The sequence below is a fragment of the Carassius auratus genome, chromosome 17 (assembly GCF_003368295.1).
Source record: "Carassius auratus strain Wakin chromosome 17, ASM336829v1, whole genome shotgun sequence".
Lineage (NCBI taxonomy): Eukaryota > Metazoa > Chordata > Actinopteri > Cypriniformes > Cyprinidae > Carassius > Carassius auratus.
The window spans coordinates 20,621,224-20,765,402 of NC_039259.1; the positions used below are offsets into that span (position 1 = coordinate 20,621,224).

Sequence of the window (144,179 nt, forward strand, 5' to 3'; positions counted from 1 at the left end):
GCTTTTTGGTGCATTAGATGTTTTCCATAATCAAAAATTGGAGTATTCACAATTTTATCGTGTGTTAATCTTTAAATGTGTGTAATTCTGCATATGAATGTAACGTCGTGTTTCGTGTTTACTCTGTGTTATTTGTAGTTTGATGTATTATTAGTTCAATTATTAAAAATCAATATATATTCATGATTGCCTCTGAACCGCTCACATTACGAGTCAATGAAATGTCTGGTCTTTAGCTACACGCTGTTTACTTTTTAGTAAACAATTTCATAATGATAGGATAATGTTTTCATGGCCAGAGAATATTTTTCCTTGAATTATAATAAGTGATAACTTTATTGAAAATTGATAAGTTAATCTTGTGGCCGTTTTTCGGACAAACCACTGTTTGATTTGCAGTAATTTACAGTAAGAGATATCACTATAATTGATATGAAGAATGGAATATTGACATATTAATGAATAAATTACAGTGCCTTGTAATGAGTTATTGATACAGTATTGTTCAAAATAATAGCAGTACAATGTGACTAACCAGAATAATCAAGGTTTTTAGTATATTTTTTATTGCTACGTGGCAAACAAGTTACCAGTAGGTTCAGTAGATTGTCAGAAAACAAACAAGACCCAGCATTCATGATATGCACGCTCTTAAGGCTGTGCAATTGGGCAATTAGTTGAAAGGGGTGTGTTCAAAAAAATAGCAGTGTCTACCTTTGACTGTACAAACTCAAAACTATTTTGTACAAACATTTTTTTTTCTGGGATTTAGCAATCCTGTGAATCACTAAACTAATATTTAGTTGTATGACCACAGTTTTTTAAAACTGCTTGACATCTGTGTGGCATGGAGTCAACCAACTTGTGGCACCTCTCAGCTGTTATTCCACTCCATGATTCTTTAACAACATTCCACAATTCATTCACATTTCTTGGTTTTGCTTCAGAAACAGCATTTTTGATATCACCCCAAAAGTTCTCAATTGGATTAAGGTCTGGAGATTGGGCTGGCCACTCCATAACATTAATTTTGTTGGTTTGGAACCAAGACTTTGCCCGTTTACTAGTGTGTTTTGGGTCATTGTCTTGTTGAAACAACCATTTCAAGGGCATGTCCTCTTCAGCATAGGGCAACATGACCTCTTCAAGTATTTTAACATATGCAAACTGATCCATGATCCCTGGTATGCGATAAATAGGCCCAACACCATAGTAGGAGAAACATGCCCATATCATGATGCTTGCACCTCCATGCTTCACTGTCTTCACTGTGTACTGTGGCTTGAATTCAGAGTTTGGGGGTCGTCTCACAAACTGCCTGTGGCCCTTGGACCCAAAAAGAACAATTTTACTCTCATCAGTCCACAAAATGTTCCTCCATTTCTCTTTAGGCCAGTTGATGTGTTCTTTGGCAAATTGTAACCTCTTCTGCACATGCCTTTTTTTTAACAGAGGGACTTTGCGGGGGATTCTTGAAAATAGATTAGCTTCACACAGACGTCTTCTAACTGTCACAGTACTTACAGGTAACTCCAGACTGTCTTTGATCATCCTGGAGGTGATCATTGGCTGAGCCTTTGCCATTCTGGTTATTCTTCTATCCATTTTGATGGTTGTCTTCCGTTTTCTTCCACGTCTCTCTGGTTTTGCTCTCCATTTTAAGGCATTGGAGATCATTTTAGCTGAACAGCCTATCATTTTTTGCACCTCTTTATAGGTTTTCCCCTCTCTAATCAACTTTTTAATCAAAGTACGCTGTTCTTCTGAACAATGTCTTGAACGAGCCATTTTCCTCAACTTTCAAATGCATGTTCAACAAGTGTTGGCTTCATCCTTAAATAGGGGCCACCTGATTCACACCTGTTTCTTCACAAAATTGATGACCTCAGTGACTGAATGCCACACTGCTATTTTTTTGAACATACCCCTTTCAACTAATTCAACTAATTGCCCAATTGCACAGCCTTAAGAGCGTGCGTATCATGAATGCTGGGTCTCATTTGTTTTCTGAGAATCTACTGAACCTACTGGTAACTTGTTTGCCACGTAGCAATAAAAAAATATACGAAAAACCTTGATTATTCTGGTTAGTCACATTGTACTGCTATTATTTTGAACAATACTGTATATGCAATTGAGCTATTTTTCATCTTCAATAATTTTAATGTAACTGTCATATGAGATATATATATTAATCATATTCCTGATTAATTATTCAAATTCCCTATATATCATTTGAGTTAATTATTATGTACAACCCAGTGCGGCTACAACAGCTCTTAGCAAAGATTCCCAGGTTGAAAAGCGCTGAAACCGTTCTGAGAAGTGGCTTCTGTCAATTTGAGTAATGAAGCTGGTCACACAAGGTCTGATTTCTGCATCCATCTTAGGATTCACCAGTTCAAAGAACTCACATTCTTGCGCTTGGGGCAGATTGTAGAGAAAGCTGGGTCCTGTGAACCATATAGTGTCATTAAACTGTGATGCAACCACAGATCTTGTTGCTAGATTATGGAGCCAAAAGAGTCTCAATAAAGATAAATGCACATACTACATTCACATATGCACACACAGGATTCATACATGCACACACATGATTCATAAATACACACACAGGATACACAAATGCGTGCAAATTTCACAAATGCACACACAAAATTTAAAAAGCACAGAAGATTCACAAATGCATACAAAATTCAGAAATGCACACAAAATTCAGAAATACACACACAATTCAGATATGCAAAAAACATTTACAAATGCACTCAAGATTCACAAATGCACAGGACAAGATTCAGAAATGTATTTCTGATGCACACACACATATATCTTGATTTACAAACTGTTTGCGGTCTGTGAACTTCACTGCATTTGTGTGTGAATTTTGAGACTCCCCTGACTTGGCTCGACACACAAATGTTTTTTTTTAAACAGGGAATGATCAGTAACCAATCAGATATCTCCCTTCTTTTAGCCAATCACAAGAACGCACTCCACGTGGGGGATTGTTTACTTATAACTTATAACTCTTTTCTCTTCAGGAAGTGCTGTGTCCCAATCATGCACCTCTTTAGCCAGCTCACATACTAGCACTCTGCCTTGGATTGTCACATTGTTCACGGGTGGAGAGCATCCGCGGTGAGTGTAGGGCTGGTTGTTAGTTGTAACTTTGAAGTAAATGTATCTGTTTTTATGTCCCAGTATAAACCCAGTCTTCTTTGAGTGGGCCAAATCTCATTTCCAAAATTCAGAACTTGGAGGCCAAAAGCCAGGTCTTCTGGTGGGAAAGCTTGCATCACTTTGACACTGTTTGAAGCTATTTTGTGTAGCTTCATTTTAGACTTGGAAAGCGATTCTTGAGTACGCTTGAGCAGGTCGATCGCTTCAGCTTCTGTGGGAAAGGACATGAGACCGTCATCCATTTAGAAATGTCGGTTGACAAAGTGTGAAGTGTCAGTTCCGTACTCTTGCTCATTTTACTGTGCAGCTAACCGTAGACCGTATATGGCAACTGCTGGAGAAGGGCTGTTCCCGAAAACATGCACCCTCATAGAGTATTCTACCACTTCTTTACTCAAGTCACTGTCTTTGTACCAGAGGAATCTCAAATAGTTTATGTGATCCTTTTTCACCAGGAAACCATAGAACATTTGTTGGATGTCTGCCATAATTGCAATGAGATCTTTCCTGAACCATAACAGCACACCTAAGGAATTGTTTAGGTCAGGGCCTGAGAGGAGTACATCATTTAGAGAAATACCTTGGTGTTGCGCACTGGAATCAAATACCCTCCGTATCTGTCCCTTTTTTTTTGTGGATGATATACTCCGAAGATGGGTAAGTACCAACATTCTTCATCCTCATGGATAGGTGGCGCTCTTTTCGCATGGTGGTTCTGAAAGAGCTTCTCCATGAAGGCAGAAAACATCTCAGGTTTTCTGCTCAGCGTGCGACGCAAAGAATTAAGACGTGACAAAGCTTGTTCCCGATTATTTGGGAGTAATGGCCTGGGTGACCGAAATGGCAATGGAGCGACCCAGTTTTTCTGTTCATCTTGTTGGAACTCTGTTTGCATGATTTTCAAGAAGATTTCATCCTCAAAAGACATGGCAGGTTTGTTTTAATTTTTAGTTCTCTCAAATACCCTGAGCCCAAGCCCATCTTTGTCTTGCATGCAATGAGTAGTGTCATTGAACGAATAGGAAAAAACAACAGACTTATGCTCCCCAACATGACGCAATTTCTCTTTCACTTTGAGGTGGCTCTGACATGGAGTGAGAAGAGATGGACGACCATTCTCCAAGATGTTAGTTTTAAAGACACTCACCATCGGCTTATGAGCTTTGCCAATGCAGACATCACCTAGAATTACCCAGCCTAGATCCAACTGCTGTGCAAAGGGTGCATTGTGAGGCCCATTAATTTGTTGTCTCACTTTATGTACACGGATCATGTCTCTTCTCAGCAATATTAAGATCTGAGCATCAGGATCTAGCTTTGGGATGAACTGTGCCAAAGGTTTCAAGTGTGGATGAACAAGGGCGACCTCTGGTCTGGGAATTTCCGATCTGCTGCTCATTATCTCGTCACACTCTATTAGTGAAGGGAGATCAAGACACATCTTACCATCATGCGTCTCTATTTGGAAGCTGAATGCTTTTCTTCCAGACATTTCTATGGAACCAGCACATGTTCTCAACAAATATGGAGAGGGCTTAATTTCGACTTCAAACAGACGAAAGAACTCTCCTTTAGCCAGTGAGCGGTTGCTCTGGTCATCAATGATGACATTCATCTTGATGGCTCGTCCCTGCTGTCCTTGAGGAAATACACGCACCAAGCATATTTTTGCACATGATCGCATTGAAGTACTTTCTCCACAAATTTCTGTGCAACTTGAGGTTACCTCTGGGGTTGTGTTGACCTGTTTCTCTGTGTTTGGTTCTTGCATCGGAGATGTAGAGAGGGGCGGGGCTATGTCAGGATGCATAACTGTGCAATGTCTGTCATAATCACATTCAGAGCATTTGAGGATCATGAGACATTCTCTGGCTACATGACTCGGAGAGAAACACCTGAAACATATTTTATGTTCTTTCAGCAGGTTCTTGCGTTCCATCAACAATCTTTTCCTAAAGGCTCTGCATTTTGACAGAGGATGCAATTTGTTATGAATAGGGCAGTACTTCGTCAAGTCTTTCTTGATCGTGTCCTTCACATTAACTGAATATGACTCATCATTTGTTGCCACATCTGTCTTGTGCAGACACAGGAATTCTGCTAGCACCTTGTTTATAGAGGGTTTTTTCGTTTCTGATGGCTGTATAACTACTGTTAGAGAGCTAGAAACTAGGATCATTCCTGGCTTTAGCTTCACTGCAAACAAAATGAGTGAAGAACGAGAATGGGGGATAGCTGACTTTTTTCTCTTCTTTGAAACATGAACCAGCAAACAGCCATTTTTCTTGCAAACTTACTGGTAACTTCTCCACTATGGGATTGATACCATGATAATATGACTCATCATTTGTTGCCACATCTGTCTTGTCCACAGACACAGGAACTCTGCTAGCACCTTGTTTATAGGGGAGTTTTTCGTTTCTGATGGCTGTATAACTACTGTTAGAGAGCTTGAAACTAGGATCATTGCTGGCTTTAGCTTCACTGCAAACGAAATGAGTGAAGAACGAGAATGGGGATAACTGACTCTTTTCTCTTCTTTGAAACATGAACCAGCAAACAGCCATTTTTCTTGCAAACTTACTGGTAACTTCTCCACTATGGGATTGATACCCGATGATTCCATCCCCAGTCACTTGATTAATAAGTCTAATTCTTCACTGAATGAGAGCTGTAAGTCTTGTGTAGCATTAACAAATGAAGACTCCCATGCTCTGAAGTTCTGTCCTGTGGTCCTGTGGTGACTAGATCTCTACGCGCTACAAATCTAGCAAAGTCTAACATAGGCACGGCTTGATCTTGAGATAAATGCTGCATATCTGGATGAACTGTATACCTTTGTGAAGCAGGATTTTGACATGGAGATACTTTTGATGCAGTTTTTGGTATGGAATGAGGCAGATTGTACAGTGACTCTGGATATCTTGCTCGCTGCTGAAGTTCACCTTCACAGATTCTGCTCCGCTCCTGAACGCTATCTGTGTCGATGTCGTATGCAGCGTTTATGCTCTCAGATTTTCCTAATGCACATGGAGTCGATTCCTTCACACAGGTTAACAAAGAGTTATTCAGAGGTATGGTAGCAAAGTCAGAGCTCACATGAGACTGATGTTTAACATATTCTTCTGTTCTCATTGAAATCACATGTGAGGAAAGTATGCTCTTTTCACTGTGATTGTCATCACGTTCCATTGCTACTGCTGTCTCCAGAGGTGGAAAGAGTACAAAAATATTCTACTCAAGTAAAAGTACCATTACATTAATGAAATTTTACTTAAGTACAAGTAAAAGTACCAGCCTAAAAATCTACTCAAGTAAAAGTAAAAAGTAGCTCATTTAAAATTTACTCAGAGTAAAAATTACTTAGTTACATTTTAACAGTGGGAGGGAGTCAAAAATGGGACAGGCCAAGGGTGTCAAACTCAGTTCCTGGAGGGCCACAGTCCTGCACAGTTTAGATATAACCCTAATTAAACACACCTGATCCAGCTAATCTAATCATTTAGGTTTATTTGAAAACTACATGATATGTGTGCTGGAGCAGGGTTAGAACTAAACTCTGCAGGGCTACGGCCCTCCAGAAACTGAGTTTGACACCCCTGGGATAGGCCTATTAATCTCAAACTAGTTGTTTTTAATTAAAGGAATCAGTTATTTAGAATAATAAAACATTTGGGCTGTAACCAGGCAAATCAGTATCAACAAACTCATCTTTTAATGCAGAGGAAATGCAGAAGATTCATTGGAAGTGGCATTTAGATGTATTACACTGTTTAGTGCAGGACAAGAATGCATTTAACCTGCAGTTACAAATGCATGAATAATGTTTTGATATACAAGACATAAAATGTTGAATACTCATTTGAAATGATAAGAAATTAATTATTTAAAAAAAAATCAAAAGATACTTTAAATGTGAAATTAAAATGGCCAGTATGTGTCAGCAAGTCACTGTTAATAAGTGAGTCATTGCGATTGAACCGAATCATTTAAACGGTTGATTCATTCAGGAACGAAACACTTTCACGTTGCTCAGAGACGCACAACTGTGCTTTGGTGGCTGTGTTTGGAATTATTTTCTGTTGTAGAAATAGAGCTAAAAAAGGCAATATGGTGTCTAAAACGCAAGTCTCTTAATTAACTTGTTTACTGAACTGTTATATATTTGTATGTATATATTCATAATGATTTTTAGAGGAAAAGACGCATTCTTTGTGTGATTCTGATTTAATATATGAAATATGTGAAATTGTGCGCGCACATCATTAAAACAAAAATTATGATATTATCGCAGACGATATATATAGCACACTCCTCACCACTGTCTTTTTGGCTACTTTGTGCAAAACCTCTTGCTAAAATGTCAAAGCTTCATTTTAACCACCAATGCAACAATGCAATTATTTAGCTTACCTCTACATTCTTGGAAAGGGTTGATGTCTTGTCGAGATTTTATAAGCTGCTAGTTTGGTCTTCCTAGGCAAGTACAGCTTACACTGCATAATAGAGCATACATATGGCCAGGGGTTCACTTCATTTCCTTCGAGTTACACTTCAGAATATGACGGGGTTTCGTTTTCAGCGGTGTATGCACCACTAATGCCTGCTGTGTCCGTCTGCATCTTTCTTGTGATTTTAGCGCCAGTTTGCCCTCCTGCTCCTGCCCATTATTTACTGCTGTAGTTCCAGGGAGCGATTTATTTTTTTATTTTTTTACTCAGTAATTAATGTGTTTTAAAATGTAGCGAAGTACAATACTTCAAACAAAATATACTTAAGTAAATGTAAAATTACAGATTTAAAAAATTACTTTAAAAAGTATTAGTACACAAAAAGGCTACTCAATTACAGTAACGCGAGTAAATGTAATTCGTTACTTTCCACCTCTGGCTGTCTCTAACGCTTCAGCTTCTGCCAGAGCAGCCGCAGCTTCCTTTTCAACTTCCAGTGCTTCTAAACTCGCTTCCACCATAGCTCTTTCCTTATCCAGTCTGGCTTTCTCCTGCTTCATTTCAAGATGTCTTTTTGCAAACGCCATCTTGGCACGTGCAGCTTCTGCTGAGGCTCTAGCTTTAGCGGCAGCACTGGCCACAGAACACTTGGAGGAAGATGATGAGCGTTTAGAGCTGACCACTGAAGATGCCTTTTCTTTTCCTCCACTTTCCATGATTGCATCTGTAACTTCTTCTTGCACCCGCTGATCCATGGCTTTTTACTGTACTGTTCTCAATATATGTTTGCTTTCGAAGCGTGGATATATATAAACAGGAAGCAAAACTCTGTTCAAGAGCCAGGATATGAGCGTCTTGCTCCTTTAATGGTACTGTATATTACATGGGCAAAAACCGCGGCCAATGAACTGAGTAAAACTGTAAATAAATGACAGAAATATGGAAATACTTATTAGAAACCAAAATGACATACTTATTAACAATGTAAAAAGTAAAATGTATATAGATACATTGCTAACTCAGGTTAGAAACATTATCAACACAGCGCACTAGCGCCAATCTGCTAAACATTTAAGCATAAACATTTAATTATATCACGTTTACACTCCTGCAATGAACACTAGACAGATAAACGATTCAAATTAACTTACGGCCAATGCTTACGGCAGGGATTAGAAGAAGATTGATGCAAATGCAACACAAACATCTCAAGCGTTCACTGCACCATGAGCTCGTTATTTCCTGTTACCCACTGCGCATTGCTCCTCACATAGGACTTGCATAATAGCAGCAGGTAAAAATGAAACTTATACAGAATAGTAAACAACCACAAAATTATAATATTTATAAATTATTAGTATACCGCGGCAGCGGTCGCGGCAGCCCTCCAGTTAAGCCCTCCTTGTGTGAAGACCGAAGAGTGTAAAGACCATCGACTCTACCGTGCGACTCCACCAGGCAGGGACACCGGCAGGGGATATAAGTATTTTTTTGATTAATCTTTTTCCTTTTCCTTGTTTCATTTCTGTTTCAGTTGTTTTTTGTTTATAACCAAATCTTACTATGTGTTTCCAGATCCCTACTATCATTACCACTCGTAAACCATGCAACACACAATGTAGACAGCGCAATCTTAACAACCTGCATACTTTGCCTATGTCTGCTAATACACTACTTTCTTTTCCTATTGGTCTCTGGAATTGCCAATCTGCTGTAAAATCCTTCAAGCCATTTCTCCTGAAGTTGTACCTGCACTCACTCACATCATCAACACTTCCCTCCACACTGGTGTTTTTCCCTCATCATTTAGACAGGCACGTATAACTCCACTACTTAAGAAACCCAACCTCAACCCATCTCTTTTAGAGAACTACAGACCAGTTTCCCTTCTTCCTTTTATTGCAAAAACACTTGAACGAGCTGTGTTCAAACAAGTCTCTACATTTCTCACACACAACAATCTCCTTGACAGCAACCAATCTGGCTTCAGAAGTGGACATTCAACTGAGACGGCCTTGCTCTCAGTTGTTGAAGCTCTAAGACTGGCAAGAGCAGAATCCAAATCTTCAGTACTTATCCTGCTTGATCTGTCCGCTGCTTTTGACACGGTTAACCTCCAGATCCTCCTATCAACGCTACTGGCGAAAGGCATCTCAGGAACAACACTTCAATGGTGTGAGTCTTACCTATCAGATAGGTCCTTCAAAGTATCTTGGAGAGGTGAGGTGTCCAAGTCTCAGCATCTAACTACTGGGGTGCCTCAGGGCTCAGTTCTTGGACCACTTCTCTTCTCTGTCTACATGGCATCATTAGGTTCTGTCATTCAGAAACATGGCTTTTCATATCACTGCTATTCTGATGACACTCAACTCATTCCATCCTGATGATCCGACGGTAGCTATTCGCATCTCAGCTTGTCTAACTGACATTTCTTCCTGGATGATGGACCATCACCTTCAACTCAACCTTGCCAAGACAGAACTGCTTGTGATTCCAGCAAACCCAGCGTTCCATCACAATTTCACCATCAAGTTAGGCACATCAACCATAACTCCTTCAAAAACAGCTAGAAGCCTTGGAGTTATGATTGATGATCAGCTGACTTTCTCAGACCACATTGCTAAAACTGTCCGATCCTGCAGATTTGCTTTATTCAACATCAAGAAGATCAAGCCCTTTCTTTCGGAACATGCTGCACAACTCCTTGTTCAAGCTCTTGTTCTGTCCAGGCTGGACTATTGCAATGCCCTCTTGGCAGGTCTTCCGGCCAATTCTATCAAACCTTTACAATTAATTCAGAACGCGGCAGCAAGATTAATTTTTAATGAGCCAAAAAGAATACACGTCACACCTCTGTTTATCAATTTGCACTGGCTTCCAATAGCTGCTCGCATAAAATTCAAGGCATTGATGTTTGCCTACAAAACTACCACTGGCTCTGCACCCATTTACCTAAATTCGTTACTTCAGACTTATGTGGCCTCTAGAAGCTTGCGTTCTGCGAGTGAACGTCGCTTGATTGTTCCATCCCAAAGAAGCACAAAGTCACTTTTACGGACTTTTAAATTAAATGTTCCCTTCTGGTGGAATGAACTCCCCAACTCAATCCGAGCAGCTGAGTCCTTAGCCATCTTCAAGAATCAGCTTAAAAAACATCTCCTCCATCTTTATTTGACCCTCTAACTTTAACACTCACTATTCTAATTCTATTCTTTAAAAAATCTAACTACCTTACGTATCTTTTTGTATTCTATTTTCTTTTCATTTATTATGCAATTGTATATGTATGTGTGTGTGTGTGTATGTGTAAAGACCTCTAACTAGCTTGCTCTATTCTTTTATTTATTTATTTATTTTTTTATTATATCTGTTTTCTTTTTATTTATTATATTAGTTAAAATCCCATGCTACGTGTACTGTGTTAACCTAACTGAGACTTGTTATAGCACTTATATATCATTGCGCTTTTTGTTGTTTTTGATTGCTTCCACTGTCTTCATCTGTAAGTCGCTTTGGATAAAAGCGTCTGCTAAATGAATAAATGTAAATGCAAATGTAAATGTGCGTCGTAAATTATACAAAGCCTCTAACAGAGGCAGAACAGTATTTATTTAGAGAAAGGTTGGACAGGCAGAAATCAGGAATGGCGTCAGGTATGTCAGGGGTAACCAGAATCTAAAAAACAGAAACAAGCAGAGATCGGGGCAGGCAGCAGAGAATCAGAGTCGAAATACACAATCCAAGATCAGATAGGGGAAGAACAAAGATCAGACACGGGAAGAACAAATATGGGGAAAATGCTCGGACATGCTAGACAGGCTAAACAAGACTTCACAAAGTGTCTCTGTGTGAGTGCTGCTTATATGTGTGTGTAAATGAGGTGCAGATGTGGCAAAGAGATTAGCTGCTGAATGAGGTGCATGGGTGGCAAGGTGAAAGTGATGCAGTGACTCATGGGAGATGTAGTTCGGGTGTGTTGCAACAGAATGAGAGGTGCTAGTGTCCAAGTGATGATATGGTGACATCTTGTGGTTGATGGGTGGTATGGTACTGGGCCGGATCATTACACTACCTCAGATTATGTTCCGTTAGCTCTTTTATAGTATTTTTATGCAGCTTTTGATGTGCAAACTGACCAAAGTAAAAAGAGAAACTATGAATAAACCTTACATACATTCAATAAATGTGTTTGTGTTGGTTTTAAAATGTGTCATTACGAGTTGCTTCGCTGCTGAAATAACTGGCCCAGCTAACCTTGAAACCTTGAAAATCTGGCCCAACTGATTTTGTAATTGATTAGCCCTGTTTTTTCTTTCTTTTTTTTTTTTTTATTAGTGTTGTTGTGGTTGATGCTTTTTCTAAATTTTTATTATTATTATTATTATTATTATTATTATTATTATTGTAATTTACAGATAAAATTTAACAAAAAGACAAATGTTCAACACTTTTGTTTTTTAAGAGGAAAAACCAAAGTGAAGTATGTTTATTTTTCACTCAATCATTTATTTACTTTATAACAGTTAAATAGAAATAAATATTGGTTCTGCATATCGGTTATTGGGCACATAAACATGCAAATAATTGGTATCAGTATCGGTTATAAAAAAATAGAAAATTATAATCAATATCAGTCGATCACTACTTTAAACCCCCATTGAGTGTTTGTGATAACCTCCTTTTGTGATCACGTGGAATTTGATCATTTATTGTTGTAAAAATAGGCTATTTATAGCCTTTTATATCGCTGAACAAATTAGCATTTCAGATGTACATTTTCATTATTTTTATGAAAATGCCCCAAATCTCAAGGAAATCTCATACAAACCATATACCATCGTAATTGTGTGTTTATTATTTGAATATTTAGTCGGTACAGAGGTTTCTCTGTTATTGTGGTCAGATTTCAACATGGAAGAGTGAAGGAAATGCACAGGGTCAGATGGGGCAGGATATGATAGACAGTTATGATTGACAGGCGATGTACAAATCAGGTCTCTGTCAGTCACAGGGCGAACAAGGAAGAGTTCTCTGTGAACAAATAAACCGCTGCTGATGTGACTGATTATGAATGTGTGGTGAATTTCTATTCTAAAAATAACTCCAGAATAAATACAGATTTATTATTTTGCATTCCTGACATATATTAATAAATTACTGTCATTGCAACAATAGAGAGAGTATAGGGTCCCATGTGTCAAACTTGTGTCAAACTTGATTGATGAGGGTCCTAAAAATTCCACCCACCACCCGTAAGTGGACACCTGTTCCTTTACACCCCACCCCCATCTAAGTGACCATCTATTTATCCACCCCAATGATCGAAAGGAAATATGATTATTTGAAATGTGTTTTTTGTGTGGGCCATTGAAAGCTATTCAAAAACTATGTGCTTTTATATTGTGGAACGTGGTATGATTATTAAATGGGTTAAGGGAAGTTTTTAATAAGGTTTTTACACATTTCAAGAAAAAAAACATCAAATATACATACTATATTAATAGCGTAACATTTTTACGTTGTTTATAAAGAGTAAAAAAAATGGGTCAAGACGAGTATTTAAGTGTTGTTACAATAAAAAAGGAAAAGCTTGAAATATCTAAAAACAAAATGCATCAGACACATTCGTTAAAATAACAGCATGTGGGAGTTCTCAAATTCTTGTAAGATTACAATTTTAAAAAGATAGCATTTGTTACTTGTTAGAAAAGTAGCCTCACATATACATTTGTTAAACAATACAGCAGTTTTTCATTTGCAATTTTTAAAGTTTGAGTTTGTTACCAGTTAGAAAAAATGAAAAATACTGAGAAAAAAAGAAGTCTTCCAGATACGTTTGGTAAACAATGCAGCATTTTTTAATTTAATTTTTTTTTTTTTTTTTTTTAGTTAGAGTTTGTTACTAGATAGAAAAAAAAGTTGACTTATCTTACCCTGATCTAAACAATAAAATATCAGAAGCGAACATTCAGCAATAAGCTACTTGACAAAATCTGTTGTACTCTACCACTATCTAAAAATTTTTAAAGTTTTGTCACAATTTTTATCTTTTAAGACACTTTTTATCTTACATTGTTTCGGTCAGATACATTCTCACACTCTGCGGTCAAAACTCAAAATGCTTATGTCCGTTCCCACAGCCGCTAACTGCCCCTAACACCAGAGGCCACAATGATAGATTTAAATGTATCTTAAAAGAAATGTAGAAAAAAAAAGTTTTTGATAAATCAACATCATTTATTAATGGGTGAAAACATTTCTTAACTTTAGACCAGCATTTTTAACTTTACAATTAGGTTATACAAGCTTCCTTCTAATCATTTGTTCATGTTTTTGCAGTAGACAATCTAAAGTTCAAACTATTCATCATTTGTAAATTTTTATAAATGTTTACTAATCGCTTAGTATCTTTATGGGCATTGGACTTTTAGCTGGTGAAACAACGTTTGTGTAAAGGGTGGTAGTTCATTTTAGGGAAATTATTGCTAAAGGCATAATACAATTTATTATTTTGGTTCAAAACATGTTTTTATTGCCTCACCACTTATATTAGTATACTACTGTATGTCACTGAACAGAATATTTCTTAACTCATAACATCAACAGGAGAAAACAAATACATTTTTTAAGAAAACTATTTTTCATTTATCAAAACAATGTATATAAACAGACTGAACAGAGTTCCCTAATATTTATCAAATTGAAACCCTGTACTTCTGACTTTTTAACCAAATCTTGAACCTTGATTCTTGAATCTTAACCGTATCACACCTCAATAGAAGCAAAAGTGATGTGCATTAACACAATCTGTAACTTACGTATTAACGTGTTAACATCATCTGTAGATTTTCAGTTAGTCCATGATCATATGAACTGAAATTTTAATGACATTAAAAAACAAACAAACAAACACTCAACAATTCTGGTAATCATTAGGTAATGTTTAGTAAGGTTATTAGTTAACCATAACAAGAACATTATCTCATGGTTCTAACTGTTAGAATTATTAATATTAGATTGAATATATATTAACTAGCAATATGTTAAGAATTATGTAATGCATTTTAATGATTTATTAATGAAAATCATGATATTGTGTTATCAATATATATATATATATATATATATATATATATATATATATATATATATATATATATATATATATATATATATATATATATATATAAAATGCAATAAACTTTTACAATCGGCTAGCTAAATAAATAAAATAGATTTTCAAAGTTATTGAGCACATTTTCCTAAAACATTTAGGATATTTTGATTGAATCAAAGAGCAGATTTATCATGTCAAATTATCTGAATTTAATAAATGAATCTATTTATTTATTGTTTGTCCTTGAAAAAAAAAGCATATCTGCATTGTTAATGCATGTCATTTTTCAGTAGGACTTTGATGTACCCATCATGTTTTGCTTTGTATTTTGTTCAGGCTTAAGCAGGATAATATAACATTTAGGTACAAATATGCAGAAAAGCAAACCAAAGCTTGAGGCTAAAATGGCAAATATCTCTACAGCTACAGTAAATTTTCCAGGAGAACTGACATAAGCTGGAATAAATGCTATCCATACAGCACAGAATATTAGCATACTGAATGTGATGAATTTTGCTTCATTAAAGTTATCAGGCAGCTTACGAGCCAGAAAAGACAGAATGAAGCACAAGATAGCCAGCAGGCCGATGTAACCTAGCACAGCCCAGAAACCTATAATAGAACCCAGACTGCACTCAAGAATGATCTTTTCCTTATAATATTTCATATTTTTGTAAGGAAATGGGGGAGATATTATTAGCCAAAGCACACAAATAAGGACCTGTATAAGTGTAAAGGTAAGAACGCTGAGTCGTTGTTGTTTAGGCCCAAACCATTTCATGATATTACTTCCTGGAAGTGTAGCCTTGAAGGCCATTAACACTACTATTGTTTTCCCCAAAACACAGGAGATACAGAGGACAAAAGTGATCCCAAATGCTGTGTGACGCAACATACAGGACCACTCTGTGGGACGACCAATGAAAGTAAGTGAACAGAGGAAACAGAGAGTAAGTGAGAAGAGCAGCAGAAAGCTCAGTTCTGAGTTGTTGGCTTTTACTATGGGGGTGTCCTTCTTGTTGTAAAATAGGATGGCAACCAGTGCAGTTATTCCCACTCCAAACAGTGAGAAAAAGGCTAGCACTATACCCATAAATTCAGTAAATGAGAGAAACTCTACAGTCTTTAACACACATTTATTTTTCTCAGCATTAGACCAGCATTCTTCTGGGCACTCCTTACAGTTAATTGAATCTGGTGAGGAAGTTGTAAGCACAAGTAAGAGAAAAAGGGAAAATAATTTTAATGATGAACATTTAAAGAGCATCTCACCAGTTTTCTTCAGAACTTTAAGATGGAGTGAAGATTACCTGTCTCATTACTGATTTCTCCTTCTGCACATGGAATACAGTCATAACAGCAGACAGGTCTTCCTTTCTGTGCAGCCTTCCTAGTGCCTGGAGGACAACTCTCACTGCACACAGACCGTGGGTTCTGCATGTAAGTTAGTAAATAAATTATATATATATATATATATATATATATATATATATATATATATATATATATATATATATATATATATATATATATAAGTATATTAGTAATAGTGATCACAGAATGTTGTGACTTTTACTGTCACTTTGTTCAAAACTCAAACTCAACTTTATTTTTTATTCTGTCCTAAATTAATTAATTATTTATGCCTTTTATAAAGGGGAGTACAAGTATTTACTCCTTAGTTTTTGATATGACCCGTAATATGAAATAACCCCATATCAGAAACAGGTTATTGGTATTTACCTTCAGCTTTCCTCCAGCCCAAATTATATTTTTAGTATCTAACTGCAAGCGTTGGTGAGGGGGAAGTGAGGCATCATAAAATCCCACAGATTTAAACTGGAATGATCCATCAGATACCTGTTGCCAGTTTACAACTTCATACTGGGCTACTGCACCACCACTGCCGTCAAACCACACATGATCACCCATCTTTGTGGTGAAATTAACTTTTTTCATAGCCTCAACCATCTAAGCGTAAAAAAACAACACATTTTTGATGAAACAATTAATATACTATTAAATAAAAATATTTAACATAAAAAAACAATTGCCCCAGTTCTATTTTGCTCTCATTCCTTGTCTTTTATCTTTTACCTGCCATGGCTGTATTGTCAGGTTTTTCTCACAACCTTTTTTTTCTTTGCACTTCATAAGACTGTGTAGTGCATGAGCTGCAGCATAAACTGCTTTATAGACATTGTATTCATATCTTAGTTCAGGTACATTTTCATTGTTTTTCTTTAGTGCAAGTAGCTCCTCATATCTGCTGCAACTTAAAGCATATTGAGAAAAATTCCCTTCACTCTGTGAGCATGGAAAAGCTGTATCCCAGAATTCTTTTAGAAGATAATCCGCAAACCCTTCAATATTGATTTTTCTCACTGCAAATCCCAGGGACCCTCCCAGTGAATGAAAGCTATTTGGAGTGATATAATTTGTTGTAGTTATCCATGACTCCACACCAATCATTTGAAAGCCTGCAATTTTCTGAATACTTAACTGATCAATAAGTAAGCCCATCTCAACAAATGAAACAAATGCAACAATCACTTTTGCTGTGCCTTTTTTAATTGTGTCTACTACTTTTTTGAGTTTTTCTGTCTCTGTTCGGTAGAATTTCACAGAGTACTCCACACAAATCCCCTCCTCCTGGGCTATTTTCAGAAAAACAGCCATCCCATTGTTTCCATAGTCAGTGTCACTGTTCACAGCTCCCACCCAAGACCAGCCAAAGTGCTTGACTATATTTACAAGTGCACTACTCTGGTGGTAATCACTAGCAATAGTCCTGAAGAAAGAGGGGTAATCTTTCCTATTACTGAGACATACACATGTGGCGGAGGGACTTATCTGAGAGAAAAAAAGCACATGTAACAATAATACAGCCATAAGTATGGTAACTGTAAAACATTTAAAGTTTTTGTTCCTTACCACTGGAATTTTAAAAGGTCCTGTAGTTCTGGACAGAATCACTGTGGCAGACGATTCGGTTTCTCCTATGATAGCAGGTAAAGGAGGTTGTCCGTTGCATCTGTCACCTGATCCAAAATCCAGACCATTCATCAGTCCCATAGTTGCACTCATGGTAGACAGCCTTGAACCACATGTATCATAAATGTGATATCCAATAGAAACATTTGGAAGCAAAGTTTCATTTCTGTTAATCTCATCGATAGTGAAGATCATTACTTGAGCCAGAAGAAAATTTCTCAGATTCACACTGTGAAAACAAACAACATATCATGTATAATGCAATTCAGAAGCATGATAGAATTCCAGATGTTCCAGATGGACATTTTGCTGTTAACATTTTTTTGAAGATATGCTGCTTCTATATAACTTTATAATAATAATAATAATAATAATAATAATAATTTAAATGTATATAACATTTACAATTAATTTGAATAATATATACAATTGTATAGAATTTTTCTGACAAACCTTGAGCATAACAGAAGTTGAGGTTTTTGAGTAAACTCAAAAGAAGGTAATGTTTCCTTTCTGTGTACAGGAAAAATTCCTCCAATAGTTACATCTCCATCCTTGGAAAACAGCGGGTACTTAGGGTCTCCCAGGGTTTGACAAGGAGTGTTTTCCACCTTTGCATGTAATTGATGGAAAAGCAGGAGTGTGTATAGAAATAGAAACATCCCAATGATTGAGCTCCACAGTGAATACCAAATGCCAATGATCTGATACAGCATTTGTACTCTTATAGACACTGATAGGTTTGAATGATTGAGAACATAGCCAATGATCTCACAGGACAGTAAATTAACCAGGTCAAGCAGACCTGTTGTAAAAATAGGGTAATTTGATAGTTTTTTTTTTTCACACTGTCAGTAGGTAGATAGGTATTCATGTACTGTATATATTTAATTGTTTGTTTATTCTTTCATTCAGTCATTCAACTCGTCAAACCCTAGGATCATCCTAAATAACTGCCTAATTGAGAATTCAGTTTATATTATTTGTTTGTTTGTTTATCCTGGCATAAAACAAGATTCCATAAAATAAATTATATATATATATATATATATATATATATATATATATATATATATATATATATATATATATATATATATATATATATATATATATATATATATATATATATTAGTAATAGTGATCACTGAATTTTGTGACTTTTACTATCACTTTGTTCAAAACTCAAACTCAACTTTATTTTTTATTCTGTCCTAAATTAATTCATTATTTATGCCTTTTATAAAGATGAGCACAAGTATTTACTCCTTCGTTTTTGATATGACCCTTAATATGGAATAACCCTATATCAGAAACAGGTTGTTGCCATTTACCTTCAGCTGTCCTCAAGCCCAAATTCTATTTTTAGTATTTAACTGCAAGCGTTGGTGAGGGGAAAGTGAGGCATCATAAAATCCAATAGATTTAAACTGGAATAATCCATCAGATTCCTGTTGCCAGTTTACAACTTCATACTGGGCTACTGCACCACCACTGCTGTCAAACCAACATGATCACCCATCTTTGTGGTGAAATTGACTTTTTTTCATAGCCTCAACCATCTAAGCGTAAAAAACAACAACACATTTTTGATGAAACATTTAATATACTATTAAATAAAAACAAATTTTTTTTTTATATTGTTGCTTTTCTAACAACCTTTTTTTTCTTAGCACTTCATTAGACTGTGTAGTGCATGAGCTGCAGCATAAACAGCTTTATAGACATTGTATGCATATCTTAGTTCAGGTCCATTTTCATTGTTTATTTTTCACGAGTTCACACTTACATATAATTAACTGAAGTATTATAATGCATATTTGGCGTGCTGTCCGGGGAAGGGGCTCTGAGCTCGGGAATGGCCCGAACCTAGAGTACCCCCCCCCCGTATATAAAAGTGTAAAATGAACTAGTGGAGGAGATGGGGTGGAAGGGGGATGCTGATAAACCGTCAATGGAGACAGGTAGGCTGATTCAGCTGTATTTATACCCTAAGGTTGATTATCTTGAGTGGTTCCACTTGTGCTAATTAGGTTTAGTATCTGACGTGCTTCTCCCGAACCTTGTTATGAAACTACATTTCACGAGTTCACACTTACATATAATTAACTGAAGTATTATAATGCATATTTGGCGTGCTGTCCGGGGAAGGGGCTCCGAGCTCGGGAATGGCCCGAACCTAGAGTACCCCCCAAAAAGCTAAAGAGCAGGAGGACAGCCGCCGAACTAAAGACCCCCCAGAATGAGTGCCGCGTTTGGCGGGCTGGCATCTCGAGAAAGGGTCTGAATGTTTGTCCAGTGGGCCCCTGATGGCGGCTCACTGTACCTGGACTGACGGGCCCTGCTGGCCTGCAACGGGGAGCAATTGTAATTTGGAGCGACTGATCAGGCGAATTTGTGCCTTTCTCCGCTGTGAGACCATTGCTTGCTGGACAGAAACAGAAAACAGGAAAGAGAGAAAATGAGAGCTTGACCGGGAGATTTTCTCACACTGCGTCCGTTGTGAGACCCAATGCTCGCTGGACGAAAGAGAAAACGTAAGTGCTCTACCGGGAAAGTTCTCATTGCGTCCGCTGTGAGAGCAAATGCTCGCTGGACAGAAAGCGAAAACAGGAAAGAGAAAAATGAGAGCTTGACCGGTAGATTTTCTCACACTGCGTCCGTTGTGAGACCCAATGCTCGCTGGACGAATGAGAAAACGTAAGTGCTCTACCGGGAAAGTTCTCATTGCGTCCGCTGTGAGAGCAAATGCTCGCTGGACAGAAAGAGAAAACAGGAAAGAGGAAAATGAGAGCTTGACCGGTAGATTTTCTCACACTGCGTCCATTGTGAGACCCAATGCTCGCTGGACGAAAGAGAAAACGTAAGTGCTCTACCGGGAAAGTTCTCGCTGCGTCCGCTGTGAGACCAAATGCTCACTGGACCAAAAGAGAAAACAGGAAAGAGGGAAAATGAGAGCTTGACCGGGAGATTTTCTCACACTGCGTCCGTTGTGAGACCCAATACTCACTGGACGGAAGAGAAAAGGTAAGTGCTCTACCGGGAAAGTTCTCACTGCGTCTGCTGTGAGACCAAATGCTCGCTGGACAGAAAGAGAAAACAGGAAAGAGGGAAATGAGAGCTTGACCGGGAGATTTTCTCACACTGCATCCGCTGTGAGACCCAATGCTCGCTGGACAGAAATAGAAAACAGGAAAGAGGGAAAATGAGAGCTTGACCGGAAGATTTTCTCATACTGCGTCCACTGTGAGACCCAATGCTCGCTGGACGGAAGAGAACAAATTAAGTGCTCTACCGGGAAAGTTCTCACTGCGTCCGCTGTGAGACCAAATGCTCGCTGGACAGAAAGAGAAAACAGGAAAGAGGGAAAATGAGAGCTTGACCGGGAGATTTTCTCATACTGCGTCCGCTGTGAGACCCAATGCTCGCTGGACGAAAGAGAAAACGTATGTGCTCTACTGGGAAAGTTCTCGCTGAGTCCGCTGTGAGACCAAATGCTCCCTGGACAGAAATAGAAAATGGGAAAGAGGGAAATGAGAGCTTGACCGGGAGATTTCTCACACTGTGTCCGCTGAGAGACCCAATGCTCACTAGACAAAAGAGAAAACGTAAGAGCTCTACTGGGACAGTTCTCGCTGCAAGACCAAATGCGGGTTTATTTAATTATTTATTTATTCTACTGGGAGCAGGCGCTGCTGTGGCAGTGGGTAGATACAGAAAAGGCTCCTGCGGGAGTGGACACTGTTGCGGCAGTGGGGAGGTACAGGAAAGGCTCCTGCGGGAGCAGACGCTGCTGTGGCAGTGAGGAGGTACAGGAAAGGCTCCTGCGGGAGCAGACACTGCTGCGGCAGTGGGGAGATACGGGAAAGGCTCCTGCGGGAGCAGACACTGCTGCGGCAGTGGGGAGATACGGGAAAGGCTCCTGCGGGAGCAGACGCTGCTGTGGCAGTGGGGAGATACGGAAAAAGCTCCTGCGTGAGCAGATACCGCAGTGAGGAGGTACAGGAAAGGCTCCTGCGGGAGCAGACACTGCTGCGGCAGTGGGGAGACACAGGAAAGGCTCCTGCGGGAGCAGACACTGCTGCGGCAGTGAGGAGGTACAGGAAAGGCTACTTGCTTTCGGCTGCTGTAGATATTGGCTGCGGGAAGAGTAAAAAGGGTTAGTAACATTTGATGGGGCAAGCAAAAAATGACTGGGTAGCCTACTGTGTTACCAGCTTAGCAATTGGTTGCCTGATTTGACAATTGCTCAAGCCTTGTCCACATTATTATGTTACTGTTGGAAAAGCATCTTTCCTCTCATTTGGCCTCAGGGCTCTTAGGTGGTCTCCAGGGCGGATACGTTTGGAAGGCTGTTTTCACGTTGTTGTATGGACTGTGGAAAAAGAGGGTTTTGGAAACGATGAAGCATGTTTAGTCTTGCAAGACATTGTACCTGAAGACATGATTATAGCAGTAACGTACCAGTCACCCCCCATTTTGCATGGAGACAGAAATTAAATACCCCCCAAAAAAATTTTCTGCTCATGATTCTTTCTGACTAGATACATTATCAACGTTTGTACACTTCAACGTTTTACCGTTCAGGAATAGGAATCGTATTCCTGATATAATTTACTAATTAACTGTCACTGAAAAGATGTTTTATCTAAATATTGGTCAAATATCGAAGCCAGAGTCTTCAATTGATGCACGGTTTATCCATATCAAGTCAGAGTGAAGTTTAACGTGCTGTGGAAGTGAAACGATAATAAACTGGGGCCGTAGGCGATGCTTGCAAGCAAATGGGTTAATAGCAGTTATGTGCTATTGGCTTCTAAGTGGTTTCTAAAGATATTTACTTGCCTGTTTTTCATATTACGGTCCTGAAAGGCAACAGTAATTTTACTCCCACTTGCTATCCTGCGTCAAACACGAGGGCAGATGCGTTTTAGATGAATTTTGAGTGATCACTAAATAATAAGTCCCTAAATAATTTGGTCCTGCCAGAAAAATTGCATGGAAATAAAAATTTAAAATTGAATTAAGCATTTAGCCGACGGTTTAATCCAGCGATTTATGTTGCATTCAGGCATTTTTTTATTTTTTTAACTTATCATGGAACATTATTGTATCATTTCAGTGAGGTTTAAACGTGCGTGGTAAGGCAAATGTAATGTCTTGGACATTTCAGTGTGGATGAAGACTGGGAATAATGCCTTTGTTCGTGGTTAAATGTGGCATCATCATCTGACGGATCTACGTTTGTATCTGTAGTCCAAATCTATGCGCACTCCACACTCCAGATCAGCAGGTGGCGGTAATGCATCTTTACCCTGGTTTGCCAAAACTGCCACAAAACACTAGTAGAAGACGGAACTGCGTCATGTCATTTAATAAAAATTTAGCCGCGAACCTGCTTTTAGATGCAACACTTTGGATGCCAAATGCCGTAAAATCCAATGAAGAAGAACCTGCTTTTAGAGTTTTCACCTGAAAATGTGTTGGTTAACATCGCACGGTCTGCGCCGCTAGAAGAAGGGGCGTCAAACTGCAACTTGGCCGGAACGCCGGTGTGAAAGGCTGAGCCGGGACGGGAAGTGAGAGCTTTGCTGCGGCCCAGGCTGGTTGGATTCCAGCTCGAGGAGAGCTCGGTCTCAGGCGGCATGATCATTGTGTCAAGCGAGGCGAGCTCGGAGCTTGCACGGTCTATTGGCCACAACTTGTGGCTTGACGAGGAGAGCAGCTGTCGCGATGACACTTAATGCTGCTCAATGGTCGTGTTTGACTGGGTAGGAAAGATCGCGGGTCCGGCAAAAGCAGCAGGGTCTTATAAATCCCCGGTGAAGCTCTCTTCGTTGGTATGAAAAATGGGTCCGTGGTAAGGTGACAGACGAAGCGAACCAGCATGCTGATAAACCGTCAATGGAGACAGGTAGGCTGATTCAGCTGTATTTATACCCTAAGGTTGATTATCTTGAGTGGTTCCACCTGTGCTAATTAGGTTGAGTATCTGACGTGCTTCTCCCGAACCTTGTTATGAAACTACATTTAGTGCAAGTAGCTCCACATATCTGCTGCAACTTAAAGCATATTGAGAAAAAATCCCTTCACTCTGTGAGCATAGAATAGCTGTATCCCAGAATTATTTTAAAAGATAATCTGCAAAGCCTTCAATATTGATTTTTCTCACTGCAATTTTTTTTTTTCACACTGTCAGTAGGTAGATAGGTATTCATGTATGTATGTATTTGTTTGTTTATTCTTTCATTCTGTCATTCTACTTGTCAAACCCTAGGATCATCCTAAATAACTGCATAATTGAGAATTCTGTTTATATTATTTGTTTGTTTGTTTATCCTGGCATAAAACAAGATTCCTTAAAACATAAAATTTCCTTAGGTGACATGCCACTAAGCCTTAACCATCAGACTGTAACAATTATCAAAACAGGAGCAGACTTGAAAGCACTAAATAACTATATCGTCAAAGCTTGTGTGTAGTGTGTGTTAGACAAGAGTTATATTTTGTGCTTTTGAAATAAGTAGTATTAATAAATCAATAATAAAAATACATCAGAGTATATTAGTGGACATATATTAGAAAAGTTGTTACATTTTTATTGCATTTTATTTCGTGAAAAGCAGTAATATTTTACTGCAATACTGTGGTCCTAGGAAGACAATTCTAGGTCCCCCATTTTTTGGACTGTGCCACTTTGCCAGTTCTACTCCATTAGCGGAAACTTGATTCAAACATTAAACAAGTCCTTAAAGGTACAGGTTGTAGGACTTGCCACGAGAGGGCGCACTATCAAAACAATAACAATCGTGTGGTTTGGTGACGCTAAGAAGGAGTGTGGGATGATGGGATTTGTTGTCTTCTACCCAACCACTGACCATCAATCAGACGGAAATATAAATCAGGGATATAATGGATGAGGTAAAGTTTTATAAATGTTGTGCTTGATATCATAATTTTCAAACGTGAGTTCAACAATTTGAGCGAGTAAATTACATACAAAGTCAATGCAATCTGACTATGGATCCGACACGTTGCCCCGCATTTGGCCTGTATGCCCCATAATACTAATCTTGTTGGTCTTTATAATAGCATACATTTTCTGTAAAGATACAAATCAAAACAACTCACCTGTCGAGTAAAACACAATATTCCGAGAGCTGTCCTTGTTGACAGAACCAGCGGCAGACGGTAAACAGTAATTATGTTCCATAAATAAGTAACACAGTCCACCAAAAAACGTCCAAGAAGTAGTAAATAAGGAACTGCTTGAAACAAGCAAGTGGTTTGGACGCTAGACACTACCTCCGCATTTGTCCACGACACTGCTGTCATGTGGTTTCTACGTCAGTAAAGGTGGTATCAAAGGGTAACTTACGTTATTGACAGGCGACTGCACTGCCCCGTGTCACTGTTAAAATGGCAATTTTCTCATAATTTACAAGTAGTTGAAAACATTAGAAATATTGTTAGTAATCAGCTGGACAAAATATATAACACTAGCCTAGTGGTTTTTGGATATTTTATTGCAAATTTCGTACAAATTTTACCTTTAAACTAGATCCGTAGAAAATTATATCTTTCCACCTTATTTTAATAAGAGCTGGCAAATTCTGTATTTAAACGGTACATACACATTTTTAATTGATACGATATAAAAAAAACTATTTGATGCAAATAGTTTCTGAATTTTTTTTTTAATAATTAAAAAAAGTGCCAAATGTGTGTATGTGACAAAGCCAGTGAATTAAAACAGTTCAGTTTAATCACCGTTAATGCACTGCTTGAATTAATGTGCGTGCGCACACACACACACAAATACACACACACCACTTGTGTGGTGGATTTGAGTGAGATACTCCGTGTAGATTAAGTGGACTTGTGTGTTTGACATGTGATTGATTGATTGCTCTGACCTGAGAGGCGCACGTGAGTTGATGTAGAAGTAAGACAGTAAAAAGAGAACACTGGTTCACGGCATTAGGTCTCATAGTGTGTTTATTGGAAATACGCCAAAGACATAAAGCATCCTGACAAATATATATAACATATGCAAAACTACAACATGGTGTCAGAAGACGGCAAGTACAGCGAACAGACTGTCGATAAGATTTGAACGTCACGCCAGCGAAATTTTGAATGCTAAAGGCTAGCGAATATGGACCAGTTCAAGCCGCCAACGCCATTACTGTTAATGGGCAATTTAGCAGAAAATTGGCGAAGATGGGAACAACTTTATCGTCTGTACATGACTGCAACGGGAGCGAATACCAAACCGGAGCCAGTCAAAATTGCAATTCTACTACACACCATTGGAGAAGAAGCATTAGAAAGAAGAAGCATTAGAAGTGTATAATAAGTGTATAATACACTCACCGTCCGTCTTGCCGATCAAGAGAACGAGACGATAGAAGATGTGCTCACAGCATTCCGAGACTATTGTAGTCCACAAAAAAACTTTGTATTTGAAAGACATCAGTTCAAAGACATTCAGTTACAAAATATAAAGGCTGACAGAGCAGAGTTACCAGTTGAGCAATCGGTGTATAAAATAACATAATCATTATAAATATAGCATAGGAAAGAAAGAAAATATCCAGAATTTATACATTTTATAATAATTACTTCCTGACAATGCTTTCGAAGACATGGACATTAAAGAAAACTGGAGCGGCAGTCACATGGAGCTTAAAGCTGTCGTAGGTAACTTTTGACGCTCTAGTGGTTAATAAACAGAACTGCTTGCGTCTTGCGGAAGAACATCGTAGCCGGAACTACTTCTCTCTGTTTATGTCTATGAAGAATCACAAAGGTACTGGGTTACTCCGCCGCGGTACCCCCGAAGCAATCTAAAATAGTCTGGACATAAACATTTATTATAGGTACACCCTAGTGATTCAGGACAAGCTAAAAACACGGTTTGGAAAATGGATTCATGGTGTTCTCGCTTATTATATACATTTTTCTACATTTTGAACACAAAATGTAGAAAAATGTAAAAAAAAAAAAAATGTTTTGAATGTAAATGTAAATGCAAACAAAGTTACGGACCGCAGCTCTGATTGGTTGTTTCTTACCGGGAGCGGATGAATTTCTGCAAATGGCAATAGGACCACTGGGAGGAGCCAGAGGAGCTTGATTTTTTTCACAGATTATCGGTCTCATATTCTACTGTCAGGACATAATGACATGTTTAACAAATATGTAAAATATATATTTTTTACAAAAGTTACCTACTGCAGCTTTAAAGCTTGAGAGAGCTGTGCAAACTGAAAACTAAAATGGCTGCTCCCTTAGTCTGGTAATTTTCTAAATTCGAGTCCCAAGAGTGAAACGTAAAACACTTAACACAATGAACATAACATTTTTAATCACTAGATATAGCTGTTCGTCATTTAACATTTCTATCTTAAACCATATTATTAAAAATTGACTAATATTAAATGATTTTCAGCTTAATTTTACCTCACTCCCTTTAACTTTAAACTGAGGCTTCGTGATCTGCTTCTGTGAACAGTAAACCCCGCCTACTTTGATTTGATTGGCCATCTCAGTCATTTTGACATTGAGGAGCACTGTTAGACCGCTGAGGCTTTGATCTGAAGTGCCTAGTATGTGCAGCGTTTGCGCGTGCATCCGTAGACTAGCGCAAGTTAATTCTCACACTTTAATAGTATTTATAGCTCCTAACAGACTTTGTGACTATGAGAAGTTATTACCTCAAAATGTACGTCAGTTTTCCCTATTGCCCGCGTGCCAGCGATTATCCTTCTGCATGCCTTCTGCATGCCACTATTGGCACTAGGTTGGTAGGTTGCCGATCCCTGATATAAATCATTGCAACTTTGGAGTATTAAGCTCACATAAATTAACTAAAGTATTTTCCGCACTATAAGGCGCACTTAAAGACCTTTCATTTTCTCAAAAAACGACAGTGCACCTTATAATCCAGAGTCTCTGTCAAAAATGTTGACATTCCCTTTAGCACAGCTCCATCTAGTGGATGCATAACGCAAACCCAGTCAAACGTTTGACTGCAGTATCTTCTATTCTATGCGCCTTATAATCCAGTGTGCCCTATATATGAAAACAGTTCTAAAATAGGCCATTCATTGAAGGTGCGCCTTATAATCCGGTGCGCTTTATAGTACGGAAAATACGTTAACATAAGCCTCACAGGAAACACTCAAATAACACTCAACATTTAACCACTCATAAGATGTAGTAATATAATGTGCAGATCTTAAACAATATCAAGATATGATACAGTCTATTATACTGTACATGAAGTAGATTTAATATGGTGTTCATTGTGTGTTATAAATAATCATACTCTTAAATGTATAACCACAAATACATAAGTATTATGATGCATTAAAATTGTAGTTATTATTATCCATGAGTTGATATAACATTATGTTTTTTTATTTTATTTTTATAATGTATTATGCATTCATTATAATACCTTATACAGTCTTCATAGAAAGTCCTACAAAAATAGTTTAATACTATTATTTTTAGTATTTCAAGTAAGTTTGCTGTGTGGTAAAAGAAAAGTATGCTATACAGTCATGATCCTGGTTTCTTCTCCTCTTTCTCTGTCTTCCTCTTGTGGTCACACACTCTCTCGCACACTCACTCACACAATCAGGCACACACATCCACCCCTCTGCTCATTATCTCTTTCAGCTGTTTGCCCTTTCGTTCCCTTCTCCTCACCTGTCCCCGCTTTTTCTCTTGATTGTCTCTGCTTCTTATTCCCTCTTCCTAGCCCTGTCTTGTTGTCGGATTATTCAAGGACCTCTCGTGTGAAACGTTTGTTCTCTAGACCTGTCCTGTCTTGTCCGTGGAAAGTGAGATCATAATTTCTGCTGTGAGTTATATTGCCATTGGACTGTGTATTATCCAGCTGTGCCTGTTTGCAGAGTACCTGTTCAGCGCCTGCCCTTGGCTGTTCACCCTGCCTGCTGTCTTCACTATTTCTGACTGGCTGTACGCATCTCGGAGTCCCTGCCTCTGTCGTCGTGGAAGTTTATGCAGATTTCCTTAGATCCAGTCATCTTGCAGTTTTTGTTCTGGCTCTGATTAATGCCTGTGATTTGTGTTCTAATTATTCAGTGAAGACAATTTACTTTATTCATTAAAGACTGTTAACTGCATCCCGCCCTGGTCTTCCATCGTTCTTACTCTAACATATACATATTTGTTTGACCACATGAAAATCAAAAAAGGATGACTAACAGAGCATGCTGGAGTATTTGCTACTCATCAGTTCCTTATATGTCGGTCACTTCGAGTTATGTTGTGACGACATTATGAGAGTTCGCTTTGGAGCCCCAATCATATCTGACTTTAAGAGAAAACAGCAATGAAATTTGGCTAGTGGCTTTAGTAAACCTGAGCCACTGACCATGCATACGGGTATAAATAAAAGCCTACTTGTCACCGTGGGAGGGCCAGCACATCGAGCCTCTCGCAGGAGTGCAGCACCCCCTGTGGGAGACACGTTGTCCTTCTACATAGCCCTGGCCAGTCCCTCTAGGGACACGGGGAGTCCTGTGGTGATCAGCCATAAATTGATGCCTTCTGGGCTATCCAGCTTGACTCCCCTCCGCTTCACCACTGTGGGTGTCCCTTTGGTGCCAGTCATATGGAATTTAGGGGCATGGCTTGCACTAACCAACCTGTCCCATTGGCTCATTCGCACAGTTTGACTCGGCTATGCAATTTAGTTCACCAGAAGACCTTCAGCATAGATGAAGCAGGGGTTTTACATACCTTATGTCATCATATTCAAAAAGGGTGGTGGCCTACAGCCAATCCTGGGTCTGTGAGTCTTGAATTGGGCCCTTCACAAGCTTCCGTTCAAGATGTTGACGCAGAAGCGCATCATCGGATGCATCAAGCCCTCGGACTGGTTTGCAGTGGTTGACCTGAAAGATGCTTACTTTCATGTCTCGATTCTCCTTCGACACAGGATGTTCCTATGGTTTGCATTCGAGGGTCGGGCATGGCAGTAAAGGGTCCTCCTCTTTGGGCTGTCCCCCCACATCTTGACGAAGGTAGCGGAGGGTGCCATTGCCCTGTTATGGTAAGTGGGCATCAGGATCCTCAACTATATTGATGACTGGCTCATTATGGTTCATTACGAGAACAGTTGTGCGATCACAGGGACCTGGTGCTACGGCACCTCAGCCAGTTGCGGCTTCATATCAACTGGGGAAAAGAGCAAGATCTACTTTGTGCAGAGAATCTCTTTTCTCAGTGTGGAGTTAGACTCTGCGAGTATGACGGCGCGACTCATCAACAAGCCTTTCTTCAGAGGCAGGATGGTGGTACCACTGAAACACTTTCAGAAGCTCCTGTGGCATATTGCATCCACAGCCGCAGTCAAGCCTCTTGGATTGCTGCATATGCATTTGTCAGGGAGGACGAGAAGCACATCTTATTTTTTGTGCCTTTCTGGTCCACCAGGACTGGTTTCTGGAACTCATGCTCCTCGCCACAGTCACTCACAGATGCATCCCCCTGAGACAGGACCTCCTCTCTCAGAGGCTCGTAGACGTAGCTGATCTGTCACCCGCGGTGATTAACACGATCACTCAGGCTAGAGCTCCATCTATGAGGCAAGCTTATGCTCTCAAATGGGGTCTGTTCACCAATTGGTGTTCTTCTTGCCGAGAAGACCCCTGAAGATGCACGATTGCAGTGATGCTTTCTTTCCGTAGGCTCGTAGTCCCTGGGAAAGCACAATGTCATCGTCAGGTTCCTGAGCGATGCCAGAAGGTTAAATCCTCCTGTGCCACCCCTGGTGCCCTCCTGGTACATCTTAATTGTCCTGGCTGGACTTCAGAGGGGTCCCTCTGGTTTCAGTCGAGCTTAAGTTCTGGTCTGCTAAGACAGTGCTCCTGACCTTGCTCACTTCCACGCAAGAGGGTCTGGCACCTCCAAGCATTTTCAGTAAGTGAAGAGTGTCTTGTGCTCGGGCCACCCTACTCTCACATTGTCCTGAGACCCTGGCCTGCATACGTGTCCAAGGTTCCTACCATAACTTTCCTCTTGCTGTATCCCGTAAGAGCATTGCTTATATATGTTGACCACACCCGGAGCTTCATAAGCTCTGAGCAGCTCTTTGTCTGCTATGGAGGTCAGCAGAAGCAGAGGTTGGCTCACTGGATAGTGGATGCCATCACCTTGTCGTACCAATCCCAAGATGGGCTGTTCCCCCTGGGGGTGAGAGCTCACTCCACATGGAGTGTTGCCTTCTCCTGGGCACTGGCGCACGGTGCCTCTCTGGCAAACATCTGTAGAGCTGCGGGCTGGGCAACACCGAACACCTTTGCAAGATTTTACAGTCTGCACGTTGAGCCAGTTTCTTCCCGTGTGTTGTGTAACAGGTAAATGGCAGGAAGAGCTGGCCGGTGTCATGCTTTCTGCGCCATACTCCCTCACACAGGGATACAAATGCCTCTTTCCTCCTCCAGTAAGTTCCCCAGACAGTAAACCCCATCCTCCAGCACCCTCTGCAGTCAGACTGAGCAGAGCAGTCTGGCACCAGACCCAGTATCTCAGTATCTCAGCCTCAGTGTTAGCTTGCCCGGGTCTCCGGTCAGCCCTTGTACTGGACTACATTATGGGGTAGCGATGTGTATATAATGTAGTGTAGTGTTATTTTATTCTTTTTATTTATTATTTTATTCAGTTTTTCTCTGTTTTCAGAAGTGCTGCAGGTGCGTGACAATTTGACGAATTGTGAATTTATTTTTTCCTTCTAAAAGATGCCTGCAGATAACTATTAGCTGGAAAACACCATAGGATCACATCATGACGTCTTACTGTCTGTCTGACAAAGACACTGATCATACCTGCTATGTAGATTGCATCTTAAAATATCAGAATATATCAGTTTCCAAAGATATGCATAGAAAGAAATGTTTAACTATTTATTTATTTAGAGTTGTTGTATTTTACAAAGTTAACCCTCAAAAACATGCACTGTACAGCAGGCAGTACAATGAAATGCTAAAAGATTAAAATGGGGTCAAATTTAACCTGTGTGAGGTTAGGAGTGTTTAATAATAAGACGAGACAAAACAACAGTTATAAATTAAATAAATTAATTATACAATTGACATGCTTATTTGAATTAAATCACACTCGAAAAAAAAAAAAAAATATATATATATATATATATATGTCACCGATGGAGTTTCGGTTCCTTGCCGCTGTCGCCTCTGGCTTGCTTAGTTGGGGTCACTTCATCTACAGCGATATCGTTGATTTGATTGCAAATAAATGCACAGACACTATTTAACTGAACAGAGATGACATCACTGAATTCAATGATGAACTGCCTTTAACTATCATTTTGCATTATTGACACACTGTTTTCCTAATGAATGTTGTTCAGTTGCTTTGACGCAATGTATTTTGTTTAAAGCGCTATATAAATAAAGGTGACTTTGACTATATATACAGTATTGTTCAAAATAATAGCAGTACAATGTGACTAACCAGAATAATCAAGGTTTTTCGTATATTTTTTTATTGCTACGTGGCAAACAAGTTACCAGTAGGTTCAGTAGATTCTCAGAAAACCAATGAGACCCAGCATTCATGATATGCACGCTCTTAAGGCTGTGCAATTGGGCAATTAGTTGAATTAGTTGAAAGGGGTGTGTTCAAAAAAATAGCAGTGTGGCATTCAATCACTGAGGTCATCAATTTTGTGAAGAAACAGGTGTGAATCAGGTGGCCCCTATTTAAGGATGAAGCCAACACTTGTTGAACATGCATTTGAAAGCTGAGGAAAATGGGTCGTTCAAGACATTGTTCAGAAGAACAGCGTACTTTGATTAAAAAGTTGATTAGAGAGGGGAAAACCTATAAAGAGGTGCAAAAAATGATAGGCTGTTCAGCTAAAATGATCTCCAATGCCTTAAAATGGAGAGCAAAACCAGAGAGACGTGGAAGAAAACGGAAGACAACCATCAAAATGGATAGAAGAATAACCAGAATGGCAAAGGCTCAGCCATTGATCACCTCCAGGATGATCAAAGACAGTCTGGAGTTACCTGTAAGTACTGTGACAGTTAGAAGACGTCTGTGTGAAGCTAATCTATTTTCAAGAATCCCCCGCAAAGTCCCTCTGTTAAAAAAAAGGCATGTGCAGAAGAGGTTACAATTTGCCAAAGAACACATCAACTGGCCTAAAGAGAAATGGAGGAACATTTTGTGGACTGATGAGAGTAAAATTGTTCTTTTTGGGTCCAAGGGCCACAGGCAGTTTGTGAGACGACCCCCAAACTCTGAATTCAAGCCACAGTACACAGTGAAGACAGTGAAGCATGGAGGTGCAAGCATCATGATATGGGCATGTTTCTCCTACTATGGTGTTGGGCCTATTTATCTCATACCAGGGATCATGGATCAGTTTGCATATGTTAAAATACTTGAAGAGGTCATGTTGCCCTATGCTGAAGAGGACATGCCCTTGAAATGGTTGTTTCAACAAGACAATGACCCAAAACACACTAGTAAACGGGCAAAGTCTTGGTTCCAAACCAACAAAATTAATGTTATGGAGTGGCCAGCCCAATCTCCAGACCTTAATCCAATTGAGAACTTGTGGGGTGATATCAAAAATGCTGTTTCTGAAGCAAAACCAAGAAATGTGAATGAATTGTGGAATGTTGTTAAAGAATCATGGAGTGGAATAACAGCTGAGAGGTGCCACAAGTTGGTTGACTCCATGCCACACAGATGTCAAGCAGTTTTAAAAAACTGTGGTCATACAACTAAATATTAATTTAGTGATTCACAGGATTGCTAAATCCCAGAAAAAAAAAATGTTTGTACAAAATAGTTTTGAGTTTGTACAGTCAAAGGTAGACACTGCTATTTTTTTGAACACACCCCTTTCAACTAATTGCCCAATTGCACAGCCTTAAGAGCGTGCATATCATGAATGCTGGGTCTTGCTGTTTTCTGACAATCTACTGAACCTACTGGTAACTTGTTTGCCACGTAGCAATAAAAAATATACTAAAAACCTTGATTATTCTGGTTAGTCACATTGTACTGCTATTATTTTGAACAATACTGTATATATGTGTGTGTGTGTGTGTGTGTGTGTGTGTGTGTGTGTGTGTGCGTGTGTGTTTTAAAAAGGATGGCCAGAAACAATAAACAATAGTAAAAATTAAAAAATCCAAAATACTCTAAAACAACAACACCAACAATAATAATAATAATAATAATAATAATATAAATTAATAATAATGGGGAAGTCGTGGCCTAACGGTTAGTGACTCGAACTCGCAATTGAAAGGTTGTGAGTTTGAATCTCGGGCTGGAAGGAATTGTGGGTGGGGGGAGTGCATGTACAGTTCTCTCTCCACCTTCAATACCACGACTTAGGTGCCCTTGAGCAAGGCATCGAACCCCCAGCTGCTCCCCGGGCGCTGCAGCATAAATGGCTGCCCACTGCTCCGGGTGTGTGTTCACAGTGTGTGTGTGTATTTGTGTGTTCACTGCTCTGTGTGTGTGCACTTCGGATGGGTTAAATGCAGAGCACAAATTCTGAGTATGGGTCACCATACTTGGCTGAATGTCAAGTCACTTTCTTTCACTTTCTAATAATAATAAAAATCAGTGTGTTATGAAGCGGTTTGATATGGTGTGACATGGAAAATGTAATGTGAATTATTGGGCATTTACTTTCTTTTAGATTTCACTATGTCTGAGGTGTTTGCTCAAGAGAAAAACATGAAAAATAAACAACTGTCTAAAAAAGTAGAATAAGGTTGTACAATTAGCCTACTAAATCAAGAAAATAAATTTCAAACTCACTAAGCACAATAGCCTAAAACCTGTGAAATTGCAAATTTAAAGAATCAATAACACCTATTCTAGTTGTCTTTGAACAAATAATTAAGAAAAAATATATGATATAAAATGCTTTTTTTCAGTAGGCCTTATATGTTGTTTTCCCCATGATATTTTGCTTTGTATTTTGTTCAGGTTTAAGCAGGATGATATAACATTTAGGTGCAAATATGCAGAACAGTAAACCAAAGCTTGAAGCTAAAATGGCAAATATCTCCACAGCTACAGAAAATTTTCCAGGAGAACTGACATAAGCTGGAATAAATGTTATCCATACAGCACAGAATATCAGCATGCTGAATGTAATGAATTTGGCTTCATTAAAGTTATCAGGCAGCTTACGAGCCATAAAAGACAGAATAAAGCACAAAGCAGCAAGTAGGCCAATATAACCCAGCACAGCCCAGAAACCTATAGTAGAACCCAGATTACACTCAAGAATTATCTTTTCCTTATAATATTTCATATTTTTGTAAGGAAATGGAGGAGATATTGTTAACCAAAGCACACATATAAGGACCTGTATGAGTGTAAAGGCAAGAACACTGAGTCGTTGTTGTGCAGGCCCAAACCATTTCATTACATTACTTCCTGGAAGTGTAGCTTTGAAAGCCATTAACACTACTATTGTTTTCCCCAGAACACAGGAGATACAGAGAACAAAAGTGATCCCAAATGCTGTGTGACGCAACATACATGACCACTCAGTAGGCCGTCCAATAAAAGTGAGTGAACAGAGGAAACACAGAGTCAATGAGAAGAGCAGTAAGAAGCTTAGCTCTGAGTTGTTTGCTTTTATGATGGGGGTGTCCTTCTTGCTGTAAAATAGGATGGCCACCAGTACAGTTATTCCTATTCCAAACAGTGAGAAAAAGACAAGGACTATACCCATAACTTCTGTGAGTGACAGAAACTCTAAATTCTTTGACACACAATTATTTTTTTCAGCATTAGACCAGTATTCCCCTGGACACTGCTTGCAGTTAATTGAGTCTGTGAATGAAGATGTAATTACTAGTTAGAGAAGGTAAGGAAGGTAAAGAAAATAATTTATTTAATGAACAGCAAAATAGCAACTAACAAGTTTTCAAAACTTTAAGATATGATGAAGATTACCAGTCTGATTGCTGATTTCTCCCTCTGCACATGGGATACAGTCATAACAGCAGACAGGCCTTCCTTTTTGTGAAGCCTTCCTAGTGCCTGGAGGGCAACTCTCACTGCACACAGAGATTGGCTTCTGCATATAAAAATACATATTACAGAAATATCTTAAATTTAGAATCCTTTAAAATATTTTATTTAACCATGGCGATTTCAATTAGGACTTCATTTAGGACAAAATCTTTTATAGACCTACATTTTCTTAGTGCATTATTTTATCTTAATTTATTTATAATCTTAATGTATTTAAATAAAATAAACCTTTTTGAAATTCAACTGGGAAAAAAAAACACATTACATTAGCCCTTTCCATGAATGCTGTTATATTTATTAATTATTCAAAATAAAGAGAAGTGATATTTGATGGTGGAGAGACTACTACTACCTGTTTGAGGTGAAAATAGGTGTAAACCGGTTTGACACATAGACTATAGAACCTAATGAACATGTTAGGAGTAGCCCAGCCCACAGCTCTACAAATTTCTTCTAGCAAGACACCACAAGTCAGTGCCCAGGACAGTGTGACACCTCTAGTTTAGTGAGCATGCAGCCTGAGTTTACAGAGCATACACTCTGTGCTTCATAGTCCACTATCCATTGGGCCATCCTCTGCTTGGAGACAGCCATCACTTTCTGCTGTCCTCCGTAATAGATGAAGATCTATTCTCAGTTTCAACAGCTCTGAGTTCTATCCACGTGTTGTCGCAGGACTCTGCCAGGTGCCTGTTATGACAGAGGGTGGAGTCTGGGTGTAAAGTGTAATACTCACCTGATTCCTCCCTGTGCGGGAGGGAATGCAGGAGACTGGCTTAAGACTTATGACAGCCCGGTGTGTGACAACATGGAGTGGGGCTTGAGTGCTACAGCCCTTACCTGGTTCCAGGAATGGTCAGGAGTGGTACTTTTGGCCAACCCACTGCTGCCCACTGGCAAAAGAGGAAATGATCCTGTGATGTATTGTTAACCAATCTCCTCCTCTTGAGACCCAGTGACCGAGGACACTGCCCTTTTATTGAAGTTTTGGGTACCTCTGGCTGGTGGGCCTGCAGCAGAACAAAAATCTAATGAAACACAATATTAACCTCCCGGCCATCCTCCGGGGAAGAGAGTAGTGTGATCACAATCTCACAATGATTAGTCTCCTCCATCTCTGGGTCGCCCATCCCAACACCTGCTCTTTTCCACTGTGTTTGGCGGACACCTGGATGTGCTGGCCATTTCACATGTGACCGGCTCCACGACACTTCCTATTGGAAGTCGGCTGCATGGGAGCAAGGACAGCCATAAGGGGGCACCCACGGTGATAAGCAGGCTTAGGGGTTGTGGCCAGGGTGGAAGCAGCAGGTTTACTCCAGTGCATGATGTGTTTGATCGCCTCAGTCTGCTTCTGTCCCATGAGAACTGCTGGGCAAAGCTCTCGACAGCATCATTGAAAAAGACCGATCTGTGACACATGAGTATTCAGGAACTGTACTTTATCATGCTCCTTCATGTCACCCAGACACAGCCAGAGATTGCACTCCTGGACCACTAGAATGGACACTGCATGGCCCAGAGACTGTGTGGTAACCTTCATCACTTGAAGCTAACACTTAGCACTTAAACACTGGAACAATCTGCCTAGCGTTATTTGGAAGGCAGGCACACTCTGTTAATTTAAATCTAAATTAAAACCCAACTCTTTAACCTGGCATACACATAACACACTAGGGGTTCAGAGTGATTTTACCTAGGGGTGCTCCGATCACGATCGGCCGATCATTAATGCGCATCGAGTCAGTAAAGCCGGTTTTCTAATTCCATCAGGTGCCTGATTTCACATAGAGCAGCTGTTACTACACAGAGCCATTGTTAACTGAGAAGATGCGCCAATAAACGCTGAAAATGAAGTGGATTTGCGCATCTTCTCTATTAACAATGGCTCTGTGTAGTAACAGCTGCTCTAAGTGAAATCACGCACCTGATGGAATTAACCACTGATTAAATAACCGGCTTTACTGACGAGATGCGCATAACGATCGGCCGATCGTGATCAGAGCACCCCTAATTTTACCAGTCCCTTTGATTTTACCAGGTGATTTTAAACATCTGTGGCAGGTTGAGCTTTCCAAGCCAGTGAAGGAAATACAACCACTGCTGGGCCTTTTTCACAACTAAGACTATACAGGTGCTGGTCATATAATTAGAATATCATCAAAAAGTTGATTTATTTCACCAATTCCATTCAAAAAGTGAAACTTGTATCTTATATTAATTCATTACACATAGACTGATATATTTCAAATGCTTATTTATTTTAATTGTGATGTTTATAACTGACAACTAAGAAAAATCCCAAATTCACTACCTCAGAAAATTTGAATATTGTGAAAAGGTTCAATATTGAAGACACCTGGTGCCACACTCTAATCAGCGAATTAACTAAAACAGCATGCAAAGCCTTTAAATGGTCTCTCATTGTAGTTCTGTAGGCTACACAATCATGGGGAAGACTGCTGACTTGACAGTTGTCCAAAAGACAACCATTGACACCGAAGGGAAGGAAAAGATGTGGTAGAAAAAAGTGTACAAGCAATAGAGATAACAGGATTGATAACAGGATAATAAGGATTGTGAAACAAAACCCTTTCAAAAATGTGGGTTTGTGAGATCCACAAGGAGTGGACTGCAGCTGGAGTCAGTGCTTAAAGAACCACTACACACAGACGTATGCAAGACATAGGTTTCAGCTGTCGCATTCTTTGTGTCAAGCCACTCTTCAACAACAGACAGCGTCAGAAGCGTCTTGCTTCAAAAAGGACTGGACTGCTGCTGAGTGGTCCACAGTTATGTTCTCTGAGGAAAGTAAATTTTGCATTTCCTTTGGAAATCAGGGTCCCAGAGTCTCGAGGAAGAGATGACAGGCACACAATCCATGTTGCTTGAGGTCCATTGTAAAGTTTCCACAGTCAGTGATGGTTTGGGGTGCCATGTCATCTGCTGGTGTTGGTCCACTGTGTTTTCTGAGGTCCAAGGTCAACACTGCCATATATCAGGAAGTTTTAGAGCACTTCATGCTTCCTGCTGCTAACCAACTTTATGGAAATGCAGATTTCATTTTCCAACAGGACTTGGCCCCTGCACACAGTGCCAAAGCTTCCAGTACCTGGTTTAAGGACCATGGTATCCCTGTTCTTAATTGGCCAACAAACTCGCCTGACCTTAACCCCTTAGAAAATATATGGGTTATTGGGAAGAGGAAGATGCGATATGCCAGACCCAACAATGCAGAAGAGCTGAAGGCCAATATCAGAGCAACCTGGGCTCTCATAACACCTGAGCAGTGCCACAGACTGATCGACTCCTTGCCATGCCACATTGCTGCAGTAATACAGGCAAAAGGAGCCCCGACTAAGTATTGAGTGCTGTACATGCTAATACTTCATTTTTATACTTTTTAGTTGGCCAAGATTTCTAAAAATCCTTTCTTTGTATTGGTCTTATGTTATATTCTTGTGGCATTGCGGGGAAGTGGTAACGGAGCTCTAATTATCAGTAGTAGCGACTACGCCACCCCTGGCTAAACGCCTGGGGAAAATAACACTTAAAGAAAAGCACACCGGTTCGTTCGCTCCCACAGAGCATCCACCAATGAGGCGTGAATCAATATAAGAATACAGCTTTATTATCATAAAGGTAAAAATGACCAAAATGAACACAAGTAGTTCAGAATAAATGGCCAGAGCCACAAGCGATAAAACAACAGGACTAAATCAAAAGGGTTAACTCAAAAGGTTACATCATAGAACTGGGGTGTCTCAGAAAGTGGGTCGGCCACACATGGAGCATCACAACAGCCCAAATTAAAGCAGCCTTCCCTTGTGGGTTTCAATCTCAAAAGACACTCTAGTGGAATTACACTACAAACATAAGTTACACCCCACACTTTTGACAAAAGACCACCTCCACACCCTAGATAGCCGCCACTCTGATACACCCCACTCCTAAGTCAAAAGAAAGAGGGAAGAGAAAGAATAAACATTTTTTCTTTAAACATAAAACACACAGCATTGGGCTGATTACTGCTCAATTAACAAACTAATAACAGAAAGAAAAACGATACAAAGCAAAATACCAAATAAATACCAGCAATAACCGCAGGAATAATAGTGGTAATAATAAATAATTATTATTTTTTAAAGATAAGGAAAAATGATAAGCAACAATAGGAATAATACACAATGACAAGAATGAAAAGAAACAAAATAAATGAAAATAAATCAATAAATGTTACAGGCAAACGAATTTAACCCCTTACTAGTAACCCCCCTTTTTTGGCATGGAGACCGAAATTACATACCCAAAATAAAAAGGTTTCTGCTCATGATTCTTTCTGACTAGATACATAATCAACCTTTGTTCACAAAGCTGACACTTTAAAGTTTACTGTTCAGGAATCAGAATCACTCAGACTGTTATGATAATAGAGATATATAAGCTCAAACATAAAAACAAAAATAAAAATATTAAAAACATATGTTTTAAATGTATTTAAAAAAATGTTGATGTAGGAAATGAGTTTGAAAACACAGTGTAGCTAAGGCCACAAGTCTTCCAAGACTTCATAAAAAATTTCATAATCGAATCTGTAAAACTGTGAATTTTATGAAATATTTTCTAAGGCCATGTCATGTGTGTTTTTAGAGAAGGCTAATCAGATTGATTTATGGCCCTTGTCATCTCTGTAAGATCTCACATGTAAACTTTCCTGTGCTCTTTGTGTATGTTTCACTGTTGAAAACTCCCCGAATCATGATTGTATTGTTCTCACCAAACGGTTCTTTCACACCTCCGCCAGGTATGACACATTATCCGCATTATTCTTTTATCATTATTCTTTTGTTTTTATTCCACCTTTATTAGCCTTGATTGTGGTTTTTCAGGCTTTACAAAGCAACAAAGCAGCGATCTCACTTCAGTCTCTCTTTGCATTTAGCCCTTATTTATCAAAAGTCTTACTATAAAAATACAACAAAACATTTTCTTACGACCTTACGTGAATTATTGAGACAAAAATGCATTATGAAGAAGAAAGGCACCTGCTATTAGTAGCATTGGTGCTAACGTTAGCATCAAGCTACATCTGACAATTTATGAAATTATTAGTACACTTTTACTCAAAACTCACTTTAAACCCCGATCGAGTGTTTATAATAACTTCCTTTAGCGATCAGGGGTGGAATTTGGTCGTTTACTGTTGTAAAAATATGTTATTTGTAGCCTTTTTCATCGCTGCACAAGTTAGCATTTCCGATGTACATTTTCGATTTTTTTTATAAAAACGCCCCAGATCTCAAGAAATTCTCATACCAAGCTTTACTATCGTAATCGCGGGTTTATTATTCGGATATTTTGTGTGTACAGAGGTGTTTCAGTGTTGTTTTGGCCAGATAACTACCAGGAAGTGTGCAGGAAGCATGTGACACGATGGGGCGGTGTCCAGATATGAAACTCTAAGATTGATGTTTGAAAGACCCAATCAGAGTCTGAGTCACACACCGCACGAGCTGTGACTACTGCACGCACACACAGATCGCTGGGAGAGGCTGTTTATCATCTGATCGCGTAAATCCGTGGAAAATGAATAGAAATGACGATTCTGTCTGAAGAAATATGAAGTAAACATCAGTAAATATATCCATATATCTCCGCAGATATGCATCTTTGGTCTGTAAATCCTTATTGACGCTGTTCAGTGAGTCTATGTGAACACAAATAAACCGTTCTTGACGTGACTGAATATGAGTGAGTTGTGAATTTCTATTCAAAATGTGGCATAATACGGATTTATTATTTTGCACTCCTGACATAAATCACTAAATATCTGTCACTGCAACAATGTTTTATCAAAATATTGGTCAAATATCGAAGCTTGAGTCTTTAAACTTTCCATTGATGCACAGTTTGTCCAGATGAAGTAAGACAGTGATGTTTAATGTGCTGTGAAAGTGAAACAATAATAAACTGGGGCCGTCAGCGATGTTTGCACGCAAAGGGGTTAACCAAAAATATAACAATTCACACAACAAACCGAAAGAAACGAAAAAGAAATCAAAAAAATGAAACTAAAGCAAAACAGCAATGTCGCGGCTAGGCCATGCCGTCAAGCATGCCTCTTGAATGGCTACTTCAGATATCACTAATTAAGCGTGCACCCAGATCGCCCTTATGCTGATCACTGGGGAAGGAGAGAACACGTTATTCAATCGTCACCAACTCATTTGATCAGTACGGGTATGGTATGGGAATACCACTTACCGAATCCGGGGAGAAGCAAATCACCTACAGTCTGTTGTCCAACACACATATATGGTCGCTTTATTTCCAGTTGTCAAAATAACATCGCGAGGAAGATCAACCTTCTTTTTAACAGTCATATAAACTCCCACGGGCCAACTCTAGCTCCAACTCAGAGCGGTGGAATCCCGGAAGCGGCAGCAACGCCGTGACGCAATCAAATGACGTGCCTCTATGCTTGGAAATGCCGCTTTTATACAAACTGAGGTACCGCTTAATTATCGGCGAACTGGTATTCACCACAATCTACCCCCCTCAGCTTTTGCATCGCCGACCCGACGATGCACCAGCCAATAACAACCCCGTCACCTTAATTCCAAGGTCTAAAAATAGCCCCTATACAATTAGACCCGGAAGCCACTGTCCCGATCACCGTACGAGGGAGGTGGTGAAGGTTGGAGTGGTGACCTGCAGTTACTCGCCCTGTTCGTCTCACCCCTTCAACTACTTCCAACCCTAAAACTGATACCGGGGCAGGATGACTTTCTACCACCTCTACTTCACCAGAGGTACCTATAAGCCCTGGATCAGCCAAGTCTAGTACCCCCTCTGGTGACCGATCTTCGTTGCATGCCGGTGAATTAGGCACCACACTCTCCCTGCTCAATACATTGGAACCACCAGCTATTACTTGTACCAAATCAATCTCCTCTTCCTCCTCCTCTTCCTGCATAGGCACCTCTCTAAACTCTAACTGCTGCTGTGGTGGTTCTACCGCAAAATCACTACCCTGTACCCGCCCTTTCAATAAGGAACGGTGTACATTCCTCACCTTACTCAAATCGTCCCTGGGAGCAATGGAATAAACCCCACCACCTTCCGAAGGAGCCCGCACTACCTGATACTCAATCGAACTCCACACATCCTGGATCTTATGCCGACCTTTATGACCATATTCTCGCAGGTACACCCGCTGGCCCTCCACCAAAGGTACATCCCGTACCTGCTGGTCATGCTTCATTTTCCGTCGCTTGGCTGCCTCCTGTAATCGCCCTTGTGCCCCTTCAAAAGCCGTATGCAACCTGGCTTGATGCTCCAGAATCCATTCGTGTATACTACCAGCCACTGGTTCCTGTACCCTACCCAACAGGAAATCCACAGGCAATCGTGGTTCCTGTCCTAGCATCAAAAAATAGGGTGACTCACCAGTGGCTTGATGAGGGGTGGTATTATAATAGAAGAGAAGCTGAGGCAAACATGACACCCAGTCCCTCTTCCTGGACACTGGTAAAGTACGTAACAGATTGTGCAAAGTCCGATTAAAACGTTCGCATTGACCGTTACCTGCCGGATGATAAGGGGTCGTACGAGACTTCTCCACTCCATACAGGCCGCACAGCTGGCGAATAAGTGCGGACTCGAAGTTCCGTTCCTGATCTGAGTGCAACCGGCCTGGAATACCAAACTTGTAAAACCACTCATTGACCAAGACCTGAGCAACAGTTTCAGCCCGCTGGTCCCGTGTAGGAACAGCAAGAGTATATTTGCTGAAGACGTCAGTCATTACCAGCACATTTTCTACCCCTGAGGTCGAAGGCTCTAACAACGTATAGTCAATGGCCAGAATCTCATTAGGCCGTGATGCCAACAAATGACCCATGAAACTCTGCGCCACTGGCCGTGTGTCTTTAGCAGACTGACATCTTTCGCATTCCTGGCACCAGCGGGCCACATCTGATGCTAACCCGGGCCAATAACACCTTCGCCGAACTAATTCAGCAGTTCGCTCAATGCCCTGATGTCCATGACATTGATGCAACTGTGTCAGCACCTCGGTCTTCAAAACAGATGGTAATATCAGCTGCAAGAACTCCTCTCCGCCCTCCGGGCACTGAACCCTACGGTACAGTGTCCCATCTTGTTCTACAAAACGGTCCCACTGGCGGAGTAACTTCAATGCCTCCACAGACAGCCCCTGCCTCTCCTCAACCCTGGGACGGGCCTTCCGCCTCCAAAACGGCAAGCAGCTATCACTACTTTACCTGGTCCTTATCTACGGCAGACCAGTCATTCTTTATGCTGATCACGAATCCGGGGAGAAGCAAATCACCTACAGTCTGTTGTCCAACACACATATATGGTCGCTTTATTTCCAGTTGTCAAAATAACATCGCGAGGAAGATCAACCTTCTTTTTAACAGTCATATAAACTCCCACGGGCCAACTCTAGCTCCAACTCAGAGCGGTGGAATCCCGGAAGCGGCAGCAACGCCGTGACGCAATCAAATGACGTGCCTCTATGCTTGGAAATGCCGCTTTTATACAAACTGAGGTACCGCTTAATTATCGGCGAACTGGTATTCACCACATTCTAATTTTCTGAGATGCTGAATTTGGTATTTTCCTTAGTTGTCAGTTATAAACATCAAAATTAAAAGAAATAAACATTTGAAATATATTAGTCTGTGTGAGATGAATAAATATAATATAAAAGTTTCACTTTTTGAATGGAATTAGTGAAATAAATCAACTTTTTATTGATATTCTAATTATATGGCCAGCACCTGTATGAGTGTTCCAATTTAAGTTATTTGAGATTATAGTGCCCAGGAACCCAAATGAGCACATTGTGCTGTTCTGGTTATTGTGACTGCATCAGACAGCCAACTCTTTAAACTTCTCTCTGTAAGCAGACTTATCACTGTCCTGGATGAGGCAGATGAGTTATCTGGAATTTTGAGGAGCTGAACAGAGGGGTCTATAGAGGTGTAGTCACTGATGTAGAGGGAGAAGAGCAGCGTGGAGAACACACCAGGGGGGTGCCAGTGCTGCTTGTACAGGTGAAGTCCATAAACAAGATCATCACAAAAATCCCTGGTCTGTTGAGATTTTGCAGGATGTACGTAGTGCAGTCACATACACAAATTGAAGGGGCTACAACAAGGGACAAGTGACGTCCTTAAGGTGAGTTAAAACTAACTTTCAAATAACTTCATGAACACAGATGTTAAAGTAAAACTTATATAGTCATTTAACCAAATGACTATAGTCCCAACCAAACCAAATTCAACAAAAGATAAAGGACATATGTGCAGTAGGGATGTAACAATTCACTCAACCCACAATGTCATACGATGCACTATTTTGATTTCACAATATTAGGTTCTCCTTATTTTTTATGAATTTATTTTAAAACAAACCCCAATTTAAATAAATAAACAGCAAAAATAAAATAAATCTCTTTATATAAACAAACTATAATACAAACTAAAGCTTTGCCTGTTCTCTTTCCATTCAGTTACCATGCGTTCACTCCAACGCTGGTGAGAGCATCAAAGTGGCCGGAAGTCATTCATTTGAGCAGTGACGTGTTACGTCTTGGATGGTGCGGGCGTAGAGGAGAGTTAAAGTCAGGTCAACTTTATTGTAATGAGCTATTTTTCAGTAGGAATGCCATATAGTTTCTCAAAACAACACAGATTTGACAATTTGTAATGTAGGCTGTGCACAAATTAATGTTAATTTAAGATCAAGGCTAGTAAACGTGTCCTACTAACTGCATATTGAAATTAGAGGTTGCCATGATTTTACCAAGCAAGACTTGTTTCTGGATCAACATCTTTTGTTGATCATGGATCGACATTACTGTCCAAATAAATGACCTAACCCAGCCCCTACCCCTAAAACTTACACATAATTTATTCCTAAAATCAGAGGGAAATTATAGGTGAATAACAAGGTTGAAGAAGTGTCTAACCTTGATTGTAAGCCTACAACTGAAATTTCTAGAAAACGTTTCCCACAATTCTGATTGGTTGGTTGGAATGTTGTTCCAGGAACATGTTGAACTTGGTGAAATCATGTTCACCGAAATTAGAATAGCACTTAATCATGAGCACAAATGCCACACCACACAAATGGATTTTAATTGGTTATTTTGTTAACAAATGTGTAACTATAATTAAGTTATTTCCATCAATTTCTTACTTTTAGATTTTAAATATTTAATGAAGTTAACTTATATCTCTCTTGTGGCCAGTCTGCACAAGATCAGCATGCTTGTTTGCTTTGCTGCCCCTTTAAATAAAGTTTAAAAAGACCAAACATTCGATCTATGTCAGAGCATCCACAAATCTTTCTATAGCGTTGTTGGCGGGGCAGCCAGATACAATTTTGATGCTCTCTCCGATGGTGGTGTGAACACACAATTAGAAGCAACCACTGGATTTTAAGATCCAAACAAAGATGCTGCATGAGCAGTTTTTTATCTAAATTTGATTGTATAATTTTTAAATTTGAAGCACAAACAGAATGGTCTGACTTTAAAATAATGCTACATAAAACATCAGAATGAGAAAAATAAAAATGATAGATGCAGAAAAACAAACGCATATTCACTCTCTGACAGCAGCAAAGCAGCACAGCACTGATTTAATATTCAAGTTCAAGTTCAAGTCTGCTTTATTGTCAATTTCCACATGTACAGTACATACATACAGAGAATCATACATACATACAGAGAATTGCGTTACTCTCAGACCCCGGTGCATACAGATAACATTAACATTAAAGCCTAAAAAAATAACTAGATCAAATATAAAATGTAGATACAATTATACAATAAGGGAATTATATAAGAAAAAAAAAAGAAAAAAAAAGACATAATAAAAATAAAAGTTAAAAGTAAAGTTAAATAAAGCAGCGCAAGGTAAATGACAGATATAGTGCAAATCAATGAAGTGAACAACAATGCAGTTAAAAGATTTTTTAGTGCAAAAAAAAATCACTTATTAAAAATATCTTAAGTCTGATTAAAGTGACAAGTGACAAGTGACCAAGAGCAGTTATTTGACTGACTGATGAGGTAGTTCCATGCCGAATGAGGTAGTGAGCGGTGAGTGAGCAGACCAATGCTGCACAAGTGACTCGTGCATGTCATCATATAATTAGTGTGGGTGGGGGGGGGGGGTCATAGTTCAGTGGTGCCTGGGGAAGAAGAGGGGAGGGGGGGCAGGTTCGGGAGGGAGTTCAGCTTCCTGACAGCCTGGTGGATGAAGCTGTCCTTCAGTCTGCTGGTCCTGGCCTGGAGACTCCGCAGTCTCCTCCCTGATGGCAGCAGGCTGAAGAAGCTGTGTGATGGGTGGGTGGGATCACCTGTGATGCAGAGGGCTTTGCGGGTGAGACGTGTTCCATAAATATCCTGGAGGGAGGGTAGAGAGACTCCAATGATCTTCTCAGCTGCTCTCACTATGCGTTGTAGAGTCTTTCGGCAGGACGCGTTGCAGGCGCCATACCACACAGTGATGCAGCTCGACAGGATGCTCTCGATGGTCCCTCTGTAGAATGTGTACATGATGGGGGGTGGGGCTCTGGCTCTCCTCAGTTTGCGGAGGAAGTAGAGACGCTGTTGTGATTTCTTGGCCAGTGCTGCAGTGTTTTCAGTCCAGGAGAGGTCCTCTGTGATGTGCACACCCAGGAACTTGGTGCTGCTCACTCTCTCCACAGTCGCACCGTTGATGGTCAGAGGAATGTGCTGAGTGTGTGCTCTCCTGAAGTCTACAACAATCTCCTTCGTCTTCTCCACATTCAGAGAGAGATTGTTGTCACTGCTCCACCCAGCCAGGCGGCTCACCTCACTCCTGTAGTTTGTCTCATCTTTGTTGCTAATGAGACCCACCACAGTCGTGTCATCTGCAAACTTAATGAAGAGGTTGGAGCTGTGTGACGGTGTGCAGTCATGGGTCAGCAGAGTGAAGAGGAGGGGGCTCAGCACACATCCTTGGGGGGCCCCAGTGTTCAGTGTGATGGTGCTGGATGTGTTGCTGCCGACCCGTACTGCCTGAGGTCTTCCAGTCAGAAAGTCCAACAGCCAGTCGCACAGCGAAGTGTTGAGCCCCAGCTGACTCAGCTTGTAGATGAGCTGTTGAGGGATGATTGTGTTGAATGCTGAACTGAAGTCTATGAACAGCATTCTGACATAAGAGTCCTTTTTTTCCAGATGGGTGAGTGCGGAGTGGACGGCAGTGGAGATGGCATCATCGGTCGACCGGTTGGACCGATATGCAAACTGGAAGGGGTCCAGGGAGGGGGGGAGGGCAGACTTGATGTGGTGCATGACTAGCCGTTCAAAGCACTTCATGAGGATGGGGGTAAGTGCAACAGGACGGTAGTCATTGAAGCAGGATGGAGATGACTTCTTCGGGACTGGGATGATAGTGGTAGTTTTAAAGCATGTGGGAACAACAGCCTGACTCAGTGAGATGTTAAAAATGTCTGTGAAGACATCAGTGAGTTCTGCTGCACAGTCTTTCAGGACACGCCCAGGGATGTTGTCAGGACCTGGAGCTTTGCGGGCATTGATCCTGCTGAAGGATCTCCTCACGCTGTCTGGGGTCAGAGTCATCACCTGGTCGCCGGGAGGAGGTGGAGTCTTCTGTGCAGTGGTGCTGTTTTGTTGCTCAAAGCGAGCGAAGAAGGTGTTCAGCTCGTTCAGCAGAGAGATGTTGTTGTCACAGGTCCGTGGTGGGGGCTTGTAGTCCGTAATGGTCTGTATCCCCTGCCACAGGTTCCTAGTGTCTCTGCTGTCGCTGAATTGATGAGCTATCCTCCTGGAGTGCTGTCTCTTAGCCTCTCTGATGTCACGGGACAGGTTGGCCCTAGCTGTTCTCAGGCCCACCTCATCTCCAGCCCTGAAGGCAGCATTCCGTGTCTTCAGGAGTCTGTAGACCTCCCCCGTCATCCATGGCTTCTGGTTGGCCCGGACAGTGATAGTTTTTGTGATCGTTACATCATCAATACACTTATTGATGTAGGCAGTAACAGTCTCTGAGTACTCCTTGAGGTCAGTGGTGTTATTGCATGTGGCAGCCTGTTTAAACATGTCCCAGTCAGTTGTGTTGAAGCAGTCTTGTAGAATCTCTGATGATCCTTCTGGCCACACTTTAATCTGTTTGTAAACTGGTTTGGCGACTTTAATGAGTGGTCTGTATGCAGGCATTAGCATAACAGTGATGTGATCTGAGGCTCCGATGTGGGGGAGGGGGAGGGCTTTGTAAGCTCCTCTCTGTGTGGTGTAAACAAAGTCCAAAATGTTATTACCTCGTGCTGGAAAGTTGATGTGCTGGTGTATTTTTGGAAACACACTCTTAAGGTCAGCATGGTTGAAATCCCCAGCTATGATGAGAAAAGCATCCGGGTGTGCTGTCTGCTGCTCACTGATGTGTTGGTACAGTTCATTAAGTGCGTCGTTCCTGTTGCTGGTGATGTTGAATGGGGGAATGTACACTGAAATGAGCAGTATAGCAGTATATTCCCTCGGCAGATAGAACGGCCGGCACTTAATAATCATAAACTCCACCAGGGTTGAGCAGTGTTTGCTGATTACAACAGTATCGCGGCACCACGCGTCACTGATGTAAACACAAAGCCCGCCGCCGCGGGTTTTTCCTCCCGCGACGAGAGCTCTGTCCACTCGATAGCACGTCAGCTGGTCGAGCTGAATAGCGCCATCTGGAACGCTGTTGCTGAGCCATGTTTCCGTGAAGACAAAAACACAACAGTCTCTTACAGTCCTCTGAGTTGAGCGTAGTAAACGAATGTAGTCCAGTTTATTGTCCAACGAGCGTACGTTAGCCAGTACGATGGTGGGGACAGATGGCTTGTGTGGGTTAGCCGTTAGCCTAGCCCGGATACCTCCGCACTTCCCCCTCTTCTGCTTCCTCTCACGCCGCTTGTGGCGCCTCCGCTGCGGGCGAGATGCAGTAGTGGGGGTCGATGATGGTGAAGGCCTCCGTAGCAGATCGAGATCCCGCAGCTGTTCCGCTTGCGTGGAGTTTAACTGTAAAAATGCGGTTCTGCCGACATCGAGCAGAAACTCGCGACTGTATTTGCGCTTACAGACAGGTAGACGCGACGACAACGTGCAAAAACACTGCGACTCACAAGACAAAAAACACGAAAACACCGTTCTGTCGGGACAGAGAGAAGCCGCTGCGTGTGGACGCGCCGCCATCTTGGATAAATCCAATGATTGACTATGTATAATATGCATTTATACATAGTCAAAATGAAAATAAAATATAATCTAAACTGTTACGCAATTCGTTTAATATCTCTACTGATTTGAATCGTCACATATTTGAATTCATTTTCAACTGGCTCGTGGGGCATCGTTACATCCCTGATGTGCAGTGGAGAGTGTCAGAGTTAAGTGTAAGAATGTCAGATTAGGGTGAATTTGTGGATTTTGTAAATAAATGAATGGCCCAGCCCCAAATGACACTGTCACAAATTTTGTCCATGAACTTTTGTCCACTTGCCACCAGAGGTCATCCTACCATTTATTGACTCTCACACAACACAGACTGTTACACATTACCCTGGACTACATTTATCATGCTCCAATACACTAATCACAAGTTCACCTGAAACCAATCTCACACAGCTGCTGCCAAAAACACATGGTATTTAAACCAGTCTCACACCACCATTTCACTCCCATGTATTGTTTAGCATTTATCCTAGAGCTGTAATCTGGCCTTAAAAGTTAGGCACGACAGGGCCGAGCCCGACAAGATTCGGCCCGAACCCGACAAGTACATGTTGATTGACAGCTTTTTAAAAGCCTGAACCCGTTTACAGCCCAACATTATTCAAATGTGCCCACGCACACACAGCTCTTTTTCCTTGTGTCAAGAATGAGTCATTTGTACATGTTTTAACATAATTTATTCATAACTAATGTAGACTAGGCCACTTGGAAGTTGGAATAAAGAAATAAAATAAATCATCGTAACATCTCAGCACTTTAAATAGACATAGGCTCATTTAGCCTATGAATAGACCAACGCACCAATAAAAACGAGTCTTTTTTAAACAACTTAAATTAAGATAAATTTTTAATTAAGATGGGTATTTGGAAATAACGAAATTAAGATAAAGGCTCCGGCAGATTTGCTTCGCCACTAGCAGATGACATTTAATAAAAGAATAATGTCAACATTAGCGTAGGCTATATAGCCTACTCTGTCCACATTATGCATTTAAGACTCAATTAATATTTAGTTATCATTTTAAAAACCTTTACTTACAGAGATTAGGCTAATCCTACATGTTTTTCTGGAGGAAAATGATTGAATCCACACTGTAGATGGCTTCAGTGCGTTCCTGCGCTCACTGATGGTGCGTCATTATTCACTCATTATTCTCATTATAAACATGGTCAAAACTTTTCCACACCTCAGACTTTGCTATAAGTTGCTGGTGCAACTAAAACGTAATCGCCAGAGGCAAGCCTCCGTTACACCTACTCAGCATACATTTTTGCATCTTTCTCGTGCTAATTGAATCACATCACATGACCGCTCATTTACCTCGCAAACCGGAACGCAAGCCCGAGCCTGGCCCGAGCCCGCGTAAGATGATATATATTAAGCCCAAACCCGTCGGGTCCCGTCGGGTTTGGGCAAAGATCTTCAGCTCTAATTTATACTTCATTCAGCTATAGCAACTCTATGGAGCCAGTTCTTATTAAGTCTTGCCTTGCCTGTTTTACTGTGTTTAGATGCTTGCCTATGATTTCAGTTTACCCTTTTGTCTTGCTCTTTCAGACTCTGTTTGCCCCTGCATGGACCATTGCTGTTATCTGGATTTTCCTGTTTGTTTCATTCTCAGGATATTGTTAGCCGCTGATCGACCACACCCATCTTGGATTAATCTTCTGTTTTGCCCTCAGTATGCCTGTTTGCCATTGTTTGACCCTCGCCTGTTATCACCACGTCTTTGAATAAAAGCTTGCAAATGGATCTACTCGTTTCTCATCCCTGTCACCTCAAAACAGACATACTTCATATGCACTTGCAGACTTACAACTGTATGCTTACATTAGTTAAGTCCACAGCACTGCATGTTTTCTCATTTTAGTTGAAGTGGAATTGTATCATGAATGTTTAGATTACAAGGGTTTAGGTGCATCTGGCACATCTTGTGTATGAAAAGTACTGTAAACATAAGTAGTGTCAATATTGCAGGAAAAGCTTGATACATACCGTAACTATACATTATTTAACACTATTCGTTGGATATTGATATTGGACTTTTGTTGTAAAGTATGTTTCATTTATAATGTACCTTAAACCAGTGTACAATTTCATACCGGTATTGTCCCTCATTTTGTGTCATGACATGACATCACAAAATGTAGTCTAATAAGGACAATATTTATCCCTATTAGGTAACACTTTATAATGACTTTAATTATGAATCTATTAGCAAACATTATATAATGCTTAATAGATCATTAAAGGGGTCATACAATGCAATTTCAAGTTTTCCTTTCTCTTTGAAGTGTTACAAGCTCTTGGTGCATAAAAAAATATCTGTAAAGTTGCAAAGACTAAAGTCTCAAATTTTTTTTGGGAATAACTGCATAACGCCGCCCAAATATTCAAGAAAAGAAAGGTGTATTATTTTATTGTCGCTGTTGTCGCCACCGCCATATTTACAACACTGTTCCAGAACAAGTTCAACCAAAATATGTGTGCAGCGCATTTTACAGAGGATGAGGATGGTTTCCTGTAAGAGTAGCCTACAACTTGATGTTTTATAAAAAAATTTCGGGAGGAGCATGCACAGATAATCAACGTGGTCAATTCACTATTAATAACCACACCATCCATCCAATCACAACGAGAGAGCACCACTATAAATAATCATAGCAGCCTTACCTTCATTCTCTCTAGTCTTTCAGCATCCCTCCCCAACCCCAACTCTTCATCTTCAACCCATTCTAGGGGGGAGCGTGCAGCGTTCGGGCCGGTGCCAAGCTTGGAGCCCTCTCCCTGGGCAGCAGACCAATTACGCATACTATTCTTCTCGCTTTATTATCTGCAAGGTGAATTCGTGAAACCGGTATCTGTTTCTATAAAGTATAGGGTAGTATCATATTTGCAAGGACAGTCTGGCGCTTCTGACTCACAGACTGTTAGTATGTTTACATATGTAAAACTTATGATTCAAACGCAAGTTTTGAGCAGTGTAGAGTAGAGCTTGTTGTTTATAGTTTCTCAGATTACAAATGCAGACATGGTTTTGTTTACTCAGCGCGATATGCAACGCAATGTGTAATGAGACATCTAAGTCATTATAATCAGTATTTATGTCCCCACTAGGACCAGATTTTATTGTTTTTGTCTTGTCATGCAGGGACACATGTCAGCACAGTATGGTGAGGGGCATAACATTTCCGTCACATTCTTGAGGCATTTGTCAATTCACAATGCACTAGATAACTGGCCAATCAGAGCACACCTCACTTTTCAGACTGATGAGCTTTGTAAAAAATGACGCGTTTTAGCAAGAAGAGGCATAGAGGAGAAACAATAATGTACATTATGTGGAAAATAATGTTTATATATATATATATATATATATATATATATAAATTGTAGCTGATCTGACTCGAACCAGACAAATTAATGAGTCGATCAGGGCTGTGGTTGAAACATGACCCAAATTCCTCAGTGAGGCAACAGGAAGTCATAAAACATTCTGTGCCACAAGTCCCAAGCAAGATAACCAACCAACCAACGCTTTCACAGAACAGCTTTCAACACTAACACCACTAGAACAATTATTGACAATTTAAATTCGAAGTTGTTCGAATTTGTTGTTCGTAATTGATAGGCAACGCCGGACATCACGTGTAAACCCATAAGAGTACTACACAAGATCCTTTGACACATAAACTGTCTTTTCTACATATATATGGACCAAAATGAACTCAAAAGGATTTATAAATATATATCAGTCCATCGCTTCACTCCATATTCATTTATGCGTAACCCACACATTTGACTATCATGTTATAATCACTTATTGTGTATGTCTTTTAATAACTATTGGATAGCTTAAAGATACATATCAATGTTTAATATGTATGTATTCAAAACTGTTAGCTTGAATCAATCCTGACCATCAGTTATTTGTCAAATGTATCATATTCTTGTAATAGGAATCATGTCCAAAATTATTCCCTGCAAGAGCGGTAAAATTCGGACCACATGCTTGATAAGATTATATATGATTTATGATACCCCCGAGCCAAGACAATATCTGATTGGTCAAGACAACATTTGAGGTGTAGCCAACAGGCCTGATTAAATACTCAGGACACCATAAAAACCTGCTTTTAGTTTTAGCTCTGCTTTTACTATCAGTCATGCCTGCTTTTAGCTTTTAGCTTGGAGCTTTGCTTCCTAGCTTTAGCTTTTAGCCATGCTGTTTGTCATCACTGTTCTTTGAGCGCGGTTCCAGCGTGCTTCGGCCTGCACGCCTGCTGCTACTTAGCTACGATGAGAAGAAACACCACCTAGTCTCGTCAAACTTTACTTCTTTTCTTTTCCGTTTGAGAGTTTCGTGTTCTGAGTTAAGTTTTTTCATGTCTAGTCTCCGACGTCTGACCTCAAGTGCCCGTTCAACTTCATCCAGCAACACAACTCTGCGTATTCAGCCAACGCCCAACCACGGGCTTCCCAAGACGTCACTTCAGCGACTACTGAACTTCCAGCCAATCAGCGACATCCGAAAACCCTTTTCAACGACAACAAAGGGACACCTTTACACAGGCAATGTACCTTCAGACATTTGTACTGGTGTATCTAATATGTACTGGTGTATCTAAGATGGTTGTTCATGTCTATGCAATTTAACGTATTGCTGTGAACTTGGGTTTCCACATTTCCATTCTCTTAAACTCATCTTTCCCTAACTTTCGATCTTCCTGCAACTTGTGGGAATGTGTGAGTGCGTGTGCTTTGTGTTAGATTAGTTTATATGTAGTATATATGATTTATCTAATAAATCCTTATTCATATTGAAAAGACAAGTATCTTGTGTTTTGTGCTTACAAGTTAAAGTCTTAAACTGCTGATCTTGTTACTGTGGTAATTGATAGTGTTTTCACTATAGTTTGGATATTAATATCCAGCGCAGATTTGATGTTAAACGGCCCGTTCAGTGAATCGCAGGGCGTCTCAGTGATCAGCCGTGAAACAATGATTCTGTTCAAATTCCCTTTAAAATATTAAACGATTCCCTTTGAGCTAAATTGACCTGTTTTCCCTTACAATATATATATATATATATATATATATATATATATATATATATATATATATATATATATATATATATATATATACCTTAAACCGCATAAACATATTTCAATACACCAAATACACAAAATAGTGTTATTTTTAGCAGCATCATATGACCCGTTTAGTATACAGTATATTCACATAGCTAGAAATATGAGATAATGCTCTTGTTAATGTTTACTAACGTACTTATTAAACATTATCTAATGAATAACAGGTCATTATTTCATGTAATAATCATGCTTACAAATGACATTCAAATTTCAATTCATTTAATTATACATTTCTTGAAAACATTCAAATTATTTTAATATATGTTATACAATGATTTAAAGCTTAGGTTTATACAAAAAAAATTGGCTGCTATTGAGCTATGATAATGGTATGGTAAGGGACAGGTTAAATTGTATGGGTAGGTGTAAGGGTTGGTCAAAAATCAAAAGTGAACAGGGATCAAATTGATTACTGTAAGGGAATAAGGTTCAATCTGTATATATTGCATTGTTTTCATAAATTAAAGGGATAGTTCACCCAAAAATCATAATTATGTCATTAATAACTCACCCTCATGTTGTTCCAAACCAGTAAGACCTCCATTTATCTTCGGGACACAGTTTAAGATATTTTAGATTTAGTCCGAGAGCTCTCAGTCCCTCCATTGAAACTGTGTGTACGGTATACTGTCCATGTCCATAAAAGTAATCAAAACATAATAAAAGAAGTCCATGTGACATCAGAGGGTCAGTTAGAATTTTTTGAAGCATCGAAAATACATTTTGGTCCAAAAATAGCAAAAACTATGACTTTATTCAGCATTGTCTTCTCTTCTGTGTCTGTTATGAGAGAGTTCAAATCAAAGCAGTTTGTCATATCCGGTTCACGAACACCGAGCCGACAGTTCGATTCAATAAAGCGGTTGAAGAAAAAACGCTTCACCGATTATTTTGCGCTCGACGTAATGGCATCATTTGAAAAGATTGCCCTTGAACACTAGCACACAATCAGTTCAGAATCAATCACCAAAAGAATCAGTTCTGTTCAGACGCTCTGTGTGTCAGTTTGCTTCACGCTGAATCTCACATGCGTCATCATCAGCTCCTCGGTTCTCGAATAGGACACGTCTGACAGAAACGGTTCTTGACTCGTGAACGAGTCATTATCTGGCTCGGCTCGGTGTTCATCTTCAGTTCTCTCTTCACATCAGTTCAGTCAGTGTACTGTTTGAGTAAATGAACTACTCTGGGATATTGGTTTGTTTGAACTGAAGGGAGTGTCAGCCACATTAAAAAAGTTAACAGCTTAAGTCATTTGTGGATTAATGCGTATTGGAGACGCGAACCGTTTCAAACGATTCAGTTCGATATGGTGACTTGGTTCAAAAAGATCCGGTTACATCGAATGATGCTTTGTTTTGAACTGTCTCACAACAGACACGGAAGAGAAGACAATGTTGAATAAAGACGTCATTTTTGCTATTTTTGGACCAAAATGTATTTTCTATGCTTCAAACAATTCTAACTGACCCTCTGATGTCACATGGACTACTTTGATGATGTTTTTCTTACCTTTCTGGACATGGACAGTATACCGTACGCACAGCTTCAATGGAGGGACTGAGAGCTCTCGTACTAAATCTAAAATATCTTAAACTGTGTTCCAAAAATAAACGGAGGTCTTACGGTTTTGACATGATTTTGCAAAATGGGCGAACTAACCCTTTAAATGTTATCTTAAAAAATACATTTGTTTTCTCCTGTTGATATATGATTAATTGAATATCCTGTTTCATGGTATACAGTAGTCAATAAAAAAAAAAAAAAAAAAAAAAATATTGATAAATGATTAGTTAAGATGTGTAAATGGGGTGAATTCAGGACCTTTGGGACACATTTTGCAATGGAGATATCAAGGTACTAATGATTAGTAAATGTTTATAAACATTTACAAATGAGGAAGAGTTTGCACTTTAGATTGAGTAATGTGAAAACATGAACAAATAATAAATAGTCTGTTAAAATTTGAAAATAGTAGAAATCTATGCAAACTATCTAATTCTATCTAAATGTATTTATTCATTTATTGATTGATTTCCCACATCCTTTGTAAATGTAAAAAAGAGCATTAGGTCATGTATGAAAGGTACATTATCAATTAAGCTTGTTATTATTGTATCATTTGTTCAAATCAATATTAGACTATTTTGAAGAAGTGCATGATCATCTGAATCAAAAGTGTAATGACATTAGTAAACATTAATTAATGATCCGATAAGCATTATATCATGCTTGATAATGATTTCTTATTAAAGCTTTTAATCATTTTAAACCATCCGTCAAAATAATTTGACAATTTTGAAAAGTTCATGATCATTTTGTGACTGAGGCAACTGAGCAGGCACACCTGCACCTGCTCATCACTGGCTGAGCAGCCACAACTGAGCCCCATCAAGTGCTGCTTACTTAAACCCAGCAAGCGAACACAGAGGTGAGAGATGTCACCGCAAGACTCTGTTAACCCTTTCTTTCATTGTGGCCACAGAGAGCGGCGTGTGACCGCTAGCCCCAATGCCCACGGGAGAGCAGGGACCCACACTGCACCAGTGCACCACTAACAAGGAAGTCAAGCACAGAGCACCAAGCCGCCTCACAGCAACGCCTCTTCACCACCCTTTCCTTTAATAAAATCCATCCTTCGGGGAACTTACCTTCATCCTCGAGTCGTGTCCTACTTCACCCCGCCACACTGGTGGAGAATGTGGGCAGGACAGTAAAGAGGACACCGACAACCCCTCCCCCACACAGCGTTTCTACTGTTGGACTGGTTTGGTTTTGTTTCTTTGTTTTTTTTTCCTCCACCCTCCTTGCCTCACACATCTTCTCTGGTTCCCCAGGTGGCACTCCTCCCCCAACGATGAAAGAGCTGTTGAAGCACCTCACAGAGGTGAGCATCCACCAGCAGCAAATTATGGAGCACATGGCCTCCCGTCAAGGAGAAATCGAACGTGAGCTGGCCACGCTCCGTCTCACCACTGCCCTGCGAACTCCGCTACCTGACCCCCGTGTCCAGGCAACACAGCTACTACCCAGGATGACGTAACAATGTATTTCCAGATGTTTGAGACCGTGGCAAGGTGGTAGGCATGGCCCAAGGAGGAATGGGCACGCATCGTTGCCCCACTACTCACGGGAGAGGCTCAGCGAGTGTACTTCCCCAGAACAAATCACCTCCTACGAGGACTTACCGAAGGAAATCCTGGGCCGGATGGGGCTGTCTATGTGGAACCCGACCAACGTGGATGAATTGCTCGAGGCCATAGAGCTGGCGGAAGCCACTCAACTCCGGGAGGTAGGGGAGAGAGCTCCACCATTCCCCCGAAGGGTGATCAAGGAGCGGCGCATGCCGTAGGGCACTCAGCGACCGGTGAGCAGGCCGGTGGTTCCTGGTCCTCAAGATGAGCTTCTGCCCACGGAAGCACCCCGCTCTCCAGGATGACCTTGGCTGGCAGGCTGCGCCATGCACACAGCCTTGGACCCCTCCCCCCTCCCTACATCACAATGTGGGAAGATTTGCATAACGCCTCCCAAATGTCTTGTATTGAATCTTTAATTCTCACTGTAGTATTGTTGTTGCCACCGCTGCCATGATGTGGAGACGCTATGTGTTTCATTGTGAAAACAAAACTACTTTGTTTTGCTTTCCAAAAAGGACACAACTAGAAATCAGTGGTTAAGTTGTATTTACAATACTGTTTCAGAACAGTTCTACCAAAATATTCAGATGCGTGCAGTGCATTTTAAGGAGGCAAGAACTGTTTCTAAAACCAGTAGCATACAATGCGTCTGTGCAGAAAGGCCGTTTCTATGAAGTGAGGCAATTCCAACCATTTGCAAGGACATTCTGGCGCTTCTGATTTACAGCCTGTAAGTGCGTTTACATACAGGTCTGGCCACCGAGAATGTGTCTATTTTCAGCATTGCAAACTTTGTTAGTAAGACATGTGGGCTTATATAAATTATGCTCTTGGGCAATATAAGAATGCTAACATGCAGTACAATCCATATCTTCTATTCTATGTAAATATAAATGTTTTTTTTTTTTTTTTTTTGAAGAGCATGTGCATAAATGCCTAAAGAAACCCCGGAGTATGATGTAAGAGGAAACCAAGGATGAATCAACATCAAATAAGCCCCAGATCAGATTGCCTTTGCTGAGAATTCATTTCTGCTAGTGTCTGATAGTTAAATTCACAAAATAGCCTATTTATATTAGAATATCAGTTTAAAATATAATTCACACAACTATTTAGTAAAAAGAACTATTTAAAACCCATTTAAGTTTTAATTATTTGTAAAAGCACACTTTATTGCACTTTCTATGCATTACCAATTTGTAGACTACTAGGCTATAGGCCTATAGCTTATGGCCTAATATAGCCCACAACATTAACTATATAAATTATGTTACCTTTCAGTCGAGCCTTTCAGCTTCATAAAGCGAGTGTCGTCAAGGCCTGTCGATGCAGTGTTTGTGTTATGGCGCGTAAGCGTGGGTTGCCAGTGCTGCTTTGATCTCAACGTTGTGCAGCTTCCAATTCTGCGGTAATGCTACAACTCCTCCTGGGCACTTCAACACTTCGTGTTCATTCACAAAAAGAGCAATTCTAAAAGAGCTCCACAAGTGACGGAGCATCTTTTTAAAAATGTCTTTCCACTCATGCGTTTCTGGATGTGGTTGCTTCCTGGATCCATCTGATGGTCACGATTTCTGCATCTCGTGCCTTGGCCTCAAGCATGCTGAGGCAGCATTCATGGATGAGTCGTGTTCTCCTTGAGGGAACATGACCATCGCAATGTTGCGTTCAAGGCTCCTCTACATCAAACGAGGCCATGCCCAATTCTAGTTCCTTCTTCAAGAGGAGGGTTACTTCGGCTCATGGCCAGGATGATTTGAGGATAACAGTGAGCACGTCATGGCCCTCCTGCAAGTGATGCACATACCACTGGCTCCCCAGCATGGTATAAAAGGTATAAAATTTTCATAAAAGAGCAGTTTCCTTTTTCTCTGGGTCTCAAGAGGGCCACGATAGAGGTGCATGAGGCACAGCCTCTACACTCCCGTCCCCCTCTCCTTTCGCCAGAGGGCAGCAGGGCCTGGTTCAAGGATTCTCTGCCTTCTCACGTGCCCCCTGCCCAATCGCAGAGCCAGGTAAGAGTCACATCACTCACTCAGACCTCACTCACAAGAACCGTCAGACTCGGCTATGCGATTCAGCTTGCAAGGCATCCTCCCAAGTTCAAGGGCATACGGTTCACCTCTGTGCTGGACAATGATGCTCCCGTCTTGCAAGTGGAAATCACGGTCCTTCTGGTGAAGGACGTGATCGAGCCAGTCCCTCTAGCCGTTATGAAGTCGGGGCTTTACAGCACGTACTTCATTGTATCCAAGAAAGGTGGTGGGTTATGGCCAATCCTGGACATGTGCATTCTGAACCAGGCCCTTCACAAGCTTCCGTTCAGGATGTTAATGCAAAAACGTATCCTTCAATGCATTCATCCACGAGATTGGTTCGCAGCGATTGACCTGAAGGACACAGGGGACCCTCGGGACAGATGTGCTGGCATACAGCTGTTCTCAGGGTCTACACATGTATGCGTTTCCTTCAGTCAGCTTTCTTGCACAGACACTGTGCAAGGTGAGGAAGGAGGAGGAGCGGGTCCTCTTAGTAGTGCCATAATGGCCCAGTCGGACTTGGTTCCCGGGAATATCCCCGTAGATGCCCGATCGTGGTTGTGCTCTCTTTTCTGCAAGAGGGGCTGAAGCGAAGGCTGTCTCTCTCCATCCTCAAAGTGTATGCTGCCGCTATTGCTATTGCTACTGCTACTGCATCACGATATAACCTCTGTATAGAGCCTGTGTCCTCTCGCGTACTCACCTCAGATGATCAGTAATGCTTGACCGGGTTGGTGTCCATCACACTTGCTGTGCCATTCCCCTCTACAGATAGGATAAGTGTGCTTAAGTGCTTCTCATTTCAGTTTCACTCTTGGCGAACCCTGTTGAAGTTCCTTCCACACCCTCGGCAGTCAGGCATTGTGGAGCACCAGATGCCAGGTCCAGCACTCATGTGTATGCCCAAGGTCAGCCCTTGTGCTAGACTAGGTGCCCGTGTGTAGTGATTCCCACTTCGGGTGATCCCACATATGTATTCTCCCACAGTACGGCTTCCCTCATGGTGAGCCCGTGTCTTTCCTTGGCAGAGATCTCTCTGCCATCTCTGCTGTGTAGTGATCACACCTCAGGTGGCCTAAGTCTACCGCAGGGACTTCCATATGTAGCACTGCCGTATGGCCAGTCCATATGTGTAATTTCCACATTACCTCCTATACACAGGATTTGGTTCCGTAGCATTCCCATACTTGGATACGCTTTCCCAGTGTTATCCAATTCTGAATGCTCCAAGTGAATGCTCATCATTTCAGAATTAGAACAGTGCCACTTAGTCAGGTGTGTCAAAATTCCTTATTGAAACCATATGTCAATATTTTGTGAATATTTTTACATTTTTGTGAGAGCTGTGGTCGGTATGCTGCTCTGAATATATATATATATATATATATATATATATATATATATATATATATATATATATATATATATATATATATATATATATATATATATGGAATGATATTCTGGACATAATTCAAAAGGAATTGCAAATTGTATTTGCAATTGTGTTTTCAATTTGTGGACCCATAAAATGTGACATAATCCAAACGCAAATGCAAATCGGGCATTACCATTTTCATTTTCGTTTAAGCGAACACACAGTGTCTGCCAAATTTAAAATGGAAATGCAAAGTCCGTTTGCAATTGTGTTTCCCATATATCTTACAAGCTATGAGCCTGTCATATTTAAATAGCAATATTAATTACCACATTTGCCTTTTCACTCTCTCTGCACTGCGCATGTAAACTGCCAAAACTCAAATGGAATCGCAATTCCATTTGCATTTGAATTTCCAACGTCTACACGGAAACCTGTCAATAAAGTGATGTACAATATAACATTTCTGTAATCTATATAGCCTACCAGTAATCAGTTTTTTTAACAGTAAGATTTTTTAAAGAAGTCTCTTTTACTCAACAAGCCTGCATTTATTTGATCCAAAGTACAAAAAAGCAGTAATATTGTGAAATATTTGTACTAATTAAAATAACTGTTTTCTATTTGAATATATTTTAAAATGTAATTTATTCCTGTTATCAAAGGTGAATTTTCAGCATCATTACTCCATTCTTCAGTGTCACATCCTTCACAAATCATTCTAATATGATGATTTGCTGATTATCAATATTTAAAACATATGAGTACATTTTTCAGTATTTTTCAGATGAAAATAAGGATCCAAAGATTAGCATTTATGTGAAATAAAATGCTTTTGAAATATTATACACTATAACATTCAAAAGCTTAGAGTCAGTATATATATATATATATATATATATATATATATATATATATATATAGAAATCAATACTTTTATTTAGCAAGGATTCTTTAAATCGATCAAACGTGATGATAAAGACATCATTTTACAAAAGATTTATATTTCAGATAAATGTTCTGAAACTTTCTATCCATCAAAATGATTTCTACATTGTCATAATAAGTGTGTGTGTGTGTGTTTGTTGGTGTGGGGGGGGGGTGTTGAGCAGCAAATCAGAATAACAGAATGATTTCATGTGACTGGAGTAATGATGCTAAAAATTCAGCTTTAAAATCTCAATAAATTACATTTTTAAATATATTAAATATAAAACAGTTATTCAAACCTCTTGTAAAAATATTTCACATTTTTACTGTTTTGCTGTACTTTATGAACAAATAAATGCAGGTTTGGTGAACAGAATATACTTATTTAAAAGACATTAACAAGATTCTGTTTAAAAAAAAAAATTGGATCATGGATACTATAGGCAACTTACATTTTTCTCTCATTTCTAGATTTTAATTGGCTTAAAGATCTATAATTCCTGGACAATAACAAATAATAAATCATATAATTTATTTATCACCTGCTGGAGATGACTTGAAAAACCATATATTGTCGTAATCGTATATTAGGTTAGAGTTAGGGTTACACTCACTACGCCACTCTCTTGCGATTAAAAAAATAACAACATTATTTTCTTAATTTATTTGTTCTCAGTGTAGATGGCCTTTGCCAGCAACTCAGGAAATAATAGAACAAGAAAAAAAAAAAAAAAAACTGAATTGCTTTTATGGACTCAATAGGTTGTCTGTGTCTGTTTTTGTAGTAAATTGTGCATAAGACAAGGGGAGTGTGAAAATACTGTATGTTGGTTTTCTAAAAGTAGTAGTTTTTACCATATTAAGCTACATTTTAGATTGTTATTTTGGATGATCCACAATGTATAGCGGAGCATAATAAAAATAAAACTGTAGAGTAATACTTTTTCAGTGATTTTCCAGTGATAACAGAATATTGATAACAAAATCATGAATATATTAATGGCCTTAGCATTGTACATTCAAAACTTCCATAGACTATAGCTCGCTGTGATAAATATTCTCTGAGCTTCAGTTTAGTAAGTTACATGACTGCCCCCTACTGATCATGTCTATCCTGTGTTAGTATGGCGTTCAGGCAAGCTCATTAATATGACGTTGTAACATGCACTCGTCTCATTGAACGTCTCACTGACGTCTTAATTTTTTGCTTTTAAATCCTTTCATTTTAAGACACAGACGAGGCGTAGACGTCACGCAGACGTCAAGAAAATCATGTGTGGAAGTGAAGTGTCGAGTCAGACGTCACACGTAGCAGTGAAGTTATTTATTTTTTCGCTAACATGTATCAGAACACGGTCCTCACACGGCTCAGTGCAGTGTGTGAGCCAATATGAGGTGTATCTTGTGCAAATTTTGCTACTCTCTAAGCAAACTGTGAGGAGAACTAACGTGTATTTGCTCGCCAGCCGTCTGGCCAAAAATCCCATAGTATTCAGGCATCAGACGTAAGATATGAGACGTCAGACGTGACGGTCACGTGTCGGAGCTGCGCACAAACTGCGCGGCGGCAGCGTAGCAAAGAAAGGATTTTTTTTTTTTACTTTGCGTCTGGATAACGTACGTGTGTTTTTTTTTTTTTTTTTTTTTTTTGCCTAAAGTACACATCTGTCTCCTCAGTGGAATAGTCTGGGTGCAGGATATGCAGGTGCATATGAGCCCGGGCAATTTTGGGACATTGCTGGGGGAGAACTTCTAATTAAAACAAGGGAACGAATAGAGCCGTGCATGGGCCCGGCCTTTGTCCAACAGCTTGTGTGAATTCTTTGCCCAAGTCGACTGGATACTGTGACTTTTTTCTCTCTCTTCCCTATTACACAGCTATTAAAATAGTTCACTTTTTATTTTTAATAGAAAAAGTGTCATTTATCTTTGTTTGTTTATTAAGTTAATTTTGAAATATTTTTGGAAAATTTAGCATTTGGTAAATTCAAGTTTTTGATTTATAAAGGAACGAGCAAGCTGCAGCAGACAGTAAGTTGAGCTTTATGTTTGATCAATTTAGCCTTCTCAAACCAACAAGACTTGCCTAAAATAAACAGACATAATAGGCCTACACTTCATACATTTCACAGTATTAATTTAAACATTTAACTTAGGTAAATGAGCACTGTTAGGTGCATATCCAATCGTTTGTGCGGAGAGTGAGCGCTTTGCAGGACATGGAGGAGCCAGCTTGCATTTTTTTTAATGACAGTAAAAACGTAAAAATACGTCGTCATTTTTGCTCATAAAGGTAAGAGTATGCATCATTTGGAACTCCAAAGGGTCTACTTGTATATGTGTGCACTCACAATATCAACAAAATCTTATGCTTTTGTAAAATAAGGAAAACAAACAGGATGCGATTTCTGTCTTCTTGATCTTTAGCAGGAGCGATTCACCAACATGATATATCTATAGAATGCTTTTGCATTTTAAATTACTATTTAAAATGAAATAATTCAAATCGAAAACAAAAACTCTTTCATCATGAAATTCTAAAGATGCATTTCGCTCTAAAGGCATGTACAATGAGGAGATGGCAAGTCAGGTTCGTCAAATTCATTTTTGCAACATTGACTCAGAAGACATTATTTTATTAAGAATTAATTCAAATATATCGCCACTAATTTTACTTTTTTAATTATTTACATTATTTTTTGTTTGTTTGTTTTTGGGCCGCTGTGCCAAAATTGTGCTTGCATTCAGTAGCCTAAGGCAGCATTTTGTGCCACGTTCAAAAATAACTGAATAAATAAGATTAACATCATAATTTAAGAATAAAGTCAAGCTTAAGATAATAACATTATGTTATATTTTGAAGTAAAAAAAAGTCTGTGGCATTCATCATTCTTTTAACTATTTTAAACTAACTCAGATCGATTCATGAGACATTTGTTTGTATTAAACTGTTCTGGGCCGGGTTTCCCATTAACGATTGATCTTAGCGCTTAAGAGCATTTTCTACGAGTAATTTTACGATCGTTCGTTATTGTTTCACATGCGTTTCCCAACAATGCATGTAAAGCAATCGCACGTAGCCGTGCTTTAAGTGATATTTAGGAGTTGCTATCCATTTATCAAGTGCTGAAATCTCACTTTAGAATGGCTCGTAACAGTAGTACATGATTGTTTATTGATGTTAGCCTAATGCTGCGTTCCAGACAGACAACTTGGATATAATAACTATAATACAGTACAATATTATATTATATTATAGTGAATTATACTCAGTGTTTGGAATAACGGCGCTTAAAAGAACGGCGTTAGGTAACGACATTATTTTTTCAGTAACGGGCTACTAATTAATTACTTTTCCCGTCGTTACAATGCCGTTACCATTACTGGACGTTAAATGCGGTGCATTACTATGAATTAATTTAATAAACTATGTAATCCGAACGCACCCCTGGCTCACACAGCGAGTGAGGACGTGGGCTAATAACGAGATAAGCGATTATGATTGGCTAAGGCAGAGTCATGTGTTTCATGGTAGCCAATCAGAGCCAGTGTTTTTACACACATGCCGGCACACGCGCCAGCGGCGCCAAACACGCACATACACACACACCCAACACACACGCAACAGCTACACAGAGATTCGCAGCAGAAATGGCGAGTCAGGAGCAATCCGATGAAAAGTTGGCATTTTCAAGGTGGAGATATATAAGCCCTACTTCAAATTAATTGTGGTCAAAGGCAAGAACGTGCATGCAATGTGTACATGCAATGTGTGACACACGGATCTACAAAGCTAGTGGCCAAAAACACTTTTCTTACAAATATAATACTTGAAGTGCAGGATAAAACTCTTGCTGTCTGTTGACGTGCAATAAATATCGAAAGTTATGTACGAACACCTGTCTGTTCTACTCATTTTAACTGACTTGTGAAAACTGTAAAAAAAAAAATCTTTGACATATAGCAACTTTTTTTTTTTTTTTTTTTTTGCAGTAACGCAAATAGTTACTTTCCCTGGTAACAAGTTACTTTTATTATAGAGTAATTCAGTTACTAACTCAGTTACTTTTTGGAACAAGTAGTGAGTAACTATAACTAATTACTTTTTTAAAGTAATGTTCCCAACAGTGATTATACTTTACATAATCATATATAATGTACTTTATATACAGTATAGAGAGAGAGAGACGTTATTGCACTTCATCAAGTCGTTGACATACCCCCCCCAGTCTTATTTTCAGTCATTTAATTTAGATGTGCATTTCTATTTTTTCCTCCCCCTTTTAATTAATTAATTTATACATTTATAAAAAAAATAAAGAAAACTAGTCATAAAGTGTACAATAAAGCACAATCAAATCCTTATAATTATCATTTTTAATGAGCCGAAAAGAATACACGTCACACCGCTGTTTATCAATTTGCACTGGCTACCAATTGCTGCTCACATAAAATCCAAGGCATTGATGTTTGCCTACAAAACTACCACTGGCTCTGCACCCATTTACCTAAATTCATTACTTCAGACTTATGTGCCCTCTAGAAACTTGCATTCTGCAAGTGAACGTCGCTTGATTATACATCCCAAAAGAAGCACAAAGTCATTTTTTCGGTTAAATGTTCCCTCCTGGTGGAATGACCTGCTCTACTCAATCTGAGCAGTTGAGTCCTAGCCATCTTCAATAATCGGCTTAAAACCCATCTCTTCCATCTTATCTTTTCATGTATTATGCAATTATATGTATGTATGTATAAAGATATAAAGACCTCTAACACTACCTCTAACACTTTTTATTTATTATATTATTTAAAAGCCTGCTACGTGTACTGTGTTAACCTAACTGAAACTTGTTATAGCACTCATATATCATTGCTCTTTTTTTGTTTTTGATTGCTTTCACTGTCCTCGTTTGTAAGTTGCTTTGGATAAAAGCGTCTGCTAAATGACTAAATGTATAATCACATTTCGTTGAATCAAGTTAAAGGTGTAATCTGCTGATTGTCCTGCAGGTGACCGCATAAATATGTTTTCTTACGATGCACTTAGGGCTTAACGATTACTCCAGAGCACCTGTATATCTAAGATGATTTTCAAGTGCTACTTTAGTGACGATGCTTTTGGGAAACAACTGCATTCAAATATTAATGTTTATTTCGTGCTGCAAATATTAAAGAGGAAAATATAATTGATTCATGTGCAGTTACTGAACGAATTATCTCACTAAATTAAACGTAAAAAAGACATTTATTGTTTGTACATAGAAGTTTTTTGCATATATGTCCGGAACTGATTCGCTATGACAGACTCCCTGTGATCATAAGGCTTCAGTAGATATCAACACAAAAGTAGGCTACTATATAGTACTGACTTATTTTAATAGACATCATATTTGAAAATGAAAATGTGTCAAAAATGTTCAAATAGGCATATATAAACTTATTAATTAATTATCAATATATAGGCTATTAATTTGAACATGTAGAGTAGCCTACAAGAAACAGCTCTTGTAATAAGCAGCTTTATGACATGAAAAATCTTTAGTGACATGTTGTATTAACTATTACCAGTAAGTTCATATGTGCTCAGATTAAAATTAGCCTATATTACTATTGTATTATTTTATTTAAGCTGTAACTGTGAATATATTTGGACACTCCATGTTGGTCACTGATTAGACTTACATGATTTAAAATTGATTTTTAGGTGATATTGCTTGAAAAGTGATTTATAATGAGTGCTAAAAAAACTAATTTATGCAGTTTATTTTATTATCAAAGCCTAGACCCTATGTGATGACATTAGGGCTGTCAACGAATATTCTAAATTCGAATATGTATTCGAATAGTAAAAAAAAAAACGAATTTCGAAGGTCAAAATTAATATTCGTATAAAAAAATGTGGAAAAAAACGCCCGCGGTAGTAAAGGCGTGGTTGTCACAGGAGTCTGGCACAGCATCACTGCACTCTGGAAGTGCAGAGCCCAACTCGACCGCAGCAGAGAAAGTGACGTAAATTGTTGACCCGCGAGATAAAGTTGTATGCAAGCTATTTAAGATACAGTTAGCATACCATTCGACCACTAGCAACATGAGGTCACATCTCAAATATGTGCACCCAAATGAGCATGGCATAATGTGTGGAACTCCAGCTAAACAGTCACGTGTTGACACTTAACGTTACTTTGCATCGCCCGCCACAAGCTCTTTGTCTGCAACACGACAAGAGTCCATAACGGATAAATAAATTTCGTTCATTTGTAAGGACATGAGACCGATCAGTGTCGTGGATGGGGCAGGCTTCGGGGAGTTCTGTCAAGCAATGGATCCGAGGTTTGATTATTTATTATTTCATGTCAAGGAAAAGTTCCATGTTTACCACAGCACAGCTCGCTCGGAGCATTCAGTGTCAGTTCCATATTTTGTAAAACTTCAATTAATATTAATAATATTTGTTTCAATCACTGAATGAAGCCTGCTATATTTGGGACAACAGTCGCGACCTTAAATTGCTTGCACAAAAAATTGTTTGTTCATTTAAACCAGCGGTTCTCAATTGCAGTCCTCGCGCCCCACTGCTCTGCACATTTTGAACGTTTCTCTTGGCGCTTCAGACATTTGTTCTGTTCGAACATAAGTGCCCTGCGAAGTGGACATCACAGGATATTCAGCCATGATTCCAGTTCGAAGCTAACGTAGCTATATGTTCCAATCAAAGTGCATTGAAGTGTGCAAGACGTGAATTTAAATTGTATTGATTTACAGAGGTATATGATGTCACAGTTGTCAATGTTTAAAGACGCTGCACAGCACAAATCAGTGAATGAATGTTTCGATGTGAGGTAAACTTCAACGGATTTTCCCTGCTCAGGGAATAGGGAGCAAGGAACAATTGGTGCACAGTTCATGCACAGAGTTCATTTCTAACGAGCTGATTATCTGAATCAGGTGTGTTAACAAAGAGAAACGTGCAAAATATGCAGAGCAGTGGAGCACGAGGACTGGAATTGAGAACCGCTGATTTAAACCATTATGCGCAGAGAACGTGAGGGTGAGAGAGCTTGAGGGCTGCAGTCTTGGCCATTAGTTGATTTTCTTGTTTTTGTGTAGGTAATACGTTGTCATATATGTTTAAACTTAAATATCTATCTATACAAGTAGTTATGTCTCTTTGTATTATTTTGTCCTGTTATTGACATAATGTGCGTCATTGACAACATGCGCAACCAGGGGCCCGTTCTTCGTACGTCGCTTATTACATCCGAGATCAAATGGCACATCCAAGATGATATCATCGTGCTAATCATGATCCGGCTAGTTGGGTTCTTCGAACACACCTGTTGTGTATGATTAGTATCGCTGGATTGAGTTATCTGAGATAATTGCACGTTCATGTGTTGGCTTAAAAGGGGATATGTATCGATACTCGAAACCATGATCAGCAGTGCAGCGATTGGCTGGTGGCAAGACGGCAACGTAATGATGTCATATAATTTAAAATGACACCCAAGGAAAAACTTGACAAATTTCTGGACTTTTATAAGGAAACAGCCAAGCAAACAAAACTACATAAATGTTATAATAGATACATGAAACAGATAATAGATACATGTTTTTATTTTATTAGAATTATTTTCATGATTCACAATTATTTAGATTCGCAATTTATAATAGTTGTGCAGTCTTTACATTTTTATTTCAATGTAGAAATTATCTATTTATTTCATTTTATATTTGGACAGATTTGTTACGTGACAGCATTAATGAAAGTTTCTTATGGTCAATATCATGTTATCTGCATCTCCTGTGCTCCATCAAGCCACTCTAATAATAGCTGTCATCACTCAAAATAATGCACAACTCTATTATCTGTATAGCATGTGTGTAAGACTCTAATACAATTATGAATTAATAATTTTATGACAAATAAATATTTCAGTGAGTAAAACTGGCTGTGTCTATAGGCTGTTATGGACTACACGGCATTTTTATATTATTTTTTAAATAATTTTTTAAATGATTATTATTTTAAATTATTGTCCCTGGATCAGTAAGATACTCATGTAATAAAGTAGCGGTGGTAGCAGACATATTTTGAGTATCAGTTCTGGTTGAAAAGAAGCGATCTAATCCTGTTTACATGAAATAAGCCTGCTCCTGAGCATGTTTAAGCCTACGGACCTGTTGCTATGACATCAGCTCCAGGATGAGCTTCGAAGAACCAAATGATCCAAGATCATGCCAAATCGTCAACATTCAAATCCAGCTAACTGAGTTAGCGACGTACGAAGAACGGGCCCCAGATGTTCGAATAGTTCGAATATTCGTTTTTGTTTTAGAAGGAATATTCGAACGTCATTTTTGAGCAATTTTGACAGCCCTAGATGACATAACCTGAGGCTAGCTGTGATATACATTTTGTCCACTAGAGAGAGACAAATTTTATGGATTAGGCCTATTTGAAAGTGAAAGAAAGTGAAAGTCCTGACATTTACCAAGTAACCCATACTCGGAACTGGTGTTCTGCATTAAACCTATCTGAGTGCACACACAGTAGTGAAAAGTGAACCCACACCCGGAGCAGTGGGCAGTTACAGATCCAGCTCCGGGGAGCAACTGAGGGTTCAGTGCTAGGGTATGGAGTTCAATCGTTGGTATTGAGGGTCCCACCTACAACTCCTGCCAGCACCGAGACTCGAACCGGTTACCTTCTTGTAAGTAGTCCAAGTCTCTAACCATCAGGCCACAAACTTGTGCAAACTTCCATGTCAAAATCAAATTCTCCAGTCAAAACCCTTACATATATCAATATCAAACTTTGGCCTCAGATGAAAAAACCTACAGTACAAATACACACACTACAAAATCCAATAGTTTAGCTGCCTTAAATATAATAAGTTATCTTTACTTAGTTGTTATACTTACTAGGTTTTATAAAGTTAAAGCTAATTTTAAGGCGAATAAAACAACATGCTGCAATGAGTAATTCTTTCTTAAAATATTCAAGTAGCTACAACAAAACCGATGACATTATTTCACCAGTGAGAGGCAGCAGTGCGCTAATGTGTTGCTAATGCACAACAGGAACAAAACAAGAAGAAATAAGGACGGTTAGAGAGCATGCGCAGCAAGCGATGTTTTGAAGCTGAGTCGAATTTGCTGAAACTAAAAAGTAGAAAGACTTTACATTTCACATCTGGACAAAGAATGATTGATTACTTCTACACAATAATAATAAGGTAAGTAAAAAAATAATAATAATTGTGTGTGGATGTATCTTTCTGTGTGCTGCTAATTTGAACTGACTAACATTAGCTCCTTGTCAGCACCGGTGTTAGCTAACAGGGAGCAAAGATCTTTGCTATTCTGCTATTAGAACAAAAACTTTAGAACTACACAACTTGTGGCACATTTTGGCAAAAGTAAAAAATTTTAAAGACTTTTTTATTTTATTTCTCAAATTGAAAAATGTGTTACTAGTTAAAAATGACAGCATGTAAATTCCGAGGAACAATTCAAGAACATGCCAGAAGTCGTCAATATGATCTTTATGTGCCACTTATAGTATTAATTGTTAACAGTAATTTTGTGCAAAATTTCCTCTATAATTTTATAACACTGTGTAGGTATGGGACAATCTGACCTATGTACGGACGTGCGCTTTGTTCCCGCGGCTGTGTTCCCAGCAGGTAATCAGCGCCAGACGCATCGGTGACTTAGGAAATCTTTCTTATCTTTGCTTTGTGAATACCTATAAAGCCCATATACTAGTAACATAAATTACATCCTCACGTTGATTCTCACGTTCGAATTTCCAAGTTGTCTGCCGTAAGAAGAAAGTTATAAGCAAAGCAACATTTCTCTCGTGTTTGCCATCAAAATCTGCTATGAAAGCGAGTATTTTTTTGTTTCAAACGAAATAATTTTGATAGAATATACATTTAACTTGAATTAGGTGAAGTTTGGGATGGATTGTAACATTCGCATGTGTTTTTTTACAATCCGCAAGTGACGTTGTTGTCAAAAGCAGAATCGGCCATTCAATCATATTGGCTTCCAAAACTTCTCCCAGTTTTCATCAATCCATGCAGTATTTTTCAAAGAAATCATACAGAACGAAGGTTTAGAATCTCTAGATTACATTATTGGCATGATTTTGTCAAACATATAAATAAATACCATGGATGGTTATGTATTTGTTTAGGAACAACTGTGCTTCTGCCTGCCTGCTAGGTCATGTGACCCGTTTCTGGCAAGCTGATTGGCCGAATGTTACAAACATTTCAGCCCATGTGTGCTGTATTATTCTTACAAACATTGTAAAAATAATTCAATTTTACCAACTCTGTGCAGAATAATACAGCACACATGGGCTGAAATGTTTGTAAGATTTTTTTTCAAAAGTAAATTAAAGCAGAAAAAAAAATGTCTGTAGTACTTGTAGGCTTGTGATGTATGCTGTTACTTGCCACTAGGTGGAGACCTGTACTTGTATCTTTGTTATGACAAGTAAAGCAGAACAAGAATGACATTGACAGTGAACAACTCGTGGTGTGTCTTCTCTTTATAATATTTTGGTTCTTTCTAAGCGTGAAGCCTAATCAGCTAGCTAGGAGTTAACCACAAGACAGTACATGGTGTCAGAAGTTCACAATGGAGCAGCTAAAACCTCCAAAGGAACTGAGTTTTGAAGGAAATGCCGCAGAAAACTGGCGAACCTGGTTACAGAAGTTTGAGTTGTATCTCATTGCAAGTGGAACATCTGAGAAATCAGGCAAGATAAAATGTACTACTTTTCTCCATGTTGCCGGTTATGAAGCGATAAAGGTATTTAATACCATGGTTTTTGCAGAGGAGGAAGTGAATGATTATGAAGCACTGAAAGAGAAATCCGGTGTTACTGTGAACCAAGGAAAAACTTAACATATCTAAGACACATGTTTTTCACTCGAACTAAAAAACTAGTTAAAAAACAAAGCCAAAGAATGTGAATTTGCACAGCTCACTGATTCACTGATCAGAGACCGCATAGTGTGTGGCGTTAACAATGATCAAATTAGAGCTCGACTCTTAAGGGAACAGGATCTGGATCTGAACAAAGCCGTGGATATCTGCAGAGCGAGTGAAGTCACAAAAAGCCAAATCAAAGCACTCCACGAGGAAACTGAAGTGACTGTGAACAAAATTAGCAAACTAAAGCTAACTAAAAAGTCACCTGGAAATAGTTCTGCTCCGAACGCATGGTCAAAGAAAGAAGATGAATGTACCAGATGCAGTTACAGGCATGAACTGAGGAAGTGCCCTGCATATGGACAAATATGCAAAGTGTGTCGTCGAAAAAATCACTTCGCAAGGATGAGCAAAACGCAAATGCAAGGTTCGACTAAAAACGACAAAACAAAGTTCACAGTGAGACAAGTTCATTAAATTGAACAAGAGGATCACACAGAACTGTTCATGGGTGCCCTTAAAGAGATGCGGACTGGAAAGAAAAAGGGGACACAAGTTGATGAAGCAACTGATGCCACAGTTGGAGAAAAAGACAAGTGGACAGAAACACTTAAAGTAAACAAAAGAGCACTTTCTTTTAAACTGGATACTGGAGCGAAGTGCAACGTGATTTCATATAAAGACTTCAGAGCAGTTGCAGGAAAATCCATGTCAATGTGCAAGTCTAACTGCGTGTTAGTAGCATACTCAGGCCGCAAGATGGAGCCAAAGGGCAAAGTAAAGCTCATCTGCCAGTTCAAAGAGAATGAAGCTGAAATTGAGTTCCAGATTATGGAGAAAGACTCACCTGCTATCCTTGGAAGGTCAGCTTGCACAGAGTTAGGACTAGTCAAGAGAATCTACAAGGTGGATTGTGAAGAAAACACGGACATTCTGAAAGAATTTGATGATGTGTTCAATGGGTTGGGGTGCATACCTGGAGTGCATCATATCAAGATTGATACAACAGTGTCTCCGGTGATACATCCACCCAGAAAAGTGCCGATCGCACTAAAAGACAAAATAAAAACTGAACTAAGCAGAATGGAAAGTCTTGGAGTGATTGACAAACAGACAGAACCAACAGATTGGGTCAATAGTATGGTGACGGTTGTGAAGCCAAACAAACTTCGAATCTGCATTGATCCCAAAGATTTGAACAAAGCTATAAAAAGAGAACACTTTCCACTCAAAACAGTTGAAGAAGTGGTGAGTGAAATGCCAAATGCAAAAGTTTTTTTCTGTGTTGGATGCTAACCATGGCTTTTGGCAAATTCAATTGGATGAAGAGAGTTCCAAGCTTTGTACATTTAATACACCTTTTGGTAGATACTGTTTCAAGAGGCTACCTTTTGGTGTATCAACAGCCCCAGAAGTCTTCCAGAAGTGCATAGCACAAAGGCTCGAAGACCTGGAGGGAGTTGTGAATATCATGGACGACATACTCGTGTGGGGAGAAAATGTGGAACAGCACGATGAAAGGCTCAGATGGCTTTTAGAGAGAATCAGGAGTATAAATCTGAAATTAAATCGGGACAAATGCAAGATCATAATGTCTGAAATAAAGTATATAGGGCATGTACTGAGTGGAGAAGGTTTGAAGCCAGACCAAGACAAAATCAAAGCAATTGTAGAGATGCCTAAGCCACAAGACAAAGCTGCCTTGATGAGGTTTCTTGGCATGGTTCAATATATTGCAAAATTTGTTCCAAACCTGTCAGAGATCAGTGCGCCGCTGAGGAAACTCCTGGAAAACGGTGTGGCTTGGCACTGGGAAACCTCCCAGCAAAAGAGTTTTGAGATGCTGAAGTCACAACTAAGCAACGCCCCAGTTCTCAAATTCTTTGATGTCAACAAGGACGTGACTCTTTCTGTGGATGCAAGTTCAGAGGGCTTAGGTGCTGTCATTTTGCAGGATGGACATCCTGTAGCCTATGGTACTAGATCACTGACTGACTGCCAGAAAAGGTATGCTCAGATTGAAAAAGAACTTTTAGCCATTGTGAACGGCTGTGAAAAATTCAGCCAATACCTCTATAGTAAACCAGTAAGAGTGCAGTCAGATCACAAGCCATTGGAGACATTGTTCAAAAAGCCTCTAGAAAAAGCTCCAACACGACTGCAAAGGATGTTGATGAAACTTCAACCCTATGATCTGCTAGTAACCTACAAACCAGGAAAGGAGTTGAAAATCGCTGATACACTTAGCAGAGCCTACCTGGAAGAAGAAGCAGAACAATTACTGGACAGTGACTTGGAAGTTCATCAGTTGTCAGAGTGCCTAACAATTTCAGAAGAAAAACTTGAAGCAGTCAATAAAGCTACAGAAGCAGATGGAGAACTGCAGATGGTGATGGCAGTAGTCAAGACAGGATGGCCTAAACAAATCAGACATGTGCCAAATGTAGTAAAAAAGTACTGGACATTCAGAGAAGAGCTGACAATTTCAGAAGGACTGCTGTTCAAAAACACAAGGCTTGTGGTTCCACAAAGTCTTCAAGCAGAAATGCTGGAGAGGATTCATGAAGCTCATTTGGGGGTTGTTAAGTGTAAAGAGAGAGCAAGAGATGTATTGTTTTGGCACGGCATGGGAAAACAAATTAAAGGTGTGGTGTCAAAGTGTGCTGTGTGTAACACTTTCAAAAGGAACAATACCAAAGAACCTCTTGTCAGTCATGAATTACCAGACAGGGCGTGGGCAAAGGTAGGAGTTGATCTCTTTCACTTCAACAAAGCAGATTACTTGCTATGTGTGGATTACTTCTCAAAATTTCCTGAAGTTACAAAGTTGACACAGACAACAAGCCAGCATGTAATAACAGCACTGAAGTCAATATTTGCAAGACACGGGATTCCAGATTAAGTTGTTTCAGATAACGGACCACAGTTTGTGAGTGCTCAATTCAGCAACTTCAGAGATGACTGGGAGTTCAAACACTCGACTTTAAGTCCAAGGTATCCTCAGTCTAATGGTCAGAGTGAAAGAGCTGTACAAACCATCAAAAACCTATTTAAGAAGGTGCAAGAAAGTCAAGGAGATCCATACATTGCTCTTCTTGAGTACAGGAATACGCCGCTAAGTGGAGTAAAGTTATCTCCTGCACAGCTTCTTATGGGCCGTAGATTGAAAACCAGAATACCAACAGCGAGTAAACTGTTACAGCTGCAGCTGCACAAAGGTGTTCAGCAAAGCCTAAAAGACAGGCAGTTGAAGAAAAGTTCTACTATGATCATGGGGCTAGAAACCTGCCTACTCTGAGTGAAGGAGAAATGGTGAGGCTGAGAGTTGAGAATCGTTGGCAGCCAGCTGTAGTGGTGAAAAGTCTTGACAAACCAAGGTCATTCCTGGTTCAAACACAGGGTGGAGAAATCTACAGAAGAAATAGAAAACACCTTCTAAAGACAAAAGAGTGGAGTTTCCAGAATTCCCACATTCAGGACTCATTTGATCCAGTTATGTTCCTGATGTGGTTGACACAAAGCAGGCATTGCTCCCTGTACCAACTCCTGCAAAGATGTCTTCGGTGCCTGAAGGTGTTGCTGAAGAAACTGTGAGGGAGACGCGTTCTGGTAGAGTGGTTAGACCTCCAAAGCGTTATTCTTGCTAAAGTAAGCAAGTAGTTAATTAAAGTTGAGTAAAGTTGAGTCTGTTCAGAGATCTCAAAAAGAAGAAGAAAAAAAAAATTTTTTTTGCAATACTGACTTTCTAATTAGAAATAAAAGTTCAAGTTTATAGTTGTGTTTAATAATAATAATAATAATAATAAAAGGAAGATGTGATGTATGCTGTTACTTGCCACTAGATGGAGACCTGTACTTGTATCTTTGTTATGACAAGTAAAGCAGAACAAGAACGACATTGATAGTGAACAACTCATGGTGTGTCTTCTCTTTATTATATTTTGGTTCTTTCTAAGCGTTAAGCCTAATCAGCTAGCTAGGAGTTACCACAAGACATTACAAGGCTTACAAGTATATGTTATATATAAGGGTATATTACTTTTTGAAATATAAATATCATATTATACTTAAAAATAAATAAATATAATATACTTTTGATATAATATGATATAATATTTTTAAAAGGCTGATTATTTTGATTTCATATGGAAATGTATGCGTGGGTTGATGTTCTCGGTTTCATTAATTAGTGGTTAATTAGAAATAATATTTTTTATATATACCTTTTAAAAAGAAGTCATTTTAATCTTAACTTAATTACCTACACTGTGGTGTTTGAATTATCCAAATAAACCAAGAAATGAGGAAGTTATGATATTTTGAAGTGTTTGATCAAGCGGAAGAGGTCACAGTTTTTCACTGTTTTATTGTTATAATTAGGTACAAAATTACAAAATTCCATAACTTTCTTAATAATTATTCAAATGTAATCATTTAAAAAACATTTTAAAGTAATTTTTATTATTTATCATATTGTTATGATTATATGTTAATTTTCTAGTATTGATTTTTTTTTTTGTCACATACCTACACTGTGAGGCTTTGGCCACTTTTTAGGTTAAAGTCATTATTCAGTTTACAAATTTATTTTCATCATTTTAATACAATCATAGTCATTACTTGATCAGACATATCAGGTTTAAAGGGGGGGTGAAATGCTCGTTTTCACTCAATATCCTGTTAATCTTGAGTACCTATAGAGTAGTACTGCATCCTTCATAACTCCAAAAAGTCTTTAGTTTTATTATATTCATAAGAGAAAGATAGACTGTACCGATTTTTCCCGGAAAAACACGACCGGCTGGAGGCGTGACGTGTGGGCAGAGCTAAAGAATCACGAGCGCCAGTAGGCTTTTGCGTTGAGAGCATTTGGAAGCTGTGACTTTACCGTGAGGAAAAAAACATCCAAAACAAACCATGGCTAACAGTCAGATTCAGCTGTTTATTTATGATCCAGAATCAGATCCTGAGGCTGAAACTGAACGAGAGCAGCAGCAGCAACGACTCGCTCCGAGTACGCACTAACAAGGAGGCCGAGATATTTTAAGCAGTTTTACTCACCGCCTGCGGTTCCAACACACGATCGTGACCCTTTTTCGTTGGGATTGCATCATCCTTAAGAAATAAACGATACGCAAATCCGTCGTCAAACTGGGCCTTGTTTGTAAAACAAGCATCTTCGAAATGCAGGGAACAAACAAAATCACTTGCACAACTCCGTTGATGCTCTGTAAAAATTAACTCCATCCACTGGTCCCTTAATGCTGTTTTTTTTTTTTTTTTGGTAATCTGTGCAGGGTTGTCTTGCCCTGGCAACCAAAAACACACTTCTTTTGTGACTTTTCGCGACGCTCTCGCTCTGATCAGTGAATGAATGTCTGTGCTCAGCCTCACAGTGTTCTGCTATACGGAGCACGCGCTCTTCTGGCAGACATGCCCTTAGGACCCATACAAGGAAATTCCGCTCCATCTAACGTCACACAGAGCCATACTCGAAAAAAACTTTCCGAAACTTGTGACAAACCGGAAGTAGTATGAAATACCATTTCACCCCGCCCCCCTTTAAACTGAATGAGCTCGTTGTTTTGCAGTAATTATTTCTTTGCTGTGTGGTAAAAACACTGAGTACTGTAACAGAAGAATGCTGCTTTTGAATGGGTTTTATTACTGAGGCCTCAAATAGAGATGTATAGAACATTTATTTCTATTGTAAAACATGCAAATATCAAGAAATTAATGTGTCCTTGTTCTACAATTCACAACAGTAGTGGAACTTGCCTTTATATGAAGAATTATTTTTCATATTTTAAATATTTATAAAATATTTTTATTTACTTGTGTCAGCTGTCTTCTCTGAGCAGCGGTCTTGTGATCACCGGCCACAGAATGGAATGGTTAAGCATTTAGAATTAAGAATGGTTTGGCCTGACAATGGAAAAGAGGCTCAAGTCTTCGAAAGAGACGTGATTGCTATATGATCAACTGTCTAAAAAATTTTTTGTAAATAGACATTCAGTTAAAGGACATACATTTCTGGGATTTCACTGAAAATGTCTTTATTTGTGTTCTGAAAATAACTAAAAGTCATGGGTGAGTAAATGATGACATGACTTTCAAGTTTGGGTGAACTAACCCAATGTTATGGCAGTGTAGGCAAGACAGATAACCACTCTTGGGAACATTACTTTAAAAAAGTAATTATAGTTACTCGCTACTTGTTCCAAAAAGTAACTGAGTAAGTAACTGAATTACTCTATAATAAAAGTAACTCGTTACCAGGGAAAGTAACTATTTGTGTTACTGTGTATACTGTGTATATATATAGAGTTTTATCCTGCACTTCAGGTATAATCTTTGTAAGAAAAGGGTTTTTGGCCACTAGCTTTGTAGATGCGTGTCACACATTACATGTACACATTACATGCACGTTCTTGCCTTTGACCACAATGAATTTGAAGTAGTGCTTATATCTCCACCTTGAAAATGCCAACTTTTCATCGGATTGCTCCTGACTCTCCATCTCTGCTGCTTCGAATCTCTGTGTAGCTGTTGCTTGTGTGTGTCTGTGTGTTTGGCGCCACTGACGCTGCCGCGTGTGCCAGCATGTGTGTAAAAACACTGGCTCTGATTGGCTACCATGAAACACATGACTGCCTTAGCCAATCATAATCGCTTATCTCGTTATTAACCCATCTGCTCACTCGCTGTGTGAGCCAGGGGTGCGCTCGGATTGCATAGTTTCTTAAATCAATGCATAGTAACGCACCGCATTTAACGTTCAGTAACATTAACGGTGTTGTAACGACGGGAAAAGTAATTAGTTAGATTACCCCGTTACTGAAAAAATAACGTCGTTACCTAACGCCGTTCTTTTAAACGCCATTATTCCAAACACTGCAGATAACACTGAAAACTGATCATCCACATTTCCCTGCTAATATTGTTTTTATTTGGTTTTATACTGGTGTCTGATGTTGATGCAGTCTGGGCACTAGTATCTGTTGGCTTGCTGACTATTACTGACGATTAAGTACTTATCCAAATCTTGACCCTGTGTCATCTGCCATCATTGTTCAGGGTAGTACTGCAAAGAAAAGTCTCCAGGGTCTACCTCCAACATAGTGTTGCACGGTGCACCGATACTTCAAAAGTATCTCGATTCTCGGAAATTAAAAACGTCACGATAACTAAATTTATTAGTATCAATACTTCAAAGAATGACTGCGTTCCAAATTTGTATTGTAAGAGACGTATTTCATGTTGGTGTGTGCAACGCACGCTTCCAGTGCCTCCCTATGGACGTCTGTGTGTTTTATCCTCCTGCAAGCAAAAAAGCACTACAGCGAGGGAGATGCCTGCATTAGTGGCTTTACTAAACTGATTTGGCTTTAATAAAATGTGTGCATAATCACATTAAATAGTTTAAATAAGTTGTTCAGATGAACAAAGCACAAGGTTTTCTTGCATAATTAACATTTTAATTGTTTGGTCATAATATATAATATTCACATTAATTGGGGATTAAACGTGGATTCATGTTCTGTATGCTAAATATGAAAACAGCACCTATAACTGCGCTTTGTATCTGCTGATTGCTGATCGAGATTTACATGCTTGGCTCACTGACCCTGTATAATCATTAATACTACTGTGGAGGGAGGAGCTTCAGTGAACGAAAAATATGAGTCTAGTAGCAACGTATCTTCAGTGATGTCCCCGATGCGCGGGTCAGGGTGGGTAAAGAAATGTTACTTTATTTGCGGGCTGGGGCGGGCCAAATTATTTCATAAACGCGGGACCCGCGGGTTGAAAAAAAAAACCCAGACCTGCGCATCACTAGGCTGTACAGTATTGTTCAAAATAATAGCAGTACAATGTGACTAACCAGAATAATCAAGGTTTTTCGTATATTTTTTTATTGCTACGTGGCAAACAAGTTACCAGTAGGTTCAGTAGATTCTCAGAAAACAAATGAGACCCAGCATTCATGATATGCACGCTCTTAAGGCTGTGCAATTGGGCAATTAGTTGAATTAGTTGAAAGGGGTGTGTTCAAAAAAATAGCAGTGTGGCATTCAATCACTGAGGTCATCAATTTTGTGAAGAAACAGGTGTGAATCAGGTGGCCCCTATTTAAGGATGAAGCCAACACTTGTTGAACATGCATTTGAAAATGGGTCGTTCAAGACATTGTTCAGAAGAACAGCGTACTTTGATTAAAAAGTTGATTAGATAGGGGAAAACCTATAAAGAGGTGCAAAAAATGATAGGCTGTTCAGCTAAAATGATCTCCAATGCCTTAAAATGGAGAGCAAAACCAGAGAGACGTGGAAGAAAACGGAAGACAAACATCAAAATGGATAGAAGAATAACCAGAATGGCAAAGCCTCAGCCAATGATCACCTCCAGGATGATCAAAGACAGTCTGGAGTTACCTGTAAGTACTGTGACAGTTAGAAGACGTCTGTGTGAAGCTAATCTATTTTCAAGAATCCCCCGCAAAGTCCCTCTGTTAAAAAAAAAGGCATGTGCAGAAGAGGTTACAATTTGCCAAAGAACACATCAACTGGCCTAAAGAGAAATGGAGGAACATTTTGTGGACTGATGAGAGTAAAATTGTTCTTTTTGGGTCCAAGGGCCACAGGCAGTTTGTGAGACAACCCCCAAACTCTGAATTCAAGCCACAGTACACAGTGAAGACAGTGAAGCATGGAGGTGCAAGCATCATGATATGGGCATGTTTCTCCTACTATGGTGTTGGGCCTATTTATCGCATACCAGGGATCATGGATCAGTTTGCATATGTTAAAATACTTGAAGAGGTCATGTTGCCCTATGCTGAAGAGGACATGACCCAAAACACACTAGTAAACGGGCAAAGTCTTGGTTCCAAACCAACAAAATTAATGTTATGGAGTGGCCAGCCCAATCTCCAGACCTTAATCCAATTGAGAACTTGTGGGGTGATATCAAAAATGCTGTTTCTGAAGCAAAACCAAGAAATGTGAATGAATTGTGGAATGTTGTTAAAGAATCATGGAGTGGAATAACAGCTGAGAGGTGCCACAAGTTGGTTGACTCCATGCCACACAGATGTCAAGCAGTTTTAAAAAACTGTGGTCATACAACTAAATATTAGTTTAGTGATTCACAGGATTGCTAAATCCCAGAAAAAAAAATGTTTGTACAAAATAGTTTTGAGTTTGTACAGTCAAAGGTAGACACTGCTATTTTTTTGAACACACCCCTTTCAACTAATTGACCAATTGCACAGCCTTAAGAGCGTGCATATCATGAATGCTGGGTCTTGTTTGTTTTCTGACAATCTACTGAACCTACTGGTAACTTGTTTGCCACGTAGCAATAAAAAATATACTAAAAACCTTGATTATTCTGGTTAGTCACATTGTACTGCTATTATTTTGAACAATACTGTATGTACGAGCACAAGCGATACTGTGGCCGCCGGTCCACGACTATAGAAAAAGATGACGCCCAATAAAGATGACGCTCATTAAAGCTCACTGGCTGAGTTTACTCTTTTCTGAAAAAAAAGGTTGCACAACTGACAGAAATTCAGAATAAGTTACAATATCTGAGATATTGCTGCTAAATTTTATTAGCTTTTTTTTACTTGAATGCCATTGCTTAAATTGATATTATTTATCATTTGACATTTAATCTTCTGAGTTCAGAAACATTGTTTAATGTAATCGCTGTACATATTTTTTATTCAAAGTTAAGAATCAAGATACATTTATTACTCTTATGTTTCTTATGATAACTGAGATAATGCTGCTAAATGTATTTTTTCTTTACCTTGAATGTCATTGCTCTATTTTATTTTTCATATTTTGATATTTCATATTTTGTTAATTTTGTTTATCTACTGTTCATATGTTCATTTATTAGTGTGTTATATGATTAGAATGTTGTCCCGGTTTTAAAATAAAGCACATAAATGATATTTGAGAATGTTTTTTCTCCTTTACAGGAAAAGTATCAAAGTATCGAAATCGCAATTCTTGACTAGGTATAATTTTGGTATCGTGACAACACTACTCCAACATTTGCTTCCCGACCACCATGTGCTACGTTTGCATCACTGCCCCGATTCGAGAACTGAGGAGCTGATGAAACTGCGCATGTGTGATTCAGCGTGAAGCAGATTGACATTCAGAGCGTCTGAACCGAACTGGTTCTTTTGATGATTGATTCTGAACTTATTCTTTGGTAATTTTATAAGCGCGGGTAAACCGAAGGCTTGAATCAAGGGCAGTCATCGCCAATGACATTACATCGAGTGCAAAAGAACCGGTGAACCGTTTTTTTTTTTCAACTGGTTTATTTGATCATTGTCCAAAAGAACCGGTTCACTTGAGCATCTGCTCCTTTGCCCCTTAAGTGCCCTTTTGAGAATGCCTGCCCACGCCCAATCATAATATAAGTGCAATTTATTAATAATAATTTAGCCGTAAATAAAATGACCAACATGATGACCTTTCACCTGACGATGATGACCTCATCCAAGCGGGACGATTCCTCACACCGCACGCGCATTTTTTAAATGCCAGAGTATATTTTCAACATAGAGGCAGATGGTAAGTGGTGTTTCATTCTCAGCGAAGTGATTTTGATGTTTATTTACTTATTATTATTTTACAAGAACGATGTGATGTGAGAACATGCAGATATGTTGTTTATTTTGCTGTGTGTAGTCTGTAGTGTAGAAGTAATGCTAGCGTGCTGTTTGAGGGAGAAAAGTTTCACAGGCATCGAAGGGTCTGGTCCTTATGTTATTTGACTAAACTTTTATTAGATTACAGTATAATAAAAGTGTTATATTACACTTATTTTTTTAACACGTAGAGTGCCTTAAAAATATTTATCACAACACTGGTAAGGCTTATTCAGATTTTCTCATTCTCTGAATTATCATTATAAAAATAAAAACGATTCAGAAATGAATTAAAATATAATTATATTTTAAATGTGACGCAAATATATATATATATATATATATATATATATATATATATATATATATATATATATTTTTTTTTTTTTTTACAATAGCAACAGTTTTTACAACAGCAAGACCACTTTAGCCTGTAAACTCAATAATATCTCTCTGGAAATAAATGTAAAAATATAAATGTCAATAAAAAATTCATAATATACCTGACATCAAACTGCAGTGTGAAGGATATGAATAACAAAATGTAGCCCGTCATTTGTTTACATTGCAAAGGTGTTAAATTTTAGACAACTACAACAGTAATAATAATATTAATCACTATATTCCAGTGTATCAGTTTTTAAATGTTTTGATTCAATATTTAAGGTGAACTTATTGATTAGGTGCAAGAGTAGTAGTGATGGTTAAAATAATAGATTAATGCTGAAATAGTAAATTGAGCCTTGTTCCTAGATGGACAGAGAGTAGAAAGTAATAGATCAGATGAGGAGATGGAGATAGAGGAAGAAAAAGAGGGACATGTAGAGGCACAAGTGACAGAAAGAGAGCAGGGAACAGCAAGCCAGGAGACAGAGGCTGGTGAGAAAGAGGCACAAGTGTTTTCTATAGTTTTTACTATAACCGCTGTTCTTAATTATTCTGTATAACAGAGAAGAAAAAGCCATCAGGTTGGGACAATTTAAGACATTTCAGTTTCTAATCCCAGAGCTATTATTATTTTAAACTTAAAATTGCCTTCTCTATTGTTTCTTTTTCGAAACTACATCAAAGCATTTGCTGCTGTATCAATAAATAATCATCCATATCGATACGCAAATCAGCAAGGACTGCATTACAATATATTGCTGTATTGATATTTTGAACAGCGCCATTTAAAGCCTTGTTCCATGTGTCCCTTTTATACTTTGAGCACCTGCCCCTCCAAAGGTCTCTGCACGGCCCTGTTCAGAGGGAGTGTCAGCCAAAGTATCAAAGTATCGAAATCGCAATTCTTGACTAGGTATAATTTTGGTATAGTGACAACACTACTCCAACATTTGCTTCCCGACCACCATGTGCTACGTTTGCATCACTGCCCCGATTCGAGAACTGAGGAGCTGATGAAACTGCGCATGTGTGATTCAGCGTGAAGCAGATTGACATTCAGAGCGTCTGAACCGAACTGGTTCTTTTGATGATTGATTCTGAACTTATTCTTTGGTAATTTTATAAGCGCGGGTAAACCGAAGGCTTGAATCAAGGGCAGTCATCGCCAATGACATTACATCGAGTGCAAAAGAACCGGTGAACCGTTTTTTTTTTATACTTTGAGCACCTGCCCCTCCAAAGGTCTCTGCACGGCCCTGTTCAGAGGGAGTGTCAGCCAAAGTATAAAAAAGTTAACTGCTTATGTAATTTGTGCATTAATGCATATTGGAGATGCGAACCATTTCAAACAATTCAGTTCGATTTGGTGAACTGGTTCAAGAAGATCCGGTTACATCGAATGATTCGTTCGCAAACCGGATATCACAAACTGCTTTGTTTTTAACTCGCTCACAACAGACATGGAAGAGGAGAAAATGCTGAATAAAGTTGTAGTTTTTGCTATTTTTGGACCAAAATGTATTTTCGATGCAGTAATTATGCAGTTATTAGCTGGTGCCACTGTATTTTATGTTGATTTTCATGAGTCCCCCCCTGAAATGACCAGGACCCCCCATCGCCCCCCCCAATCAAAATTGTCTGGAGCCGCCACTGTATGTAGGTAACTATGAAGTTTACTCTGCTCTTCTCCCAGTTTACCAGAGACCTACTTTAACATGTTTCAGGATGAGAGGATACATGTTTTAAATCCCAAAGCTCGGATTCAGTGCAAACTAACATGGCGGCGCCCATCACCCGTATAGATATACATTCTATATAAAAGTGTTTAAACTACCAAATAGATTTACTTGCACATATTTCAGAATTGGAATATCAGATATTTTATAATATAGTGAGCATGTTTGTGAATATTTCGAATAAAACCGGAAAAACAAAATAAAAGTGATTAATATGTCATACAGATCTATTGTGGCTGTGTTGAGTCACATAATAAACATGACAATTCCCCATGGAAACAAAAAGAGGATACATTCTAAAATAACAGTTGCCTAAAAAAACTCACACTGGGGGCTCAGCTAGAATATTTTCAATTCACGTGCGAAAGGGTAAAAGAATTTGCCACTGATTCAAACGCGATTTTTTTGAGCAGTGTAGAGTAATGCTTGTTGTTTCTCGTTTCACCAATCATAGATGCAGATATGGTTTTATGTTTACTCAGCATGATATGCTGACAGTATAAAGGTCCATTCACACCAAGAACGTTAACTATAAAGATAACGATATTAGCGTCCACACCAGCTGTTTATTCTAACTGACGTGCGTCTGCCACTTTAAATCGTTATAGTTGTAGTGTGGACTCTGCTATTCTTTAATATTGAGAATATTGATTTTTAGAACTATCGTTATATTTATAGTTATTGTGCTCTCTTTTGTAATGGGTTTTAATGGTTTTGTCTCGTCGTGCCAGGAAATGGCTTCACAGTATGGTAAGGGGTGTAAAATTTCTGTCACACACTTGAGGCATTCAGCCAATTACAACAAACTGGATAGCTGGCCAGTCAGTGTACACCTCACTTTTCAGAATGACAAGCTTTGTAAAACTTTACGTGTTTAAACTGCATAAACACATTTAATCACACCATTAGCAATGTCATATGACCCCTTTAATGACATTAATTACATTAAATTATGATCTGTTAATCATAAGGTAATGTTTAATAAGTACATTAGTAAGCTTTAACAAGCATGATATCTCACATTTCTAGTTATGTGAATTTATATTAACTTATTATCTGTATGTATTATGTAATGCATTATATGTGCACTATATTATGTCAGTGATTTATTAATGAAAGTTATTATAAAGTGTTACCACATTGGATAATACTTTATGATAGACTAGCTATGAACAAATACACTTACTTAAACAATTGTTTTAAGAATTTTTAAAAAAAAAATTAGTTTACAAAAAAACATCATGAGTTATTAAGCAATTTCACATTTTTGATTGCTGTAGCTCCCACTATTTGCCAATTGGGGCCATAGCTTGTCAATGTCTTCCCAAACTGAGATCTACCATCTGTCTTGGTTTCATGTCTCTAGGCCTTACAGTTTGGTCTGAATGAACAGTTGTATGGCAGAATTATAATAATAATTATAATAATTACAAAAGGGGTTTCAGCACTTTTCTCTTGAACCAAAATTACATTTATACAACAGAAATGCTATTAAAAGTATTATATTCTTTATTCTTTTATTTAAACTTTCTATTTTTTTTCAAGATAACTAATGCCTTACAACATTATTGTAAATTACTGTAAATTAACATTATTGTATATGTGACTCTTAGCTAATGGCATATTAGATGCTTTCAAACCAAATGGCATTAATCAAAACAATGTTTTTTGTTTTTTTACTGTATTAAACTAATTATGTTTTCTACATGCCTTTCATCAAGGCTTATTACTTGTTATTACTCTTTACTTTTTAAAATGGTGTTCCCGGCTTCCAAGATTAAAATATCCCTATAGCAGAAACAGATATTGGCATTTACCTTCAGTTGTCCTCCAGCCCAAATTATATTTTTAGTATTAAGCATTAAGCGTTGGAGAGGGGGAAGGGAGGCATCATAGTATCCCACGGATTTAAATTGGAATAATCCATCAGAGTCCTGCTGCCAGTTCACAACTTCATATTGGGCTACTGCGCCACCAGTGCTGTCAAACCACACATGATCTCCCATCTTTATGGTGAAATTTACATTTTTCAGAGCCCCAAGAACCTAGCAAAAAAAGACAGTTTTGTTATTATCATTGAGACATTTAAAATGTGTAACAAAAATAATGGTCCCTCTTTAGTTCCCTTTATTTTATCTTTTATGTCTTTTTTTTTTTTTTACCTCCTGTGGTTGTATAGTCAGGCTTTTCTCACATCCTTCTTGTTCATTGCACTTAAGCAGACTGTGTAGTGAATGAGCTACAGCATGAACTGCTTTATAGACATTGCTTGATTCTCTTTGTTCAAAGATGTCTTCATTGTAGTTTTTTTGTTCAAGTAGTTCCTCATATCTGCTGGAATTGAATGCATATTGAGAAGAATTTCCCTCACTTTGTGAGCATGGAAAAGCTGTATCCCAGAATTCTTTCATAACATAATCTGCAAACCCTTCAATGTAGATTTTTCTCACTGCAAATCCAAGTGACCCTCCCAACGAATTAAAACTATTTGGAGTGAAGTAATTCTTTGTAGTTATCCATGACTCCACACCAATCATTTGAAAGCCTGCAATTTTCTGAATACTTAACTGATCAATAAGTAAGCCCATCTCAACAAATGAAACAAATGAAACAATAACTTTTGCTGTGCCTTTTTTAATTATGTCTACCACTTTTTTTAGTTTTTCTGTCTCTGTTCTGTAGAATTTCACAGAGTACTCCACACAAATCCCCTCCTCCTGGGCTATTTGAAGAAATGCGGCCATTCCAATGTTTCCATATTCATTGTCACTGTTCACAGCTCCTACCCAGGACCATCCAAAGTGCTTCACTATGTATACAAGTGCTCTGCTCTGGTGGTAATCACTAGCAATAGTCCTGAAGAATGACGGGTAATATTTCCTATTACTGAGACATTCACAAGTGGCTGAGGGACTTATCTGAAAAAGAAAGCACAGAAAACAATGGCAAAGTCAAATGGTAATCATCAAACGTTTAGTATTACTGCTCCTTACCACTGGAATTTTAAAAGGTCCTGCAGTTCTTGACAGAATCATTGTGGCAGAAGATTCTGATTCTCCTATAATAGCATGTAAAGGAGTACGTCCATTGCATCTGTCTCTTGATCCAAAGTCCTGACCATTGATCACTCCAATTATTGCACTCATTGTAGACAATCTTGATCCGCAAGTATCATATATTCTATATCCAATAGTAACATTTGGAAGCAAACTTTCACTTCTGTTGATTTCCTCAATTGCGAAGATCATGATTTGCACCAGACGAAAATCTCTCAGATTCACACTGTTAAATGAAACATAAAGTTATTAGGCTAAACTAAATAAATTATATATATATATATATATATATATATATATATATATATATATATATATATATATATATATATATATATATATGTAAGGTGGAGAAATAAGGGATAATAATTCTTTATTTTCACATATGATTCAAACGATAAAAGTTTGCTAGTTTGCTGTTGAAAATAATTTATAGATGCAGATGTATATATAAATTATATATATATATATATATATATATATATATATATATATATATATATATATATATATATATATATATATATATATAAATTATCTTAATGAAATTAACAATAATAAGTATTATGGTTATTATTATGATTATCATTTAAAAACAGATTGTGTTAAAATTTTTGTTTTATTAAACTTCAATTTTCTTAAATCAACATTGTAACAAACCTTGAGCATAACAGATATTGAGGTTTTTGTGTAAACTCAAAAGAAGGTAGTGTTTCCTTTCTGTGGATTGCAAAAATCCCTCCGATTGTTACATCTCCGTCCTTGGAAAGCAGCGGGTATTTAGGGTCTCCCATTTTATAACAAGGAATGTTTTCTGCCTTTGTATAAAGCTGATGGAAAAGGAGTGTGTAAAGAAAGAGAAGCATCCCAAATGATTGAGCTCCACAGCAGATGCCAAATGCGAATGATCTGATACAACATTTGCACTCTTATAGACACAACCAATATGGTTGAATAAAAGAGAACTTGGCCCAAGACCTCATAGGACATGAAATTAACCAGGTCATGCATGCTTGTGATAGATTATTGACAGAATCTTACACCGAGTACAACTGTGTAATATTCACCTATAAGAAGAAAGTAATCACTTACTTTTCACAGGTTTAAAGGCTATGTGTTTCTTTTCATGATTTAATTAATCTTGATTTCTTATAATTAATTAACTAAATATGATTTTTCTGGGCCAATTGGTGCAAACTGCTGTGTGCTAAATGTACACAGGACTATTAAAACAAAGATAAAAATGTTCCTTTAATAATGAACTACATTTTCAGTTTGTTTCTCCAAATCCTAACGATGCTTTGAGAACACACGGAATATATGGGACAAGTTGCAATGTCTTATTTTAAAACACATTTGAGTTCTTTAAAAAATAAATAAAAAAAAACCACTTCATTATTTCATTCATTATCCAAAATTTCTCATTTTTTAAAGGAATTTAAATCATTTCCATATACAATCACAGACAAATAAGCTGTGAAGGAATAAATAAACTATAAGTGGATAAAATACTTTGTTTTGTAATAATTATGATGAATGGCAGTATTCACAGGGGTATTTGTTTATTTTATAGTTTTGGAACCATACAACTGTGATTTTTGCCACTGCAATTATAAAAAAAAAAAAAAAAAAAAAAAATAGGAATTCTTATATTGTACAGATTGTTTAGAACAATTTATCTATTCATTCTTTATAATATGCCAGATTATTTCCATATGTTTTATATTTTATTATATTAAATGAAATTAAATTTGTAAAATGTTAGCTTAAACCTTTGAAGTTAAGTTGGGCCTACGTGAATCATTTATGTTGCATTGATTGAAACTGGGCAGTGGATTTCTAGTTCCCAGCATGCTTTGTGTAGGGATAGACCAGGAGAAAAAATGTTGAGTGTGTATGTTACAAAGGCTGAATTAAAGCTAAACGCGATTAAAGGTCCGTTACACCTGGGCTCACCTCCACCCGGTGGCCATAGGAGAACAGCAAACATCGGGCAATATGCTTATAAAATGGTAAATACTTGTGCCTATTTCCCTGCTGCCAGCAGGTGGCTCTATTATTATAAATGAATATTGGCATGTATGTAACTCCAGGCTAGGACTCTCACCAAACATGTGAGCTTTGGGGCAGATTGGACAATGCATGTTAAATTTAGTGTAAAAATAGTAATTTCCTGTTGCCAGCAGGTGGCACTATGACTATAAATCAATATTGGTCTTAAGATGAGTTCTGGCCAGGACTCTCATCAAACAAGTGAAGTTTGGGGCAGATCAGATAATGCATGTTTAAGTTAGTTTAAAACAAGTGATTTCCTGGTGCCCACAGGTGGCGCTATAATTATAATTGATTATTGGCCTATAGATGTGTTCAGACCAGGACTAGGGCTGTGCAATTAATCGAAATCGAAATAAAATCGCGATTTGAGTGTGCACGATTTTTAAATCGCTTTATAGCACGAATTTCCACGGCCCTGACCTCACCGCAATATGTTATCTGAACCAATCAGGATGCAGCGCACCTAAGTGGAGCACGAGAACAGAGCAGACTGGGCAAATGCCTAACTCCAGGTTCACACTCTGTGATGCGTAGCCTTTCTTTCGAGCCCATGTTAACGGATCAGAACGTTCACACTGCACGCGGTAAAAAGATGAGAACAGAAAAGGTTATAAATAGAAAGGTGCGAAAAGATTTAATATCTTACGCGTGAGCACAGAGAGAGTTGTGAGGGCACAGGACACAGGTTGAGTGGGAGGAGACACGTTGTAAGGCAGCATATATCTGAGCCTTATACAGTCTATGATTCGAGCACGCGCATCTGGTTTTGTTGACAGAGCAAAGGAAATCTGCGTGCGAGTCAGTGATGCGCGGGTTGATCCAAAATGAGCGGGTGCCCGCGGTTACGAGTCATCCAAAAATATTTTTAATGATATTCAGTTTGCGGTCAGTCGGGTCCTTTGAAATAAAATGCCAATTAACCCTTTGTCATCTATATAGTACTAGACACATTTTTGAAATACATAGGCCTACACTTTATTGGCTGAATAACTGGCATGAATAGACTTCATGGGGAGCAATGGCACTGTTTTTGGTAAAACATGATTTTGACGACTTCATTAAATTTTGTTTTATAGAAAACTCTTTTTAAAAGATTTTCGTTTTGTATAAATTGTATCTTAATTTTGATCAATGTTTTATCAATCATTTCCCCGTATTTAATAAATAAAAAGCAAATATATAGCCTAGCAGACAATGTAATAAGGCGCCGGCACAATCACTTGCATTGCATGTGAACTAAACTCAGCGTGTGCCTCACAGATTTGAGAAATATAGGCTTTATATTACAGACAGCTTGAAATGTCTTCTTTTAAATGAAAATATTCAAACCAAAATAAATGGGCTACTCTCTGATAATGTAATCCATATGAAATGTGCATTTCTCTCTGGAGTTCATGGCGAGTCTGCATCTTCAACTACATCTTTGCAGCGACACAGAAAACACCAGTTTATTACTAAACAATAAAATGACTCCTTGCATATTTTCGAACCAGCAGGCCATTCTGGGTTGACTGAGACCCCACGGAATGAGCGAGCGGATTGGGATATTCAGAAATGCACCAGTGGATAGATTCGCACTTGCGCATTCTTTTAATGTGCTTTCGCGTTACAAAAATGTGCTCTCGTTGCTGCTTCTGAACCGTGTACACATAACTTACTGTATATGCACTGCAGATGGAGCACGTTTTCCATATGTCTAGACATTTTGTTTGACATCTTTACTTAGTGATTATTTTGACTTATGTCTGTTCTAGAGACATTTGATAAAGCTCTCATTTGTTTTCTTTTGGAAATATGTTTAAAATTTATAATAAACGCATTTATGACTAAAGCATGTATGTGTGTGTCAAAATCGTGATTAAAATCGAAATCGCAAAATTGATAAAAAAAATTGTGATAGGTTGTTTTTGTCCATATCACACAGCCCTAGCCAGGACTCTTGGAAAACATGTGACGTTTGGGTGAGATCGGACAATGTATGAACGAGTTACAACAACTTCCTTTTTCATAGTGTTAATAACATGCTTTATCACTTAGTAAGTGTTGCTAGCATGTTTGAGAATGTTTCTAACATGTTTAGCAGACAATGGCATATTTTACTGTGTTGCCAATAGTAACTTCCTGTTGCCAGTAGGTGGCGCTATTTCTGTAACCAAATATTAGCATGCTGATGTGTTCTGGACTGGACTCTTATCAAACTTGTTAAATTTGGGGAAGATTGGACACTGAATGCCTGAGTCTCAGCAACTTCCTGTTTGACTTCATTAATAGCATGTTTTAACACTTAGCTGAGTGCTGCTAGCATGTTTTAGTATGTTTCTAGCATGTTGCCAGTGTATTTAGCACTTGCTGACACTTAATATGTTGCTAGGAGTTAGAACTTAGATTCTCTTCCTGAGCCTGAGCCTGGATTATATGGTCTGGCCGATATTTCCCGCCACCTTCCTCGGGCCGGGCCTTGATAAAACACATCACATGTCATGCGCAGCATCTCGTCCATCGAAAAGGCAGATAAGAGGAGGGAAGTTCTGGCACAGACGCTCAAAGATGCTCTGAAGAATGGAGACGTAGAGATAAGCACAGATATGTGGACTGATGACTACAGAAAGATAAGTTACATAGCAATAACGTGCCATTATATCACCAACAACTATAATTTAGTTGGTAAAACTCTCACCACCGCAATGTTTCCCATGGAAGATGCTAAAACGGGAAAAAATATCAGACACAAGAAAGTGGGCTTGCTGGTCAACAAATTTGGCCTTGACCCTAGCTCCCTCAACCAAATAGTGTGGGTAACAGATGAAGGCAGCAACATAATCAAAGCCCTGAAACCATATAGGAGGCTTTCTTGTCTCAATCACCTAATTAATACTGTCCTTCGCCACTCAGAGCTAAGGGAGAAACTGGAGAACCGCAGTAAGGTTGAGCGCATTTAAAATATTGCACCTGACTTATTGAGCATTCTGGTCACATTTTTGGAGCCATTCTATAATGCCCAGATAGAGTTGGAGGGAAACAAATATGCAAACATAAACCTGGTCTTCCTCTGGCTAGAGAGACTGAAGAGACATTGCCAGCCCTCTCCGACTCACTGCAGCAAGCATTTGTGTGCCAGAGACATGCCGAGTTCATTGTACAAAAAATTAAGGTGAACAATGCGGTACATAGTTGCTCTTTTCCTCTGGCCCAAATTCAACAAACTGAGGATGATGTCTCCTGTAGAGATAGCTGAAGTACATGTTCACGTTCGCACCCTAATTTTGCCTGTGGAGGAAGATGCTGCTGCAGCTCACAGTCCAGTGAGCAGTACTGGCTTCACACCACCAGCAGCCAGGCCCAGGAGATACTCCGGATTTGCTTAGTGGGAGAACCAAGACAATGATACGAACCAGATGAGCATGAAGTGGCTATGTGCAATTCAAAGAAGCATGCCATGGATGACAACCGGGACCTACTGAAATGGTAGAAAGTGAACGGATTGGTGTACCTAAAACTAGCCAGGCTGGCAAGATCCGTCCTCTGGATTCCAGCAAGCAACAACAGCAGCAGCGAGCGGGTGTTCTCTATTCTGAAGCCAGAAACTGTGGATGCAATCTTAATACATATATAATAGGCAGCCTTGCTTGGCCTAATCAATTTCTCACACTTAATCTACAGGCTCATACACAGGCAGAAGGCTACCAGAATGGAGCAGCATTTTTGCACTGTAGGCCTACATTTTATAATAGGCTTTACAAATATTTATTTTGTTTTAAAAAATATTATATTGTCTAAAACATTGTTAAATTATATTAAAGTAGTAGGCCTATAGTCTTAGGCCATAATTTTCTGTGTTCATCATTGTTCACGGTTTATTTTATTATTATTTTTTTTTACTTTTCTTCATTCGGAATTTCAGATCCATTTATGAACTGTAGGTATCAGAACCGAACCAGATAAAAATTAAAGAGTCAATCAGGACTGTGGTTGAAACATGAGCCGAATTCCTCAGGAAAGCAACAGGAGGTCGTAAATCATTCCTAGTGCCAGAGTCAGAAGCAAGATAACCAACCAACTGACTCTTTCACAGAACAGATTTCAACATTAACACCACTAGAGCAATTATTGACAATTTCAATTTGGAGAAGAGATTGTCAAATTTGGGCCAAGTAATCAAGATGCAACGCCGGCCAGCACATGTAAACCCATGAGAGTAAAAGACAGGATCCTTGGATTGACCCCCCCCCCCCCCACCTAGCAGAACCAGACTGAAATTCCTAAGGGCACCTCTTAACCTCTGGTCCCCACAGAACATCTTTTGTCAGAGAATGGCACAAGAACTGTCTTTTAATGAACTCAAAAAGACTTGAACATCGGTCCATTGCTTAACTCAGTATTCATTTATATGTAACTCACACATTTGACTATCATTTTTATAATCACTTATTGTGTATATCTTTTCATAAGTATTGGATAGCTTAAGGATACATATTCATGTTTAGTATGTATGTGTTTGAATCTGTTAGCTTGAAACAGTCCTGACCATCAGTTATTTGTCAAATGTATCATATTCTTGTTATAGGAATCATGTCCAAAATTAGACCCTGCAAGAGCGGGAAAATTTGGACCACGTGCTTGATAAGATAACATATTATTTATGATACCCATGCAAGGACGATATCTAATTGGTCAAGACAAGATTTGTTGTGTGGCCAACAGGCCAGTTTAAAAACCCAGGATACCATCACATTTTGCTTTTTAGTTTGCTTTTAGCTTGCGTTTAGCTTTGCTTTTAGTTAATGCTTTTAGTCATCACTGTTAGCGTTCTTTGAGCGCGGTTCCGGCGTGCTTCGGCCTGCACGCCTGCTGCTACTTAGGCATGATGAGAAGAAACACCACCTAGTCTCTTCAAACTTTATTTCTGTTCTTTTACTTTCGTTTCTTTTCTTTTCCGTTTGAGAGTTTTGTGATCTGAGTTAAGTTTTGTAACGCCGTGTCTCCGAGTCTGACTTCGAATGCCCATTCAACTTCACCCAGCCCACACTACTCCGCATCGTCAGCCAACGTCCAACCATGGTCTTCCCAAGACGTCACTTTCAGCGAATCAGCAACCTCGGAAACCCCCTTTCAATGACAACAAAGGGAACCCCTTTACAAAGGTGAGGCAAGTAACTTTACCTCCAGACTCTGATCTATACTGATGTAAGGGAAACAGGTCAATTTAGCTCAAAGGGAATCATTTAAGATTTTAAAGGGAATTTGAACAGAATCACTGTTTCACGGCTGTTCACGGAGACGCGCCTGCGGTTCAGTGAACGAGCCGTTTAACATCAAATCTGCGCTGGATACTAATATCCAAACTATAGTGAAAACACTATCAATTAGCACAGTAACAAGATCGGCAGTTTAAGACATTAACTTGTAAGCACAAAACACAAGATACTTCTCTTTTCAATATGAATAAGGCTTTATTAGATAAATCTAAGACATATAAACTAATCTAACACATAAACGCACGCACACACACATTCACACAAGTTGCAGGAAGGTCGAAAGTTAGGGAAAGATGAGTTTAAGAGAATGGAAATATGGAATCCCAAGTTAACAGCAATACGTTAAATTGCATAAACATGAACAACCATCAATCACGTAATTAGCGCTCGCATTGAGTTCCTCAATGAGGTTAAAATTATATTAGATACACCAGTAAAGGTCACAGTCTGGAGGTAAAGTTACTTGCATCTCCTGTGAAGAAGGAGCCTCGGTGAAAGGGCTATCCCGAGGTCGTTGATTGGCTGGAAGTTCAGTCTCTGAAGTGACGTCTTGGGAAGCCCGTGGTTGTTGGGCGTTGGCTGAAAGTGCAGAGTCGTGTTCGCTGGTTGAAGTTGAATGGACGTTACAAAACTTAACTCAGAACACGAAACTCTCAAACGGAAAAGAAAAGAAATAAAGTTTGACGAGACTAGGTTGTGTTCCTTCTCATAGTAGCAGCAGGCAGGCACGCTGGAACCGCGCTCAAAGAACAATGATGACTACCGCATGGCTAGATGCTACAAGCTAAAGCTAGGTAGCAAAGCTACAAGCTAAAAGCTAAGAGCAGGCATGACTGATAGCACGAGCAATGCTAGAACTAAAAGCCGACGTGGCTAATAGCAGCAGCTAGACTAGAACTAAAAGCTTGGCATGACTGATAGCGCAAGCAATGCTAGAACTAAAAGCCGACATGGCTAATAGCAGCAGCTAGACTAGAACTAAAAGCAAAATTTCATGGGATCCAAAGTATTTAAAACTTCCTTGTTGGCCACCCCTCAAATGTTGCCTTGACCAATCAGATATGGTCTTGAGTCTGGGGTATCATAAATCATTTGTTTATCTTACCAAGCATGTGGTTCTTGCCTCACAGGGTCTAATTTTGGACATGATTCCTATAACATGATTATGATATATTTTACAAATAAATGATTGTCAGGACAATATCAAGCAAGAAAATGCGATTATTTGAATACTAGACATGACTAGGTATCCTATAGTTATCAAAAGACATACACAATAAGTGATTATACATGATAGTCAAATGTGTGGGTTACACGTAAATGAATATGGAGTTAAGCAATGGAATGATTCATTCATAAGTCTTTTTTGAGTTCATTCTGGTCCATATATAATGTATAAAAAGCAGTTTCTTTGCCATTCTCTGGCAAAGGACTTTTCTGTGAAGACAAAGGTTTAAAGCCCTTCCCCCTTAGGAATTTCAGTCTGGTTTCACTGGCTGGGGGGGGGGAAGTCAATGCAAGTATTTAACTTGATCTCCTGGGTTTACATGTGATGTCCAGCGTTGCATTCCAATCACGAACAATAAATTTGACAATCTCTTCTTCGAATTAAAATAGTCAATAATTGTTCTATTGGTGTTAATGTTGAAAGCTGTTGTGTGAACAAGTTGGTTGGTTGGTTATCTTGCTTGGTTCTTGTGGCACTAGAACTGATTTATGACTTCCTGAGGAATTCAGCTCTGATAGACTCTTTGATTTGTCTGATTTGACTCATTTCTGCTACACTGATGTATCTAATATAATTTTAACCTCATTGAGGAACTCAATGCGAGGTTTAATAAAGTGATTGATGGCTGTTCATGTCTATGCAATTTCACGTATTGCTGTAAACTTGGGATTCCACATTTTCATTCTCTTAAAGAAATCCTTTCCTAACTTTCTATCTTCCTGCAAATTGTGTGAATGTGTGAGTGCGGGCGCTTATGTGTTAGACTAGTTTGTCTTAGTCAGTCTTAGTTTTATCTAATAAAGCCTTATACATATCGAAAAGAGAAGTATCTTGTGTTTTGTGCTTACAAGTTAATGTCTTAAACTGCCGAATTTGTTACTGTGCTAATTAAAAGTGTTTTCACTATAGTTTGGATATTGATATCCAGGGCAGATTTGATGTTAAACGGCTCGTTCAGTGAATCGCAGGGGGCCTCAGTGATCAGCTGTGAAACAGTGATTCCGTTCAAATTCCCTTTAAAATCTTAGCTAAATTGACCTGTTTCCCTTACATATTATGGTGGAGAATGCGGGCAGTTTAATCTAAATTTTGAGCATAAACCAAGTTATTTAATCTTTTCTTTAGTTGCGGATGAAAAAAGCTGAGTCGAGATGTGTGTGTGTGTGTGACCCGTGACATAAGCAGCACACGCCCGCTTGAATGAATGCAGCATGTAACTCGAGTCCGTCTCTCCACTGTCAACAGCAGTAAGTGAACTTAAAAGTAAACATCTGAGATCATGCAATAAGGAGGAAATAGAGCACATTTCTTCATTATTGTAATGCCTTGTTTATAGCTGATTTGATTTCACTGCGTGTTCCAGTGCCTCTCAAACGCTATACTGTCTCAGTCACCATTCGCTGAACGGAGCTAAACTGTAGTTCTTCAAAGGGAAATAAATCATGAATAAAGAATAGGTTTGAGCGTGTTCCTCAATCTGTTTATCAAAGCCTCAGTATTCATATCTTGATTGCCATTGCGTGTTCCACTGCCAAATAAAATGATATTCTACTCCCCTGAGTTAAACATTAGAGAATAATGTTTGTCTGTTCACAAAGCAAATGCAATCTCGTGTAACGCTGCGTGTGTCCGAGAGTAATTTGAATGGGAGTGTTTTAAAAGCTTGATCAAGTAAATCTTAACTGTGTACCAACAGCGAAGAAATCCTATTGTGTTTGTGTCCAGAGAAACTGGCAAGGAGATGCAGATCTCTTGAGATTACTATCACTGTGTTCCCTTAACTACAGCACTAAGCTACTATTTGAATTAAGATAAATTTGACTCTATACGTACTGAGAGTTTAAGTGTCACATCACAAAACCAACTAAAAGCGGTGTTGTTATTTGTACAATGTTGAAATTCTCACATAAATTCTCAATAAAACTGTTTTTATTACTATATTTTGATGTTTCTGTTGTCAGACAACGGAATTAATATTATAATGACTGAAACACGGTCCATTAAGACATAAACAGCTCTCAAACATTAATCTGCACTAAAATCCTATTCGCGACATTGTCTAATGAAATAAAATACACATACAATGAAGTCAGTGGTTGTGCAGTGATTGATTTCAGCTATATGTGCTTGTAAAATAGACTTAGAAGCAACAGAATATCTTTTTTTTTTACTGAAAGTGCTGCTCCTCTCTGCGCTCGTTGAACACACCAGATGCAGAGAGAAAGGGTCGCGCTGGGAAAGAGAGACCTCATGCTCGTGCGGCAGCACCAGAGAGTCTCAGAGTAGGGCTGTGCAAAAAATCGAATGCGATTTTCATGTACATCTCATCAGTAAACACACTCCTTTAATTAGAAGTATTATCTCCACCACGTGTGCTCAGATCAGGGTTGCCATGTTTTCACAACAAATCATGCCCTTTTGCTTCTCAAAACTAGTCCAAAACTAATCGCGATTCCAGGAGTTTCCCAGATTAAAAAAATTGCTTCCCGGGGTTAAAATATAAGTTTTGTTTTTTGGCATGGTTTTCTTGTTAAAATTCGCATTTTAGGGGCTAAATATCACGTTATTGGTATTGGGGCTGCTTCGAACCGCAGACATGGAAAACAACCGCAACACTGGTTCAGGTGGAGTGGCAGTTACTACACAGAGCCTTAGTCTACCGACAACTAACACAAAATCACTTTCAAAATCGACAAAGAATCGCCACCGATTTTAAAATCGATTTTGTGCAGATTGTCAGTTAATTACGGCTCTGTGTAGTAAATGCCAACCAATGTTGCCAAATCTGTGGTTGTTTTTCATGTCCGCGGGTCGAAGCTACAATACCAATAACGTGATATTTAGCCCCTAAAATGCTAATTTTACCAAGGCAACCATGCCATTAAACTTAAAATTTAACCCCGCAAAGCATTTCTTTTTTATCGGGGAACCTCCTGGAAACGCGATTTTGTCGCTAGATTTGTTGGAAAAAAGTCACTAAATCTAGCGACAAAGTCACCAAGTTCAAATGTCTCGCAAGTGTTGATAGGCTATTACTCGTGTGGTGTAACCAATCAGATAGCGTTGTGGGCGGGACATTGAACAAGTCTGCAGAGTGGTCGCACTGCAGCTATATCAGAGCCAGCCAAAGTTGCGCATTTTAAAATAAAATTGACTTTAATCAAACCACGGATCCGTGATAAGCTTTGTGATCTGTCTCGCCACTCTTGCAGTAGCACTGATCACTTTGAAGGGAGGATACATTTATCCCCACTGGGTATTAAAATAATTAAGCAGAGGCAGGGATGACCAGAAAGGGGGAAATCCCACACATCTCCCCTGGCAAATTGCACCTTGGACACACCTGAGCCCTAAGAGGAGACATTGTTATCCCTCACTATGAGTTCAAATAAATTAGAAAGACATCTCTCTTTCACTTAAAGTTTATTTTGTTTGATTAGTTTTGCAGCAACTAAAACAACGTTCTCCTCATAGTTGAGATAACCGCTACTGAGACTTACTGTCTCTGTCCTCTCTCTCCTTTCCTTTCCTCTTCACTTTTAACATTTGTAGGGACATGTAAGAACCATCAATCACTTCTAAGTGAATGAAATACACAATCGTGTCAAAGAAGACGAATCATCCTTAGGAATTTGATTGTAATCAACCTCTCCTTTGTTCTTCCTAACCTCCCTACATTTGGAAACGCAATCCAAGTTTAGCATATCATCCAACATTGAGATCAATCTCAATAGAGATACGTGTTGAACATGGCAAATAGTCTTAGTGTTTACACTTGAGATCTCAGATCATTATTTAGTTTTCTCAGAACAACTTGATGATGTAACAGAAACTATGGACTCTCTCTTTTCTAGCATTTTAAATACAGCTGCTCCTTTACGTTCAAGAAAGGTTAAGGAAACCAGTATGACACCATGGTAAAATGAGCATACTCGCACCCTAAAGAGAGCAGCCCAAAAAATGGAGCGCAGCTGGAGGAAAACAAAACTAGAGGTATTTCGTATTGCTTGGCGGGAAAGTAACTTATCCCACAGAAAAGCATTAAAAACTGCTAGATCTGATTATTTTTCTTCTCTTTTAGAAGAAAACAAACATAACCCTAGGTATTTATTCAATACAGTGGCTAAAATAATGAAAAATAAAGCGGCAACATGTGTTGACATTGCCCAACATCACAGCAGTAATGACTTTATGAACTACTTTACTTCTAAAATCGATACTATTAGAGATAAAAAATTGTAACCATTCAGCCGTCAGCTACAGTATTGTCATGAGTCCGGACCCAGCGTTCCTCCCTCTCACCACCAGAGGGCGCCACTTCCCCATCTCCCGGACTCATTCAACGTAACACTACACACCTGGTTCACTGTGTACACCTGTTGCATCCACTCACTCACGTACTTACACACACAGCTGTTCCCCATTTGTTCTCTAGCATATATTCTCCATTCTCACACCACTCTGTCTGGCTGCATTAATTGTTATTTGTGAATCGTGTATGTGGACTGCCAGTCTTGTATCCTGAGGTGTATGTGTGTTATCCTGCGGAGCTGGAACCATTCCTGCATTTGTTTTGTTTTTGCCCTGTTGGCATTTTTGTTCCAGTTAATTAAAATATTATTTCTTCACTGTGTTTGGACCCAGACCCTGTTCTTTCCTCGGCGCTGTCTCCACCATGGCGTAACAAGTATCACATCAGAAAGTGCACTATAGACCCTCTGAGGAACAGTTCCACTCATTCTCTACCATAGGAGAGGAATAATTGTATAAACTTGTTAAATCATCTAAACCAACAACATGTATATTAGACCCTATACCATCTAAGCTCCTTAAAGAGGTGCTTCCAGAAGTTCAGTTTAATAGTGTCTGTGAATTTATTTGCAATCAAGTCAATGATATCGCTGTAGATGAAGTGACCCCAACTAAGCAAGCCAGAGGTGACAGCGGCAAGGAACCGACACTCCAACGGTGACAGAATGGAGAAAAAAAAAAACTTGGGAGAAACCAGGCTCATTTGGGGGGCCAGTTTCTTCTGACCAGATGAAAACCAGTAGTTTAATTCCAGGCTGCAACAAAGTCAGATTGTGCAGAAGAATCATCTGTTTCCTGTGGTCTTGTCCTAGTGGTCCTCTGAGACAAGGTCTTTACAGGGGATCTGTATCTGGGGCTCTAGTTGTCCTGGTCTCTGCTGTCTTTCAGGGCAGTAGAGGTCCTTTCTAGGTGCTGATCCACCATCTGGTCTGGATACGTACTTGATCCGGGTGAATGCAGTGACCCTCTGATCTGGATACAGACTGGATCTGGTGGCTACGGTGACCTCGGAATAAGAGAGAAACAGACTAATATTAGCGTAGATGCCATTTTTCTAATGACGTAGCAAGTACATTGGGTGTTATGGGAAGTGTTTCCGGTTCCGGTTTACCTAATTATGCAGTCTAAAAATCCTTTAACGGATTTTGATATTAAAAGCATATTAGTATGTTATGTTTAAGCCAGGTTAAAGAGATGGGTCTTTAATCTAGATTTAAACTGCAAGAGTGTGTCTGCCTCCCGAACAATGTTAGGTAAGTTATTCCAGAGTTTAGGCGCCAAATAGGAAAAGGATCTGCTGCCCGCAGTTGATTTTGAAATTCTAGGGATTATCAAATTGCCTGAGTTTTGAGAACGTATCGGACGTAGATAATTATAATATAAAAGGAGCTCATTCAAATACTGAGGTGCTAAACCATTCAGGGCTTTATAAGTAATAAGCAAGATTTTAAAATCTATGCAATATTTGATAGGGAGCCAGTGCAGTGTTGACAGGACCGGGCTAATATGGTAATACTTCCTGGTTCTAGTACGAACTCTTGCTGCTGCATTTTGGACTAGCTGTAGTTTGTTTACTAAGCGAGCAGAACAACCACCCAATAAAGCATTACAATAATCTAACCTTGGGGTCATAAATGCATGGATTAGCATTTCTGCATTTGACATTGAAAGCATAGGCCGTAATTTAGATATATTTTTTAGATGGAAAAATGCAGTTTTACAAATGCTAGAAACGTGGCTTTCTAAGGAAAGATTGCGATCAAATAGCACACCTAGGTTCCTAACTGATGACGAAGAATTGACAGAGCACCCATCAAGTCTTAGACCGTGTTCTAGGTTATTACAAGCAGAGTTTGTAGGTCCTATAATTAACACCTCTGTTTTTTTCAGAATTTAGCAGTAAGAAATTACTTGTCATCCAGTTTTTTTATATCGACTATGCATTCCATTAGTTTTTCAAATTGGTGTGTTTCACCAGGCCGCAAAGAAATATAGAGCTGAGTATCATCAGCATAACAGTGAAAGCTAACACCATGTTTCCTGATGATATCTCCCAAGGGTAACGTATAAAGCGTGAAGAGTAGCGGCCCTAGTACTGAGCCTTGAGGTTCTCCATACTGCACTTGTGTTCAATATGATACACCTTCATTCACTACTACGAACTGATGGCGGTCATATAAGTACGATTTAAACCATGCTAATGCACGTCCATTAATGCCAACAAAGTGTTCAAGTCTATGCAAAATAATGTTGTGGTCAATTGTGTCAAACGCAGCACTAAGATCCAATAGAACTAATAGAGAGATACAACCACGATTAGATGATAAAAGCAGATCATTTGTAACTCTAAGGAGAGCAGTCTCAGTACTATGATACGGTCTAAATCCTGACCGGAAATCCTCACATATACCATTTTTCTCTAAGAAGGAATATAATTGTGAGCATACCACCTTTTCTAGTATCTTGGACAGAATAGGGAGATTCGAGATTGGTCTATAATTAACTAGTTCTTTGGGGCCAAGTTGTGGTTTTTTGGTGAGAGGCTTAATAACAGCCAGTTTGAAGGTTTTGGGTACATATCCTACTGACAATGAGGAATTAATAATAGTCAGAAGAGGATCTATGACTTCTGGAAGCACCTCTTTTAGGAGCTTAGATGGTATAGGGTCTAACATACATGTTGTTGGTTTAGATGATTTAACAAGTTTATACAATTCTTCCTCTCCTCTAGTAGAGAATGAGTAGAACTGTTCCTCAGGGGTCTATAGTGCACTTTCTGATGCAATACTGTAGCTGACAGCTGAATGGTTGCAATTTTATCTCTAATAGTATCGATTTTAGAAGTAAAGTAGTTCATAAAGTCATTACTGCTGTGGTGTTGGGAAATGTCAACACTTGTTGAGGCTTTATTTTTCATTAATTTAGCCACTGTATTGAATAAATACTTGGGGTTATGTTTGTTTTCTTCTAAAAGAGAAGAAAGTTATCGGATCTAGCAGTTTTTAATGCTTTTGTGTAGGATAGGTTACTTTCCCGCCAAGCAATAAGAAATACCTCTAGTTTGTTTTCCTCCAGCTGCACTCCATTTTTCGGGCTGCTCTCTTTAAGGTGCGAGTATGCTCATTGCTGTTACATCATCAAGTTGTTCTGAGGTTTTGGATATGCTATATAACAGTAATCTTGGGGGTTGGACTCATTTAAAATAATGTAATCGTAAGTTTTTAGCCAGGTTTCTGTCAAACACAGCACATCTATATTATGATTAGTGATCATATTATTTACAAAAGGTGTTTTCGTAGAAAAGGATCTGATATTCAATAAGCCAAGTTTTATCATTTGTTTATCCATATTGCATCTGAATTTTATTTGTTGAACCTCAATTAAATTGTTCATCTTAACTTGGTTTTGACGTTTTTTGTATTTTCTAGTTCGGGGAACAGACACAGTCTCTATAGTGTGATATCTAGGTGAAAGAGTCTCTATGTGCTGAGAATTAGCTGACCTCTGTGACGTGAGTAGAATTCAGGACTCACATACTTAGTATACACTTAAATTTTGGACACAATATATATGTACATACATAACTTCACTTTGTAATATACCTGCCTACAATTGTCATTTGTATATTGTCATTCACTGTCTACATATTTGTATTTTTTATTCTTTTATTATGTGTTTTATGTTCTGTCGCTGTCATTCTGTTGTACTGCGGAGCTTCTGTCACGAAAACAAATTCCTCGTATGTGTAAACATACCTGGCAATAAAGCTCATTCTGATTCTGATTCTGATTCTGAGGCAGCTAGCAGACGGTCGGTTTAGCCAGTCTGTCTGCTTCCTGACCTGGGACCCAGTTAGTCAAGTATAAACACTAAGACTCTTTGCCATATTTCTAGAGAGAAGAGTGGCGCCACCCCAGTAGGGATGAAGACTCCGACTGGCGAAGTCGAAAATCATTAGTGCCAGCATGAATAACAATCTTACTGTATTTATGTTTAGCATTAGCCAGCACTTTTAAATTTGCCAAGATGTCAGGCGCTCTGGCTCCTGGTAAACATTTGACTATGGTGGCTGGTCTCTCTATATTCATGTTCCGTATGATAGAATCACCAATAACTAGAGCACTTTCATCAGGTTTCTCAGTGGGTGCATCACTGAGTGGGGAGAACCTGTTTAATGTTTTGATCGGAACAGAAGAGCGGTGTTTTGACCCACGACTATGCTGCCTCACTGTCACCCAGTTGCCCTGCTGCAGGGGCTCTGCCAAAACCGGACAATGTACAGGAATCCCTGAGCTAGACGCATCCAAAGCCATATTTAGAGCCCTAACTTTCTTACTCTCCTCAATTAAAGTTTGGATGCGTGTCTCTAATTCTGAAATCTTCTCTGTCAGCCTAACTATTTCCCTGCATTTATCACATGTGAATCCCTCATCTGCGACAGAGATAGATAAACTGTACATGTGGCAAGAGGTATAAATAACGATAGCAGGAGAAGCCATTACTCACCATGCTTGATGAAATATTCTTTCTGCGGTTGTTTGATGAACTTGTGAAAAACTGGAGCGAGAGAGAGGAGAGGAGAAAAGAAAACAGCGTTAGGTTCGAAGTTCGAATGAAAACGCTAATGACAAACTAACGAGTGCTCAATTAGTGTTAGTGTTGATTAGTGTTGTGCTGCACATGGTTTCATTATGCGGGGCTGCGCTGGCTTGACCGCAAGTGCGGAGGTGTAATATCTGCGAACTATATTGGCGTACTGCTGGGGGGTTGCTTGCTTTACGCTATGGGTTTATTTCAACACTGGGCACTTATAACATCAGCTGCCTGGTCTACTACGGTGCCTTGCTCTCTCTTTCCGATGCATCCAATGGCTTGAACATCCAGCAGTCACCATCGTCATCTGATCTCTCTTTATGCGCGAATCCCTATGTACATTTAACTAGTTTATTTGTTTTTGTTTATTTTTTCGGTTTCTTTGTTGATGTGAACCTATTACTTTAAAAACAATGTACTTTTCTTTTGTTGCAGATCAGTGTTTATTTTTTTTATTTTTTTTTACTTTGTTTCTTTGAACTTGTTGACCGACCATTATATTTTTCTTTTGATCAGATGTGTGATGTCATAGTTTTCGTGCCATCCATTGTTTCTGTGGATTGGTATACTATGACCAGCAGATCTATGCCTCTGCCGTTCTATTGAATGCCTAGTTTTATAATGATGTGTCTGAGTGTGTGTGCCTATAGATGATTATATGTCTAAAATTGTAATTCTGTTTCCTCTCCAGCGTTTAGGGAGACCAGGACTCACGTATATGTGGCGAGCCCCTCTTTCTGCTTGGTGATGGTCCCTTCCGAGTGCTGTGTTCCACGTGTGTGGTTTGAGGTGTGGGTGCAGTGCACGAGCGTTTGTTGTGTCATTTTCAAAAGAATGGGCGAATAGTCTCAGCCCTGGGGTGGAGGCCGAAGAGTGAGTGTGTGCGTGTATGTATCTTTAGATTTATGTGTATCAGTGACTACAAATAAAAACTGTATTTTTACTTATATTTCACCTTTGTCTCTGGTCTCAACTTCAGCCGTAACCGAACCTGTGTGCTTTGAATAAAATCTTATAAGGCAATTCCCCAGTAAATTTGCCTCTGAGGTGGCGTAGTCGGGTATTTTAGAGGGGTAGAGTTTTTTGAAATTGTCCTCTGGGGATGAGCTGCTGGTATGGGCAGTTCCCTCACTGGTGTGAACTGTCAATTGTATATCTTTGCCCACTAGCATCTTGCCACATAAATAAAGGTGACTTGACTTGACTTGAGCATCTGTTGCCTTTGCAGCCTCCCTGGTGAGCGGCCCAACTGTAAGGTGTACAGTGTCAATCCTGTCAGACTAAGAAAAGAGATATCAGCATTATTTTTGTATTCTTTTCTCTAAAACAAGAGATTTAATAATATTGTTTACCTTTTAGATAACATTTAATTGGGAATCATTCATTTTCCTCATTTGAAAAACATACATTTTTGCTTGTCATTGAATTTGGTTTTCACCTCTTTCTCTCTTTTCCTCTTCCTCATTAGAGTGACAAGTCTTTGCATCTCTAGTTTACGTAGACACCATGAGACCAGCACAGTAATCACCACACTTCACTAGTGGTTCACAATCACTGATACAACACTTAGTTGTCCCGCAACACATAGGCATTTACTCCACACAGATCTGTGTCAGTATCTCTTCTCCCCAGTGTGCCAACATGCCACAGACTGCAGACCCCATTGCCCATGGGGAAGATGTGAACACTTGGCTGGGAGGCATGACAGACAGCCTCACCCCCAAGACCTTTGAACTGTTATTATTTTTAATAATAATCCTAATCCTGAGAAGATTCTTGACACAAGATTCAAGCAAGAACAACAACAACGAGGTGCTAGTCAAGATCACCAGCTCCCTAAGCTATGCCTTCACAACCCAGCTGAAACTGAGCGACAAGCACATCACCCACCTTCAAGAGGAGCTGACATGTGCTTAACGTCACATAGACAAGATGGAAGTGAAAGTTCAAGATCAACTCATAGCACCCAGCGAGAGGGAGCAGGAAACAACAGAACAAGTTAAGAAGCTCCAAGCAGCCCTGGCAGCAGCTCAGCTTGACCAGCAACATGCAACAGCTGCTCAGAAAGACCTGGTAAACAAGCTCCAGTATGCCGAACAGCTACTAGAGAAAGCCAAGCTAGACATCAGAAACAAGAATTCTGAAAATTAGTGCTTTGGAAGACCACTTAGAAAGGTACAGAACTGAAATGGACAGTCTGACCCAACAACTAAACGATACCAACAATGAGCTCTACATGGTCAGAAAAGAACTCCAATATGCTTACGAGCAAAAAACAAGAGCCATGAAAAGAGAAACATCTCTTAGCCTCATCACTGCTGAGCAGAGCAGAGTCCCACGTCCAAGAACTGGCATATGATGAAAGGAGCGAAAGGCCACAACCCAAAACCTTACCTGTCTTCGCCACACAACCCTTTCATGCCAACGAAAAGAAAAACTCCCGTCCAAGACCTTGGAGCTGCACACGGGATGACCATCAAAGACCTCAACAAGCTGTCTGAAAACATCAGCAGGTTCAGCCCGAACTCCATAGAGGGCCACGACATCCAGGCTTACCTGCAAGATTTTCATTGAATTTCATCTGGAAATGAGACCTCATGTGACTGACAGAGAAAGGTTATACATCCTTAGAACCACGTCCAGCCCTGAGGTACGAAACTTCCTAGATCGACAGCCCAGTCAAACAAAGACAAACTACCAGTGACTTTGTGAGGTCCTGATTAAAGAGTTTATAGATCCAGAGTCTGAACATGGACTGTTAACTGCCTTGGAAACCAAACAAGGTCGACAAGAGACTCCACAAGATTACTACAACCGACTCAGACAAGCCTACTTTGTATATAACATTTAAAATTACAATTGTATATAATTTTTTGTGACAAACCTTGAACATAAGTCAACACAAATCAACTGCGGGTGGCAGGTCCTTTTCCTATCTGGCGCCTAAACTCTGGAATAACCTACCTAACATTGTTCGGGAGGCAGACACACTCTTGCAGTTTAAATCTAGATTAAAGACCCATCTCTTTAACCTGGCATACACATACTAATATGCTTTTAATATCCAAATCCGTTAAAGGATTTTTAGGCTGCATTAATTAGGTAAACCGGAAACACTTAACATAACATGTACCTTCTACATCATTAGAAGAATGGCATCTACGCTAATATTTGTCTGTTTCTCTCTTGTTCTGAGGTCACCGTGGCCACCAGATCCAGTCTGTATCCAGACCAGAGGGTCACTGCAGTCACCCGGATCCAGTACGTATCCAGACATGATGGTGGATCAGCACCTAGAAAGGACCTCTACTGCCCTGAAAGACAGCGAAGACCAGGACAACTAGAGCCCCAGATACAGATCCCCTGTAAAGACCTTGTCTCAGAGGCCCACCAGGACAAGACCACAGAAAACAGATGATTCTTCTGCACAATCTGACTTTGCTGCAGCCTGGAATTGAACTACTGGTTTCGTCTGGTCAGAGGAGAACTGGCCCCCCAACTGAGCCTGGTTTCTCCCAAGGTTTTTTTTCTCCATTCTGTCACGGATGGCGTTTTGGTTCCTTGCCGCTGTCGCCTCTGGCTTGCTTAGTTGGGGTCACTTCATCTACAGCGATATCATTGACTTGATTGCAAATAAATGCACAGACACTATTTAAACTGAACAGGGATGACATAACTGAATTCAATGATGAACTGCCTTTAACTATCATTTTGCATTATTGACACACTGTTTTCCAAATGAATGTTGTTCAGTGCTTTGACGCAATGTATTTTGTTTAAAGCACTATATAAATAAAGGTGATTGATTGATTGATAAGAGAAGTTGAGGTTTTTGAGTAAACTCAAAAGAAGGTAATGTTTCCTTTCTGTGGACAGGAAAAATTCCTCCAATAGTTACATTTCCATCCTTGGAAAACAGTGGGTACCTTAGGGTCTCCCATGGTTTGACAAGGAGTGTTTTCCACCTTTGCATGTTGTTGATGGAAAAGCAGGAGTGTGTATAGAAATGGAAACATCACAATGATTAAGCTCCACAGTGAATACCAAATGCAAATGAGCTGATACAGCATTTGTACTCTTATAGACACTGACATGTTTGAATGATTGAGAACATAGCCAATGATCTCACAGGACAGTAAATTAACCAGGTCAAGCAGACCTGTGGTAAAAATAGGGTATTTTTTATTTTTTTTTTTCACACTGTCAGTAGGTAGATAGGCATTCATGTACTGTATATATATATTTGTTTGTTTATTCTTTCATTCTGTCATTCAATTTGTCAAACCCTAGGATCATCCTAAATAACTGCATAACTGAGAATTCAGTTTATATTATTTGTTTGTTTATCCTGGCATAAAACAAGTTTCCGTAAAATAAAGTAATAGTGATCACATAATTTTGTGACTTTTACTGTCACTTTGTTCAAAACTCAAACTCAACTTAATTTTTTATTCTGTCTTAAATTAATTAATTATTTATACCTTTTATAAAGGTGAGTACAAGTATTTACTCCTTAGTTTTTTATATGACCCTTAATATGAAATAACCCTATTTCAGAAACAGGTTATTGCCATTTACCTTCAGCTGTCCTCCAGCCCAAATTCTATTTTTAGTATCTAACTGCAAGCGTTGGTGAGGGGGAAGTGAGGCATCATAAAATCCCACAGATTTAAACTGGAATGATCCATCAGATTCCTGTTGCCTGTTTACAACTTCATACTGGACTACTACACCACCACTGCTGTCAAACCACACATGATCACCCATCTTTGTGGTGAAATTGACTTTTTTGACTAAGCGTAAAAAAAAACACACACATTTTTGATGAAACATTTAATATACTATTAAATAAAAATATTTAACATTAAAAAAATTATTGCCCCAGTTCTATTTTGCTCTCCTACCCTGTCTTTTATCTTTAACATGCCATGGATGTATTGTCAGGCTTTTCTAACAACCTTTTTTTTAAGACTGTAAGACTGTGTAGTGCATGAGCTGCAGCCTAAACATCTTTATAGACATTGTATTTGTAATAGTGTGAAAAGTTTATAATTCATCAAACTTCTGCTTCCCAATCAGTTTCAGGGTGAGATTGAGCTTGATAATGAGAGATGATCCATATCTCATTAAAGTAGGGAAGGTTGGAATATTAAATTCACTCAGAATGGAAATTGTAATTGTTTTATCCAGCATTTGGTTTTTGTGCTTATCGAACATTATAATTGCACTACTGCCATGTACTGTATAAGTTTGACGATAAAGATGTGTTGTGTTCTCTTGTATTACTGATTTGGTATAACCGTCCTCTTTAACCAATGGTATATTCCTCACGTGTTGCACTCTTCAGTTTGCGGGAAGCACTCTGAAGAGAAGTATGTGTCTGTGGTAATAGACAACTCAAAACAGGGTTTTAGATCATATTAAATAGAGGTTACAGCAAAATCAAAACAAAATATGCTGGTAATACTGTTAATGAACCTGTTGTGTGTTAAATAGATTGGTGATTCTTTGAATTGGGTGCCCTTCAAGTCCCCCAAACTTACTTCAAAGATTTTCAATTGAAGGAAATCACGAAATGCATTTTAACGCTTTAACGTCAATTAATAGAACCAGGTGCCTTTGCATTATAATGCAACACAATTGCTTTTTAAAATTTTTAATTTAAAGATAATGGGTTGCCTAAGTAGTAGACAACAAGCATGTTTGCTATGGAATGCCAGGTCTGGCAAAATAAAAAATAAATCAATACATAAATATACAAAAAAATGTAAAAAAGAATAAAAAAATAAATAAATATATATATATATATATATATATATATATATATATATATATATATATATATATATATATATATATACATAGAAAAGCAAAAAAAACGAAAATAAATAATTATTTATACATTTATTTCCTTATTTATGTATATATTTATTTTTCCCATATTTATTTATTTCTTCTTTTATTTATTAATACATTTATTCATTTCTACATTTATTTATTTCTACACTTATTTATTTTTACATTTATTTATTTATACATTTATGTATTTCTACATTTATTTATTTATTAATTTATTTCTTCCTACATTTCTTTCTGCGTAGGGTAATGAGGAGGGCGTGGTTTACCTCAGACATAGCAATCGAGCTCAGAGTAAGCGAAGGCGAAGGGTTGAGGCCACAGTGACAACCTGTGGCGAAATACAATAAGTATCACTGACGTTGATACGGTCTGTGACTGCGAGGTATATGGTTAAAATTTTACTGTGTGACATGGATAGGCTAGTCTTTATTCCGGACATGGCCGTAGAACATCGTTTGGTCTGGATTTGTAAAATGTCCTGGGCTAACAAACATGAAACAGGGACTCTGAAACGGAAGCGCTTGAAATTTTCAATTTTTCGGTCAAAACTCAAAGAAAGGAAGCAGGGCACATAAATCCGTGTATCATTCGTTCTTTTCATATTCAATTAAGAAATCAAATTCGGAAAATTGAAAAAGGACTTGTTATTTTCTTATTCGTTTACCAATAAAATATTTAAAACACAAAAAATTTTTTTGAAAAAATATTTTTGATTACATGCTCAAATTGAAAATGGAAAATATGAAAAACGCCTCCAACCATAATAATCAGGGTAGGTCCGTGTATGGTCCGTGTATCATCCGATCATTCAATTATTCCATTTAATCTGGCAAACCAAAAACGAAATAACGAATCAATATTTAGTTTTTCTGTTTTTCTGTATGAACCAAATATGAAAAACTGACGTTTGTTTCATGGCTTTCAGCTCGAAACGGGAAATATAATAAACAAGGAAACCAAAACGAAATAATGGATCAAATTTACATTGTCTCAATTTTTTTATTTGTGTAGTAGGTCTAACTATTTCCCACGGTGGCGTCCTGCTTGCTTTGCGCATGCGCAGTGGATAGTTTCAAAGGAGTAGGTCGCTGAGCGCCCAACACACGATGGGTAACTCGCAAAGCACAAAGTTCCTCTGTGTTTTCTCAGCATTATATCTTAGAAAATACGAGGTTTGAGAAGTAAAAGGCGGGGCAACATTTAAAATATTTCAAAGTTAAATTTCATGCAAACAGATTTTAAAAGACCAGTTTCAGTCAAATATTTTATGCCTATTACAAAACCCAGTGTTAAAACAGAGCGCAAACAATTATATCTGGAACATTATATACTGTAGACTAACCAATATGCGCTCACTTCCGCGTATTCATCCCGGGGATAAAGAACACGTTTTTGTTTAAGGATCACAGGCATAGTTACAGTATGTCCAATAACAATACAACAATGTAAGTAGCATAGATAGAAAACGAACAGAGAGCAAGTAGAGGGTCAAGTGTTTTCTTTATTTAAATGCAAACATGTAAACAAATATGTACAGAATTATGTGAAGTTACATATTTACATTATTTTTACAGTTACATTGTGTGACATATGTAAGTAGTAGTTTTCAGATGTGAATGGGTGGGGGGTATTTTCTTGACGTCATCAAACCAAAGTCACAGTAATCCTATAGTGATGTCTCATTCCTGAATCCTGATATGAATCAGTCTTTGAAAGACCTATTATTATAAACAGTTCAGTGACAAATTATTAAACACAGACACTTTAATTTATTCCTGAAAGAATCTGAATCTTGGATGAATAGATTGAATAAAATGCTTCTTTATTAACACAGTGACTTACCGACACCTAGTGGCGATATTACTTTCAGAAATATCATAAAGTAGGCCTATCATTTCATTTTGTCATTACATATTTCTGTGTTAAAAATGTTGTATAAACATTAATCTCATTTCATTATACAGTTGTAATTGCTATGTAAAGGCATGTCTGATCAGCATTAAACTGTAAACAGGCCTAATACATCTAAAATCAACTTCAGACGCAGCTATCTCTGAAGGCTTAATTAATACTGATTTAATTATTACATGTATTCCAATTTAACATTATCATTTAAGAATTTAACATTAAGGATGACATAAATACAAACCCGATTCTCAAAATGTTGGGACGCTGTACAAATTGTGAGTAAAAAGGGAATGGAATAATTTACAAATCTGATAAACTTATATTTTATTCACAGTAGAATCTAGATAATATATGTTGAAAGTGAGACATTTTGGAATGTCATGCCCAATATTGACTCATTTTGGTTTCATGAGAGCTACACATTCCAAAAAGATTGGGACAGGCAGCAATAAGAGACCGGAAAAGTTAAATAGACAATTTGCAACTTATTAGGTCAATTGGCAACATGATTGGGTATAAAAAGAGCCTCTCAGTGTCTCTCAGAAGTCAAGATGGGCAGAGGATCACCAATTCCCCCAATGCTGCAGTGAAAAATAGTGGAGTAATGTCAGAAAGGAGTTTCCCAGAGAAAAATTGCAAAGAGTTTGAAGTTATCATCATCTACACTCCATAATATCATCCAAAGATTCAGAGAATCTGGAATCATTTCTGTGTATAAGGGTCAAGGCCAGAAAACCACACTGGATTCCCGTATCTTCGGGCCCTTAGACAGCACTGCATCACATACAGGAATGATACTGTAATGGAAATCACAACATGGGCTCAGGAATACTTCCAGAAAACATTGTCAGTGAACACAATACACCGTGCCATTTACCGCTGCCGGCTAAAGGTCTATTGGTCAAAAAAGAAGCCATATCTAAACATGATCCAGAAGTGCAGGCATTTTCTCTGGGCCAAGGCTCATTTAAAATGGACTGTGGCAAAGTGGAAAACTGTTCTGTGGTCAGACGAATCAAAATTTTAAGTTATTTTTGGAAAACTGGGACGCCATGTAATCCGTACTAAAGAGGACAAGGACAACCCAAGTTGTTATCAGCGCTCAGTTCAGAAGCCTGTGATCTAATTGTTCCTTACTCTCCTTCTAGAGTCCTTAGGTCTACCAATCAACGGCTTTTAAAGGTCCCTCGTTGTAGTCTAAAATCAAAAGGAGATCGAGCTTTTTCTGTAGTAGGTCCCAAACTCTGGAATAGTCTCCCATTCCATGTGAGGTCAGCTCCATCGGTAACAACTTTTAAGTCCTATTTAAAAACGCATTTGTTTTCTTTAGCTTTTGAATAAGATATGTTTATTTTATTGTATGATTTTAATTTTATTAATTTTGTAAAGCACTTTGGGGCAGCGTCTGTTGTTTAAAAAATGTGCTATATAAATAAAGTTGCTTGCTTGCTTGCTAAATTAATTTCATTTTTCAGATTTCAAAATTAAATAAAAAAAGATGGGGATGAAACCCTGATTTTATGCTGATTCTTCACAAAAACGACAGTCTTCTTTAGGCTATTCATTTATTTTATGTGAGAATTAAGAATAAAAAAATTCTGCTGGCAGAATTTGGAAGAATACAAATCATTAAAGCACAAAGATCTGCATTTATCTTAAAGTAATTAGTTATTTTCCTACATAGCTGCTAAATATAATTTTTCACTTGCTGCCTTTCCAACCTAAGGAAATAGTAATAGTAATAATTGTTGCCAATTCAGACGAGATCTGATAAAGCCATGGATTTACAGTAGGCCTACTAAGTGTATAGTTACTTCAACCCTGATACTACATCAATAATTTGATAACTGAAGAACGGCACACAGCAGTAGGGGTAAGCTGATGCTAGTTTAAACATAACACAAGGAATAAATGAATTTGTTTTATTTGTACAGATTGCAATGTAACTGTAAAATAATGTAAATATGTAACTTTGTAGTTCTGTGCATGCAGTATTTGTTTACATGTGCACTAGAACTGTTTGTAAGTGTGTATTGCTACTAGAACTTACATTTCAAAGTACATCTGTGCAATAAAGGTGTTCTATTCTATAAATTCAGTATAATTAAAGGGTGTAATCTATTTAACTGATACAGTAATTGTCAGGTAGAATACTATTACAAACATTATTACAGTATGTCAACCATTGCCTTTTGAATTACATTGTTACCTTTAAAATTGTTATATTGCAAAGCTAAATATATATTACATGCAGTACATGCATCTTCAAGAAACATCTAAAAACACATCTCTTTCATCTTTGACCCTCGAACTCTAGCACTGTCTATTCTAATTATATTTTATCTATTTTTTATTTATTTATTCTAACTGCTAGTTTTTCATCCAACACTAGCTTTCTGTATTCTTTTTCAATTCTTTCCATTTTTATTTTTTATTTGTATTGTATATGTGTATGTATTTATGGATGTGTGTTGTGTATTTAATAATTAATGATCTACTTATAATGCCTCACATACCAAAACAAGTGGCTAGCGTGATTTCAAAGGACATCTAAACCATCTATGATTTTTATTATAGCGTGTTGTATTGTTATTGGACATACTGTAACTATGCCTGTGATCGCTAAAAAAACGTGTTCTTTATCCCCGCGATGAATACAAGGAAGTGAGCGCATATGGGTTAGTCTACAGTATATAATGTTCCAGATATAATTGTTTGCACTCTGCTTTAACACTGGGTTTTATTATAGGCATAAAACATAAATATTTGACTGAAACTTGTCTATTAAAATCTGTTTGCATGAACTTTTAACTTTTAACCCTCCGCTTTTGGCGCTCAGCCATCTACTTTGAAACTATCCACTGCGCATGAGCAAATCAAGCAGGACGGCACCGTGGGAAATAGTTAAGACCTACAACAGCAAATAAAGAAAAATTGAGACAACGTAAATTTGATCCATTATTTCGTTTTGGTTACCTTGTTTATTATATTTCCCGTTTCGAGCTGAAAGCAATGAAACAAACGTCAGTTTTTCATATTTGGATCATACAGAAAAACAGAAAAACAAAATATTGATTCGTTATTTCATTTTTGGTTTGCCAGATTAAATGGAATAATTGAATGATCGGATGATACGCGGTCCAGGGTATCTTCCGTCCATTCCAAATCCGTTTCCAATTAAAAAAACAGAAAATGAAAGACTCAAGGGTCCGTGTATCATCCGATCATTCAATTATTCCATTTAATCTGGCAAACCAAAAACGAAATAACGAATCAATATTTTGTTTTTCTGTTTTTCTGTATGAACCAAATATGAAAAACTGTCGTTTGTTTCATAGCTTTCAGCTCGAAACGGAAAATATAATAAACAAGGAAACCAAAACGAAATAATGGATCGAATTTACGTTGTCTCAATTTTTCTTTATTTGTGTAGTAGGTCTAACTATTTCCCAAGGTGGCGTCCTGCGTGCTTTGCGCATGCGCAGTGGATAGTTTCAAAGGAGTAGGTCGCTGAGCTCCCATCACACGATGGGTAACTCGCGAAGCACAAAGTTCCTCCGTGTTTTCTCAGCATTATATCTTAGAAAATACGAGGTTTGAGAAGTAAAAGGCGGGGCAACATTTAAAATATTTCAAAGTTAAATTTCATGCAAACAGATTTTAATAGACAAGTTTCAGTAAGATATTTATGTTTTATGCCTATAATGAAACCCAGTGTTAAAGCAAAGCACAAACAATTATATCTGGAACATTATATACTGTAGACTAACCAATATGCGCTCACTTCCGCGTATTCATCGCGGGGATAAAGAACACGTTTTTGTTTAACGATCACAGCCATAGTTACAGTATGTACAATCACAATACAACACGCTATAATAAAAATCAGAGATGGTTTAAATGTCCGTTGAAATCACGCTAACCACTTGTTTTGGTATGTGGGGCACATTAAGTAGATCATTAATTATTAAATACTATCTATCTATCTATCTATCTATCTATATATATATATATATTGTCACGGGAGGAGCACAAGACAGACACAGTGGGCGTGGCGTCAGGCCTCGGAGAGGCTTTTATTAACAGAAATCATAAAACAAAGGGAATAAAAGTGGCCAAAGGGGGAAAGTGTCCAAAATAACAGGGAATCTGGTGTCCTCGTTGTGCTGCGGGATTTGTGTAGGTCGGGCAGTGTTCATCAAGGAAGGGTCCAGGCAAGGGGCGGAGTCCGGCGGCCGCACGCGCTCCCCTCCTTGGTCCGGGGCGCGAGGGGCGGCGGCTTCTCCTAGCGGCCGCGTCTCTCTCGTTGGCCGCGGCGCTGGTAGGGGATGGACGGCCCGGCATCCTGGCCCGTCGGCCGTGTATACGGGTGCGGTTCCCATCCGGATCGCGGGTCCGGCAGCTCACGTCTTGGTGGCGCGGGAGTCCCTCAACGCACCCTTCCTGGACCCACGAGGACACCAGTGTGCATGCACGGGGAAGAGACCGGTCTCCTGAGGAGAGGCGCGTTGGGCTTTTAAACAGCGGCGGTAATGAGGCTCCACTTCCTTCAGGTGTGCCCCATCACACGCCGCCAGCCCTGACTCGTCCAGCGCCCCTCCTCTCACACACCCACTCCAGTCGGGAGCCTGGTGAAGGGCGGCGATTTAGGACGGGGTGCCGGTGACAATCAGGGAGGAGGCAGCTGACTCGTCACATTCCCCCTCCCAAGCGACATCCCCGTCATCAGGGCGCCGCCCACACGGGAGTGCTACCATCCTCAACCAGGCTCCAAACGGTCGGAGTGGGCGGGGATTCCTCTCCGGGCGGTCCTCCCTCTCGCAGCGCACCGGAACAGGGACAGAGAGACCGGGTTTTAGTGACAGCCTCAACCAACCACAGGGTAAAATGACAATAACAGAAGTCACTTACCCTTTTTGTGGCTGGGAGGCTGTCCCCAGTTTTCCTCCGTCCCAGTCTGGGTTCTCACGAACGTTTGCAAGCGAGAGGGAGTGACGTCACTAGACGTTTCCCAACTGCGCTGTCTAGGCTCCGCCTGCCCGCATTCTCCACCAGTGTCACGGGAGGAGCACAAGACAGACACAGTGGGCGTGGCGTCAGGCCTCGGAGAGGCTTTTATTAACAGAAATCATAAAACAAAGGGAATAAAAGTGGCCAAAGGGGGAAAGTGTCCAAAATAACAGGGAATCTGGTGTCCTCGTTGTGCTGCGGGATTTGTGTAGGTCGGGCAGTGTTCATCAAGGAAGGGTCCAGGCAAGGGGCGGAGTCCGGCGGCCGCACGCGCTCCCCTCCTTGGTCCGGGGCGCGAGGGGCGGCGGCTTCTCCTAGCGGCCGCGTCTCTCTCGTTGGCCGCGGCGCTGGTAGGGGATGGACGGCCCGGCATCCTGGCCCGTCGGCCGTGTATACGGGTGCGGTTCCCATCCGGATCGCGGGTCCGGCAGCTCACGTCTTGGTGGCGCGGGAGTCCCTCAACGCACCCTTCCTGGACCCACGAGGACACCAGTGTGCATGCACGGGGAAGAGACCGGTCTCCTGAGGAGAGGCGCGTTGGGCTTTTAAACAGCGGCGGTAATGAGGCTCCACTTCCTTCAGGTGTGCCCCATCACACGCCGCCAGCCCTGACTCGTCCAGCGCCCCTCCTCTCACACACCCACTCCAGTCGGGAGCCTGGTGAAGGGCGGCGATTTAGGACGGGGTGCCGGTGACAATCAGGGAGGAGGCAGCTGACTCGTCACAATATATATATATATATATATATATATATATATATATATATATATATATATATATATATATATATATATACACAACACACATCCATACACACATACAATACAAATAAAATAAAAACAAATAGAAAGAATTGAAAAAGAATACAGAAAGCTAGTGTTGGATGAAAAACTAGCAGTTAGAATAAATAAATAAAAATTATATAAAATATAATTAGAATAGACAGTGCTAGAGTTTGAGGGTCAAAGATGAAAGAGATGTGTTTTTAGATGCTTCTTGAAGATGCATGTACTGCATATAATATTTAGCTTTGCAATATAACAATTTTAAAGGTAATGTAATTCAAAAGGCAATGGTTGACATAATTTAATAATGTTTGCAATAGTATTATACCTGACAATTACTGTATCAGTTAAATATATTACACCCTTTCATTATACTGAATTTATAGAATAGAACACCTTTATTGCACAGATGTACTCTAAAATTCTAGTAGCAATACACACTTACAAACAGTTCTAGTGCACATGTAAACAAATACTGTATGCACAGAACTACGAAGTTAAATATTTACATTATTTTACAGTTACATTGCAATCTGTACAAATAAAACAAATTAATTTATTCCCTGTGTTATGTCTAAACCTAGCATCAGCTTATCTACTGCTGTGTGCCGTTCTTCAGTTATCAAATTATTGATGTAGTATCAGGGTTGAAGTAACTATACATTTAGTAGGCCTACTGTAAATCCATGGCTTTATCAGATCTCATCTGAATTGGCAACAATTATTACTATTACTATTTCCTTAGGTTGGAAAGGCAGCAAGTGAAAATTATATTTAGAAGCTATGTAGGAAAATAACTAATTACTTTAAGATAAATGCAGGTCTTTGTGCTTTAATGATTTGTATTCTTCCAAATTATGCCAGCAGAATTTTTTTATTCTTAATTCTCACATAAAATGAATAGCCTAAAGAAGACTGTCGTTTTTGTGACTAATTAGCATAAAATCAGGGTTTCATCCACATCTTTTTTTATTTAATTTTGAAATCTGAAAAATGAAATTAATTTACTTCAAACCTGCACTCACCAGAAATTATTCTATCAGTGTCATTTTCTATCACAAATCATTTTTATCAACCATTTAAACAGAATGTCTTATTAGGCCTAAATATAAAACCCGATTCCCAAAAAATTGTGACATTGTGAATAAAAACAGAATACAACATAGATGACATATCAAATGTTTAAACTGAGAAAAGGTATCAATTTAAGGGAAAAAATAAGTTGATTTTAAATTTCATGGCATCAACACATCTCAAAAAAAGTTGGGACAAGGCCATGTTTACCACTGTGTGGCATCCCCTCTTCTTTTTATAACAGTCTGCAAATGTCTGGGGACTGTGGAGACAAGTTGTTCAAGTTTAGGAATAGGAATGTTGTCCTATTCTTGTCTAATACAGGCTTCTAGTTGCTCAATTAGGTCTTCCTCTTTATGATGCGACAAAAAAAATCTGGACTGCAGGCTGGTCATTTCAGTACCCGGATCCTTCTTCTACACAGCCATGATGATGTAATTGATGCAGTATGTGGTCTGGCATTGTCATGTTGGAAAATGCAAGTTCTTCCCTGAAAGAGACGACGTCTGGATGGGAGCATATGTTGTTCTAGAACTTGGATATACCTTTCTGCATTGATGGTGCCTTTCCAGATGTGTAAACTGCCCATGCCACACGCACTCATGCAACACCATACCATCAGAGATGCAGCTTCTGAACTGAGCGCTGATAACAACTTGGGTTGTCCTTGTCCTCTTTAGTCCGGATGACATAGTGTCCCAGTTTTACAAAAAGAACTTCAAATTTTGATTCGTCTGACCACAGAACAGTTTTCCACTTTGCCACGGTACATTTTAAATGAGCCTTGTCCCAGATAAAACACCTGCGCTTCTGGATCATGTTTAGATATGGCTTCTTTTTTGACCTATAGAGTTTTAGCCAGCAGCGGCAAATGGCACGGTGTATTGTGTTCACCGACAATGTTTTCTGGAAGTATTCCTGGGCCCATGTTGTGATTTCCATTACAGTAGCATTCCTGTATGTGATGCAGTGATGTCTAAGAGCCGAAGATCAGGGGCATCCAGTCTGGTTTTTTGGCCTTGACCCTAATACACAGAAATTATTCCAGATTCTCTGAATCTTTGGATGATATTATGCACTGTAGATGATGATAACTTCAAACTCTTTGCAATTTTTCTCTGAGAATATACTTTCTAATATTACTCCACTATTTTTCACCGCAGCATTGGTGGAATTTGTGATCCTCTGCCCATCTTGACTTCTGAGAGACACTGAGAGGCTCTTTTCATACCAAATGATGTTGCCAATTGACCTAATAAGTTGCAAATTGGTCCATTTAACTTTTCTGGCCTCTTATTGCTACCTGTCCCAACCTTTTTGGAATGTGTAGCTCTCATGAAACCAAAATGAGCCAATATTGGGCATGACATTTCAAAAAGTCTCACTTTCAACATACTGTGAATAAAATATAAGTTTATCAGATTTTTTAATTATTCCATTCCTTTTTTACTCACAATTTGTACACTGTCCCAACTTTTTGAGAATCGGGTTTGTATTTATGTCATCCTTAATGTTAAATTCTTAAATGATAATGTTAAATTGGAATACATGTAATAATTAAATCAGTATTAATCAAGCCTTCAGATATAGCTGCGTCTGAAGTTGATTTTAGATGTATTAGGCCTGTTTACAGTTTAATGCTGATCAGACAATTTACATAGCAATTACAACTGTATAATGAGATGAGATTAATGTTTAATACAACATTTTTAACACAGAAATATGCAATGACAAAATGAAATGATAGGCCTACTTTATGATACTTCTGAAAGTAATATCGCCACTAGGTCTCGGTAAGTCACTGTGTTAATAAAGAAGCCTTTTATTCAATCTATTCGTCCAAGATTCAGATTCTTTCAGGAATAAATTCAAGTGTCTGTGTTTAATAATTTGTCACTGAACTGTCTATAATAATAGGTCTTTCAAAGACTGATTCATATCAGGATTCAGGAATGATACATCACTATAAGCTCTGTGACTTTGGTATGATGACGTCAAGGAAATACCATTCACATCTGAAAACTACTACTTACCTATGTCACACAATGTAACGGTAAAAATAATGTAAATATGTAACTTCACATAATTCTGTACATATTTGTTTACATGTTCGCATTTAAATAAAGAAAACACTTGACCCTCTACTTGCTCTCTGTTCGTTTTCTATCTAGGCTACTTACGTAAGATAAAAAAAAAAAACACTTTCTTTATATATTCTAAATATTTATATTCTAACTACTTGTTTTCTCTCTCTCTCTCTCTCTCTCTCTCTCTCTCTCTGTGTGTGTGTGTGTGTGTGTGTGTGTGTGTGTCTAAAGTAGTCAACGTTTGAGGTGGATCAAATCCTTTAATCAAAGCTGTCCTAAAACCAAATTTATATATATATATATATATATATATATATATATATATATATATATATATATATATGTATATATCTTTGATTGCTTTTATTGATCTCATTAGTAATAAAATAATCTGCTAATATAAATGTTTTAATTAATGATCTGATCACTTAAAATGCCCCACATACCAAAACAAGTGGTTAGCGTGATTTCAAAGGACATTTAAACAATCTCTGATTTTTATTATAGCGTGTTGTATTGTTATTGGACATACTGTAATTATAGGCTACCTGTGATCGTTAAAAAAAACGTGTTCTTTATCCCCGCGAGGAATACGCGGAAGTGAGCGCATAATCCTTTGAAACTATCCACTGCGCATGCGCAAAGCAAACAGGACGGCACCGTGGGAAACAGTTAGACCTACTACAACAAATAAAGAAAAAATTGAGAAAACGTAAATTTGATCCATTATTTCGTTTTGGTTTCCTTGTTTGTTATATTTTCCGTTTCGAGCTGAAAGCAATGAAACAAACGTCAGTTTTTCATATTTGGTTAATACAGAAAAACAGAAAAACTAAATATTGATTCGTTATTTCGTTTTTGGTTTGCCAGATTAAATGGAATAATTGAATGATCGGATGATACACGGACCCTCAAGAGGATTGAAATGAGAGAACATTAATTAAATAACGATAAATGGAAAAATGGCTCCTTTATTCATTATTCCATCTAGGTTAACAAACGGAAAATGAGTTTTTGACTTGATTTCTCATTTTGTCGTTTGGAGTTTAAAAACGGTTTATGGCTTCAATATTTCATTCGCACTTGTGGGCGGAGCTGAAACACTCCTTTCATCTGATTGGTCGAATCGCTCTGCCTTCAACTCGGTCTCCTCAGTCTTTCAGAATAAGAGTCTTACAAGAGTAATGTCTGAAACCAGATGTAGCTGGACACATAATTCGTGTTGCTGCAATTTGCAAGTCACCCCTTTAAATTATTTCTAGGTTATAGTATTGTATGAATATTGTCCCACTGTAAATACAGTGCAAATAGTTCTGTCTCCTTGGATAAAAGTGAAGTGGAAATAAAAATCAATAATAGACTGAACAGTTCCATGTTAATATGTCTGTAACATTTACCACTCTCGTCTTTTAAGTCTAAAGGCACTAGGTAGGTGTGTGTGTGACATGAAAAATTAATTGGGAAAATTAATATAGTTCATTTTATGAAATAAATTTGTAATATTAGTTTTATTACATACTAAATTGAATGATGTTATTCTTTTAGTCTTCTTTGTTGGCCTTGAGAAAGCCGACATATATTTGAACATTATTATCATTTATTATGAGAGTAATTGACAACGACTAAAATTTTAATGTAAATGTTTAATGTAAATGTTAAGGTAAATAATTTATATATTTGTTTTCTTAATTTATTTATTTTCTATTTTTTGTAGATAGGTATTATGTAAATATGTTCATTAGGGAAAACTGATTGTTTATTGAATAGTGGAGAAGGGGTAGGTTTTAATAAGCTTATGCTTCATCCTACTCCTTTTCGGACATGTTGGTTTCATAGTATTATCATTAATTGTTTGGTTTGTTTTTCTTTTTATTTTCAGTTTACTTTCTTTTGTTACTTGTTTTATGTTTATGTTCGAAATAAAGCATTCATCCATTCATTCATTCATTCAATGTTTCACCAAATTCAGCTCAGATCTTCAGACTTGTCTATGACTCGTTGCTGTAACTGGTCAGACTTTGTCCTTCTCAAAAAATCCTAGTGACTTTCATTATCTGAGCAATTAAGGTCTTACACTTAAGGTCCACTAGAGGGGGAGACAGGATTTCTGTTTATGTAAGTTTAAATGACTGATAAATACATGAATTTCATGTGTAACACAGGTTCTTCAAAGATAGATGGGGTGGTAGGGGGGTATACCTTAGCTCAATGATAGCTGTATAATATAAAACAACATTAACTACTGCAGCTGGTACCAAATAAAAATGATTAAGTTTTGGAAAACTGCAAGTCAAATGTACTTGCACAAATGACTTGCTGTTACATAATACCCCATATGCGTTGTTGGGGACGTTTTCGTCCACTAGGGGGTAAAGTTGAGTCTTATTTTGGCCACAACTTTCTCTGTGTTTCAGCTAATGGAATGATTGGTGACAAATCTTATTTTGACACTTATTTTGGGAAAATGCTTGAAATTTTTCAAAAACTCAAAAGCACACTGTGGGTAAATTCACTACCCTTTTGTTATGTTCGGGATGAAAACACCCACTAAATTAAAATGCTGTAAAAATGTCTCAGATAAAGATTTTTTAATTTTGTTTTGCATAAATCTATTAATCACCCTCAGTCCTGATCAAAACTACCAAATGTTTAAAAAGAAAATCCAAGAGTTTAACTCTTTAATTACCAAGTTCATAAATAATGTCACTGATTTGTGAAGAAAAAACACACACAAAATGACATATTTTCAATATAAAAAGTAATTGTGGACTGGATATTTTTTTTACCTTTTATGACAGTCTTGGGCATGTCAAAGATTAGTAACTGTAGATTGGCTTTGATGTATTGTTAGTTTTGTGCAGCATTAGATTTTAATTTTTTCTCCCTCATTTATTGTTGGTGGCTGTTTTTGCCCCATTGACTTCCATTATAACGACATTTTTTGATGCAAAGCCATGACACCATATAATCATGCACTCTTGATTGTTGGTGGTTTCCCCTGTTGGGAAGAGGTAACATTTGTTATTTTTACAGTTGATCACTAGGTGGGACCATTAACCCTTTAGATAGGCCTGTTCAAAAAAAGGCTTAGTTTCTGGCCTGTATATAGAGTTAAATGGAGTTTAACAGCAAATTATAGTGTGTGTGTGTGTGTGTGTGTGTGTGTGTGTGTGTGTGTGTGTTTGACAGAGAGAGAGAGAGGGTGAGAGAGACCTTTGTGCACTTACCTTGATGTATCTGAAAAAACCAACAGGGAAAACCACAAACAATCAAGAATGCATGATTATGTGTCATGGCTTTGCAATCAAAAATGTAATTATAATGGAAGTCAATGGAGCAAAAACAGCCACCAACAATAAATTAGGGGAAAAAAATGTTTTATCTAATGCTTACAGCAGTTTAATTGAGTGGATGTTTTAATCCCAAACATAACGAAAGGGTAGTGAATTTGAACAATGCACAAGGGATACATAATAATTTTTATTTGGCACCAGCCGCAGTTAATGTTGACAGCTAGCAGGAGTGTGGTGGGGTGCGAGGTCTGTTTTGACCAATGGAGGGAGATCTCAAGGCAGTGGCCTAAATGCTGATCTGAAGATTTTGTCTTTATAGATTACAGTTTACATTGTACTTACTGAAGTACACCTCTGCATGCAGACACCCAACTGTACAAATTCATTTATAGATTTAAAACTCAGTCCTGAACCGGCAGAACCATGTTCTGCAGAGTTCAGTTCCAACACACTTACTTGGACATTGCTACTGATCCTGAAGACCTTGCTTAGCTTAGGTGTGTTTATTTGGGGTAGCTAAACTTTGCAGGACACTGGCCATCCAAGAGGAGGACTGAGAGTCCTGACATTAGCACTTTATATTCAGTGCATGTGATTTATCAACACTGAGTACATCTTAAAATGTACAGCTCATGAAAAATAAAAGATCTAGATGGACAAACATTAAATGCATAAACCAGTGTGAATAAAAAATAAACCTTAAAATAAATTTGGAGGTAGGTTGAAAAAGCCAGAATGGGAAGTTTTAAGTACAGCTTGAAGTGTGAAGTTTATTCTTGTACACGGATATGGCATATTCATGGTAGTACACATGAAATTAATGTATTTATTTGCCATTTTACGTAAATAGAAATCCTGTCTCCCCCTCTAGTGGACATTTAGTGTAAGACCTTCATTGCTCAGATAATGAAAGTCACTAGGATTTTTTGAGAAGGAAATTTGGTGAAACATTAAAATTTTAATCGTTGTCAGTTACTCTCATAATAAATGATAATAATGTTCAAATATATGTCGGCTTTCTCAAGGCCAACAAAGAAGACTAAAAGAAAAACCATTCAATTTAGTACGGAATAAAACTAATATTACAAATTTATTTCATAAATTTAACTATATTAATTTTCCCAATTAATTATTAATGTCACACACACCTACCTAGTGCCTTTTGACTTAAAAGATGAGAGTGTTAAATGTTACAGACATATTATCATGGAACTGTTCAGTCTATTATTGATTTTTATTTCCACTTCACTTTTATCCAAGGAGACAAAACTATTTACACTGCATTTACAGTGGGACAATATTCATACAATACTATAACCTAGAAATAATTTAAAGGCGTGACTTGCAAGTCACAGCAGCACGAATTATGTGCGCAACATCTGACTCAAATATTATGTTAATTAACAGTGAGCGGTGGTTTCAGACACTACTCTTATAAGACTCTTATTCTGAAAGAATGTAAGATTGAGTTGAAGGCGGAGCGATTCGACCAATCAGATGAAAGGAGCGTTTCAGCTCCGCCCACAAGTGCGTATGAAATATTGAAGCCAAAAACCGTTTTTTAAACCCCAAACGACAAAATGAGAAATCAAGTCAAAAACTCATTTTCCGTTTGTTTACCTAGATGGAATGACGAATATACGAGCCATTTTTCCATTTCTCGTTATTGAATTTATGTTCTCTCACTTGAATCCTCTTTTGTTTTCTGATTTTTAATTGGAAACGGATTTGGAATGGACGGAAGATACCCTGATTATTTATGTGCCCTGCTTCCTTTCCGTGAGTTTTGACCAGGGTGTTACTGTGGCCTCAACCCTTTGCCTTCGCTTACTCTGAGCTCGATTGCTATCTCTGAGGTAAACCACGCCCTCCTCATTACCCTACGCAGGAAGAAATGTAGGAAGAAATAAATTAATAAATAAATAAATGTAGAAATACATAAATGTAGAAATAAATAAATGTAAAAATAAATAATAGAAGAAATAAATAAATATGGGAAAAAATAAATATATACATAAATAAGGAAATAAATGTATAAATAATTATTTATTTTCGTTGTTTTGCTTTTCTATTTATTTATATATTTATTTTTTTATTTTTTATATTTATTTGTATATTTATTTATGGATTGATTTATTTTCATAAATAATGGCATTCCATAGTTTGCATGTCCTCACTAACCATCATTATATTTTCATTGAATATCAAACAAATAAAAAGTGCAATTAATACCAAAATGTTTCTGCTAATATGATCATATGTCTTCTGTCTAGAAATATGGCACATAGTCTTAGTGTTTATACTTGACTAACTGGGGCCCAGGTCAGGAAGCAGACAGACTGGCTAAACCGACCGTCTGCTAGCTGCCTCCCGTCACAGAGGTCAGTTAATTCTCAGCACATAGAGACTCTTTCACCTAGATATCACACTATAGAGACTGTGTCTGTTCCCCGAACTAGAAAATACAAAAAACGTCCAAACCAAGTTAAGGTTAACAATTTAATTGAGGTTCAACAAATAAAAAACAAATGCAATATGGATAAACAAATGATAAAGCTTGGCTTATTGAATATCAGATCCATTTCTACGAAAACACTTTTTGTAAATAATATGATAACTGATCATAATATAGATGTGCTCTGTTTGACAGAAACTTGGCTAAAACCTGATGATTACATTATTTTAAATGAGTCCACCCCCCAAGATTATTGTTATAAACACAAGCTGCGTCTAAAAGGCAAAGGGGGAGGAGTTGCTTCAATTTATAACAACGTTTTCAGGATTTCTCAGAGGACAGGCTTCAAGTATAACTCGTTTGAAGTAATGGTGCTTCATATAACATTATCCAGAGAAACCAATGTTAATGATAAATCCCCTGTTATGTTTGTACTGGCTACTGTATACATGCCACCAGGGCACCATACAGACTTTATTAAAGAGTTTGGTGATTTTACATCCGAGTTAGTTCTGGCTGCAGATAAAGTTTTAATAGTTGGTGATTTTAATATCCATGTCGATAATGAAAAAGATGCATTGGGATCAGCATTTATAGACATTCTGAACTCTATTGGTGTTAGACAACATGTTTCAGGACCTACTCATTGTCGAAATCATACTCTAGATTTAATACTGTCACATGGAATTGATGTTGATAGTGTTGAAATTATTCAGCCAAGTGATGATATCTCAGATCATTATTTAGTTCTGTGTAAACTTCATATAGCCAAAATTGTAAATTCTACTTCTTGTTACAAGTATCGAAGAACCATCACTTCTACCACAAAAGACTGCTTTTTAAGTTATCTTCCTGATGTTTCCGAATTCCTTAGCATATCCAAAACCTCAGAACAACTTGATGATGTAACAGAAACTATGGACTCTCTCTTTTCTAGCACTTTAAATACAGTTGTTCCTTTACGCTTAAGGAAGGTTAAGGAAAACAGTTTGACACCATGGTATAATGAGCATACTCGCACCCTAAAGAGAGCAGCCCGAAAAATGGAGCGCAGCTGGAGGAAAACAAAACTAGAGGTATTTCGTATTGCTTGGCGGGAAAGTAGCATATCCTATAGAAAAGCATTAAAAACTGCTAGATCTGATTACTTTTCTTCTCTTTTAGAAGAAAACAAACATAACCCCAGGTATTTATTCAATACAGTGGCTAAATTAATGAAAAATAAAGGCTCAACAAATGTTGACATTTCCCAACACCACAACAGTAATGACTTTATGAACTACTTTACTTCTAAAATCGATACTATTAGAGATAAAATTGCAACCATTCAGCCGTCAGCTACAGTATCACATCAGACAGTGCACTATAGACCCCTTGAGGAACAGTTCCACTCATTCTCTACTATAGGAGAGGAAGAATTGTATAAACTTGTTAAATCATCTAAACCAACAACATGTATGTTAGACCCTATACCATCTAAGCTCTTACTAGAGGTGCTTCCAGAAGTCATAGGTCCTCTTCTGACTATTATTAATTCCTCATTGTCATTAGGAAATGTCCCCAAAACCTTCAAACTGGCTGTTATTAACCTCTCATAAAAAAACCACAACTTGACCCCAGAGAACTTGTTAATTATAGACAATCTCGAATCTCCCTTTTCTGTCCAAGATTCTAGAAAAGGTGGTATCCTCACAATTATATTCCTTCTTAGAGAAAAATGGTATATATGAGGATTTCCAGTCAGGATTTAGACCGTATCATAGTACTGAAACTGCTCTCCTTAGAGTTACAAATGATCTGCTCTTATCATCTGATCGTGGGTGTATCTCTCTATTAGTTTTATTGGATCTTAGTGCTGCGTTTGACACAATTGACCACAACATTCTTTTGCATAGACTTAAACACTTTGTTGGCATCAGTGGAAGTGCATTAGCATGGTTTAAATCGTACTTATATGACCGCCATCAGTTCGTAGCAGTGAATGAAGATGTACCATATCGATCACAAGTGCAGTATGGAGTACCTCAAGGCTCAGTACTAGGGGCGCTACTCTTCACGCTTTATATGTTACCCTTGGGAAATATCATCAGGAAACATGGTGTTAGCTTTCACTGTTATGCTGATGTGGTGAAACGCAAATTGTTGTTGCGGTCCTTTTCTACCACGCCCCCCCCTCGGGTAACATTTGCAAGGGAGCAGGTATATAAGGTGAGCGGTTCGGTAAAACGAGTATTGCGTCATATCTGGCGATCTCACTTCCGGCGTCTCGTTGTGTTGCACGAGAGGGTATGTATGGGTGTTTTCTCCGAGGTTTTCCGTGTGGTAGACGCTAAAAGTCCTTTTATGTTTTTTGTTCGCTAACAGTAACTTCGTTTGAGCTGGCGTTCGGGTGAGTGCATGTTGCATAGACTAACAACCGTTGCTTTGCCGTTGCGCTCCGCTGGACGTGCAAACTCCATGTGACATCTTTGTGGTTGAATTCTGCTGTTGGAATGTGATCGAACAGAGGGGTGGCTGCCGTATGGATGTGTTTTGCACGATTTGGTATGTATAACCTCCTATTTCCCTTTTTGTCCTCATGAAGGTAAATGGGGCTATAATTCGTTTGTGTTTTAGGAAGTGAAATCATTCTGTGAGTGGACTTGTTTCAATCCCAGTTACAACTTGATTTCAGCATGGCTGGCACCTTCAACACTGCCGTTTTGCTTTAATTCTGTTTTGTTTAATGATTTGGGTTGTATGTATTGATGTTGTGTAAGCCTTTTTCCCTGTTCTTTTGTGTTTTAATTTTTGTTCTTTTTTTCTCTTCTGTTGTTAATATTCATTTTGCTTTTGTTAAATGCATGCTGTGCACCTGTTAGCATTGCATTTGCTAATGCTCGTTTGGTCTTGTGTTTGATGTACATTTGTGTTTTTTTTGTTTTTGTTTATTTTGGTTGCATTTATTCTTCTTGTTTTATATTTTTGTAACGTCGGCTTGGTATTTCATAATTTGTCCTGTTATTTCTTTTGTTGTTGTAACCTTTTCTTTTTTTTTGTACTGGAGCTGGGGCCTGGAGAGGGCAGGCTGACCCTTCCCGTGTGGTTATCTCACTGTTCACTAGAGTGGTGTGGAGTTGCCGTGAATTCTTTGGAGGGTGAGTGGTTTGAGGCACGTGTGTGTGTGGTTATCATTATTACTATTACGGGCATTCTTAAAGCCCGGTGTCCAGCCTGCCACCTTAGTAGTAAGCCCCAGCTCTTTTGTTGGGGTGTTTGTTTTCTTCTCTTGTTTGTTTTGCAGCAGGTGGTGCTGCTTGCTGTGTGGAATCTCCTTGTGGTTACGTATGATTCATTGAACGAGACCATCTTGTTTTTTTTTAATTGTTTGTTAAATAAAGATATACAAGTTTTATACAAGGTACCCATGCCTCTTGGTCATTTTCTGAGATATTGAACCTCTTTTCCCAGAGTTCGTTCTGGGTGGCGTAGTCGTTATTTTTTTTGTGATAATAACTTACAAAATTAAGAGCTGCCGCGATATCGCACTACGCGACACTGATAATACACAGCTCTATATTTCCTCGCAGCCCGGTGAAACACACCAATTTGAAAAACTAATGGAATGCATAGTCGATATAAAAAATTGGTGTTAATCATAGGGCCTAAAAACTCTGCTTGTAATAACCTAGAACACTGTCTAAGACTTGATGGTTGCTCTGTCAATTCTTCGTCATCAGTTAGGAACCTAGGTGTGCTATTTGATCGCAATCTTTCCTTAAAAAGCCACGTTTCTAGCATTTGTAAAACTGCATTTTTCCATCTAAAAAATATATCTAAATTACGGCCTATGCTCTCAATGTCAAATGCAGAAATGTTAATCCATGCATTTATGACTTCAAGGTTAGACTATTGTAATGCTTTATTGGGTGGTTGTTCTGCAAGCTTGGTAAACAAACTACAGCTAGTCCAAAATGCAGCAGCAAGAGTTCTTACTAGAACCAGGAAGTATTACCATACTGTCCACACTGCACTGGCTCCCTATCAAACATCGTATAGATTTTAAAATATTGCTTATTACTTATAAAGCCCTGAATGGTTTAGCACCTCAGTATTTGAATGAGCTCCTTTTACATTATACTCCTCTACGTCCGCTACGTTCTCAAAACGCAGGCAATTTGATAATACCTAGAATATCAAAATCAACTGCGGGCGGCAGATCCTTTTCCTATTTGGCGCCTAAACTCTGGAATAACCTACCTAACATTGTTCGGGAGGCAGACACACTCTTGCAGTTTAAATCTAGATTAAAGACCCATCTCTTTAACCTGGCATACACATAACATACTAATATCCAAATCCGTTAAAGGATTTTTAGGCTGCATTAATTAGGTAAACCGGAACCGGAAACACTTCACATAACACCGTACTTTCTACATCATTAGAAGAATGGCATCGACGCTAATATTTGTCTGTTTCTCTCTTGTTCCGAGGTCACCGTGGCCACCAGATCCAGTCTGTGTCCAGATCAGAGGGTCACTGCAGTCACCCGGATCCAGTACGTATCCAGACCAGATGGTGGATCAGCACCTAGAAAGGACCTCTACTGCCCTGAAAGACAGCGGAGACCAGGACAACTAGAGCCCCAGATACAGATCCCCTGTAAAGACCTTGTCTCAGAGGACCACCAGGACAAGACCACAGGAAACAGATGATTCTTCTGCACAATCTGACTTTGCTGCAGCCTGGAATTGAACTACTGGTTTCGTCTGGTCAGAGGAGAACTGGCCCCCCAACTGAGCCTGGTTTCTCCCAAGGTTTTTTTCTCCATTCTGTCACCGATGGAGTTTCGGTTCCTTGCCGCTGTTGCCTCTGGCTTGCTTAGTTGGGGTCACTTCATCTACAGCGATATCATTGACTTGATTGCAAATAAAAACAGACACTATTTAAACTGAACAGAGATGACATAACTGAATTCAATGATGAACTGCCTTTAACTATCATTTTGCATTATTGAGACACTGTTTTCCAAATGTATGTTGTTCAGTGCTTTGACGCAATGTATTTTGTTTAAAGCACTATATAAATAAAGGTGATTGATTGATTGTTTGATATGTTGGTCTACTTTAACTAAAATATATATATATATATATATATATATATATATATATATATATATATATATATATATATATATATATATATATTAAAATGCATTAATTATATATGAAATTGCAATATTTATACATGTCCTCTAGTTTGTTTTCAATCCTGTCACGCCGTACAATTTACCCCCATATAAAAATAATGGATCAAAATGGAAGTGACATCACACAAGTCTCTTGAAGAACATGCTGCAAAGAAAGGCAAGTGTCAGTATCTTTTCTTACCTATATTTCATGTTTTTCACTGTCAGATTAAGATTGTCAGGCTCAACATTTCAACTCTGCTGTATAGCTAAATGATAGTAAACAAAGGTTTAAGAAGAATTAAATAATAGTTTTGCAAAACATTATAATTTTATGATGTACTAAATGCCATGCGGTGCTAGTGGCTTAGCTAAGTATGGAGTTAGAGCTACTGTTAGCCAAAAACTTCAACCCCGTCACATTCAACCCTGTCACATTTTTTATTATAACAGGGTTGAATCGTTGTGACAGGGTTGAAAGTTTGACACTTCTTAGTAGATTACTCAATTGTAGACTTGAGAACTGTCAGAAATAATCGTTTTTTTTTATTTTTTTCCATAAAGTATTTTATGTTCAATATTTTCAGACATCCCAATGGCAAAAACAGCAGCAGAGAGGCAAAGACAATACCGAGCAAAGAAGGGATACAGACCCAGAGAGAAGGGAAAATTATCTCAGGAGTGAGCGTGAAAGGTGGAAAAGGACCACAGAGGCAGGGAAAAAGAAAAAAAATAAGCAATCTGGGTGACAGAGCTAGACGACATAAGTGAAAGATGTGGAGGGATGCTAAAAAAAGACAGAAAAACAGGGAAGCTTTGAGGAATAGCGACACCCCTCCACAAAGTCCTGATAATCAAGTTGAGTGTAAGTTAGCGTGTGTTAGAGAGAGTAAGTGTATACTGTATCTGTAAGTGTATAGGGGTTTGTCCATGTGAGATTTTAAATGTTGGCTGCAGTTTTGGTAATTGTTTATTTTAATAATTTAATTTAATAATAATTATTATTTTTTAATTATTTATTTATTATTTATTTTTAATAAATTATATATTAAAAAAAAATGTTTCAGGCAACATTTGGAAGGAAAGAAACAATCCCGAAGAGCAAGATACAAACTGCACAAAGAGATAGCACAACTCCAACATGCACTCACAAAGGAGAGGAAACTTAAAGAAAAGTACAAAAAGAGGCTCCAGCGATCAGCAAAACAAAATGAATCTCCAAGATCCAAAGTCCGTGAACTGGTGAAGAACTGTTCTGTGAACAGCAGAATCAGAAAAAAACATTACTACTTCATGAAGCACTCATTTCTGACATCAATAGAAAATACCCTAATGCCAGAAATGAAAGAGATAAGCAAATCTTAGCCAATGTTACTGTTGGAAAGATTGTCAAAAAGTATAGGCTGCTGAGATGGTCAGAACAGGCGTTGGGGTTTTCAAAGAAACGCAGAAAACTTTTGAAGAGCAAAAGCCTGACCAGTTTTACCAGAAAGACTGTCAACAGGTTTGCAGATACATCTATTCAGAAGAACATAAAGAGCTTCTTTAACAAAGATGATGTCAGCAGGATAAATACAGGAAGAAAACAAACCATTACTAGAAACAAAGTAAAAATGCAAAAAAGGTTTCTTGTAGAGACAATGAGAAACCTCCACAGAAAATTTCTAGCAGAGAAAAATGTGAGGATCTCATACTCTTCATTTTGCCGCGCATGTCCCTTTTGGGTTGTGCACCCCTCTTTGTCTGATCGTGAGACATGCCAGTGCAAAATGCATGAAAACTTAAGCTTTCTAGCAGAAAAGCTTAATCAGCTGAAGTTGATCGAGACCTCAGATCTTGAGAAACTTACTAAAACTGTGTCCTGTGATACCACTCGCAAGTATTGTATGTATGCGGAGTGTAAGAACTGTAAAGATAAAACAGTTCCCCTCTCCAGTATGTACGACAGTGTAAAACAAGTGTCCTATACTCAGTGGGGGACAGAAGAGAAGGCAAAAATGGATGATCAGGAGGGGCCAAAAGTAAAGATATCTGTTAAACAAATTGTTGAGGGAACCCAGGAGCAATTTGCTGAGCAGTTCCACACACACCTGAGCAAGTTCAAGAAGCATTCATTCAATATTAGACAACAGTATGCCTACTACCATGAGCTGAGAAAGAGCATGGCCACTGAAGAATGTCTAATTCACATGGATTTTTCGGAGAACTTCACCTGCAAATACAAGCAGTGCGCTTTGGATCATCTCATCAACAGCCAACACTACATACAGGGATTCTTTTTTTAGGTGGTAGCCAAGAACCGACCTGCTTCAGCACAATATCTCCATCAAAAGCACAAAAGCCCAGCAGCTATTTGGGAGCATCTGAACCCTGTATTGGATTATGTGCAGGCAACACACCCAGAGGTTTCTGTGATACACTTTTTTTAGTGATGGGCCTTGTACCCAGTACAAACAGAAGGGCAATTTTTTTTTTCGTTTTTAGCACTGAGCTGGAGAAATGTGCAAGTAAAATGCATGCACCGTGTCGGGCCAAACAGGTTCTTTTGGCCTGCTCATGAAGATGTGCTTTTGTATGTTTTTGATGATGTGCTTGAGCTAATCCCACCTCCTAAGCCAGTGACAACACAGCACATGTAAATTCAAAAAGATGTTTGGGCCAGGCTTTCTGAATAAAGAATGAACAGTCCTGTTTTCAAAGTTCAATGTTAAGCACTAAAAACAAGATTTAATCAAAATGAGATCCCAGCAAGGTTGTTTTCCATAGTCTGTTGTTTTTATAAGGGATTCTTTTGGACCAAATGGAAAGATTGATGTTTGTCATTAATTAATTTTGATTTAATGTTAAATACTTACTAAAATGTTTGTTTGTTTTCGCCAACTTTAATAAAATAAAATGTTATTGAATGCGATATCATTAATTTTACAGGTAAGAAAACCATACTATATTGAAATAATGATCATCACTTCAACCCTGTTATCATTTTCAATCCTGTTATTTGATAGTTTTTATTAATATTTTCGTGATGAGAAGACAAATTAGGTCAATGTTTGTTTTGCTGTGTGCAGAACTTACAAGACAGTCTGAAAAAATATGAAAGCCTGATTAAATCCTAATGTTAATGCATATTTTGTGATGAGATATGAGGACCAATGTTAGATACCGTTTTCATGACCTGATTTGGTATTCAAATGGTGAGTATTTAAAAATAAAATTCTACATCCAATAAATGATATCAAACAAGGGACATCTCATTGAAAAGCTTCTACAAGAATTTACTTGAAAATCTTTTAAAATAATATTTAAACAGGGTCCAAGTGGTCTGTGACGGGGTTGAACTCTAAAACAACTTTCTGTAAGAAAAAATACTCAATATCGATTAGAATTTCATGCCTGAGGTGGGAAAATTTATTTTCTTAAAGTTTTGACTAATCCACTATCACATGAAATTATAAAAAATATAACTATTTAAGGTATATATATATATATATATATATATATATATATATATATATATATATATATATATATATATATATATATATATATATATATATAAATATAAAGGTATGACCCAAAAGGCACCCATCTCAGAGAATCACTCAGATGGTTCTTCATGTTTAATCGAGTATATAAACTGTATTGCTTGAAACGTGCGATTGCGTCATATTTCTATGAGCGGTATAACATCTAAAGTGCCAGTTAATGTCCATGTTAATTTTCATAAGTATGAGGATGCTTGTTAATGTTAATCTGAGTTTCACATAAATCTATTTAATGACAAGAGTGGTTAATCTTTGCTGCACAGAGTGAAATGCGCGCCGGTAATCGGCGGTGCCTTATGGGTAATGTAGTTCATGACTTAAAGCACGTTATGTGTGTTTAGGAGAAGAAACTGAAACACTGTATTGTTACTTTGACTTTGTAATTCACCTGCATATTTGAAATATGGGACAATGTAAATAACTGAATAATGTATTTGCAGATTGTTGATCCACAACAAGTGATTGTAACACTGTCCCATTTTATGCTTGCAGGTATTAGTTGTATTCATTTAGTTTCATTAATGTTTTATGAATTTTCAGAATTCATAAATCTTATTAATTCTACATTAAAAAAAATATGCTTTTGGTGTCGAACAATTTAAAATACTGTAAAGAAAATACATCTCGTAATATGTGGGAGTTTGGTGTCTGTCTTTATTTGGGCTGATCCTGTGGTGCGCATATCTGCTGCAACTTAAAGCATATTGAGAAAAATTCCCTTCACTCTGTGAGCATGGAATAGCTGTATCCCAGAATTATTTTAGAAGATAATCTGCAAAGCCTTTAATATAGATTTTTCTCACTGCAATTTTTTTTTTCACACTGTCAGTAGGTAGATAGGTATTCATGTATGTATTTATTTGTTTGTTTATTCTTTCATTCAGTCACTCTACTTGTCAAACCCTAGGGTCATCCTAAATAACTGCATAATTGAGAATTCAGTTTATATTATTAGTTTGTTTGTTTGTTTATCCTAGCATAAAACAAGATTCCTTAAAACATTAAATTTCCTTATGTGACATGCCACTAAGACTTAACCATCAGACTGTAACAATTATCAAAACAGGAGCAGACTAGAAAGCACAAAATCACTACCGTATTTTCCGGACTATAAGTTGCACTTTTTTTTCATAGTTTGGCTGGTCCTGCGACTTATAGTCAGGTGCGACTTATTTATCAAAATTAATTTGAAATGAACCAAGAGAATTGAACCAATATAAAACATTACCGTCTCCAGCTGCGAGAGGGCGCTCTATGCTGCTCATTGCTCCTGTAGTCTACACTGAAGACATAGACCGCCCTCTCGCGGCTGTAGACGGTAATGTTTTCTCTTGGTTCTTGGTTCTAAATAAATGTGACTTATAGTCCAGTGCAACTTATATAGGTTTTTTTCCCTCATCATGACATATTTTTGGACTGATGCGAATTATACTCAGGTGCGACTTATAGTCCGAAAAATACGGTATATTGTCAAAGCTTGTGTATAGTGTGTGTTAGACAAGAGTTATACTTTGTGCTTTTGAAATAAGTAGTATTAATAAATCAATAATAAGTAATACATTAGAGCATATTAGTGAACATGTAATAGAAAAGTTGGAACATTTTATTGCATTGTATTTAGTGAAAAGCAGTAATATTTTGCTGCAATACTGTGGTCCTGGGAAGACAATTCTAGGTCCCCCGTTTTTTGGCCTGTGCCACTTTGCCAGTTCTACTCCATAAGAGGATACTTGTTTCAAACATTAAACAGGTCCTTAAAGGTACAGGTTGTAGGACTTGCCATGAGAGGGCGCACTACCAAAACAATAACAATCGCGTGGTTTGATGAAGCTAAGAAGTTATTTTAGTTATTTTAATTCAATTCAAGTTTATTTGTATAGCGCTTTTTACAAAACAAATCGTTACAAAGCAACTTTACAGAAAATTATGTTTCTACAATATTTAGTAGTAGCTAGTAGTTTGTGCACATTTGACAGGATTTTAGAAAAACTAAAAAATAATAATAATACAAGACGTAGTCAGCTAGACGATGAACTATCAATATTATTAATTAAGTTATTATATGATTCAGTCACACATTTAGGAATAATTGTTAGTTCTGTTTGTTCATTCAGGGTTAGCATCATCTGAGGTCCTCTGATGGTCAGCATCATCTCTTCTCAGGTGTTCTGGATCCAGACTGGAGCTTGTGTAAATCCTAGTTACCACGGGATGTGAATCCCGTGGCAAAACATAGAACACATAGAAACAAAATACAGACATCATTAGCATAGCTGCTGATCCAACAAAGTAAAATTAGTTTAACCCAAGCTAATGAATAAAAATGCACCTTTGATCAGATGCAACTACACTCACAATTAAAAAGATACATTATTCGAATGCTTGGCGAAAGAGATGTGTTTTTAATCTAGATTTAAACAAAGAGAGTGTGTCTGAACCCCGAACATTATCAGGAAGGCTATTCCAGAGTTTGGGAGCCAAATGTGAGAAGGCTCTACCTCCTTTAGTGGACTTTGCTATCCTAGGAACTACCAAAAGTCCAGCGTTTTGTGACCTTAGGGTGCGTGATGGGTTGTAACGTGGTAGAAGGCTAGTTAGGTACGCTGGAGCTAAACCATTTAGGGCCTTATAAGTAAGTAATGATAATTTGTAACTGATGCGGAACTTAATAGGTAGCCAGTGCAGAGACTGTAAAATTGGGGTAATATGATCATATTTTCTTGACCTCGTAAGGACTCTCGCTGCTGCATTTTGGACGACCTGTAGCTTGTTTATTGAAGAAGCAGGACAACCACCTAGAAGTGCATTACAATAGTCCAGTCTAGAGGTCATGAATGCATGAACTAGCTTTTCTGCATCAGAAACAGATAACATGTTTCGTAGCTTGGCAATGTTTCTAAGATGGAAGAATGCAATTTTTGTAACATTGGAAATATGATTTTCAAAAGACAAATTGCTGTCTAATATAACACCCAGATTTCTGACTGTAGAGGAAGTAACAGTACATCCGTCTAGTTGCAGATTGTAATCTACAAGATTCTGTGTAGTGTTTTTTGGTCCAATAATTAATATCTCCGTCTTATCCGAATTTAATTGGAGAAAATTCTTTGTCATCCAATCTTTTACATTTTTAACACAATCTGTTAGCTTAGATAATTGGGAAGTTTCATCTGGTCTCGTTGATATATATAGCTGAGTATCATCAGCATAACAGTGGAAGCTAATTCCGTATTTTCTAATAATATTACCAAGGGGCAACATGTATATTGAAAATAGAAGGGGACCTAGGACGGATCCTTGTGGCACTCCATATTTTACTGATGATAAATGAGATGACTCCCCATTTAAGTAAACAAAATGGTAGCGATCGGACAGGTAGGATCTAAACCATCTTAGAGCCTGCCCTTGAATACCTGTATAGTTTTGTAATCGATCTATGAGTATGTTATGATCTATGGTGTCGAACGCAGCACTAAGATCAAGTAAGACTAGAAATGAGATGCAGCCTTGGTCTGACGCAAGGAGCAGGTCATTTGTAATTTTAACAAGTGCAGTTTCTGTGCTATGGTGGGGCCTAAAACCTGACTGAAATTCTTCATACAGATCATTTTTATGCAGGAAGGTGCTCAATTGAGCAGACACAACTTTTTCTAAAATTTTAGACATAAATGGAAGATTTGAAATAGGCCTATAATTTGCCAGTACACTAGGATCTAGTTTTGGTTTCTTAATAAGAGGCTTGATAACCGCCAGCTTGAATGGTTTTGGGACGTGTCCTAAAGATAACGACGAGTTTATGATATTGAGAAGCGGTTCTTCGGCTACAGGTAACAGCTCTTTCAGTAATTTAGTGGGTACAGGATCTAATAAACATGTTGTTGGTTTAGATACAGTGATAAGTTTATTTAGCTCCTCCTGTCCTATGGTTGTAAAGCACTGCAGTTTATGTTTGGGTGCGATGGATGAAACTGAAGTGTTAGATGCTGTAGAATCTACATTCGCTATTGTATTTCTAATGTTATCTATTTTATCAGTGAAGAAATTCATAAAGTCATTACTATTTAACGTTGGTGGAATATTTGAATCAGGTGGCGTCTGGTAATTTGTTAACTTAGCCACTGTGTTAAATAAAAACCTTGGATTGTTTTGGTTATTTTCTATGAGTTTGTGTATATGCTCTGCCCTAGCAGTTTTTAGAGCCTGTCTATAGCTGGACATACTGTTTTTCCATGCAATTCTAAAAACTTCTAAGTTAGTTTTTCTCCATTTGCGTTCAAGACTACGAGTTACTTTCTTGAGAGAGTGAGTATTACTGTTATACCATGGTACAGTACGTTTTTCTCTAACTTTTTTCAATTTGATTGGGGCAACAGCTTCTAATGTATTAGAGAAAATAGTGCCCATGTTGTCAGTAATTTTGTCTAATTCATGTGTATTTTTGGGTACAAATAGCAGTTGAGATAGATCAGGCAGGTTATTTGCGAATCTGTCTTTGGTGGCTGGAACAATAGTTCTGCCCAGACGGTAACGCTGCGACATATAGTTAATATCAGTTATACGCAGCATGCACGATACGAGGAAATGGTCTGTAATATCATCACTTTGAGGTACAACATCTATAGCAGTAAGATCGATGCCATGCGATATAATTAAATCTAGTGTATGATTAAAACGATGAGTGGGCCCGGTGACATTTTGCTTGACTCCAAAGGAGTTTATTAGGTCAGTAAACGCAAGTCCTAATGTATCATTTGTATTATCAACGTGAATATTAAAATCTCCCATGATTAGCGCCTTATCAACTGTAACTAGAAGGTCTGAGAGGAAATCTGCAAATTCTTTTAGGAATTCTGTATACGGCCCTGGTGGTCTATACACAGTAGCCAGAGCAAGAGATACATTAGATTTCTTTTGCATGTCTGACAGAGTAACATTTAGCATTAGTATTTCAAAAGAGTTAAACCTGTATCCTGTTTTCTGGGTAACATTGAGAATATCACTATATATTGTTGCAACACCCCCGCCACGACCAGTCTGACGGGGCTCATGCTTATAACAGTAGTTTGGTGGAGTAGACTCATTTAGACCAAAATAATCATTTGGTTTTAGCCAGGTTTCAGTCAAGCAGAGTAAATCAAAACTATTATCTGTGATCATTTCATTTACAATAACTGCTTTTGGTGTGAGTGATCTAATATTTATGAGCCCAAACTTTAAAAATTGTTTTTGTTCATTTACTTTACATTTTTCTGGTTTAATTACGATAAGATTTTTTCTAGATCCTACATTATATTTATATTTATATTTTGACCTCACTATTCTGGGAACAGACACAGTCTTAATAGGTTTTACAGCACAAGTACTTTTATCATTTAAGCGGGTGGAACAAAACTCATCATAATGGTTATTTGAGAATTGACTTACTAGTCACATGGAGCGAAGTGTCCTGGAGATGTTGTCAGAGAGAAGCTCCGCTCCGACTCGACTGGGGTGTAATCCATCAGCGCGAAACAGTCTAGGACGCTCCCAGAAAAGATTCCAGTTATTAACAAATAGCAGTTTCTGTTCTTTACACCATGACAACAACCATTCATTTAAAGCAAAAAGTCTACTGAACCTTTCGTGTCCTCGTCGATACGTGGGCAGTGGTCCTGACACGACGATCGTCGCCGCGGGCGTCGTGCTGCGAACCGTCTCGATCAGGCTCCTGAAGTCCCTCTTCAGCGTCTCCGTCTGCCGCAGCGTGGTGTCGTTAACCCCGGCGTGAAGCACGACCGCTCTCGGGCTCTCGTCGTCCTTCAGGATCGCGGGTATCTGCGCAGAAACATCGAGAACACGAGCACCAGGCAAACAATGAGTGTGCACTTTACCTTCGGCTAACGTAGCACTTACGTGTCGGACGATGGAGTCTCCGATGATCACAGCGTCGCGTCCTGTCTCGCGGAGGGGAGCGAAGCGGTTCTGGATGGAGATCTCGAAGGCAGGAGGGG

At 38.5% G+C, this 144,179-nt stretch overlaps 3 protein-coding genes across 3 annotated transcripts; all 3 read right to left on the reverse strand.

Moving 5' to 3' along the window:
- Positions 1–15,034: 15,034 nt before the first annotated feature.
- LOC113116895 (extracellular calcium-sensing receptor-like) lies at positions 15,035–18,404 on the reverse strand. Its single transcript, XM_026285193.1, has 6 exons — positions 18,196–18,404; positions 17,683–17,971; positions 16,846–17,601; positions 16,488–16,719; positions 16,059–16,175; positions 15,035–15,942 (listed from the first exon to the last, which is right to left on the reverse strand). The coding sequence occupies exons 1-6, from the start codon at positions 18,402–18,404 to the stop codon at positions 15,035–15,037; spliced, it is 2,511 nt and encodes an 836-aa protein (XP_026140978.1).
- Positions 18,405–34,708: 16,304 nt separating this feature from the next.
- Positions 34,709–90,430, reverse strand: LOC113117583 (extracellular calcium-sensing receptor-like). The gene is made up of 6 exons (XM_026286357.1): positions 90,225–90,430; positions 89,502–89,790; positions 88,671–89,426; positions 88,326–88,553; positions 35,746–35,869; positions 34,709–35,622 (listed from the first exon to the last, which is right to left on the reverse strand). The coding sequence occupies exons 1-6, from the start codon at positions 90,428–90,430 to the stop codon at positions 34,709–34,711; spliced, it is 2,517 nt and encodes an 838-aa protein (XP_026142142.1).
- Positions 41,893–44,391, reverse strand: LOC113117584 (uncharacterized). The gene is made up of 2 exons (XM_026286358.1): positions 42,091–44,391; positions 41,893–42,010 (listed from the first exon to the last, which is right to left on the reverse strand). The coding sequence occupies exon 1, from the start codon at positions 43,727–43,729 to the stop codon at positions 42,440–42,442; it is 1,290 nt and encodes a 429-aa protein (XP_026142143.1). The 5' UTR covers positions 43,730–44,391; the 3' UTR covers positions 41,893–42,010; positions 42,091–42,439.
- Positions 90,431–144,179: the final 53,749 nt, after the last annotated feature.

What these genes read in the sequence shown, in the direction of transcription:
- LOC113116895 (XM_026285193.1), bottom strand. Translation starts at nt 18,404, where the DNA reads ATGTTTCTATTTCTATACACACTCCTGCTTTTCCATCAATTACATGCA. An exon ending in TGGAGGAAAGCTGAAGGTAA is followed by an intron (nt 16,176 to 16,487) that starts ATACCAATAACC and finishes TGCAGAACCCAC; the next exon opens with GGTCTGTGTGCAGTGAGAGT. An exon ending in AGAAATCAGTAATGAGACAG is followed by an intron (nt 15,943 to 16,058) that starts GTAATCTTCACT and finishes CTTCCTCACCAG; the next exon opens with ATTCAATTAACTGTAAGGAG.
- LOC113117584 (XM_026286358.1), bottom strand. Translation starts at nt 43,729, where the DNA reads ATGGGTCATTTGTTGGCATCACGGCCTAATGAGATTCTGGCCATTGAC.
- LOC113117583 (XM_026286357.1), bottom strand. Translation starts at nt 90,430, where the DNA reads ATGCTTCTCTTTCTTTACACACTCCTTTTCCATCAGCTTTATACAAAG. An exon ending in GACCTTTTAAAATTCCAGTG is followed by an intron (nt 89,427 to 89,501) that starts GTAAGGAGCAGT and finishes TTTCTTTTTCAG; the next exon opens with ATAAGTCCCTCAGCCACTTG. An exon ending in AGAAATCAGCAATCAGACTG is followed by an intron (nt 35,623 to 35,745) that starts GTAATCTTCATC and finishes CTTCATTCACAG; the next exon opens with ACTCAATTAACTGCAAGCAG.